Raw genomic sequence first — 144,179 nt, forward strand, 5'->3', positions numbered from 1 at the left:
TTAAGAAAAAACAAAAAAGTTAGAAATGTGATACCTGTCCACAAATGAATTACTAATTTAGTTACATTAAGATACACATATACCATGTAATATTCTTATTATACAGCCCTCAGATGGAATGGGATAGATCTATATTGGCTGATGTACAAGTATTCCTAAGAAATATTGAATAAAAGGCAAAGTACCAAAGACTGTGCACACTCTAATTCCATTTGTGTATATTTTTAAACTCTATACTTAATATGCACATATGCTCATAATATTCTCTGATTGGATACACAAGAAAGTGATTAATTTGGGGAGAAGGATTTGAGTGGGCTCAAAGAGCAAGGAAGTCTTTTTCCTTTTCATTTTATATCTCCTTTCTGCACTGTGAGTTTTTGTTTGTTTGTTTTGTTTCATCTGTTTGTTTTCAGTATGTCCATATGTTACTCTGGTTTAAAGAATAAAATAAACTTGCTTTCAGGAACAAATCTAATACAGATCATTTATACCATGGTTACTCAAAGTATTGGTCTGTGACAAGCTCAGGTGCTTTCACGAGAATGTGAATCAACACACTGCTTCTTTAGCAAAACAGTCTACCTAGAATAAAATAATGTCAGCTGAACTGAACAATGTGCTTAGTGATACAGTTGATTTACACTCTAAGGCAAACTTCTGATCCCTCAGTGGCTGGCAATAGTTCTTAAGTGGTTTTCAGACAACACATTGAGAAACAGTGATTTATATTCTAATACGACTTTAATTCTAATATATTCTAATATATTCTAATTCTAATATTCTAATATGACTAATTATATTCTAATACAATACAGGTGAGAAGACATTCTCAGCTGTTCCAAACATACTTATATGTCCCAACCATATGGTTAAGTTATTTTCTTGGGCAAAATTCCTCCCTTAATGCCCCTGGTCCACACAGGCACTCAGGGACCCAGGATGCCAGAGCCTCTGTCATCTTTCACATGTGGCTTTAATCATAGCACTGTTGACAACGTGGCAAGAACAAGGATACAGGAGGGCCTGGGTGGCTCAGTGGGTTAAGCCTCTGCCTTCAGCTCAGGCCATAATCTCAGGGTCCTAGGATGGAGACCCACATCAGGCTCTCTGCTCAGCAGGGAGCCTGCTTCCCTCTCTCTGCCTGCTGCTCTGCCTGCTTGCTATCTCTCTCTCTCTGTGTCAAATAAATAAATAAAATCTTAAAAAAAAAAAAAAAAAAAAGAATGAGGATACAGTTCCCCCTAGCTACAAAGATACCTAGGACATGCAGTCTCACAGTGGTCAGCTCTTTTCTAACAACAAAAGAGTGACTCTTTTTTCTACCTCTGTTACAGCAATCTATATGACCTTTTCAAGCACTGAAACACAAATCAAATAGAAATCAAATATGCTTTTTACCCAATATGCATTGATATAATGGGGGGGGCATAATTCTGACCATTAACTTTGAATATATCTTTTCATATATATTAATGAAATGCCTACCTTCACAAACTACGAATGGCAATCAATATTAAAACACTTTCAAAAGTATATTCAACTTGAGAAGAGAGGGTAACCTTTAACCGTCCCTCAGAACAATGTACTGACCAAACATGCTTAAACATGTACCAGCAACAGGCCTCTGGGAGAGAAGACGATACACATCCTTGAAGCCAAGCAGCTGGGAATGCCTGGCCACGCAGGGTGCAATGCCGCCTGCTTCTTTTTTCTGTTATCTCGCCTTCTCCAGAGATCACCTATAAATATGTTTACTCAACCACACATCCTATACTGCTTGATCAGACATATCTTACTTATCTATAATCTCCTTTGATTCCTTTGTTGATTGTTACCTCCTATCTAATAATACAGGATTGAGGGGGACTGAGGAGTTGTTTGGGATCACAGTTTTCTCAACTGCTGACCCCCACTCCTGTTCTATTGAAGCTGACTTGTTTGTGCCTCATTCTTCTCCCATGCGCCATTGGATAGCATCAAGTGGCCATTGGAAAGCGACAGTAACTGGTAACTAGATGGTGATTTAATATGATACAGTACTCTAACTTACTTGTGGTAGACATATTTTTTGGTTGCCTTTCCAGACTACTCTGCAAATCGCTTCCCTACCCAAGGGGATGAATCCTGGAAATGATGCAGAAATTCCATAATCCAAACTTTTGCCAATTACCTGGGGTGAACTTGAACAACCTGGGCCAATCCAGAATACAAAACTAGTTAGCGTCTGCCAGGCTCTTAACCAGGAAATGATGTAGGGTGGACTGGGGGAGCTATGCTGGGCCCAGAGAAGAAAGGTATCACAGAGAGAAGTGGAGACTAGAAACCGTGTGACCCCAGAGAGTGAGAGTCACTGAGAAAGTCAGTGAGAGGTTGCATTCTAATGGCTTCTCTCCTCTTGGTTTCAATCCCTCTGAGGTATCCTTGTACTCCATCTATCTTTATGATTAACTGTCCCTTTGTTTTTATTTCAAAGTTAACTTTGACTAGGCTTCTGTTATTTGAAAACAGCCTTAGGACAACTGTTTTATCAGTCATTCCTTCCAAATTCCTTGCCTCTATATATTAGGGTGTAAAGGGAAATCTTCCTTAGGCCACAGACCTCAGACATCTACAACTTTTTAAAGTAGATCTGACCTAGACCCATTGTTGTACATTGGCTTGATACAATTTCAAATCCACTTGTTTACAGTGAAAATTAAAATTCTTTTAAGAGTGAAGTTGTTTTGATATGAGTGAAGTAAGCTGTGACAGGATGTCATCATCTCATCTGTTGTCACTGCTAAGAACTCCGTAGTCGAGCTGCTAAGGGGCCCCACTGGGGCTTATCAATAAAAATGCATGAAGAAGCATCTACGGCAAGGGCACATTCAGACTATAAATACTGAGAGTTTGTGAGGACTGAGAGTATTCAGTCTAGGCAAGGAGGCTCTTTGGTGATCTAAATAGCTTTCTGAAGACCTTGGGGCAATTAGCTCTTGCCACAGTGAGACAGTGGTGAAAATCGGCAGTGGCCCCACAAAGGAAATCCTTATACTTGTCAACACCCACATCATTAATTCCTAGCATTGTGCACTAGCAACAGGATATTTTTACTTTTACACTGGCAGCTGGACATCAAATCTCAACTGACTAAGCCATCTTTCCCAAGCACCAATACCTATAAAGGTACACCTTGACTAAACTTGTACTTTAATCCTTTCATCTCCCTTTGCCTGGAACAAGAATGTGATTCATCTAGGACTAGTTAGAATATGTTATTTCTTCACAGGCATATTAAGAGACATCATCCTGGGGTGCCTGGATGGCTCAGTTGGTTAAGTGTCTGCCTTCAGCTCAGGTCATGATGCCAGGGTCTTGGGATGGAGGCTTGCATTGGGATGGAGGCGATAGCTGGGTTCCCTGCTCAGCAGGGAGCCCTCTCCCTCTGCCTGCTTCTTCCCTTGCTTGTGCTCTCTTTCCGTCAAATGAGTAAAATATTAAAAAATTTTTTAAAAAGAGACCATATCCTGTACAATAGTGGCTTGTGAAATTATTTCAATTCCCGAAGCAGTGAACCAGTATTAAATAAATTACTGGCAAGGATAAACTCAGTCTCAAACCCTCTTACACTGTTGGTAGGAATGCAGGGTGGTACAGCCATTCTGGAAAACAGTATGGAGGTTCCTCAAAAAGTTGAAAACAGATTTACCCTACGACCCAGCAATTGCACTACTGGATACTTCCTCCAAGATACAAAGGTAGTGATCCGAAGGGGCACCTTCACCCCAGTGTTTATGGCACCAATATCTGCAACAGCCAAACTATGGAAAGAGCCCAGATGTCCATAGACAGTTGAATGGATAAAGAAGATGTGGTATGTATATACAATATAGAATACTATTCAGCCATCAAAAAAAAAAAAAAAAAAAAAAGAAATCTTGCCATTTGCAATGCCGTGGATGGAATGAGAGGGTATTATGCTAAGTAAAATAAGTCAATCAGAAAAAGACAATTAACATATGATCTCACTCAGATCTGGCATTTAAGAAACAAAACAGAGGATTGTAGGGGAAGAGAGGAAAAGATAAAACGACAAAATCAGAGAGAGAGAGACAAACCATTAGAGAATCTTGACTCTGGGAAATAAACTGAGGATTGCTGGAGGGGTAGTGGGTGGTGGAAGGTTGGGGTAACTGGATGATTGGCATTAAGGAGGGAAAGTGATGTAATGAACAAAGGGTATCATGTTAGACTGATGAATCACTGACCCTCTACCAATAATACATTATATGTTTATTAATTTATTGTAAATTAAAAAAGAAAAAAAAGATGAACTCGGTCTCTGAGCATTAATTTGCCTCCCCAAACAAAACCACCACTAAGTCTATTTTTTGAGAAATAAATATAGATGGGTATCCTCTCATGTTTTGCTCACACAGACGCCCTTTGCAAGAATGGGTTTGGCACCCAAAACAACTGCTAATTTATTTTTAAGAATAATTTTTTTACTTTCTTATATTTTTATCTCATATAGCGCTGGTAGCCTCACCTTGTACTTTGCACTTGACTTTATGCAAGATATACAGGATTTTAAAATGCATGATCTTATCTAATGTGTGTTGGATTCATTTTATTTTATTTTTACCTTATGGCTCTTCATCAATTATGTATTCATCATAAAAAGTCCTCAAAGGGGCACCTGGGTGGCTCAAAGGGTTAAGCCTCTGCCTTCGGCTCAGGTCATGATCCCAGGGGCCTGGGATGGAGTCCCGCATCAGGCTCTCTGCTCAGCAGGGAGCCTGCTTCTCCTCATCTCTCTCTGTCTGTCTCTCTGCCTACTTGTGATCTCTATCTCTGTCAAATAAATAAATAAAATCTTAAAAAAAAAAAAAAAAAGAATAACATCTTCTCTAAAAAAAAAAAGTCCTCAAAGCTTTTGCTTGAATGATAGCCAAACCCAAACTGCTAACTTAAATCCTGAAACTATAACACCAGACATCTTTCCTTCTTGGGCCCACATTTATAAAAGAACATAATTGTGTGAACAGCAATAATTCAATTCAGTCATTGTCAAGGATCAATTCTTTTATACAATTTTTAAAGTACTGAGAACATTTTTCTTTACCTACTTGCCCATCGAGATAAGTACTGTCTAAATGGTTTCATAGGAAATACATTTATACTTATTCTTAAGATGTATCCAAGATCAAGAGCAACATCAGTCTCATGACTTTGTAGTTTGTCTATACTACAGTAAAAAAACATTCCTCCATACTTCACTCAGCTGAGCACCTTGTTCCTTTCCTACTCTGATGTCCAGCAGGCCTTCCTGTGGTCTGAGGGAACTTGGAAAGGAAGCTGTAAGCTGTGGGGACAGGCTGAAGTCAGATCCTCAGCTAAGTCTGAGGAAAGAACTGGTGAGAAGGTTTGGTTGGACTCTCCGCTGATTCCCAGCCTGGGATTAAGGTGTTAATGTGTGAATTTGGAAAAAAAAAGACTTATCAAAAAAAGGAGTTTTTAATCAGCATTATTTTAAAAATGTGCTCAGTTCATACTAATCCCTCCCAGACTTTCTCATTTATCTACCATTATGAAAACCATAGTGTTTAATGTCTCTTCCCAAGAGAATTTGAATTTTTGTTTAAAAATAGAGGAAATCTGGTAAGGCAAGACCCAGAAATATCACTTTACTTTAGCCACTAGCTCATTGATTTTCATGGTGTAACAAGATCATGGTATTTTCAGTGTTCTTTCCCTAGTGACCTCCCTTTTTCTTCAATAGCAGGAAATACTTATCAACCAGAGAGGAAGAGATTTCTTCTCTTTATATATGAATCCATAAAATCTAGCCTGTTTCTATGGTTCCCATCTCATTCCCATCTCTTGCTTGTTTCCCTCTCTCTGCCTGTTTCTTCTCTCTCTTTCCTTTACCTACACTTACTTAAACCAATTATTACGATTTTCTCTTCCTTTTCAGTGTTTTGTGATGGCCCCCTCTCTCTGTTATACCTGCAGACCCAGAGCGACATAGCGATAGTATGTTCAAACCAAATTTGTTTATTCTAACAAAAACATGAATTGGAGATTGTTGTTTGCTCTCAATCTCATCATAAGCAACACTGATTCTGGATTTCTAACTTTCTCATCCTACAAAAGGTGATCTTCCCAGATCTCTAGCCCTTTATATTTTATTGCTCTGTACAATGGCCTATTTTATTTAAACTTACAGTACATCTCTTAATGACCACTCAAAATGCAGTGGTTAGTTATATGCTTAATAATTGATTGTTTTCTTATATACATGGTTTAAAAAATCCTAACCTTTTTTTTTTTTTCTTTTTAATGTCTTTTCTTCCCTTGAGCCAAAGTCCTAAGAGGTCACCAGGGTTCCATCAGAAGCTGCAAAGATCCATACCTGCTCTGGGGTCCTCAGCTGTAGCGGGTCTGAGCCACGTGGTTGGAGCCCAGTGGAGCAGCTTCCGGTTGGTCCGCCCTTTATCGGCACCCGCCGGCAGCTTCCGGAATCTGCCTGACCTCTCTCAGGTGCTGTGCAAGAGACCAGTCTCAATCCCCCCTTTCCCTGTGTGTACAGGGGATACATGCCCTGGTGGTGACTCACTGGACTCCGTGGTGTGGTCCTTCCCTGGGCTGGACTCGCTGTTGCTTCCCACCCCCCGCAGCAGGGTGCTGGAGTACCAGATAAACTTTCCCTGGTGTGCCTCCGGCTGCCTTGTGCCATCGGCCTGGGGGGTTTCTGGGCGTCCAGCTGTGATAAGCACAGTCAAGCAAGCACACGGGGGCAGCAGCAATGTCGGCTGCTCCATCCATCGAGAAACACAGTCTAATGCGTGCCAGGGTCCGTGGCTCACGTGAAAGCTCCCCTGGACGCGCTGAAGATAAGCAGCTGCTGCTTCAAGAACCGCAAGTAAGTTTCTCCGTCCCCGAAGGACGGCCGTTTGTGTGAACCATTTTTGATTGTGAAGTCTTAGAGGATGTGGGGGCGCATATCAAGAGAGATGTGGCTTCGAAGTTCCCACATGGTGGATTCTCCCAGCATCGTGCCAAACAGGAAGTTCCTTTTCACAATCCTGTTAACTCTTCCTACCACTTCTAATAACGTGGGCTATTTTGTTTATTTTGTCTTGTTTTAATTTCTCTGAGTCTCAGTTTCTTCATCTGGGAAATCGAGGATATTTGACTTACGTAATTCATAGTGCTTCTTCTAACTCCAAAAATCTTGTCGCTTTGTTAATAAATCCGTGGTTTTCCCTCCTTACAAATATCTTTAGAATTGCCTCATGGAAAACTAATTAAAAATATATGCTAATATCGTGGTTATCAATTAATTTCTCTAAGCACCATTTTTACATAGATCATTTAGATGTTTTTTAGACCCCTTTAAAACTCATGATGTTATACATGTGATAGATTCTAGCAGACTTTTCTATCAGTTAGGACTTTTTTCCCCCCCCCACTTAGGACCTTTATTCACTACAGATAAATGTATGTGTTTTCTGTTGTCAGAAACCGAAAACTCCAGATCCTTAGTGCATTTCCTGGCTATAAGAAAACTTAGAGCCAAAAACATTGTCCAAATATTGTAATATGCCAAACACTGTGGCCGATGGAGGAAGGCATCTATTTCCTGTCAAATGGATTTTGTTCTCTATTATCCTCAAATGCCTTACTTAGAGAATTTCAATTTGTAGGTGTGGGCAGAATGTAAGACTTCAGTTCAATTCACAGTACAATCTCCAGTTTCATGCTAAAGCATTTTCAAGTTCTCGGTACAAATTCATCCACTTACCTCCCAATCATTTGGCATAGGTCATGAGTAAGAATCCATTCTTTTCTGTAGGCATCTCTGTCCAATGATTAAGGAACTGTTTCCAGGAATTGGAGTGGGAAAAGATGGTCCCATAGAGGCATCCATGGATGCCTAAGTGGACAAGCTGTCCAGAGACTATAGCAGTTTATGCAAGCAAGAATCACATGCTCACCTGTGCTGTAATGGACCTGCTTTGCATAGGTAGATTCTGTAGGTTCCCTAAGCCTACAGTATTTCTAGTCTTTTGTACCCAGTAGACATTGCCAATGCCATGTAAGTGCATCTGTTCTTATGCTAATAACTGAAGCCTCTTAGTTCCTTTCTGTGTCAGGGTCCAGGATTATGATATTTTCTTATCAAGTCAAAGCAGTCATGTACAAGATTAATGGTGTGCTAAAGATGTGCAGTACACAGCCTGTACAACAGTAAATAGCTGCCCTGTAGAATGTTTCTTACAATCTGGCTCAGGAAAACTGTTATTGGTATCACTTGTAGCTTTGATGAATCCAGCACTATCCAGACTCTAAAAAATGTTCAGAAATCTGTTTCATGTCTTTCAGAAATCACACAGTAGAGGCACCTGGTTGGCTCAGGTGGTAAAGTGTCCCACCCTTGGTTTCTGCGCAGGTCGTGATCTCAGGGTGGTGATATCAGGGTCATGAGATGGAGCCCCATGTCAGACTCCATGCTGATCATGGAGTCTTCTTAAGATTCTCTCTCCCTCTGTCCCTCCCTGCACCTCCCAACCTTGTGTGTGCGTGCTCTCTTGAAAGAAAGAAAGAAAGAAAGAAAGAAAGAAAGAAAGAAAGAAAGAAAGAAAGAAAGAAAGAAATGATAGAACCGATAATATTCACGGGAAATAGGTACCAGGTTTTTTTTCCACTATCACATTTTTGTATCCAGTATGAACGCAGCAGCTTAGGCAGACCTCCCCTCCCCCAAAGTTGTAGTGAATTCTGAGTCAACTGTTACGTGCATTACCTCCAAGTCCCACACCAAGGGCTAAATTTATAAATAATGTTTGTTCAATCATTGTTTTCTAAAGAAAGCGCTTTTGTTTATTTCTTTCTGTTTGCTGTGTTTCAGTTTTAGGAGAACGGACACATTATCAAATCATACTAACACTGCTCAGAGGAGGTTCTGGGACTGCTACACATTGAGTTTACTTCCCTTTCACATCAAAAGATAAAGATGATTGAATGCTGTTGAAAACAATGATGTTATAGTATATGAGGGTCTTGAACATCCACAAACCATTTAATTTGTCTCAATTTAACCATTCTTTTTCATTCAGAAATAAGAAAAATGCATGATTTAGAATCTCAGTAGTAAGAGGACAAAAACATTTTTAGCTGACTCCTGAACTACATATTACTTCCAAGCTACTTTTCCTAGGAAATAAAAATCTCATATTATGTGACTATAGAAATGAGACCCACAAACTCTGATTTGAAACTAGCTTATGAAAAGCCCAAATTTGAAAGACAGATGAACTACCAGGTTATTTTGAGGTTTGTTTAAGAATCTTCTAGAAGTTTTCCCCATATGCAGATTTGTAGCTTTCTCACATCTGAAGAATACCCAGTCATCTGTACTCCTGGAGATATTCCCATTGTTGGGAAATACATCTGCTTTCTGAGGAATTTTCCCTATCCACTTCACAAACCAGCAAACTCAGTATACAAAGACCAATATTCAGCATTCCATCTTACCTGAGTTTGTATCCTTATTCTCTGTCCTTTCATCCTGCTTTATTTGTCTTCAGAGCTCTTAACCACTGTCTGACATGACTTTAACTATTTGTTTATTACCTGTCTTCCAAATGAGAATGCATATTCTAGGAGAGCATGGATTTTTGTCTATATTGTCCTTTGTTATAACCCAAGCACTTAGTATAGTTCAGGGTACATAACAGTAACTCAGTAGACACTTTTTGAATAAATGAATAAATACATATTCCCAAATCCACTAGAGAATTGTTGCTTTCCACTTTATTATGGGTCTAGAATAGAATGGTAGTTTAAGTGATTTAGTTTTTATAGCACCCTGGGTTATTAAGTAAATTATAATAAACACTTAGAAGTTATTTTTATTATGTAAAATAGCTTCTTTTTTAAAATAGATTTTATTTATTTATTTGACAGACAGAGATCACATGCCGGCAGAGAGGGGGGCAGGAAGCAGGCTCCCTGCTGAGCAGTGAGCCTGATGCGGGGCTCTATCCCAGGACCCTGGGATCATGACCTGAACAGAAGGCAGAGGCTTTAACCCACTGAGCCACCCAGGCACTCCTATGTAAAATATCTTCTTAAACAAAAAAAAAATTTTTTTTTAGATTTTATTTATTTATTTTGACAGAGAGAGAAATCACAAGTAGATAGAGAAGCAGACAGAGGGTGGTTGGTGGAGGGGGATGCAGGCTCCTCGCTGAACAGAGAGCTGGATGGGGGCTCCATCCCAGGACCCTCAGATCATGACATGAGCCAAAGGCAGAGCTTAACCCACTGAGTCTCCCAGGTGCCCCAATCTTTTTTTTTTTTTTTTTTTTTTTTAAGATTTCATTTATTTATTTGAGAGAGAGAGCCTGAGAGGAGAGAGGATCAGAGGGAGAAGCAGACTCCCTGCTGAGCAGGGAGCCCAATGCGGACTGGATCCTGGGACTCCAAGATCATGACCTGAGCTGAAGGCGGTCGCCCAACCAACTAAGCCACCCAGGTGCTCTTCTTAAACAAAATCTCAACTGTTTCATAGTTCTTTGACTTTGGTTCCTTTTTTCCCAATTATTTCTCTGGACACTGATTAAGAGATGTAAATCCCTACCATCAAAATATAAGTTCATTTAAAGCAAATATTTTATTTCACTCAAATGTTTAGTAAGTATAGAGATAATCCATCACCAAAAAGAAGACATTCAGCTTCAGACATTCAGGCTATTAAGTGTTCAATGAATGTTTTTTCCATAGGACACTAAATAACATGCAAAGTTCTATTAAAAATTAGTAAGATAGTGATGTGGGAGGCAAAGGCAAAAGAAAAAATTAAATTTTCTTACTGCCTACAGCCCACTGACAAGCCCTTGAAACAAGTAGAGTGATTTTTCTATAGGAACTAAGCTGCCTCGATGTTGACACTTTGCTAAGAGCAAAAGGCAATCTTAGCTTAACATTATCCTGACCCCCTCCCCCAACCCAGTATCCTGTAAGTCCACTTTTTTTTTTTTTTAAGATTTTATTTATTTATCAGAGAGAGAGAGGGGGAGAGAGCAAGCACAGGCAGACAGAATGGCAGGCAGAGGCAGAGGGAGAAGCAGGCTCCCTGCCGAGCAAGGAGCCCGATGCGGGACTCGATCCCAGGACGCTGGGATCATGACCTGAGCCGAAGGCAGCTGCCCAACCAACTGAGCCACCCAGGCGTCCCACCTGTAAGTCCACTTTAACATATAAAAATTCCTTTGGAAATTTTCTTTATACCCCCCAGATATGTTAGCAATCATCCTCTAAACATGTGGCCCTTGATATACATCTCAAGGGTCTCATAACTGAAGTTTTACTAAATAGTAATAAATGACTTTTTCCTAACAATAGCTACCCCCATCAAGGTCCTAGAAAACTTGCTTCCAAAATTCCTTAGAGACTTACTCTATTCCTAACCCTCTCCCATTTTGCAAGTATGTAATCAACCAATCCTCATGACCCTAGTGCAACTCCTGCCCGCAGGTCCTGTTTCTGTGCTTTAAAAAAAAACAAAAAACCACCTTTTGCACCAAAGACATCTCAAGAATTCTTTCTTGGTCTTTAACTGTGAACCACAACATTTCCACATCTTTAGGACCTCTGATTCCCATTTTCTTAAACATAAAGAACATCTTTTCCTTTGTTAAAATGAAACAGGTCTAAAATTGTGTCACTTAGTATCTCCAAGACTTAGCGCCTAACCTAATTAAGGTTTCTGCTACCCTCTGGAGTGGAATTTTAAACAAATCAGTCTGGAATTTCTTCCTCACCATTAGTGAGATAATCTGCCAGATAAAACCTCCTGCCTTCCCCTGAGAGAAGGTAACACTTACTCAATATAATCTTATCTTTTGTTGCTAACCTCTTTGTTTGGCCCCATTTCTGCCTATAGGATCCTTTCATTTTGTATAGTTCTTGAACCTCCTTTTTACTTGCTAGATGGGATGCTGCCCAATTCATGAATTGCTTAAAAAGAACAATTAGATCTTCAAATTTACTCTGCTGAAATTTTTTAACACCTTAATTGATATTTATTTGGATTGAAGTTTAATTTTATAAAACTTTATTCACCATGCATTATATTTAAAAAATAATTTTATGGTGAAACAATAAACATACCTAAGAGTACATAAACATAAATTAGCAGCTTATTGAGAGATAAACAAAAATCTCAGAAAATTCCACTCCGGTAAAAAAATTATATATATATATATATATATAAATTATGTATATAATATAAATATATATTTTATATATATTTGAAATATTATTAATGTGGAGAACAAAGGCAAAAGGAAATGTACATAAAATTAAATTTCCTTATAATTTGTAGCCCCTTGACAAATACTTGAGGCAAGCAGAATATAACTTTCCTCCAGGAACTCCCAATTTAATGCCCTGCTAGAGGAAAAAACAACTTTAGCTTAACAATAGGCCTTCAGGATCCTGTAAATCTTCTTTCACATATGAAAATCCTTTTTGAAACTTCCTTTGTCTTTACCTCCCCCAACTCCAAAGATGAATGACTATTCCTCACAACTCCAGGGCAGCACTTTCTGCCCGAAGTCCTGTCCCTGTGCTTTAAGAAAAAAACACGTTTTTTTTGTAACGAAAGGTCTCAAGTTTTGCCTGGTTTTGAACTTTTTGTAAATGGAATTGATGTGGTTTGGAGTGTTGGGGTTCAGAGCCGACAGCCATGAAAGAATTCTTGAGATGTCTTTGGAAACTGGACCTGTGCGCAGAAAACTGCATTTTGCAGTTGTGAGGGGTGGTGATTACATACTTTCAAGTTGAGAGGAGGTCAGAGACATAACAAACCTCTAAGGTATTTTGGAAACAGTTTCTTAGACCTTGAGGGGACTAACTTATGAAGTTCTAGAATATACATGAGGTTCAGTAGGGTGAGGTCTGGAGCCGATGACCAAGAAAGAATTCTTGAGACGTCTTTGGTGCAAATGGTGGCAAATGGTGGTTTATTAAAGCATGAAGACAGAACCTGTGGGCAGAAAGCTGCTGCCCTGCGGTTGTGAGGTATGGCAGGTTACATACCATGGGGGTGGGGAAAGTAAGGAAAAGAGAGGTTCAGTAGAACTTTCATAAGCTAAAGAGGACCTACAAAATACCAGATACCAGAGGCCTTGCCACTGCCAAGGTCTTTCTGCCCTTTTTAGCAAGCTAAGATAGTTGGGAGTATAAAGCCCTATTTAGCCAGAGCAGCTCCATCCGGTTAAACAGTGATTTTGTTGTTTATGCAGTAATACTTAAACTGACCCTGCCCCCCACCAGGGGAACTTACTTAAAAGCAAGTCTGGGAAACCAGTAGAATATGGTTGACCAGTCCCTGAGAACAGAGTCCAAACACAAGGGTGGGTCAGGTCAGCAGAGCCTGAATGCGGGGATGAGTTGGGCCAGGTGGAGACATCCAATCAGTGGAGCATGCATACTGTCTCCCTAGCTACCAAGGAGTGTAATTGGGCGCCAATTCTGACCAAGGTGATAGGCTAGTTCAAATAGCTACTATGGGGTGAATTGTAATTCATTTGGCCACCTGAGTGTGACCTAGCATGACTGCAGCTTTCTCTGTGTGTTGCAAATCTCATTGGCCACCTGTGTGTGCCCAGGCTCAACCACATGGTCTTTGCTCTATGGAAGTTGGTCTGTGAGGCTGGGGGTGGTTGCCCTCTCTGTAAGAGGCGGCCCTGAACGGTCAGTTTGATTCTTCATGCTTGGTACGAAATAAAGCTTTGCTTGACCTTCGCTTTGTATCAGTCTCGCTCCTTTGATTACTGACCCATCAGGGAGATTCCTAAAGAATGTCACATATGTCCACCCAGGAGTGGGGGTGGGGGGGAGGTTGCAAGGTGTCAGCTTTTGCTTTGTCCTCAGCCAACCTTCTGTTCCTTCATCATAACTACTGTTGGGATCAGGTATTACCATCTAATAAAACCTTAGTCATGAGTCTGTTCTGCTGTTCTTCAGAATGTCTGTGTTACTCTTGGTCTCTCCCTTTCTATATAATTTAAATTCAGCTTGTCTTGTTCCACAGAGATCTGTGTGGGGACTTGGACAGAGATTGCACTGAATCTATAAAACAATGTCGGAAGAACTGATATCTTTACAATATTAAGTTCTCTGACTTATGTACAAAATATATCTCCATTTATTTTCATCATTTAAAATTTATCTTATTAAATGTGTATTAATTCCTACAAAGAAGTCTTATGTATCTCTTTTGAATTTTACTAATAGTCCTTAATATGTTTGATAGTATAAACTATGTATTTTATAAATTTAATTTTCTAATGTTTGTGGCTAGTATAGAGATACACCGTGATGTCTGAGTAATAACCTCTAAATTCTCTTAAAACTAAAATTTTATCTGTGGCCTCAATTAAATGTTTTCTTTCAAAATTTGTGAAACATGACATTTCCTTACCAATTTTTATGTTCCTTTTTCCTTGCTTTACTGCAGTTGCTAAAACCATCAATATACAGATGAATGGAAGCAGTAATAGTGGCATTCCTAGCTTCTATGTCAAAATATACCAGTAAGTACAATATTTCCTGTAGATTTGTTTGTAAACTACAGTTGACTCTTGAACAACATGGATTTGACCAGTCAGTCCACTACAGAAGGCTGGCTGAGGACAAAGCAAAAGCTGACACCCTCTAAACTTCCCCCACCCCCTGCTGGGTGGGACATAGGTAACATTCTTTAGGAATCTCCCACCTATCTTAATGTTAATACCTTGCTGGAGGTCAAAATGACCTTGACAATGGCAAGGCCTCCAGGCCTCTGGTAACTTGTAGGTCCAAAGTTCTATTAAAACCTCCCTTTTCCTTCCTCCACCCCCCTTAGTACATAAGCTGCCACCCCTCACAACCCTGGGGCAGCTGTTCTTCCTGCCCATGGGTCCTGTCCCCGTGCCTTAATCAACCACCATTTTGTACCAAAGATGTCTCAAGAATTCTTTCTTGGTCATTGGCTCCAGACCTCACCCCACTGAACCTCAGCTATATTCTAGAACTTCATCACTTACATGTGGATTTTTTTCAGTAAGTACAGTACAGTACTGTAAATGTATTTTCTCTTTCTCTCTTTCTCTCTCTCTCTTTTTTTAACGATTAATTTACTTACTTATTTGAGAGAACAGGAGCAGTGAGGAGGGGCAGAGGGAGAGGGAGATAAAGATAAAGACTCCCCACTGAGCAGAGAGCCCATTAGGAGTCTCCTGGGATCATGACCTGAGCAGAAGGCAGAGGCTTAACCCACTGAGCCACCCAGGCACCCCTCTACGATATTCTTAATAACATTTTCTTTTCTGTAGCTTTCTTAATTGTAAGAATATGGGATATGATACATAGAACATACAAAATATGTGTTAATGGACTGTTGATGTTATTATTAAGGCTTCTGTTCAGCAGTAGGCTATTAATAGCTAAGTTTTGAGGGACTTAAAAGTTATACACAGATTTTCTATTGCGCAGGGAGTCAGTGCCTCTAAACCCTGTATTATTCAAGGGTTAACTGTCCTTTTTTCAACTTGAGGAACTTTTCTTTTTCTTATTTTTTTTTAAAGTTTTTTTTTAAGTTTTTTAAAGTTTTTAATGAACAATGAATTTTGTCAAATGTGTGTAAAATGATACTATAATTTTCTTCCTCCAGTGGCTTAATAATGGAAAATCATGGTGATTGATTTTTGAATGTCAAACCAATCTTGAGTTTCTGGGATTAACTCAAATTTAGTCAAACATATTACTCCTTTATAAATTGATATATCTGTTTATTAGTTTTCAAGGAGTTTTTGCATGTATGTTCATTAGTGAGAATGGCTTATATAATTTTCTTCTCTAGTTTTGGTATTAATATTATATTTTCCCCATGAAACGACTTGGGGAGTGTGCCTTCTACTTCTACTTTAAAAAGTTTTTGTAGGGGCGCTTGGGTGGCTCAGTGGGTTAAAGCCTCTGCCTTTGGCTCGGGTCATGATCCCAGGGTTCTGGGATTGAGCTCCACATCGGGCTCTCTGCTCTGCGGGGAGCCTACTTCCTCCTCTCTCTCTCTCTCTCTCTCTCAGCCTGCCTGTCTGCCTACTTGTGATCTCTGTCTGTCAAATAAAAAAAATTTTTTTTGTAATATGAGAGCTGTTTGGGCTTGGAGTTTCTTTTTGGTAAGATTTTTTTATTACTGTTACTGTTTTTTTTTTTTTAAGGTTTTATTTATTCATTTGACAGACGAAGATCACAATCACAAGTAGGCAGAGAGGCAGGCAAAGAGAGAGGGGGAAGCAGGCTCTGTGCTGAGCAAGGAGCCTGATGTAGGGCTTGATCCAAGGACCCTGAGATCATGACCTAAGCCAAAGGCAGAGGCTCAATCCGCTGAGCCACCCAGGCACCCTCAAGAATTCATAATTTTAGATGAATTCTTGATGGCCTTTCTTTTTTTTCTTTTGGCTTCTTGTGTCAATTTTGGCAAGTCATGTCAATTTCATTTTCGTTTCATAGGATCAACTTCAGGCTCTTTTGGTTTTATTTCTGCTCATATCTTTACTGTTTCCTTCTTTTCACTTTCAGTTTTCTCTTCTTTCTCTAACTTCTTGACATGGTTGCTTACTTCATCTATTTTCAACATTTCTTTTCTTTTCTTTTTTTTCCTTAAGATTTTATTTATGGGGGAGAGGGGCAAAAGGAGAGGGAGAGAGAATCTTAAGTAGACTCCATGCTGAGCTCAGAGCCTGACATCGGGCCTAATATAAGGACCCTGAGATCATGGCCTGAACTGAAACAGAGTCAGTTGCTTAACTGACTGTGCCACCCAGGCACCTTAGCATTTCTTCTTTTCTAATAAATGTGTTTTATTTTTTATTTTTTTTTTTTAAAGATTTTATTTATGTATTTGACAGAGAGAAATCACAAGTAGATGGAGAGGCAGGCAGAGAGAGAGAGGGAAGCAGGCTCCCCGCTGAGCAGAGAGCCCGATGCGGGACTCAATCCCAGGACCCTGAGATCACGACCTGAGCCGAAGGCAGCGGCTTAACCCACTGAGCCACCCAGGCGCCCCTAATAAATGTGTTTTAAATAAAAATATCATCCAGGTAATGATTTAGCAGCAGTTATGATGTCTTATATTTTCATTATATTCAATTGGAAATACTAATTTGTTATGATTTTTTCTTTGAACTCATAAGCTATTTACATATTTTTTAAATTTCCAAATATTTGGATATTTCTTAGTTTTACAGTTTTTCATTTTTTTCAAGATTTTATTTATTTGATGGAGACACAATGAGAAAGGAAATACAAGCAGAGGGAGTGGGAGAGGGAGAAGCAGGCCCCCCACTGAGTGGGGAGCCCGATGAGGGCTCAATCCCAGGACCCTGGGATCATGACCCAAGCCTAAAGCAGATGCCCCTGTTTTTTGTTTTTTACCATAATTGTTTTATGATAAAAAGCATAGCCTATAATATTTAAATGTGTTGAGCCATGCTTTATGGCCAATATATGGTTAGTTTTTAAAAATACCAATTTGTGCTTAAAAAGGCTGTGAATTCTGCAGTTAGTTGTATGAATAAAAAAAAAAATGAAAGAATGAATATAACCTTGTGCTATGTAATACTATCAAAGCAAAAAAAAAAAACAAAAAAATGAGTTTTCCAAACAGGATTAGAAATCTCTCTTGCTCTTCCTATGCTGTGTGTATTCCTAGGATCTTTTAAAGTAGCTGTTGGTGAGATAGAAAAGGAAGGGCCAGTTGTATCTGCATATGGGTCTTTTAGTTTGGTTTATCTTAGGGATTCATAGCATAACATTGGTTATGTCCAATTTTTTTTTTTTCTCCTAAGTCAAGAGACAACATATTTTTAGAAAATGTCAGTAAATAATGCATCAGGGAAAGAAAAATATGCTGTAAGTAACACATACCCACTAATCTATAATGAATAAAATATAAATATTGAATATAAATTCAATTCTGTTCCTTAGAAGGAATCTCAAAGTAATATTTGAAATCATTTTTTTTAAAGATTTTATTTATTTATTTATTTGTTTGTTTGTTTATTTGACAGAGAGAGAGAGAGAGATCACAAGTAGGCAGAGAGGCCGAGGGTGTGGTGGGGGGGCAGGGAAGCAGGCTCCCCTCCAAGCAGAGAGGCTGATGTAGGGCTCCATGGGGCTCGATCTCACAAAACTGGGATCATGACCTGAGCCCAAGGCAGAGGCTTTAACCCACTGAGGCACCCAGGTGCCCCTATTATTTTTTAACCTGGGCATTCATTTTTAGCTTAACACTGTTGCTAATAGAATCAATTTTACTTTTCACCTGTCTAACCTGTCTAACATTCTAAAGAATCTTCTACAGGAAAAGTCATTTCATTTTGTATTAGTAGCACACCTAGAACAGTGTGATGTCAAAACGGGGGGGGTGGGGGGGTGGGCTGTATCAAAGCTAAGATAACAGGCTAAGATAACAGGCTACCAAATACTGAATTTCCTGTGAAATTATATAATTAGAAATGGAAATGACCAGTTTACGTGATAGTGATTGATGTCCAGGTACCACAAAATATAATGATAGAACATGTCTTCTTTTGAATCTTGTTTTAAGTTGTCCAAGTTCAGGTAGGAGTACCGGAAGACTATGGCTTCATTTTTTATTAAGTTTTCTATTACTTTGAATGAAAGGGCTTGAGCAGTATCTACTGAGGATGGTGGTAATAACAGGTGAAAACAAAGAAACTGAGTGGAGATGACTTCCTATCCCATCCGTTGGTGGCTGTGGGACCTTGAACAAGGGACTTAACCCTGGTAGCCTTGGTTTTCTCATCTGTGAAACTGAAGAATCGTGAACATTACAAGGTTGCTGTTTGGAATTATGTATGAGTAGTCCTATATGTGATTGTACAATATGCACACGTTGAGTATGTACAGTGCTTTAAAGAATTGATTATTTCCATGATTATTAAATTAGTATTAGCTTCTGGAAGAAGCAGAACCTGTAACACAAGAGAGAGAGTTACTGGTACTAGGAGGCAAATGGATTGAGTCTTTTAAACGCAGCCAAGTCATTCCTTATGGCTGTTTCCCAAAAGCAACAATTTCCATTTAAATCTTTGGAAATACAACAAGACGAAGTGCTTTTCAGATGACAAGGTCCACTTTGAGACACAAGTGGCTTTTACATAGAAAATAACTAGGTAATGAAAACAACATCCAAAGCCTCCTGTCAGACATCATCCTTTTCCACTATGATTTATTTTACTTCAGGTACAGCCATCTCAGTGTCGTTGTGTGGTCTGGTTCCTTTTAGATGTCCTTTCAGATAGAAAGGAAAATGATTTTTTGGGTTTTCTCAGACAGGAAAAACAAAATGCAGCTAATTTATTTATGATTCTGTTTTGTTCAACTCAGTAAGTGTATTTTTTTTTTTTTAGCTTTGTCCCAGAAAAATAAAAATATGGCTCTCTTTACCAGAAGGATTTTAGAAGGGGGTGCTTTCTGAATGCCATCAAATAATTCAGTATGTTACTCAGGGTAAGCCACCAAGTATCTCTCTGATATCCTACCATAGAAAAATGGGCAGTAGTAATTTGTTTCTTCTTTAGGCAAAAAGAGACAAAAGACAAAGTTATATAGTAATAATAGTAGCTGATATTTATTAATCACTACCTATAAGGCAAGTACTCATCCATATTTTAATCCTCATTATAACCTTATATAGCTTTTAGAATTATCCCTATTTTCAGATGCAGAAGTGGAGGCACATAGAGGTTATAAATAACTTGCCTAAAGTCATAGGACTAGTAAGTGTTAACATTCAAATCCAAGCAGCCTGTTTCTAGAGCCCATGAAAAGCCTTGCTGCTTTTCCAGTGAAGTAACAGATATAAGTTCTCATCCCCAATACCAAACATTTAGTGGATCAGCATGGTGTTAAAATTACTGTATTAAAGTTTGCTTGTATGTTTTAAATAAGGTATGTCCCTTAGGATGTAGCTAAAGCTATGTGTATGATTACTTTTTTCTTGTGACAAGAAAATCTGATTCTTTGCGAACATTATGACATACAGAGGGTATACTTAAAATCATTCTACGGGTGGACCTTTGAATTCTAAGGCTTTATTTTGCATACTTTCTTATAAGCTTTTTTTTTTTTTTTTCCTGGAAATCTTGGTTCAAACTGACTTGCCCACATCTCAGCATTCTGCATCCACACACTTAGAATCTCCACAAAGCTAGTTCCATCTGTGCTCCATAATATTCTTCCAGCAACCTTCCCTTGCCACAATACATGTATTTTGCTTGAGGTTGTTTGACTTCAGTCAAGCACAAAGTACAAAGAAGCCTGCCAAGTCAGGGTAGAATTGAAATTGATGCCACCTCACTTGAGTTTTTCTTTCTGTTCCATCTCACATTCTGCTGTCAGAGTAATCTCTCTTGAGTATCAGGCAGGCAGCTTTATTGATTTCCATTTTCCTACCACAGAAAATGAATGTAACCCCTCCTTTCCCAGGCCTTCTTGACTGAGTCATGCCCTGATATCCAACCTTGCCTTTGCATCTCTAGTTGAGCTGGAACACTGCTTAACAGAGTTTTAGGCCACTTTTTCAGATGTTTGCATTGCTTGTTCATTTTTTTCCATAAATAATTGCTTGAACACCTACTGTGTACCACATATAGAGCAAGGCACTTACCAAGGATGATTTCCTCAGATGATTTCTCACCTATATTTCAAACCCCACTTACTCCATTTTCTTATAAACACTGCTTGGGTGGGCCTGGATGGCTGAGTCAAGGTTAAGTTCCTGACTGTTGGTTTTGGCTCAGGTCACGATGTTGGGGTTCTGGAATTGAGCCCTCTGTTGGGCTCTGCACTCAGTGTGTAGTCTGCTTGGGATTCTCTCTCATCACTCTCTCTGCCCCTTCTCTCACACTCTCTCTATCCCTCACTAAAACAAATAAATCTTAAACAACAACATTGCTTAGATTTTTCCAGGACTCATTATTCTTTATTAATTTAATTCTGTCTCTTCAATTAAATAAGAACTAGTTTTTCATAGGCTTTAGACCTCTGCATCTTTCTGAAGTGCTTAGCATCATGCTGAGTAATGCTATAAATGAGCAAAACCTACTTGTTAATAGAGGAACTCCAATGAAATCCTTTGCCTTATTAAAACTTCAATCCAAAGAAGGTCTCCAACCTTTACTTAGAAAGTGATGATGAGTTGTTAGGAAACTAATGATTATTGTTGCCATCTGTGCAGATGTAAGTGAGGAACATGGAGTTACTTTTGCTCTTTAAAAAGTATGGTGTTGACATGTATCTGAGGACAGCGGGGGTGGGATGCAGAGGGAGGGAAGGAACTACTTTCATCTTATACAACCCTCTCCAAATCCCTTGGTTTTCTACCTTGTATCTTTTTTTTACCAGTACAAAACTTTTTTGACATATAATGGTTTTCATTTCTCTGCATTTTCTAAGATTTTGAACATTCTTTTTGTTAGAGCTAGAAATTACCCCAGTTTTCCTACCCCTACCTTATACTATAAGATCATACTTTCTGAAATTCTTATTTTATGCCATCTCAATTCTAGCACTGTACACATAATGTTTTCCTCATTTATTTTGTAACATCTCTAGCCATTTCCAACATATTATCATACTGTAAGTGATTTGGCTTGCTCATTTAATCAGAAGCCCACTTTGTTAATTTTACTTTGAATTCAGTTCTTAATTCATCTTTTGCAGCACAATTGTTACGAATTTTCGATTTATTTTTGTATCTAATTTTATAGCTGCCACTTCTACAATGTGGCAAGCCTTTTTTCTTAACTTTAAAAACATCATTTCCGAAAGAAAGCTGTTCTGAAATCTGGCTTTTTCAGCAAACTGAACACCCACACGATGAAAAGAGAATGACAGAAGTTAGAGGTGGAAAAGATGCATAAGGTCACCTTGCCTATTTTTTTTTTTTTAAGCAAATACGAAGATCTGTGCACAGTAATTTTGAATCTATATAACTTAGCATTTTGAGCTTAGAAAATATTGTTGACACTTCCACCCCCATTACATACTCTCTTATCTATGGATTTTGCTTAAAACTACATGAGCTTTGCTATTTACATTTTTCTTCAAAATCAGTTTGTATCTTTGTGGTAGAATGTGAGTCTGATTGATTCTAAATTTATTTCATCTTCTAAAGAACTTTTCTTGCCTTTTCCCTCCCAATTTAAGGAGTAGCATTTTCCTTATTATAACAGGTCATCTCAAAACCTTAGTAATTTAAAATAAAGCAGTCATTTGTTTTTATTTGTCATTGTTTGGCAGGGAAACTGGGTTTAGATGGGCAGTTTTCATCTGTGGTCCCTTATGCAGCTGCAATCAGATGGTGTTGGCTACCAGAATCATCTTGAAGGCTTTCTCACACATGTGACTGTTGGCTAGAACCTCAGCTGGAGCTTTTGGCCTGAACATGAATAAATGGCCTCTTTAGGTGGCTTGGGCTTCCTCACAGCATGGCTGCTTGATCCCGAGGCAAGTATTTCAATATAGATGTAGAAGCCATACTGCCCTATCTGGCCTAGCTTCTGAAGTTGTATAGCATCGTTTCACCAAACAGTCACAAAGGAACACCCAGGTGTAAGCAGAGTGGGGGGTGGGAGGGGTGAAGGGTGGGGGAAATGGCCTTGAGGGGTGGGCAGGAGAGTTGAGGTTGGGGAGTAGATCAGGTTGGGAAATCAGCCCCGTTCTGGATGAGGAGAGTAGCAAGAACAACTGGAATGAGATAGTGTTACTACCATCTTTGGAAATTACAATCTTCCATAAGTAGTTACATAATCAAATACAACTCTTTCCAAATAAATAGAGAATTAAAGATTTCAGTTTAGATACCAGCTTGAACCTTTTTACATGCCAAGTCATTCATAGGTACCACCAATAGATCTAGAAGCATACACAGCTCTTCACTTATTTTCTCAGTGTTGTCGTATCACTCCCATTAAGTGGGATGAGATCAGCAGAAAAGAAGAGAAAAAGGGCTTGGTAATTCATAATATGCACATCCTACTCCTGCACTATTGGCTCTAATCATATCTCAGTGAGTCCATGCATTTTTCTACTCAGTGCATGACCTTGAGTGCCAGTTGACTTCCCTGGGCTTCACTGTGGTTAAAATATCCTGAAGTTTTCTTTTAACTCTAATGTTCTGGAATTCTAACTCTTATATCTGCAGATCTGAAACTATTTTATTCTGCTAAATAAACATCATTAGCAGTATCCCCAGATAATTATCCTAATGAATGTGCATATGCTTATTTTTCTATTTTGAACCCCATGGAAAACCATGAAACCAACTTCTGTCACATGCTTCCTCTTCACAAATAAGATAAAAGGATTAGGTTTCTACTTGCAGTAGAGTTTATCTAAATTACACGTACTATTTTTCCTCTCTCTTTCATCCTAGAATAGTCCATCAAGCTTCAGAGGCTTTCCCATGAAAACAATAATACTCTCTCTTCAGGTAATGTGTCCTTGCTGGGCTTGTTGATAACATCTTTCTCTATCAAACATGAATCTGTGGTAACTTGATGAAATGAAAAAATCTAGATTCTGTCAGAACCATGAAACTCATTTGTGAAAGTAGATATTAGTGTGTGGGACTTTGACAACACAGCAATAAGCCTGTAGATTTACAAATAAACAGGAAACCTGAATCTCCAAAAAAGCCACCAAAATTGTCTAAAGCAATGTGCAGCAGAGGTGGCAAAGCAGTGGTTAACATTGGTCTCTAATGTCACTCATCAGCCATCTTTTAGTACTTAGTAGTGTCACTCTGGATAAAACATTTGGTGGGGTATAGAGAAGGTCTTCTCTGTGAATTACAACTTTCAGAGTTTAATTCACACTTTACTGCCCAAGAGTGTTTCTGTATCCTTCCAACGAAGTATTTACCCTATCTTGCTGTTAACAAGATAATTTTTCTCCCACAATTTTCTCTCCCATTTTGACCTTGAAACCAACATGTTCTTCTCCCATCTTTTATGCAAAAACTATCCCCTCTTACAAATTTTTTCTGTGTATTCTTCCGTCTAAAACCAAATTATAATCATAGATCAAATCCTCTGTGAATGTCTCTGCTTATATGCATGGCTTTACTTACAAGCACATGTACTAGTACATAACTAGACATTGGGGAAATCTTACTTATCTTGCCTATCTTTATTCATTGTATTTTATTAGTTCTAACATCAGTCTTGTTTGTGCCTTCAAATTGATTTGTGGGAGCCAAGCCAAGAATGGCAAAGAGCTCTTCAGCTCTGGATCTTTGGAAGCTGCTAGTCTAGACCAAGAGCACTGCAGGAGTGCACCAAGAAGGCAGTGAAGATACAGGCCGTGAAATCTCTCCTCCTTTGAACCACCATGACTCATGCTCCTTAGGGAGAAAGTTAAAGGATTTTCTGGCATTTCCCTCCATCCCTCATATGTCAGCACTCCATGTAAGCACAACATTTCTAAAGTCAGCTTGAGACTTAAGGGACAAAAGTGACCCACACTGAAAATGCCACTGTGCTCATCACAGCCTGTTATCCAAATTAGCATTTGGAAAGTAGTCAGACCCAGCACCCAGTCACTGAATCCTGTGAACTTGGATCTCATCCAGAAATACCTGGTGAAGGAAAGGAGAAGGAACATGGCCACTCTGATACTAGCAGTGTGTCCATGCTAGGTAAGGAGGCATTCCACCACTGCCAGAAAATGCTGCAAGGGCCTCTTATGGAAGGTAATTTAGGTACCTTGATCTACCACTATAATACTAAAGCTGCTTTGTCCTTTGCTAGAAATAAGTATTTATTAAGCATCCCATTAGGAAAAATACAGAGTTTCCTTTCTTCCTACTGACCCCCATAAAGCAAAAATGCTGTTTTTGGTAAATAGAAAAAAAAAAAAAAGATTGAAAATTCATAAAATCATCATTGTTCTTAAGCTTTTTTTTCTGCCTTCCCCAAAACTAGTCTTTTTTTTTTTTTTTTAATGGCCAGTGAGAATACATAAATGTAACTGGATTAAAAATTTGTTTTTCCAATCCAGGAACATGGAACATTTTTCCATTTCTTTGTGTCTTCCTCAATTTCTTTCATGAGTACTTTATAGTTTTCTGTGTAAACCTGGTGATTCACAGGCCTGTACCCCTGGGGATAAAAATATATGTTTATAAAAAATAAAAAATTAAAAAAATTTGTTTTTAATATGTGAAGAGAATAAATGTAGTATGAAAATATTCCTGAAAAAAGAAAAGAAATTTCCCCAAGAAGCATGATTAAAACAAAATCAAGGAGAGAAAATTAGAGGAAAGACATATAGGTAGCCTATACTGACTCTGATTAAAGTTCAAATCAAAATCATATCAGAATAGACTGATATGTCTGGCTGATAGATTTCTTTTTCTTATTATTAGATACATAGTAGCAGGAAGTGAAACATATTTGGGAGCTTTGGGAATTAGCTATATTTCTTAAATATCTCTGTTCATATAAAACACATGTATATATTACCATGTATTTGTCTTGGGGTGTGTGTGTATGTGTGTGTGTGTGTGTGTGTGTATATCCCTGTAAATATATATATAATTTGAAAATAATTGAAGTGGAATTGAAATTCTAATGTATTTAATGTGACCAAAATTAAAGAAAAAGTACGGTGTTGAAGGTGGGGAACTAGGCTATTGGCATCCTCTCATTAGCAACACTGGGTATTTTTGTGGTGGAGTTGGTAAACTGTCCTGCCACCCAGTGTAACTTACACTGTGAGCTACATGAATGCCTTGTTCCTCAGAACTATAGATCTGGACTTGAGGCAGCAGATGAGAGGTAGCTGTGGTCATTGTCAGGCATACTCACTCACAGACTTAAGTTTACACACAAACAAGTTGTGTTTGTGGGTAGTATGGGGGAAGAATATAAACTCAAATCCTAAGTGGTCATGATAGCACTTCTCCTCCTAGTACTAAGAATGCTTTGTGCAAACTTGAAGGTTAAGTAAATAGGAAGGTATAATGTTCATCCTTTTAAAATACCAGAATCACCAAAGTTTGCATCCTTTACTGGGCCTGCATATTTCTATTTGGCTTAAAAATAGTACACTGTGGATGTCACAATAGTCTGTGTTAGGATAATAGTTGAAGAGCTTCTTAATGAAGCAGTTACACCCAAATGACAATTCTGGTCACCTAGAGTTCAAATCAAAATTGACATAATTTTGTTAAATAAAACTTATTAAATAACTGTATATTCTGGTCTATGCCTACGAAATGATGTCACATCAGTTTTAAAGATCCAGACGTCCTCTCTCATGATGGCACAAAGTCATTCTCCTCACAGTGTTCAATGGCTAATTGTTAGAGTCTCCAAAAGGAGGCTGGGCATGAAACGACAATTAGTCTGTCAGCTGCAGCCTCTATGTTCAATGTTTTCCATCTTGTTCTTTAGCTCCAGCTTCCACTTGTCCATTATCACACTGGCTATGAATCTCCACAGACATTGTTGACCGTGCCCATTGTGAGAACACAAACATCAAAGTCACATCTCTCAAAGTTTCTAAAGCTGCCAATCCCTGGTTGTCAGAGTAATCCAGGTTCTGTGAAGAGAATGATGTACTCTTCCACTGTCTCTTTCCCATCAGCTCAGACTCAGCTTATATAGCTCAAAAACAGTTTCTCTCTGATGCCATTCTTTTCCCTCTAAAGAAAATGTTATTCTTCTCAGAGCCACAAAGTCACTTCAGTCTCCATGCTTAGCTATGGGCTTTCCCTTACTTATGCCCAAATAAAACAATGCAACCCCCTCCACACCAATTTTTTTTTTTTTAAATTACAGTCTTTTACTTAAAGCATTGGAAGCAAAAGAGATTTCCAGTCTCTAGTTCTTGTGCATAGAAAAAAAAACTAAAAGTTTTGAAATTATAATTTGTGGGTTTGTTTTTTGTTTTTGTTTTGTTTTTGTTTTTTGTTTTTTTTGTGTTTTTCATTTTCTAACCCCTCACGTCACACCCAGCAAGATTCTTGGTTTAATTAAAGCTACTTACAAGGCATTGTAAGTAGCTCACCTCAGCAGGCTCTGGTAAGAGATGGTCTTAAGTGAAGACCTAAATGTTGTAATGACAGTGGATTCTCGAATGATGCATCCTTGCAAAGTCCTGCTCTAGAAATCATGGCCCTTTGCTTTTATGTATGTGAAGCATCATACCAAATGCTTCAGAAAATGCAAAGATACTTGTCCTCCATAGCTTATAACCTGGAACAAAAGGAGTCAATCAATCTATCTATCTGTGTGTAAAATTTATTTCCAAGACAGTCTGTGAGTAGCCATGATTATCTAAATGAAGAAGAGCATATCTTTGGTTTAAGTGTTTACAAATTCTTAGAAAAGTCGAGCTTTGACTTAGGTGTTGAAAGAGGAATGGTACGTTGACAGGCAGCAGTGAAGGAGAAGGGCATTGCAGGCAGCTCTGAAGTAACCACCTGGACCCAGGCATGAAAGCAGTGAAGTGTGGAAGGATGCTGAGGGAAGAATATTGTGAAAATTGAAGGTGAGTAACTGAAATAATCTAATTATTGAGACACTTGGGCAGCTGGCTAAATGTTTGAACTTAATTCTCTTTTAAGTGAATGGATATTGAATCTTTAGAGCAGAGGAAAAGCATGATCAGATTTGGGTTTTAAAGTAAATATAAAACATGTCATCTTAAAAAGAAGAAATAATCTTAAAGTAGAGAAAATGGGAGAGGATAAATGTTTAGCAGTTTATTGCGATGTTAAAAGCAAGTGATATATGCCAAAGACACACAGCCTTTTAGGATTGCCAAAAGATACCCAGTAATAATAACACTGATAGGAAATGTGTACTTGTCCCTGCTTAGCTCAAGATCAAATGACACTTTTTAAATTTTTATTATTATTATTTTGCTTCTTGGGAAGAAGCAAGATGAATATTGTATAGAATTACCTAAGGTTAAATGAACCCATCCAGAAACAAACTGCCTTGCTTTAAGGATTCTGCCTTGCTTTAATCATTGTTTAAATAATAGTAACAATCATGAATTGTGCTTGTAGGATTCAGTATGGATTTGTCTTTACATACTATTCTATTAAACCATATTGTAGCAGTCTTGAAATATTTTCAAAATTGTTGCCTTTGTAATCTAGAAGTATGCCTGTTGGCCAGGAACTGTGAGACTAGCTGAAAAAATTGCAAATGAAATGCACAATATTGCTCATAGGAGCAGTTAGGCTAGTCATGCTATAATCAAGTCATCAATCTTGTATTGAGTTGCTTGCTATCCCTGATGGCTTCATTATACAGCTAAATCAGAAAGAGGATACTGCCAGTGAAATGAAGAATCCTTTCCACCAAAACCTAAAGCACTGGAAGTGGAGATGCAGGAAGGTAGAAGTAGCCGATTTATTCATAGAGAAAGTTTCACCTTCTTACTGAATTATCAGGGCTGTGCATAACTTTGGAAAGTTTAATTCCAAAATCTCTTCACTGCAATAGATCTCTTCTCTGGTTATAATCCATAACTGTTGCCTAATGATTTATTCAAGCAATGCACACTAGGCATTCATATAGCTCTGAGAGGCTGAAAGAATTAAATGTAATTTCTTGATATTTTGCTGTTAATCCACAGGGTTTTATTGCTATTCTTACAGCTTTTTCATAGGAAGTAAGTACTTTCTCCATACAGCTACAATGCTGTGTTGCTGTAGTACTGTGTGGAACACAGTCTTTCTCTAATTAAAAAATGAAAAAACAAAACAACAACAACAACAAAAAAACCCTCATTTATACCAGAGGTCAGCAAACTACAACCCATGGACCAAATTTGGCCTGCCTCCTGTTTAGGAAAGGCCTACAAGCTAAGAATGTTATTTACATTTTTTTAAATGGCTAAAAAAAAAATCAAAAGAAGAATAGTACTTCATGACTTGCAAAAATAATATGAAATTCAAATTTCAGTGTCCATAAAGTATTATTGGAACATAATCATTCCCATTTATTTGGCAGAGTCAAGTAGTTAGAACGGAGAGCCTCTGACCCACAAAGGCAAAAAAATATTTACTATCTGTCCTCTTAGAGAAAAAGTTAGCCAACTCTGGTTTATAGTATTCCTAGAACAAGAAATCTTGTAAGAAATAGTCACTTTGTTTTTGTTTTTGAAGTGAAGGAGATTTTTTTTTTAAATATATATATATATAGCTATCTAGTAAAAGAGCAAAAGTTTCCTTTACAAGGTTTCGGTTTGTGTAACTGTAATGCCAGAATTCTCACTCAGGTACCTAACTAACAGTTGGTGATTTTGAACCACGTGGGAAAATATGGGTGAGCCAGTAAAATAATACATGAAAGGACTTAGTGTAGGCCTGAACTCTGTGCAAGGTTTGAGAAAACATAGTGAGTTACAGAACATGTGCCTGTTTGCATTTCTTTCTGGCAGACATGTAAAACTGAACTATTTATAGTGAGTCGGGCAATGGCTAAATGGATTTTAACTAAAGAATTACCTTAGAAAATAACAGGAACAGGAACAGTTCTTTGAGTGAGGGGGGAGAAAAAAAGGCCACCTTAACAATAACAAGTCAAAGAGAAGAATGTGATACATACTTGAAAACATGAGAGGGCATGGCTAACACTCGGGTTTAACTGGTTTCACCAGCTCTGAGGACTTCACTGTCCTTCTCCAACGCAGTTGGCACAGCCATGGAATCTGTGTGGCGTCAGTCTGCTAACCCAGTAGCTTAAACCCATTCCAACACACACATAGCTCCTGGTGCCAGTGCCCCCCATGCAAAACAGAAGAGAAATAAACAATCTTTTGAGGTGTCTGTTTTTATTCTCAATTCCCTACAGATCAAGCAAACAGCACAGTCTAAATGGTTTCAGACTTCCGTGGCAGCCTGTGGTGTTTAGTGGCATTGCAGTATCAATCAAAACGAGCAGATCAAACTGTTGCTGCTGTGGAAAGAGACTCAGAGCTCAGAGGGAGCCTTCAATGAAGCAAGCCTTGCTTGGGCTGAGGATGTACTGATTTGAGCATGTTTGAATCTACATCACTACATTTCATCTGCTCCTTTTAAAGCAAAGGACCAGCTCTGTGCATCAGGACTCAAGCCCCCATATGTCTGAACAATGCCTTGGTGCAATGCAGCTGGCATTACTGAATCAGAACATGCCATTTTCAGGGACAACTGTTGCTTCGGGGCCAGCATGATATTGCTTTATTGGCATAGCTGTTGGCTGTTTCACTACCTTAGCTTTATGGCTTTATCTGGTTTTGATTTGATTGCCCTAATTTATTCCTCAGTTCATTGAATTTGAGCAGCTGCTCCAAGATTCACCCAACCTTTTCTTGCTATCATCCATCCTTGCATACAGCTTCTTATTTCTAAGTATTGAGAAAAGCAGAAGTATTTTCCTTTTGCTAAAACGAGTAAATTGTTCCTGACTAACTGGGTGGGTTTAATCTGATAGATTTGATTCTCACATCTGCACTTTCTCTGAGATGATTCCACAATTATTCTGAGGTCTTGGTGCAGTTTTGCTGCAGTTTCCAGTAATTGAACAACCAACATACTGTAATTTAGCAATTTGGCTTTAGCTGTTAGCTTTTCTTCAAACGTTATCCCTCAGAATCTTCATTTCTCACCCCTTTGTTTAATATGGACTTCACTTAAAGTCTGAATTTCATTGTGTGAACTAGGAATATTTTTAGCAATGTTAGAAAATTGACAACCATCCCCTAAACTATAGTGAAGATGAGAAAGAAAGCAATAATGAAATAGGAAATAAATGCTAGAGATTGGCAATCAATGAAAAGCAATGAGAACATCAGTATCTTAACTGTATCTAACAGTTTGTAACACTTGGCAAAAGCAAGTCAGAAGTCCAATGAATAGAAAGATTCTATTAGGAGCATTAAATGAAATGTAAAAATACAAAGTCTTAGAAGGTGTATCAATTTTATTTCAGAGACATTATCCATATAGAGTAGAGGTTTAAAAAAAAAAAAAAAACTCCCCCTCCTTCTGTGGCATTGTAAACTCTAAAATGACACTTAGGGGCGCTTGGATGGCTTAGTTGGTTAAGCGGCTGCGTTTGGCTCAGGTCATCATCCCAGGCTTCTGGGATCCAGCTCCCTGCTTAGAGAAGGGCCTGCGTCCTCTCCCTCTGCCTGCTGCTCTGCCTACTTGGGCTCTTTCTCTGTCAAATAAATAAAATCTTTAAAATAAATAATAACTAAAATCACACTTAATCTAGACTCCTCCATTTTAGCAAAATGTACAATACTGTGTTGATGGCTAAGACTTCAAATCACTTCTTTTTGGGAAGAGGAAATACAAGATAATTAAAATAGAGTCATTAAAAAATCACTTCAACCTATCATTTGAAAGTGTGAAAGGGAAGTGTGAATGTAAAAGCAATTATAATGCATGTTAAGCAGGTCTTTAACTTGTTAGAAGCAAGGACACACAGGATTTGGAATAAAAAGTACTTTTTGATTTAGGACAAGTCACTTAAATTTCCCAAATCTTAGTTTTCTTGCTTTTAAAAGGGGAGGTGGAAATACTGGCCTCCACAGAGCTTGAAGTAATGAGATAAATGTATTCAGGGTATTTAAAATCACTTTATAAATTGGGGAGCAGCTACATGAAAATGAGTTTAGTTCCATAGACTGTCTGATGCCAATACTAGTGATACTGATGATAATTGTTTCTGGAGCACCTGGTGTATGCTAGGTCCCCAGCAAAGGGCTTGTAGTGTCGCTTTTCTAACCTTCACGACAACCCTGAGAAGTTAGGCATTGTTATCACTACTCTGACTACAGGACCCACTTCCTGGGAACTGAGTTTCTGTTTGTTATATGTGCACAGCTTCTTTACCAGCTGTTTTGTAGATAAAGACCTAAATACTGGACTGTCTCTTACTTATTCTTTAAAAACTGGCTTCAGCTTCACCCATACCCCCCACACTGGGCAAGGACCCATCCTCTTGGCTTAAAGTCTTTCGAGGCAGTTTTTCTGTGAGAGTTTAGACAGTATCACAAATAAACGACATAAGATAAAGATACATAAGCACTTTGGGGGAGAAGGGAGAAAGAGAAATTCTTCTGATTTTACATAGATGATCAAAAAAGCAGTATTTTGGAAGAAAGATTGCAAAGATAAAATTAGAATTGTGGGTCATAGGCTGAAAGATGTTAAGGATGGTATTTGTTAAGGGGGAAAAAATTCCTTTAAAAATTTACTTCTTCTATTGCATATTCTATTTGTGTTAGAATTGTAAGAGCAAGTGTTTCCTTCAAAGTGTTTCCTTCAGTTCTGTAATGTTCTAGGTGAAAGAGACATCTTGATGAATGACAGTGAAGGGATTTAGTGGAAAGAACAGGAGGCAGTAAAACAAGGTGGAGTTGAGGACACAGCTGGCAGGCGATGTTTTGCTCAGGGCTCTGATTTGGTACTGGCTTGAGGGTGTGCCCACCTGAGGCCCCACCTCCTGCAGGTTTTGTTATGGAATGATGCCAAAGCATATTGTGCTTTAGCTTATAAAACCCCTGTGTTTTGGGGTATTTTTTACAAAGAATAACAAATTGTCAGTTCTCAAAAAGACACAGTGAGACGTGTGGGGAAAATAGTAAATTTGTGAATGAGAAAATGAATCCCAAACAGGTGCTCTTATTTCCACACTGATAAATTACAGAGAAATTTCTTTGGCACAGTTCTGCTAAGCCTAAATATTGCTCTGAACGGTTGTCAAGCCATCATTAAGCAAGCAGGGCTCATTATGACATTCATGGCTCTTAGCCACTTTTGGCTTTGTGGGCCCCTTCCTCAATTAAAAAAAAAATAATAGAAATTTTAAAAATATTTATGAAAAATTATATTTATAAGTGTTCATGTAAAGATGAATATATTTATATTATATATGAAAACATTTTATTTGACCAAAAAGTTCATTTTCCTTCTGATTTTAAAATAAATTAAGACTTTTAATGGGCACTTAAATGTATAGGTGGGCCCTGGACACTGTGCCTGCTACACATACCTAAGTAAGCCAGTCTCCGTATACTTTACTTTTTAAATGATGAGTTTCTATAACTATATTAATAAATGAGAGAGGTATTTCTCTGTATTTTTAAAATTAAGCCTTTATTGTATTTCGACATCAGCATTATGATACCTTGTTACAAAGAACAGGGAGTTTTCCATTTTATGTTTGGGAACTAATTAAATGTTGTGGAGTTGTCTTTTCTTCAAAATAAAAGCTATCGGGGTGTAGGAGCGCCTGCGTGGCTCAGTTGTTAAGCTTCTGCCTTCCGCTCAGGTCATGATCCCAGGGTCCTAGAATGGAGCTTCATGTTGGGCTCTCTGCTCAGCGGGAAGCCTGCTTCTCCCTCCCCTATACCCCCTGCTTGTGTTCCCTGTCTTGCTGTGTCTCTCTCTGTCAAATAAATAAAATCTTAAAAAAAAAGAAATAAAAAAACCTATCTGGGGTGCCTGGGTGGTGCAGTTGCTGTGTCTGACTCCTGGCTTTGGTTAAATTGTGATCTCAGTTGTGGGATCCAGCCCTGTGTAGGGCTCTGTGCTCAGCATGGAGTCTGCTTGAGACTCTCTCCCTATCTTCATCTGCCTCTTTCCCTTGCACATGCACATGCGTGCACGCGCGCACACACACACACACACACACACACACTCTTGCTTGCTCACTCTCTCTCTCAAATAATTAAAAAAAAACTTTGTCTATAAAATAATTTGAACCCAAATATTTGAGGAAAAGAGCATTCTTGATCAACTTTCTTTTTCTTATTTTTTTTTTAAGATTTTATTTATTTATTTGACAGAGAGAAATCACAAGTAGATGGAGAGGCAGGCAGAGAGAGACAGAGGGAAGCAGGCTCCCCGCTGAGCAGAGAGCCTGATGCGGGATCCCAGCACCCGGAGATCACGACCTGAGCCGAAGGCAGCGGCTCAACCCACTGAGCCACCCAGGCGCCCCTTGATCACCTTTTTTCACTTGTTTTTGGTTTACTAGTCTATTTCATGTTTCTTCTTCTGTATAAGCCAATTTTCTTTTTTTTTTTTTTAAGATTTTATTTATTTATTTGACAGAGAGAGATGACAAGCAGGCAGAGAGGCAGACAGAGAGAGAGGAGGAAGCAGGCTCCCTGCTGAGCAGAGAGCCTGATGCGGGACTCGATCCCAGGACCCTGAGATCATGACCTGAGCCGAAGGCAGCGGCTTAACCCACTGAGCCACCCAGGCGCCCTGTATAAGCCAATTTTCCTAGAAAAGTTATCCATTTTACCAATTTCTTTTCATTTATCAGTGAAGACTTACATATTACATGTTTCTAAAACTTTTATCTGCTCCCAATATGTAGTTGTTTAATCCTTTTTATTCATAATGTTCATGTGGTCTTCTTTCTCTTTTTTTGGATTTGCTATGCTAGAGAGCTGATTATTTTAATCATCCTTTCCAGTGAGATCGTTGAGGTTTATTGATCAAATCTACCATTAGGCTTTTATGTTTTATTTCTTTTTCCTTTATCACTTTCTCCCATTTTCGTTTGCTTTTTCAAAAAATAGTTTCTTGGATTGAATGCTTTGTTCATTTATTTTTATTCTTTATAACTTAATGAAAGAAATTAAATGATGTATTTTCTCCTGATTTTTTTTTTTGCTACATGCTGTACGTTTTTGTATATGGTATTTTCCTTGGTGATGTCTAAAAAGTCTTTGTCATTTTAATTTTTTCACAATTCTGTAATTTTTCAGAATTCTTAGCAAAAAATTCCAAGTGATTATTTTTACCATAGTTAAATCTTAAAAAAAAAAAGGCCATTTTCATTTCATCATGCTAAAAATTTATACTGTATATTTTCTGTTTTGAAACTTACTAAGATTTTTTCTAGACTAAGAATTTTTTTAAATTTTCAGAAGACATTGGAAAATAAAATGCATTCTCAATGGCAAAAGTTGAGTATAGGGCGCCTGGGTGGCTCAGTGGGTTAAGCCGCTGCCTTCGGCTCAGGTCATGATCTCAGGGTCCTGGGATCGAGGCCCGAATCGGGCTCTCTGCTCAGCAGGGAGCCTGCTTCCCTCTCTCCCTCTCTCTGCCTGCCTCTCCATCTACTTGTGATTTCTCTCTGTCAAATAAATAAATAAAATCTTTAAAAAAAAAAAAGTTGAGTATATATATTTTAAGTCTACTAATTATACTACTCAGATTATATATCTCTTTAATGTTTATTTTTTTACCATATTCATTAGTCAAAGATTAAGGGAAAAGTGTCTAAAATCTCTCCAGTTACAGATTTTTATAAATGTTTCCTTTTATTTTTTAGGGTTTTTTTTTCTTCTTTTATATATCTCAATAGGACTTATTCAGTTTATTAATGTTCATTAAAGTTACATCTACATAATGACTGTTCCTTAACCTTTCAAATTCCACTGAAGCTAAGCAGTTATCCTTTTTATAAATTTATTTTTACTAAGATATAATTAACATCATAAAACTTATTTTTAAAAGTATAAATCAGATTTTTAGGATGTTCACGGAGTTGTGTAACTATCAGCAACTATATAATTCCCAGAACATTTTCAGCACCCCAGAAAGAAACTGTGTGGCCATTAGCAGTCACTTTTCTTGGGAATCATTGATCTTTTTTCTGTCTCTGGATTTGCTTATTCAGCAGCTCATCATCGATAAGTTCATCATTACTTTTGTCTTCACCTGGAATATTCTCTTCCATCTTCTTTTTGGGACAAAAACATACTTATCTTTTAAGACCCAGATTAGATCTTAATAATATTTCCTCTATCCCTGGCAAAATTAGTGACTGTGTTTGTTCTTGCATGTGTGACACATTTTATGCGTAGCTACCATGACACCTCTAACATTGTATTGCCACTATCTATTTGTCCTTACTCAATCTTTGAATTCTTTGAATATTGACTCCAAATGTAGGGATAAGGACACCTGGGTGGCTTAGTCAGTTAAGCGTCTACCTTCAGCTTAGGTCATGATCCCAGGATCCTGGGATCAAGTCTCATATCAAGTTCCTTGCCTGCTTCTCCCTCTGTCTTCTGCTCCCCTTGCTTGTGCTCTCTTTCTCTCTCTCTCTCTGACAAATAAATAAATACAATCTTTAATAAGAGAAAAAGACTTTCTCCCTCTGCCCCTTTACTATGCTCTCTCTCTCTCTCAAATAAATAAATCTTTAAAAATTTAAAAAATATGTAGGGCTAATTTGTTCAACTTTGTGTTTTAACGTTCCCATTATCCACTCTTAGATTAAAATATATTCTCCTTTGACTCCACTGGAAAACTACTTCTTACACGCAAATTATTTGCTTTAACAGGTCTGGTCTTTTCTGTATTTTCTATGGACTCATGTTGGATATGCATAAGTCATAATATGCTGTTTTCTTAGGTTCTATTATTGGCTCAGGCTTTGGCTATATGATGAATCAAAGCCAATCAGAATACTTTGCTGGGACTTTTATATACGAATTCAGTGAGAAAGAAGTGCTTTCTTTCCTCAAGTCAGATAGTATAGGGATCTTAGATGGTCCCTGTGTATAGAAAAGCCTGAGATAATGAGGCAGACTTACCAAGGGAGGCTGGGATAAAAGAGGAAGGAAAAGGAGAATGTTCTGAAAGTATCACCTAAGTTCCTAAAGAAATAGATTAATGCCTAAAGCCAGCTCCTGGTCTTTCTGTACATCACATGAGCTGTTAAATTCCTTTCATTAAATACATTACACTAGTTAAGTACACTCTTTTCTTATTCATCTTTCTATTATAAATACTTGGTGTATTGCCTGGCTTGCACATAACAGATACTCAATAGGTGTTTGTTAAAGCAATATGTATCATTCATCTTACAGTTTCCTCATAGCTATATATGTCTTTCCTATCTCAAAACTTCAACACCCAACAGTAAATCCATTTTGTTCATTTTTCCCTATTTTCCCAAACCACAGATGCTTGGAATCTTCACTGGAAATGTGGTCCAAGATAGTAGTTCTCCCACCAAGGTCACCACAATACTGGGATTTACTGGGATCCAATTAGGTAGAAAAAATGTATCTAGGGCAGTTCAAGGTTTGCCGCTTATTTGATGTTTAATATCTATCATACTTTGTCATCCAATCCTTGCTCCACTCATACCTTAAAGAGATAAGTAATGTTCTGGTATTGGGAGCAACCTCTGGAAAGACTTTCCCTGGCATAACCCCTGAAAATGGGTGTCAGAGGCTGTTGGAAGCCACAGGAGCACAATGTCAGGTTCCAGATACAGTTTGGATTCTTTGGCCAAATTTTTGTGTGACTTATACAAGTAATTTTCCTTTTTGGGGTTTTCAGCTTCCTCTTGAAAAATCAGGATTTTAGTCAAATGTTTTCTAAGATTTCTTTTATCACTGTCATGCTATGATTTCATGTATCTTTGCAATCAAAGGTGTTTAATCAGTAATAGCACAATCTTTGTATTTGTAGATATGTCCTGATATTGATGTTTGCTCTTAAAACGTATAATATATAGTCTGTCATCATGTATTTCTGAAAGATTTTAATATATATATCTTAAATATTAGAAATAAAACAAATTTCCAGATATAAAGGTATATATCTATATGTAGGTCAAGCACTCTGTTGTGTGATCTTTCTTTTATTTTTTTGTGTGAAATTAAAAACACTGCTCGAATAGATAAGCATAGTTATTGTGTACATTGTACTAAAACAATATTGATTGGAAAAGAAATCTCCTTTTTCTATGGACCTCCCTTTTTATATAAAGAATTTGACCTAAAGAAAAACATCAGTCAAAAAATTGACAGGAATTCCTTTGGCAAATAAGAGGTTAGAATGGTGTGTCATACACACATCAGAAATCAAAATATTATCAGCATTTATATTTACTTTATACATTTCAAGTTCTTCTTTCTACTGCTAATATTACAATTGTGCCATGTCAGGAATCTCAGGAATCAAAACTTAATTTTTCTCCCTCCTTTTGATAATAATAGAAAAATAAAATATGAAGAAATATATAAAAAGAAGAAAATATTTGTGCATGTGTAATGCCCCCAGACATTCTCTTATCAATCACCTCATGTAATTTTCACACAATCTTTCTATACCTATTATTATGTAATGAAAGAAACAGAAACTCAGAAAAGGTTACAGGTCAATAAATGGGAGAGCAAGAACTGAACTAACTCCAGGTGTGTCTCACCTATTGTGTATAACGTATAATAAGATTCTAGAAGGAAATGTTAAACAGGCCTTTCCTGGTAATTGTGGAAATATGAAAAATTGTTATATGCTTTATAAAACATTTAAGAACTAATACCAGCTTCAAAATTGATCACAAATAAACTTTGTTTTATTCACAGTAATAAATAGCTGCCAAGCACTTACTGAGGGCCGGACATTATACAAAGTACTATATGTGTATGACCTTATTTAATCCTGATACAAACCCTATGCAATAAGAACTATAATTACAAGTAGTTCATAGGTTTACATGTTACAATTTTCTGAGAGTAAGTAAGTGGAAGAGGTGGAGTCTGAACCCCAGTCTCTCTGAGAGGTCCAGGCCTAATGACTCCCAGTACTATAACGCCAGGCACTAGATTAAAATAAAATGAGAGCTGGGTTCTGTGCTGGTCTTTTACTAGCTTTCTGAGTAACTTTGATAACTAATATAACCTCTTTTAAGGGTTTGGTTTTCTCTTTAAAATTAGGAGGTAGAATGAAAACATTGTAAGGATTTCTTCCTCTTTTCAGCATACTCTTTTAAGTTTCAGTAGCCTGAGGCAATTCTCAAATGTACACAGATCAAGCTCTCCAGACTTCTTCCACCTGACTTTATTCTTACCTTAAACAAAACAAAACAAAACAAAACAAAACAAAACAAAACAGAACAAAAACTACTTGTCCTGCAATCTCTGAAGTTCTGATTTGGGGAGTACCATGGTTTCACACTGCCTATGAAATACATGCTGGTAGAATTCCAGCTGGTAGAATAGTTTGTAGAAGTTGTCCTCCTTGCTGGGCTCATTTAAGAATCAAACCCATGTTAAAAAAAAAAAAAAATTAAACCCATGGAATTTTTTCCCCACATACAGTTTGGATAGGAAGGAAAAGTCTGTACCTATTTTAATCATCAATCTTGTTGGTTAGTAGCAAAAATTACAAACTGTACTTTTGCATGTTTCCTCTTACACATCTTTTTTTTTAAAATATGAAATACATACACAGGAATATTGTCCTTAATATGCAATGTGTACATATCAGCCATCTTAGGAAATAAACTAGCACCTTAGAATTCCCCCTGGGCCTCTCTCAGATCTCATCCTCCAACCAGAGTTAATTTGTACCTGAGTTTGTGTTAATCATTCCCTTGCTTTTCTTTATGATTTTATCATTTGTGTACATACCAACAATGCTATGTTTAGTTTTACCTGGTTTTGAACTTTATATAAATGAAATGATCAAACTAAGTGCATTCTTCTATGATTTGCTGTTTTCATTTCTCTATTTTTCCTTTAAGATCATCTATGTCATGTGGAGCTGCTGGTTTTCTTTGTTAGTGATTGATTGTGTTCTGCGGCATTAAATATAACACAGCTTATCCATTCTATTGTTAATGGACCTGTAGGTTATTTCAGGTTTTGGGGTGGTTTTTGTTTGTTTTATTTTTGCTGTTACGAACTGTGAGCATCCATTTATCTCTTTCCTGGTATGTATATGGAAATTCCTCTAGCATTTATACACGAGAGAGAGAGATTGTTGGATCTTAGGGTATGCATTTCTTAGCTCTACTAAGCCAGTTTGGTTTAATTGATAGCTTTAAAAAGTTAATCAATCTATTATAAACATTTAATATTCTGGAGCATGAATGAAGTCATCATCCTGTTGAGTTCTATAATCTGGCTAACCAAGATGTTAGAAAGGCTTACTAGACCATCAGAGCATTACCCCAAGTTGGGCTGCTGAAATAAGGAGATATTGTCAGTTCATAGGAAGCACAAGAAAACAACCTAAGTATGTGCAATGATGTCAATGGAGCTAGAGGGTATAATGCTAAGCAAAATAAGTCAGTCAGAGAAAGACAGAGACCATATGATTTCACGCCGATGTAGAATTTAAGAAACGAAACAGATGAACATAGGGAGAAAAAGAGAGGGGAGCAAACCATAAAACAGGTTCTTTAACTATAGAGAACAAACTGAGGGTTGATGGAGGGGAGATTGGTGAGGGGATGGGTGAAACAGGTGTTAAGGATTAAGGAGGGCACTTGTTAGGAGCACCCAGTGTTCTATGTGAGTAATGAATCACCAAATTCTACAGCTGAAACTAATACTATACTATATGTTAACTAACTGGAATTTAAATAAGAACATTAATAAACAAACTAAAACAAAAAAATTTAATTTAAAAATTAAAGAAAAATTAAAATAAAATGAAAATTTAGACAATTATAATTTCTGATCTCAAATTTTGATGTAAATAACCAACTGATTTCTCTTTTTATAAAATAAACACTATAATTATAAATTTTTAAAAACAACATAGAACAGATAAATGAAGAATACAGGAGACCATTTGGTTTCTAGAAAAATAATTTAGAAAGATGGACAAGTCTTGTTTCTTTTCTATTAATAATTAGATACTTGGGTTACTTCAGCCCCCTGACCAGCTTCTTGTGAATTCTAGATCAACGAATGTAAGCTTACAAACTAGGAGCCCCAAATAATCTATATTGAATTTGCCTCTCCTCTCGTTCTCACCCACTCCTCAACATCCCTCCTCTCCACTCTACCCCACTACTTTCATCTCTTCCAGTTTAGTGCTTTTCAGTTCCAGGAATAACCCTTTGTTCAAGCTCTTGATGAAACTCCAGGGGAGTCACAGTGCAGAAGGAAAAGCAGCCTGGAATTTTCTAGGTAAGATTTCTTAGAAATATATATTTTAAGGAATATATTCTTAGAAATATAAAAGACAACACAGAATTCATATTTGTTTTATGAGTCTGTACTTTTTTTTTTTTTTTTAATCATGGAATCACTTGGAAGTCATTCCATATGGTCCTCAAAAAGAATTGCTTGAATGTCCCTCTTCAGTAGTTGCTCCTAGCCTGTATTCCATGGACTTCAGTGGGTACAAAGAGCTATTACAAGTGGACAGTAACTTCATGTGTACAAAGAGCATTGTCAGTCCGCTTAATAAAGGGTGCATTCCATTTTGTGCACCTGTGGAGAGTGACTGTTGAAATATATGTACGTTATGTTGTGATGAGTAATGAAGAAATATATTTAACACCTTAGATTAATCCTATGTAGTTTTTAAATTTTATTAATATATTGACTTCAGCTCTTATCATGCAGATGAGAAGAAATTTTTGGTAGTAAAAGTGTTTTTGAGATCTAAAAGTTTGGGAACAGCTGTGTGTAATATACATCAATACCTCTAATATTGTGTGTTTGTGTGGATACGTGCAAACATGCACATACATTATCTCTAGATACATTTTATGAAAATCTATACCACCAGAGAGATAGTAGGATATTAAGAAAAAATTTTCTGTAGAGATGTATGTACCTTCTAGCTCTCTGAGACAGCATTTTAAATTATTAAAGAGTACTTTAACATTTGTACTTGAACATCTTATTTGTAAACAGATAAATTAGAGAACACCATTATTCAACAAGATTTCTCACATTGCAGGAGGAACATAGGGTCCCTTTTAGTTCCATCTTTGTAAACATTATTTATAAGTTACCAAATACTTAATAGAGAGAGGACCAAGAAGCTGAGTTGATTAAATATAAGTCACAAAATAAGATGAAGCAAAAATTGAATGGTAGTGTCTTTTCTTGTTTATTATCCAGGTTTTGAAAAATTCAGGTTTTTTTTTTTTTTTTGGCCAGTTCAGTTTTGTTACTCAAAACACACAATTTCTTCTAGTAATTTTTAGTAGTCCTGAGTATACCTATGGGTGCATTTATTTTCTCTTTATTTGAGCAAAATATCCTTGAGTGGAAAAGACTGATCTTTTAAAAATAGTATAAAAATAACACCTCTTTCTTACAGGTCAATTTATAATTGAACTCTTCAAAGAAAATGAAAATAACAAGAATGGTTCCTCACATAGCTAAGACTCAGATGAAGATTTTTCTTGCTAATGTCCCTCAGAGAACTGTTACGGAAAATCACTAAACTGGCTTCTGACCATGTTTTCTGATATAGAACAAAATATAATTGACAGTATTTTCATTACTGCTGATGGTGAAAATATTGATGTCTAAATGTTTATACTTAGGAAAAATACGAGATGAGAGCTGAACAGAATAAAACATGTGTTGATCACTGAAATAGATTTTTTTTAATTTATAAAACAGTCGGCATCTTATTTCCCATATGGGGTTATATCTTCTCCCTTAGTGATGCTTAGGAAAGTTAAAGTGAAAAAGTGAAACAAACATACCAAGGATATATTAAACTTAAGAAAAATTCTTAATTAGATGACCCATGAAGTCCCTACCATTATGTATGTGTCCCGTCCCACCCCCACCCCGCCCAGCCCCAAGGGTTATTCAATAGGGAACATGCTTGAGGGAGTTTGTGCAAACGGTGTCTTGGCACTGGGAAAGGTAAGATTAGAACTAACTCCTGGAATTGGTCCTGGTAGCCTGGCTGAACTCTTCTGTGGTGTGAGTTGATGCACAGAAATTATGTGCAGGATAGTTTGTCCTTTGTATCTTCGATGTTTACAGATATGAAAATATCGATACTATAGCTAGCATTCATACAGATGAACAGCCATTTGAGAACATTAAAATCTGTAACTCTTTTAACACAATTATTCCTTGCTTTTGCTCTCCAGTAGAAACTTTTCTCTTGGGAAACAAAATGTCCTGTGCACACACCTAACAAATGAGTCTTAGTGTTTGCTGCTCCATTTGGAGAATGAGGGTGGCCTTTGTGGAAGTGTTTGGAGTCCTTGGCAAACCCTATCTACTAATAAGCAGGGGACATTTACAAAGTCAAACTCCTTGGAAAAGGCTGGACCTGCATCTTAGAGGTAACCATTGCAGAGTTCATTTATTCAGAAAGACGGTTTCCTTTAAAGCAGGCAGTTCCAAAACAATAATTATTTCTCATTTTAAGAGGACAGTGGAAGCTCATCTTGCCCTCCCAACACTTCTACATTGATTCCACACTGCAACAAACTCTTGAAAGCACCGGTATTACCATTCTGAGTTACACATGACAAAAAAAAAAAAAAAAAAAAAAAAATCAATTCAGAAAAGATAAAAAAGATGTAAAGGAATTAAATGGTTTGCATAACTGAAAAGTTCAGGACAACAAGGATGGTTTCAGGTGTGTCTTGATGCAGAGCCTGGTAGTCACTAAGACTTCTCTGGATCTGGGCCTCACATACGTTCTTTCATGAAAGCAAGATGCCTCCAGCATCTTCACCCTCACATCTTCCAACCTCAAGTCTAAAGGACAGGGGACCTGCCTCTGTCTTAATACTCCCAATTGAAAATTTTATTCTTTGGCTTTGATTGCATTACCTGCCCATCCCTCAATCAATTACTGCGATCAGGAGAATGCAAGGATACAATGTGCTATTAGACTTGGACCTTAGCCACATGTTCTACTCCTGGAGTTGAGGAGGGAGGCCAGTATGGAAAGGAAAATAATGGGGAAGAATGAACCTTAAACTAAAACTGGATCCTTTGCCAAAAGGAGGATGGCTGTTGGGGACACAAATGATGAAATTTGCTATTCCATCCTCCTGGAACCCTTTGCTGTCAGCTCATCAGACACAGCTGTTCTAGTATTGTTCCTTATGTGTCAGGAATATTTAAAAATTAATAAACAGAGGTATAATTTTATAGACTTAATAACTAATATAATATTTGAATTTTTACTGAATTATTAATTATATTCAACTCAGTACTAGTCATTCCTTAAGTGGGTTCTTTATATTAATATCCACAATTACTTGGCATTTTAATTCAGGATGTGCAATTCGAATTCAGTTTTAGTTTGAGGCAAAGGTTAACATCAGGATAATTTACAGTTGTGCAGAGATAAACAGAGTCATTAAACTCTTTCCCTGCCAGGAAGGCATTATATGATACTACATCTAATTTATGTTATTAAAGACCCTCAAAAACAGGAAGAGCAAAGATTTATTAAAAGTAATATGACCCACAAATAGGAAAGAATAAAGAAAAAAAGCATATTACTAGATGCAGACCTCCAAGTAAAGTATAAAAAGAACTGTCATATTTAGCATTTTAAGTACTAATTTTACTAATTTTTCAGGCTTGAAAGGACTGTAGAGATAATTCAATCCTAAAACTTCATAATAAAGAAATATTCTTGGTAATCTATTTGTCATTATTTTCTCCATAAGACGGGATGGCCAGGAAAACACATTTACATTAATACATCACGTGAAATTGATTAATTTGGGCTGATTCTATAAAATAAACTTTCTACTCATCCAAGAGGACACAACTGCATCGTAACTCAGCTGATTGCTTCCCAGGGCTTTATTCATTCAAGGCGTCATTGAGCCTCTCCACTCCATGTTCCTAGCACCATGCTGATACAATGATGTGTAAGATAAATGTGACCCCTTATCACTTGATGCTTCCAGTTCAGTGAAGGTGACAGATATTAATCATGTTATGGTTGACCCTTGAACAATGCAGGGGTTGAGGGTACCAAACTCCCAGCACAAAAATTTGTGTATAACTTATGACTCACCAAAACTTAACGAGTAATGGCCTACTGTTGACCAAAGCCTTACCAGTAACATAAACAGTCTATAAACATACATTTTGTATGTTATATGTACTAGACTAAAGAAAATGTTTAGAAATCATAAGGAGAAAGGTGCCTGGGTGACTCAGTTGGTTAAGCAGCTGCTTTTGGCTCAGGTCATGATCATGGGGTCCTGGGGTCAAGCCCTGCATCAGACTCCCTGTTCAGTAGGCAGCCTGCTTCTCCCTCTCCACTGCTTGTGCTCTCTTATACGCCTCTCTCTCTCTCTCAAATAAATAAAATCTTTTAAAAAATCACAAGGAGAGAAAATATATTTGCAGTGTCATACTGTAAGAAATCCGCATATAAGAGGACCTGCACAGTTCAAACCCATGTTGTTCAAAGGTTGGGTGTATTTACCAAATACATTCTTCAGTACAAGGCATGATTTATTTTTTAAAGAAAAATTTCAGTTTCCTCTTATATGGTGTCCAGGCCTATCTGGACCAGTCTAGAGGCTTAGGGAAGTTGCCTTTGAGTGGAGAATAAGAAAAGGATGAATATCTCAGCTGCATCACACACTCAAGGCTCTGACAGCCACCTGCTTGACTGGAACATAGAAAACAAAGTGAGGGAGTTTCTTTGGGGCCAGATCATACAGGAACTTGTAGACTGTAAGAATTTTAGTTTTTAAGTTTTAAGCAAAGGGTGACATAATGAGATTTGCACTTGAAAAATCACTCTGGCTAAGGTGTAGAGAATAAATGCAGAAGTTGGTATAAAAATATTAGTAAACTAGCAGAGTAGTCCGGATGAGAGAAAATGTTTTGGTGTTATATTCTAGAGTGGATCTGTTGGAAAGATTTGACAGACTTGAGAGAGATATTAAATATAAAAGACACATTGCCTCTCAAAGTTTTAAGAGTCATTGAATGCCAGCAAGTTTTTCTTTTTTTTCATTGTGCTTTCTGAGGGTTCTGATAACCAGTATCACTTTTCCTAATAAGACTCAATAAAGAGTATCATCCTATGGTAGTCATATTTCTTTAGTTTATCATGATATTGCTGTAAGAATAATGATGCCCATGTCTTATAGCTTTCTTGTTAATATAAATGCCTTCACTCACCATAGCCTGCATTTCTCACCTCATTAATTCAAGTCTTTTGCTCCTGACCGAACTAACTCATGGACACCCTCACAAAATGTAAAAGCATACAACAATCTAAGGCACCCATATGTCTGAAAATATTCTGAGTCATATCATAGTTTATAGATATCCATTCCTTAAATACTTACACTAACATGATCTGAAGAACTGTACAAGTCAGTAAAGATAGCAGACCTGATATAACACACTGTATGGATATTTTTCTTCAGACAAATGCTGTATCTTGAGATTAAAAATTCACATTTAGACCAGAATGATGTTGGTATTATAGGCTTTGCAAACTTCCATTCTGCCTCTACTTTCCATTTTCCCTCCCTGCGTCCTATAATATTAGTGATCCCCAGAATCTCCTTGTATGCCACTGGCTTTTATTCCAAACTAGAGATAACCAGGTGGTACTCCTGAGTCATCCACCTTCATGTCCAACTACGTATATATTCATTCAGTTAACATATTTTTGAGAGCCTGTTCCATCCCAGCTGCTATTAACTGCCTCCATGAGATAGTCCTCAAAAACTCTAATGACATATCTGAAATTAATAATCTTCAGACTCCCCAAATCTACCCGTTACTCTCAAGTTCATCATTTCCGTCAATGTCAACATAACACACTTGCTCTTTTCACTCAATGACTGCCCCTATTGTCCAGTCACAGGTCCTTTGTCTCTTCCTTTTAGACCTCGTTCAGATTCTCACACTGTTTCCCTTCTTCCAGTTGGGGTTCCCTTACCAATGATCCTTTCCAATCCAAGCCATTTATTATGATGACTGATCTAATTATGTCACTTTTTTTTTTTTAAGATTTTATTTATTTATTTGACAGAGATCACAAGGAGGCAGAGAGGCAGGCAGAGAGAGAGGAGGAAGCAGCCTCCCACCGAGCAGAGAGCCTGATGCAGGGCCCAATCCCAGGACCCTGAGATCATGACCTGAGCCAAAGGCAGAGGCTTAACCCACTGAGCCACCCAGGCACCCCTAATCATGTCACTTCTGTGCATGGAAATCTCAATGGTGATGTTTCCTCATTGCCTTTAGGAGGAAAATACTAGCTTCTCAGTATAGCAAGAGCCCTTAGGAATGTGCTCTTTAACCTTTAACTACATTCTAACACCGTCACCCCACTACCTTGGGACTCTAGTTACAGATGATTTCTTGTTCTGCAGATTTATAACATGCTCATGACCATGCATTTGCTCTTCTTTCTGTCTCCCTCTACTGTTACTCTTTAGCATCAAGATTCATTTCCAATATTACTTCTCTGCACAGGATTGTCAGCGTCAGTCCTATCTGTGCTCCTGCCATTCTACTCTGTCCACCTGTTGATTGAGACACTCAGACCACACAGCCTGCTCTAATCTTCTGTTCACTTCTCACTCAAACCAACTTTCTGGAGGACAGACTTTTTATTCCCTAGGATCTACCCATAGTACATGAAATGTAATTAAGTGACCAACAAATGTTTGCTGAACTAGTACTAATAATATAATATTTAAAAATTGCTAAGTGCTTTGTATATACATAGTGTTTTAGCAAGTCTAGGAGAAATGCACATGCACCCATTATGGAAACTGGGTTAAAGTTTGAGGGAGAGAATGAATAAGTAAATGTAAACAGTCATTCTGAGATTCCTGGAACAAGATGACTTTCAAGTAATTTTTTTTTCTTTACAACCAACACTAAAAATACATCTTATGTCACAAATCCTCCATTATCCTAACATCTATAATAAAGGAAATGAAAATTTTACAAGTATAAGGCCCTTACTATATTATGATGCTTTTTGATATTTTTTCTGTAACTTCTTTTTTTTAATTGTTGGCTAAAAACTACCAAATTTATTTTTATTTATTTTATGACTTGTTTGAGAAAATACTGCTTTAGTATTTTTACTATATTTGAATTATAAAGGTTTTCATTCATAAACTTCTGGAGATAATTAAGACTAGAGATAAAAATTAAATAAACAATATCTCTAACTGTAGCTCTAATTGTTAGAGTACTTAAAGTTCATTTTTTAAAATTAAATATGGGATCCTTACTTTTCATGCCACCACTACTATTTAATGACAACAAATAGCTTGTCATGAGAAGTTTTTGGACATATTTCATACATTGCAATCATTGGAATCAAGCAGAGTTATTTTGGAGGGGAGGGGATGGGGGATTAGGTGAACCTGGTGGTGGGTATTAAGGAAGGCACATATTGCTTGGGGCACTGGGTGTAGTGCATAAACAATGAATCTTGGAACACTGAAAAAATAAAAAACAAAAAGCTGAGTTATCCGAAGCAGGACTTGGAATCAGTGGATTGGACGGTTCCCATTTTCAGTCTTCTCTGTTGAGTCTAAACATTGAATCCATTTTTCGTATTGTGAAAGAGTGAAAGCTCTTCAATGGTGCTTCATTCCTATTAAGTGTGCTTTTATTATTTGCTTCTCTAATAAAATGCCTTAGTATAAAATACAATTATGGAGTAGTTTTCTTGAAATTAAGCTAGCCATGAGGAATCAATTCAACATGTATATGAAGAATCATTCAGAATATTCTATTTTTCTGATTTCTAGAAAACTCTACTACTGTGTATAGATCACATATAGTTGTCCTATCACCACCATATTTGGCAAGGAAACTTGCAGTGTTTCTTCTTTAATCTTAAGAAACACATATCTGCCAACTTTTATGTTGCTCATGAAAAGTAATAAATATTACACTTCATATGTCAGCATTTCAGTGCCTGGTAAAGGAAAAGGTGTTTATTGTTTTTCTAAATGAAGGAGTAAAAAAATTGAGAAAGATAAAGAGATTATGCCAGTGTTTTGCTATAGAAACATTTTTCTCTTTTAAAAAAGAATCTGCTGTAAAAAGTATACCAGAAATGGGGATATTTATCATGATATATATGCTTTCATGAGTAGAGTGGTAAATATTTTAAGTTAAGACTTTGAAAAGCACACTTACGTAAATAAGCTTTTTGTTTTTAAATAATCCATATTTCAAGACAAGATTTAAGATGTTGATAAATTTGTCAAAATTGCATTTCTATATCCATACTCCTGCTAAGTATAGTAGCATAGCTGCCATGAATCCTAAATTTGAATACACAGCTTTTATACATGGGATAAAATGCTATTTTTCAAATATAACATGGAGTCCTCTTGATATGTCTCAAGGTCATGAGTTTCCTTACTACATTTGGTTGTGATACTAACACAGAAGGCTGGAAGGTGACATTATAGAGGAGGGATTCTGTGTGATATCCATATTCATTTAGGTATTTTTCTGAATGTATTTTATGAATTGGAGAATTGTTTACACCAGAAAGTGTCAAAATTTTACTGAAAATATTCCATGTTTTTTGGTGGACTAACATAAAACAAAATAAGAAAACAAGTGAGGATTTTATTTTATTTTATTTTATTTTATTTTTCATAGAAGGACAGTACTACACAAGCTGTGGGAGAACCAGCAGGGTGAGCAGGGCCTCCACGCGGGGAGGGGTCGGGGGAGGGGGGTGTGTAGAAGCCGCTGTCCAACAGAGGTGTCAGTCCCTGAGCAGGGTGTGGAGTGTATCTGAAGTGAGGGTGACATAAAGTATTGCAGCTACAGTGGTATATGTAAGGGAGTGCTCAGGGGATAGTTTTGACAGTAGGCTGGCAAAAAATGTCAGAGCCTGGGCAGGTAGGAGGGTGTCAGTGAAGTGAGACAAGGATTGGCTATAGGGGCTGATGATTGGCTGAGATAGGGGATCTGATTGGATTCAGAAATGTATTAAGGATGATGAGAGTCAGGTTTCTCCCTGTGGAGAAGGGAGGTACAAGTATGGAAAGGTAGAAAACTGGGATAAATCCTGCACTATTATATCAAATTGGAGATACTGGTCTGAACTCATGTTTTACCACTTATTTAGATGACAGAGAAATAAATACAGAGATAAATAAGTTTGAATTAGGATTCTCCACAGAAATAGAACCAGTAATATGCCTCTCTGTGTGTATGTATATGATTTATTATAAGGACTTGGATTACCTGATTATGAAAGCTAAAAGTCTCAACATCTTAGCAAGCTAGAGATCAAGAAAAAAAATTGATGTCCCAGTTCAAAGGCAAGCAGATCGAGTTTTCCCTTACTTGTGGGAATTCAGTCTTGTTCTATTCGGGCCTTTAGTGGATTGGGTGAGGCAGGCCACACTGAGGAGGGCAAACTGCTTTACTAAATTTTACTGTTTCAAATGTTAATATCATCCAGAAACACCCAACACCCTCACAGACACACCCAGAATAATATTTGACCAAATGTCTAAGTACCCCGTGACCCTGTCAAATTGACACATAAAATTAACCATCACAGTGTATGTGTTTGTGCATCTATGTTTAAAATAGCTAGCTTCCAGATCTTAGTTACCAAATACTATGCTCCCTCAGAGAAATGGCTGAATCCAAGGCTGGGCAGGAAAGTGTTAGCCTAGAACATCTTATTGTACCATAAAAGAGTACTCAAAGAATGGTGAGGACATGTCAAAGGACATAGGAACCAGCTTAAAAAGGCTCCTGCTGGGGCACCTGGGTGGCTCAGGGGGTTAAAGCCTCTGCCTTCAGCTCAGGTCATGATCTCAGGGTCCTAGGATTGAGCCCCACATCGCACTCTCTGCTCAGCAGGGAGCCTGCTCCCTTCTCTCTCTCTGCCTGCCTCTCTTGTGATCTCTCTGTCAAATAAATAACTAAAATCTTAAAAAAAAAAAAAAAAAGGCTCCTGCTGGCCAAAATCAGGACAATTGAAGCATCAAAATAATAATAGCAACAGATTGTAACAAGTAAAATAAGAATCCATGAGCCCATAATGTTTGAGGAAACCATCTCTCATATTTACATAATCTCAAAGTACAAACACATTAAACATGTATTACAAAGGAAAAAACAATAATTTTCAGTGGAGAACCCTGGCAGACGCTAATTTAAACAAATGGTTAAAGTTAACCTTAATAGTACATCTGGGTGTCTTTTTTGTAAAAATGTCTATTCGCATCTTCTGTCCATTTCTTAACTGGATTATTTGGTTTGGGGATGTTAAGTTTTATAAGTTCTTTACATGTTTTGGATACTAACCCTTTATCAGATACATCATTTGCAAATATCTTCTGCCTTTTAGTTGTGTTGATTGTTTCCTTCACTGTGCAGAAGCTTTTTATTTTGATGAAGTAAGTCCCAGTGGTTTATTTTGCTTTTGCTTCTCTTTCCCAAGAGATAAATATAAGAAGTGAGAAATATGTTCTTACGGCTTATGTCGAAGAGTTTAGTGCCTGTGTTCTCCTCTAGGATTTTAATGGTTTCCGTCTTATATTTAGGTCTTTAATACATTTTGAATTTCTTTTTTATGTATGGTACATGAAAGTGGGCCACTTTCATTCTTTTGCATGTTGCTGTCCGGTTTTCCCAACACCATACAAATGGCGAAATGTTGAAGACACTGTCTTTTTCCCATTGCATATTCTTGCCTCTTTTGTTAAAGATTAATTGACCATATGATTGTGGGTTTGTTTCTGGGCATTTTATTCTGTTTGATTTTATTTTTGTGCCAGTACCATAATATTTTGATTACCAAAGCTTTGTAGTATAACGTGAAGTCCAAAATTGTAATGCCTCTAGCTTTGCCTTTTTTTGTTTGTTTCTTTTTGTTTGTTTGTTTGTTTGTTTCTGATGTTGCTTTGGCTACTTGGGGTCTTTTGTGGTTCCATACAAATTTTAGAATTTCCTTCTTGCTCTGTGAAAAATGCTGCTGGTATTTTGATAGGGAATGAATTAAATGTGTAGATTGCTTTGGGTAATACAGATATTTAACCACATTTGTTCTTCTAATCCATGAGCATGAAATGTTTTTTCATTTCTTTGTGTCATCTTCGATTTCTTTTATCAGTGTTTTAGAGTACAGATTTTTTACCTCTTTGGTTAGGTTTATTCTTAGATAGTTTAATTCCTTCATTTCTCTTTCTGAGGCTTCATTGTTGGTGTGTAGGAATGCAACAGATTTCTATATGTTGATTTTGTATCCTGCAACTTTATTGAATTCATATATCAGTTCTAGCAATTTTTTGGTGGAGTGTTTGGGTTTTCTTTTTCTTTTTAAGATTTTATTTATTTGAGACAGACGGGGGGGGGGGGAGAGCACAGTTGGGGGTGGGAGGCAGAAGAAGAGGGAGAAACAGACTCCTGGCCAAGCAGGGAGACTGATGTGAGACTCTATGCCAGGACCTTCAGATTATGACCTGAGCCGAAGGCAAACACTTAACTGACTACGACACCCAGGCACCCCAAGAGTGATATATTTATATTAATTTCCTGATGTTGATCGTTTGTAGTGATGTAAGATAATGTCTTCATTTATAAGAACTAGTCATTGAAGTGTTTGGGGTAAAGAGCATCATATCACTAACTTACTCTCAAATTCAAGGGGAGAAAAGTTCTTGGTTCTTGCAACTTTTCTCCATTTTTGAAATTGTTTCAAAATAAAAAATAAATAAAAAACATATTATGGAGCATGTTATTTCATTAGCAGTCTGAGATATCACTTGTTTCCATAAGAATGTAATTGTTCTGCTATATTCCCTTAACTACTATATCTCTTTACTTTGGTGTGCAAAGGCAGTAATTACTACACCCCTCATTTTATAAATTACTAATTATGACTTTTTACATCTTAAACAGTTACTCAGGTTTGGATTTTCATTATGCAAAAACCATGTCGAGTAGTGGTACATCTGGTCACAGGGAGTACATTCTCACATTTCCTCCTTGGATACACCTCTCTCTCCCGTGTGCACTCGCTCTCTCATTTAGGAACTTTCCTAATATGGTAAGGCTCCCTGCCATTTCAATGAAACTGCTGTAACAATTGTTATCTTCTGTCTCTTCATTTTTAAACCCTGAGGACAGTTATCAGTCATTTCCTGATGTCTCTAAAACGCTTTATATTCTTGGCCTCTGTCACTTTGGAACTTTGTGGCTTTCTTATACTTCTTGCTCTCCAGGAATCCCTTAGTGACATTCATAGATTTATTTCCCTCTCATAGTCCTTAAGATATTGACGCTTCTCCAAGTTCTGTTCTGTCTCCTCTTATCCCTAAGTGCACACTCTGAGTCATCTCTTCAAAGTCTTAATGGCCGTCTATTGGCTAATGGCCTCAAAGTTCTCTTATAGCCAGACATCACTCCAGAGCATGAACCTGAATACCCCCCTGCCTACAAACACATCCTCCTTTCCACTTGAGTATCTCAAAGTCAGGAAGTACAAAACTGAATTCATCACTATCTCCTATTCTCCTGCTTTCCCTTCAGTCTCTTCCAGTAGGCTTGGTACTTCTACCAAGTACCCTTCTAGGGAAACATTGCCCTCTACCCAATGCCCAATAAGATATTTATGAATTTACTTTTTATTTATCAAATCAATGCATTGCTTTTTTCCCTTCCACTGTCTGAATTCAAATCACCATTATCTCTTCTCTGGATTATAGCCTCATAGTAGCCTCCTCCCAGACAGAGACTTTGCCCATTTCCAATTTGTCTTCCTGGTAATACCAGGGCATACATGCTGAAACACAAATCTGGCTATGAGTATCCTCTGATCAAAATTTTATACTGTTCTCTCATTGCCTTTGGGCACAAAGCAAACTCATTAGCAAGATGTGAATTATCTTTCCCAATTTGGTCACTACTCGTCTCTCCAGCTTCATATTTTCTCAGTCTTATCAATACTGTGCTCCTTTCATTTTTATGACAAAGTCATGCTTTATCCAGCTTTCAGACTAGTACACTTTATGCCTCATTTCCTTTCTCTTTCACCTTGTTAACTGCTGGTCATAAATAAGAGATACCTTGTCTTCCGGGGAGTCTTCCTTGGTAGCCCCTCAGCCCCTGGTTGTTCCTTCAGAATCCTGTGATTGTCTTTTATTTGTATCAGAGCACTATTCATACTGTATTATTTTTTTCTGTCTCCATCGTCATAAACATAGTCAAAACCCTTGAAAAGCTTTCAATAAGTCTCAGAATAAGATCTAATTCTTTAGTCTGGTTCACATTACTTTATGTTATCTGACTTTTTTCTAAGTCTCCCACCTCATCTAGAACCATTTTTTATCTTCCCCCTGTGTTCTCAGGTGTTGCTGCCCTTCTCTTTGGTCCTTAGACTTGCCCTGCTCATTTGGAGGCTTGTCTGCAGCTTCTGGTCTTTTTATAGCTGGCTGCTTCCTGTCATTCATACTTACCTTAAATATCACCTCAGCAGAAAGGCTTTCCTGACCACCCAGTCTACTGCAGCCTCTCTGTCGGTCTCTGTCACTACGCCATTTCAGTTATCTGCATAGTGCATATCCTGACTGTTTCTCTTAATTATTAATTTGTTTATTTCTTATCTGTGTGTCACCAGCCAGAAGGTAAAACTCCTTGAGAGTACAGATCTTGTCTACTTTTTTCTTTACGTACCCCAAATGCCAATAGAAATGCTTCAGTAAGTAATTAGTTGGATGAATGACTCCCTTATAAGACTACAGGCTTCTTGGGGTACCAGGTGGCTCAGTTGGCTAAGCATCTGCCTTTATCAAGTTGTGGTCCCAGAGTCCTGGGATCAAGCCCTGCGTTGGACTCTCTGCTTGGTGGGAGCCTGCTTCTCCCTCTCCCTTCTGCTCCTCCTGCTTGTACTCCGTTTGTGTCAAATAAATAAATAAAATCTTTAAAAAACATGAAAACAAAAATTACAGGCTTCTTGAGGACAGACTCTATTTTAATAATCTCTATTTATATGGCATCATTCTTGATGCATCAAAGATAGTAATCTCATTCATTCACTCAATCGTATATAAGTTATTTTTATATCCTAGGCACTGTGTGGTAGATGCCAGTGAGAAAAACAGTCTAGTGACAAAAACGCATAGTCCACCTCTTATGCAAATGCAGTTCGATTTTCCCAAGGCTGGAAGCTTGGAAGTTGTCCAGCTTTCTAGAATCAGGCTTTACTTTGAAAAATTCAAAAACCTGTACCAAGTGAAATCTAGTACCCTTACTGGTATTACTAAGAATTCATCAGGGCCATGGGAGTGGTTAGTTTCAGAAGCTATTTGTCACCTCTTGCTCCACATCCCTGCTCTAAGCTTCATTCTTGATGTCTTAATCTTATCTTCTTCAGCTATGATCCACTACCCACCCCCCCTCCCCTCTGACCGCCACATCCCGGGCAAAGAATTTCCTTCCTCTATTCCACCAAACACAAACTTACTGTATGTAACTGACATGTAATGAAGGCTTGGGGACTTAGGGGTAAATTATAAATCAGAACAGAAAACAATCTACTATTATCAGTTCCATAGGCTCTTTTGCCCAACAAGAGAGTTCTCACTAACAATTTTTTCCTTAGTCCTCAGCCTGCCACTGTATTTGCTAGATGCTACCTCCAGCTACAAAGATCTTTCTTTCAGAAAATTCCCATTACTCTAATATCTAGAAAATTGAGCTTCCCTTGTACCACTCTTTCTCTCTCAAATAAGTCCACATATCTCATCACAAGGCGGTCACTAAGAGGTTTTCCTAAGCAAAAGAGCTATCCACTCCACTTGATGGGGGAGTGATTCTATTTGAACAGAGCAGAATTACCATCTCCCTCACTTTAGATAGCTATCTAAACTTCTGTCAGTAATGCCTAAAATTACATTTAGCTTTAGATTAAACATATTGCATAACTGACTCATTGAAACTGTTTAGACTGAAATCTTTAAGTCTTTCAGAAGAGTTGCCTTTCAACTGCATCTCTGTCATTTTGCCCTTGTTTATTTGGAATTTTAACCCAAGTACAGACGTTCATCCCTGATAAGTTTCATCTTTTATATTTAGCCCATCATTTCAGCACATCAAGATCTTTTAGAATTTTGGTTCTGGCGTACAATATATACACTGTTCCTGCCAACTTCATGTCAAATGCAGTTGCTTATGTATGTTTTTAATTCTCTTGTCAGCCACCAAAAATGGCTAATAGGCATGTGCTATTTTGTGACAGGATTCTAATAGCCAAAAGCATATAACCAAAGGAGACAGATAAAAACGGATTGCATGGAGCACTGGGTGTGGTGAAAAAATAATGATACTGTTATGCTGAAAATAAATAAATGAAAAAAATTCCAGATATGAAAAACGATAAAAATCAAATGAAAAGATTAAAATTTGCCAAATGAGACATCCAAGAACAAATATTTTTAGATTGGGAGTAGAGGTCTCGCGTTCAGTCATGTATCTCCCATTTCTCTTGATAAACCCTTCACTGCTTATTTTGAGGTAGAGTGTTCTCTGGAGAGTGAATGAGGTGTGGAATATGCCATAAATCATATTTTCGAGTGGCAGGGCCAGAACTAGCCTAAGGCAAATCAGAGGCCAAAGACAGAAAATTTAAGGAGGCGCTCAGTCTCAGGATCTTGGAAGAGCAGGGCAGCCTTGCACAGCTTTGGGAGGCAGTGAGGCCTCCCTTAAATTTTGCATGTTAGGCTTCCACTTGTCATCCTATTCAAAGTCTCATAATGAGGAGGGACATTTAACTTAGAGAAGGTGTCCTTGCCAAAGTTTATTCCTTCAGTGTAACCTGGAGCTGTCATATTTCTACCTTCCTCATTGCTAGCTGAAACACCACAATTAATCCTAGCAATCTTCAAGCCATCTTGAATTTGTCCTCTGCTCATTTCTCTAGTGATCTAAGACCACAGTTACTAAGAGGGAGCTCTAGGCTTCACAAATAATAAGAGATAGGCTTAACCTACCTTTTAAATTAATAATGTAGACCAAAAAGGCCAGGTTTTTTTCCTTATTCAATGCATTATACAACCTTCTATGTCAGCCACCGAATTATTTTCTTTGTTATGCGTTCCCCATTTCGTTGCAGTTTGGTTCACCAGTACCATCACTTCCAGGAAAGGCAGGATCACAACCAATTCTGGCTTAGTTGAGTATATTGGGATCCTCTTGGCAACCGCGCACTGGTATATACAATTAACTTGCTCTCTCCAGACCTGCTTGGTCATGTTTTCTTGGGGTCTGAAGCTACCTTTTGTCCAGATCTCTCTTCCCCAGGACTGATGCCTATGTAATCATGTAGCTGCAAGCCACGGCATTTCTACCTTCTTCTTTCCTGATGCCCATCATTATTATACCATAGCTGTCGGGTACTTGTAGAGGTTGTATTCTCTGTTAAAAAATTATGTGTCCTTCACCAGTGTTGTTTTTATATAGGTGTTTACCTGGTTGAATACACATAAATCCTAACTCTTTTGCTTTTTAAAAAGTAGTTATTTCATGAATTGATGAGTGGACTAATGAGAATGAGCAATGAGTACTAGGCATTTTAACACTCAGAAAGCCATGATTAAATTAACTCAGTGGCTAGTGTACCTTACAGTATATAAATACTTGGAAGCCAGGCAGATTGATGCTATGATATCTTTTTTCCCCAACGGTTGCTATCTATCTATCTATCTATCTATCTATCTATCTATTTCTTTTTATTAGGTTCAATTAGCCAACATATAGTACCTCATTAGTTTTTGATGTAGTGTTCAACCATTCATTAGTTGCTAGGATATCTTTTTTTTTTTTTTTTAAGATTTTATTTACTTGACAGACAGAGATCACAGGTAGGCAGAGAGGCAGGCAGAGAGGAAGGGAAGCAGGCTCCCCGCTGAGCAGAGAGCCCGATGCGGGACTCGATCCCAGGACCCTGGGACCATGACCTGAGCCGAAGGCAGAAGCTTTAACCCACTGAGCCACCCAGGTGCCCCAGTTGCTAGGATATCTTAATGTCTTTGGTATAGTTATTCCTTATGAATGATAAGCATTGCTTTATTTAAGCACTTCAGTTGGAAAAACTATAATAGATAAATTTAATGCCTTGTGACTAAAGGAGATTCAGAGAAAAATATTAAAAATATATCGTGTGTGCATGTGTGATACATGTGTGTGTGCATGTGCATACACACATGTTCACACACATACATCTATGAGTAGATGTAAATTATAAAGGGCAGCCAGTGCCAGAAAAAGCCAGATTCTTTGCCACTCTTGTTTGCTTCAGTATTACCCTTTCATTATTCAAAAACAAGTAGCTAGGGTAGATTCTCAATGAATCTATGATAAATTATTATGTTAACTTTACATAAGGTAGGTTGTAGCCCCCTTAATGTTTTAAAATTTGATCCAACTAGATTAAAATATAATGGCTTTATTTTTTATTTACATATTCCCTTATATTTTCACAAGTCCTATTTGCTCTTTCAGCAAGAAAATCTTTCTTAAAAAATTTAAAATATGTTAGGCATTATAATAGGCACTAGGAATACAGCAGTGAAAACATTCATAATTCCTACCTTCATAGAGTTTACAAACTAGAGGGACAGACAGAAGTAAGGCTGTACTTAAGGAAACATTTGGTTAAAGATGCCTTATATCTCATCTGCAACCAAGCACCCTCATTAAGATTTATGAAGCCACTATTTAGAAAAAGAGGAGTTGGGTCAGACAGGTGACAGTTTTTAGTAAATTTATGGAATACATAAAAGTGGTAGAGACATGGTAACTGGCAAAATAGATCAGGGGAAATCTCCAGCCTAGACTACACAGAGGGGTTTGTAGTCTAAACTCATCTGTAATGAAGACTCTAGGCGATGCTGGAACTGAAAAATTCTACACTCAGTTGAAGTTGGATATGAGGCTAAAAATGGGAGAGAAAATAGAATATCTGTTTGTGGAGTGGTTAACTGTCCCAAACATATACATCTTTTCATCCTCCAAGTGAAGCTTGTTTGAAAACAAGCTTCTATCCAACCAGGCAGGAGGCTATTTCTCTTAAGTTGAGTAGTCCTAAAGAAAACGACTTAATTAAAGTTCCCCTAGCATAAGAAACTTAAATGTAGGCTTCCTGGGCCCCTGCCCCAGACCTGCCATTTCTCTAAAAAAGTACTTGCCTATGAATTAGCAATAGAGGTACCAATATATATAGAGAGAAGTACCAATCAACATTTTTGCCCTCATATTTGTAAAAAATAAAAAACTAAGATGCACCAGAAGTCTGAAGAAAGCCTTCAATATGAAAGAATGGCCAAAATAAACCAACATAAAAACAACTTTGGAAAAGAAGAAAGTAAATAACAAAATACTTCTAATCATCTTCCTTAGAGTCTCATGGGGAACTTGTATCCATAAAACAAGAATAGGAAGCTACAAAAATAACAACCAGAGAATTAAAATGAGCTCTTGCCTATCAAATATATTATGGTCAAAAATGTTATGGGTGAATTGAAAAACGAATTTAAGGAATTTTTTCAGAATATACAGGAAAACAACAACAACAAACAACACCCCTGTTTCCAGAAAACCAAAACAACAAAAACAACAACAAAAAACTGAAGATGTGAGAAGTATGGAGGAACAATAAACAACACTCCAGCTAGAGTGATCTTTCTAAAATGCAAACCATTTGGAGTGCCTGGATGGCCCAGTCCGTTCGTTAAGTGTCTGCCTTCCATTTGGGTCATGATCCCAAATCAGACTCCCTGCTCAGCAGGAAGTCTGCTTCTCCCTCTGCCTGCTGTCCCCCCTGCTTGTGTTCTCTTTCTCTAAAATAAATTAAAAAATTAAAAAAAAAATGCAAACCATCTCTTCTGTTGTTCTGTTCATAGTCACTTGAGTCTTATCAATTGCCCTAAGTAAAAATCTTTTCACATAAGAGGCTTGTTGCTTTGCTCCTTTCTCTCTAGTCTTGACTCAGAGTCTTAACTCATAATTTTTCCAATTGCCTCCTAGACTCTGGACTCTGTGAATACTTCTCTTCCAGGAAAGACCTTCTTTCCCATGTACCTTCTTCACCTGGCTTCTCTTTCTCCTTCTAGAATTAGGTTGAGCCCTTCCTCAAGAAGTTTTCCAGAATTCTCCCAACATGTAATTTTGTTTACTCATAAGTTTCTTGTATTAAATTGTGAAGTCTTAATGTAGGAACTGCATTTTTCATTTCTATTAGACTAAACAGTATGAAATTGTTAATTTTAGGTCTTGTATTCCCTAGGTCATATATAAATAGATTCATGTAATTAAACTTGATACATCCCAGCCCTTAATGTAATACCTGAAGCTTAATGAATGTTAGATGATATTTTGTTGAAAGAGAGAATAAATTATTACCAATATTGGTAAGGAAGAATTATTCTTGTAATCTGGGTCTTTACAGTTTTTAGATAAAAAATAAAGGCTTCATTATTGTAGTATAAGATCAAATATTTAATATTTTAAGATCAGAAACTAAACTGTCATTATTTAAATCAGCAACTTATGTTAAGTTAATGTTTTTAGCTATGCTACTGTTTCTGAAACTGAATCACAAAATCTTTCTAACCCAAGAAAGAAATCACTAATTGGAGTATAGGACACACTAAAAATCAAACAAAAATACATTTAAGCATTCTCTCTCTCTCTCTATATATATATATGTATTACAGAGCTGTTTCTTTTTATAAATTATCTACACAAAGATACTTTTTTATATGGAAGAGAGAAGTAGATTTGCTGTTGAATATTCTGTCTTCTCTCTCCCTGTGGTTAATTTTCAGTTAGCATTATGTGGTAAAATCAAATACTTTTTCAGGCTTTCTTGGTTTACATGGCTATTTAATAGAAGGCTACCCGCTGAATTGGAAATGAGAAAAATATTGATTGAACATAGTGAAATCAGTTGGACCTTTTAGTGTTTTACATCTGTTTGTTTCCTACTAACTTTCAAATTGGTTGACTGATTTTGAATCAGATTTGCTGCTCTTTAGTTTTAAGTGTCAAGATCAAGGCCACTCTTCGAAGGAATCTTCCAGTATGCAAAGTTTGTCTTTAGGAAATTCCCAACCGCAGGGAACTAGAACATTTTTTGAGCAGAATCAAAAGTGGATTGAGTATGTCTCAAATACTTTATATCTGTGTCTTCTTGATTTCATATGGTGTCTCTTTCCTTATATTATGAGTCAGACACATTTTTTTAGGATTTTATTTTTATTTATTTATTTGACAGAGAGAAAGACAATGAGGGAACACAAGCAGAGGGAGTGGGAGAGGAAGAATCAGGCCTCCTGCTGAGCAGGGAGCCTGGTGTGGGGCTCAATCCCAGGATCCTGGGATCATGCCCTGAACCAAAGACAGACACTTAATGACTTAGCCACCCAGGCTGCCCTGAATCAGACACGTTTCTAATCAGAAATTGAAAGGTTTTATGCTTGACATAGGAAGTATAGGTTACAATGACAAGAGCAAGAGATATTAACACAGACAGGTTTTCCCACTACCCTAAAAGCGTTTCAGTTTCTACCTTGCTCTGTACAAGATGGTTCTGTATTAATAGTGAAAACATGAGAAACTGTGCTCTCTGAGCTTCTATTTTGTCATCTCAAAAATGGAGTAAAATACTACCTGGTTCATAAATTTGAGTATTATGTAAGAAGCTGTATGTATAGCTCATAACTGAGTGCCTGACATATAGTGTGTGCTTGATAATTATTAGCTATTGTTATTATCTATTCCCCCAAACAAATGATGGCTAGATTCTCATTTTAAAATCAGAACTTGGGCATTCCTGTTTACACTTCATCTAGATTTCCCCAGTGGTGAAATCTTGTATAGCTATAATACAATATACAATCCAGAATATTTATATTGGAATAATCCACAGTTTATTCAGTTTTCACCAGGTCTGTGTGCATGTATTTGTGTGTTTGTGTGTATGTATGTATAGTTCTATAGAATTTTATCATATGTATAGAGTTTTATATATGTATATCCATATCATATGTATAAAGTTGAAAAATCATAGCAATCAAGATATAGACTGATTCACCACCAGACTCCCTTGTGCTATCCCATTTCTAACCTCATCCACTTGTCTCACTTCTGTGCTGAACCAGCAAGCAATAATCTTCACCCCATTTCTATCTTTTTATTATTTCAACAGTGTCATATACATGGAATCACATAGTATATGACTTTTTAAGATTGGCTTTTTATACTTGGCATAATTCCTTTGAGATACATTCAAGTTGTTATGCATACCAATAATTTGTTCCTTTTTAGTTATTTTATTTAGCTATTTTAGCTATTTCTAAAGACATTTGAATTATTTCAAGTTTTTGGCAATTATAAGTAAAGGTGCTATGAACATTCATTTACAAGTTTTTTTGTGAACATAAGTTTTCATTTCTCTAGGGTAAATGCTTGAGACTATTTGGTTTCACATATTTTGCAGTTATATTGCATGCTTGATACACATTCAAGATTGCTGTCTTTTTGGTGGATTGGCTCCTTTATCATTATGTAATGATGTCTCTGTCTCTGGTAATTTTCTTTGCTCTGAAGTATATCTGATATTAATATAGCCATTTATACTGTTTTCTGATTAATGTCTACTTGGTATATCTTCTACTGTTCCTTTATTTTCAAATAAACTTACACTGTTTTGCTTGAAATTTCTTATAGACAACGTTTAGTTGAGTCATATATTTTTAATCTACGCCCCAATCTCTGTCTTTTTTTTTTTTTTTTTTTTTTTTATACACATATATTTTTATCCCCAGGGGTACAGGTCTGTGAATCACCAGGTTTACATACTTCACAGCACTCACCAAAGCACATACCATCCCCAATGTCCATAATCCCACCCCCTTCTCCCAAACCCCCTCCCCCCAGCAACCCTCAGTTTGTTTTGTGAGATTAAGAGTCACTTATGGTTTATCTCCCTCCCAATCCCATCTTGTTTCATTTATTCTTCTCGTACCCACTTAAGCCCCCATGTTGCATCGCCACTTCCTCATATCAGGGAGATCATATGATAGTTGTCTTTCTCTGCTTGACTTATTTCGCTAAGCATGATACGCTCTAGTTCCATCCATGTTGTCGCAAATGGCAAGATTTCATTTCTTTTGATGGCTGCATAGTATTCCATTGTGTATATATACCACATCTTCTTGATCCATTCATCTGTTGATGGACATTTAGGTTCTTTCCATAGTTTGGCTATTGTGGACATTGCTGCTATAAACATTCGGGTGCACGTGCCCCTTTGGATCACTACGTTTGTATCTTTAGGGTAAATACCCAATAGTGCAATTGCTGGGTCATAGGGCAGTTCTATTTTCAACATTTTGAGGAACCTCCATGCTGTTTTCCAGAGTGGCTGCACCAGCTTGCATTCCCACCAACAGTGTAGGAGGGTTCCCCTTTCTCCACATCCTCGCCAGCATCTGTCATTTCCTGACTTGTTGATTTTAGCCATTCTGACTGGTGTGAGGTGATATCTCATTGTGGTTTTGATTTGTATTTCCCTGATGCTGAGTGATATGGAGCACTTTTTCATGTGTCTGTTGGCCATCTGGATGTCTTCTTTGCAGAAATGTCTGTTCATGTCCTCTGCCCATTTCTTGATTGGATTATTTGTTCTTTGGGTGTTGAGTTTGCTAAGTTCTTTATAGATTCTGGACACTAGTCCTTTATCTGATATGTCGTTTGCAAATATCTTCTCCCATTCTGTCAGTTGTCTTTTGATTTTGTTAACTGTTTCCTTTGCTGTGCAAAAGCTTTTGATCTTGATGAAATCCCAATAGTTCATTTTTGCCCTTGCTTCCCTTGCCTTTGGCGTTGTTCCTAGGAAGATGTTGCTGCGGCTGAGGTCGAAGAGGTTGCTGCCTGTGGTCTCCTCAAGGATTTTGATGGATTCCTTTCTCAGATTGAGGTCCTTCATCCATTTTGAGTCTATTTTTGTGTGTGGTGTAAGGAAATGGTCCAATTTCATTTTTCTGCATGTGGCTGTCCAATTTTCCCAGCACCATTTATTGAAGAGGCTGTCTTTTTTCCATTGGACATTCTTTCCTGCTTTGTCAAAGATTAGTTGACCATAGAGTTGAGGGTCTATTTCTGGACTCTCTATTCCATTCCATTGATCTATGGGTCTGTTTTTGTGCCAGTACCATGCTGTCTTGATGATGACAGCTTTGTAATAGAGCTTGAAGTCCGGAATTGTGATGCCACCAACGTTGGCTTTCTTTTTCAATATCCCTTTGGCTATTCGAGGTCTTTTCTGGTTCCATATAAATCTTAGAATTATTTGTTCCATTTCTTTGAAAAAGATGGATGGTACTTTGATAGGAATTGCATTAAATGTGTAGATTGCTTTAGGTAGCATAGACATTTTCACAATATTTATTCTTCCAATCCAGGAGCATGGAACATTTTTTCATTTCTTTGTGTCTTCCTCAATTTCTTTCATGAGTACTTTATAGTTTTCTGAGTATAGATTCTGTGTCTCTTTGGTTAGGTTTATTCCTAGGTATCTTATGGTTTTGGGTGCAATTGCAAATGGGATTGACTCCTTAATTTCCATTTCTTCTGTTTTGCTGTTGGTGTAGAGAAATGCAACTGATTTCTGTGCATTGATTTTATATCCTGACACTTTACTGAATTCCTGTACAAGTTCTAGCAATTTTGGAGTGGAATCTTTTGGGTTTTCCACATATAGTATCATATCATCTGCGAAGAGTGATAATTTGACTTCTTCTTTGCCAATTTGGATGCCTTTAATTTCCTTTTGTTGTCTGATTGCTGAGGCTAGGACCTCTAGTACTATGTTGAATAGCAGTGGTGATAATGGACATCCCTGTCGTGTTCCTGACCTTAGCGGAAAAGCTTTCAGTTTTTCTCCATTGAGAATGATATTTGCGGTGGGTTTTTCATAGATGGCTTTGATGATATTGAGGTATGTGCCCTCTATCCCTACACTTTGAAGAGTTTTGATCAGGAAGGGATGCTGTACTTTGTCAAATGCTTTTTCAGCATCTATTGAGAGTATCATATGGTTCTTGTTTTTTCTTTTATTGATGTATTGTATCACATTGACTGATTTGCAGATGTTGAACCAACCTTGCAGCCCTGGAATAAATCCCACTTGGTCGTGGTGAATAATCTTTTTAATGTACTGTTGAATCCTATTGGCTAGTATTTTGTTGAGTATTTTCGCATCTGTGTTCATCAAGGATATTGGTCTATAGCTCTCTTTTTTGGTGGGAACCTTCCTGGTTTTGGGATCAAGGTGATGCTGGCCTCATAAAATGAGTTTGGAAGTTTTTCTTCCATTTCTACTTTTTGGAACAGTTTCAGGAGAATAGGAATTAGTTCTTCTTTAAATGTTTGGTAGAATTCCCCCGGGAAGCCGTCTGGCCCTGGGCTTTTGTTTGTTTGGAGATTTTTAATGACTGTTTCAATCTCCTTACTGGTTATGGGTCTGTTCAGGCTTTCTATTTCTTCCTGGTTCAGTTGTGGTAGTTTATATGTTTCTAGGAATGCATCCATTTCTTCCAGATTGTCAAATTTATTGCCGTAGAGTTGCTCATAGTATGTTCTTATAATAGTTTGTATTTCTCTGGTGTTAGTTGTGATCTCTCCTCTTTCATTCAAGATTTTATTTATTTGGGTCCTTTCTCTTTTCTTTTTGATAAGTCGGGCCAGGGGTTTATCAATTTTATTAATTCTTTCAAAGAACCAGCTCCTACTTCTGTTGATTTGCTCTATTGTTTTTTTGGTTTCTATTTCATTGATTTCTGCTCTGATCTTTATGATTTCTCTTCTCCTGCTGGGCTTAGGGTTTCTTTCTTGTTCTTTCTCCAGCTCCTTTAGGTGTAGGGTTAGGTTGTGTACCTGAGACCTTTCTTATTTCTTGAGAAAGGCTTGTACCGCTATATATTTTCCTCTCAGGACTGCCTTTGTTGTGTCCCACAGATTTTGAACCTGCTGTTTAGTCTCCATGTATTTTGGTTCTTTTCAAACTTCCTTTTGTGTTTGAGTTCTAGCTTTAGAGCATTGTGGTCTGAAAATATGCAGGGAATGATCCCAATCTTTTGATACCGATTGAGTCCTGATTTAGGACCGAGGATATGATCTATTCTGGAGAATGTTCCATGTGCACTAGAGAAGAATGTGTATTCTGTTGCTTTGGGATGAAATGTTCTGAATATATCTGTGATGTCCATCTGGTCCAGTGTGTCGTTTAAGGCCTTTATTTCCTTGCTGATCTTTTGCTTGGATGACCTGTCCATTTCAGTGAGGGGAGTGTTAAAGTCCCCTACTATTATTGTATTGTTGTTGATGTGTTTCTTTGATTTTGTTATTAATTGGTTTATATAGTTGGCTGCTCCCACGTTGGGGGCATAGATATTTAAAATTGTTAAATCTTCTTGTTGGACAGACCCTTTGAGTATGATATAGTGTCCTTCCTCATCTCTTATTATAGTCTTTGGCTTAAAATCTCATTGATCTGATATAAGAATTGCCACTCCTGCTTTCTTCTGATGTCCATTAGCATGGTAAATTCTTTTCCACCCCCTCACTTTAAATCTGGAGGTGTCTTCGGGCTTAAAATGAGTTTCTTGGAGGCAACATATAGATGGGTTTTGTTTTTTTATCCATTCTGATACCCTGTGTCTTTTGACAGGGGCATTAAGCCCATTAACATTCAGGGTAACTATTGAGAGATATGAATTTAGTGCCATTGTATTGCCTGTAAGGTGACTGTTACTGTATATGGTCTCTGTTCCTTTCTGATCTACCACTTGTAGGCTCTCTCTTTGCTTAGAGGACCCCTTTCAATATTTCCTGTAGACCTGCTTTGGTATTTGCAAATTCTTTCAGTTTTTGTTTGTCCTGGAAGCTTTTAACCTCTCCTTCTATTTTCAATGATAGCCTAGCTGGATATAGTATTCTGGGCTGCATGTTTTTCTCGTTTAGTGCTCTAAAAATATCATGCCAGCTCTTTCTGGCCTGCCAGGTCTCTGTGGATAAGTCAGCTGCCAATCTAATATTTTTACCATTGTATGTTATAGACTTCTTTTCCCGGGCTGCTTTCAGGATTTTCTCTTTGTCACTGAGACTTGTAAATTTTACTATTAGGTGACGGGGTGTGGGCCTATTCTTATTGATTTTGAGGGGCGTACTCTGAACCTCCTGAATTTTGATGCTCGTTCCCTTTGCCATATTGGGGAAATTCTCCCCAATAATTCTCTCTAGTATACCTTCTGCTCCTCTGTCTCTTTCTTCTTCTTCTGGAATCCCAATTATTCTAATGTTGTTTCATCTTATGGTGTCACTTATCTCTCGAATTCTCCCTTCGTGGTCCAGTAGCTGTTTGTCCCTCTTTTGCTCAGCTTCTTTATTCTCTGTCATTTGGTCTTCTATATCACTAATTCTTTCTTCTGCCTCATTTATCCTAGCAGTGAGAGCCTCCATTTTTGATTGCACCTCATTAATAGCTTTTTTGATTTCAACTTGGTTAGATTTTAGTTCTTTTATTTCTCCAGAAAGGGCTTTTATATCTCTCGAGAGGGTTTCTCTAATATCTTCCATGCCTTTTTCGAGCCCGGCTAGAACCTTGAGAATTGTCATTCTGAACTCTAGATCTGACATATTACCAATGTCTGTATTGATTAGGTCCCTAGCCTTCGGTACTGCCTCTTGTTCTTTTTTTTGTGTTGAATTTTTCCGTCTTGTCATTTTGTCCAGATAAGAGTATATGAAGGGGCAAGTAAAATACTAAAAGGGTGGCAACAACACCAGGAAAATATGCTTTAACCAAATTAGAAGAGATCCAAAATCGTAAGGGGGAGAAAGGGGATAAAAAGAGGTTTAAAAAGGAAGAAAGAAAAAAAAAAGAAAAAAAGAAAAGAAAAGAATTTATAAAAAGAAAACAAATAGGAAAAATATAAAAAAGAAAAAAAATATATATTAGATAAACTAGTAAAAAATCGTTTAAAAAGAAAAAGGTAACAGTTAAAAAAAAAAAAAATTTACCCGAAGGCGAAAAAAAAAAAAATGAAAAAGAAAAAAATTAAATTAACTGCAAGACTAAAAAAAAAAAAAAAAAAAAAAAAATCACAGGGAAAAAGCCATGAGTTCCGTGCTTGGCTTTCTCCTCCTCCGGAATTCTGCTGCTCTCCTTGTTATTGAAACCGCACTCCTTGGTAGGTGAACTTGGTCTAGGCTGGATTTCTTGTTGATCTTCTGGGGGAGGGGACTGTTGTAATGATTCTCAAGTGTCTTTGCCCCAGGCGGAATTGCACCGCCCTTATCAGGGGCGGGGGTGAGTAATCCGCTCGGGTTTGCTTTCAGGAGCTTTTGTTCCCTGAGCGCTTTCCGTAGAGTTCCGGAGGACGGGGAATACAAATGGCGGCCTCCTGGTCTCCGGCCCGGAGGAGCCGAGAGCCCAGGGCCCCACTCCTCAGTGCGCCCTCAGAGAACAGCGCCAGTTACTCCCGTCTGCCTGACCTCCGGCCCCGCTCCGAGCTCACCGAGCCTGCGACCGGTTCAAGGTCACCCCGAGCTGCGAGCTTACTGTCGGCTCTGTCTCTGTAGCCGGCTTTCCCATTCCAATACCCGCAAGCTCTGCGACACTCAGACACCCCCGATCCTTCTGTGACCCTGCGGGACCTGAGGCCACGCTGACCCCGCGTGGGCTTCGCCCCGGTTTATCCTCTGGAGCGATGTCCCTCAGCGGAACAGACTTTTAAAAGTCCTGATTTTGTGCGCGGTTGCTCCGCCTCTTGCCGGGAGCCGGCCCCTCCCCCCGGGGTCTATCTTCCCGTCGCTTTGGATTCACTTCTCCGCCGGTCCTACCTTTCAGAAAGTGGTTGTTTTTCTGTTTCCAGAATTGCTGTTCTTCTTCTCTTCGATCTGCCGATGGATTTTCAGGTGTTTGCAATCTTTAGATAAGGTATCTAGCTGATCTCTGGCTAGCTGAAGTAGTCTCAGCCTGCTACTTCTCCGCCATCTTGACTCCTCCCTCCCAATCTCTGTCTTTTAATTGGTGCACAAATGTCATCTACATTTAATGTAATTATTGCTATTTTAGCACTTAATTCTGGCTTTTTTCTTTTTTTGTAGTTTTTATCTCTGATTTTAAGTTCTCTGTTTTATTTTTGCTGCCTTCCTCAGGGTTGTTTTGAATATTCTTTAGAATTTCATTTTGATTTATCTATACTATATTTCTGTATTTATTTGTGTAGTATTTTTAGTGATTTCTATAGGTATTATATTATACATAGATGACCTGCCAGTCTATTAGTGTGATCATTCTACTAGTTCTAATAAAGTATAGAAAACTTACCTTCTTTTATGTCTCTTTAACTTCCCTCATTTATATTTGTCTTAAATATATTCCCTCCATACATTATGTATGTACAATATTAAAATTTTTGCTTCAACAATAAAATATAATTTAGGAAACTCAGGGAAGCAAAGGAAGTCTACTCATTCTGGATTCATACTCCTTCTGTTTTTCTTTTTCCCCTTATTCCAAGATTCCTTCTTTTATCATTTACTTTCTGTTTAGAAAAATACCAATTGGGCATTCTTTTAGGTTATGTCTGCTGGCAACAAATTCTCTTAGATTTTATTCATCTGAGAATGTGTTTATTCACCTTCATTCATGAAGTTTATTTTCACTGGATACAAAATTCTCTGTTGACAGTTCTTTCTTTCAGTAGTTGAAAAATATTATCTCGCTTGCTTCAGGCCTCATGATTTCTGATGAGAAATTCACTGCCATTTGAATTGTCTTTTGTCTATCTGGAGGATAATTTTTTCTCTCTTGATGTTTTCCAGAGTTTTAAAAATAATTCTTAGGAGCATTTTTATGCTTATGAATTTATGTAGTATTTTCCAGAACCATATTGTGGTTAATAAATTTTTTCAATGAAATAATACTACACATTTTCAAAATATGACTAGCAAGCTCAGAAACATCTTTTATACATGTACCTTTACTTGAGTGTTTTTAATACAGCACAGTGCAGTGAACACATGATTCACTAAAATACACTGTATCTATTTACATCTACAAGACAGTTCTTAAATTTTTTTTTTATTGAAGTATGGTTGACACACAGTGTTATATTCATTTCAGGTCTAAAATATGAATTTGACAACTTTGTACACTGTTACGGTCACTATAAGTGCAGCTACTATCTGTTACCTTACAGCAGTATTAAAATCCACTGACTGTATTCCCTGTACTGTAGCTTTCATCCCTGTGGCTTATTCATTCCATGACTAGAAGCCTGTACTTCCCACATCCCTTCACTAATTTTGCCCCTCCACCCACCCAGTACCCTCTGGCAACCACCCTTTTATTCTCTGTATTTATAGGTCTATTTATGTTTTTTGGTATGTTGATTGGTTGTTTTGTTTTGTTTTGTTTTTATAGACTCCACAAGTAAGTGAAACCATATGGTATTTGTCTTTCTCTGACTTATTTCACTTAGCATAATGCCCTCTAGCTCCATCCATGTTTTTGCAAATGGCAAGATCTCATTCTATTTTATGGCTGAGTAATATTCTATGGTGTATATATACTACATCTTATTTATCCATTCATCTGTTGATGGACACTTAGGTTACTTCCATATCTTGGCTGTTCTACAGAATGCTGCAATAAAGAGAGAGGTGCATATATCTTTTTGAATTAATGTTCTTGTTTTCTTTGAGTAAATACCCAGTAGTGGCATTACTAAATTGTATGCTATTTCTATTCATGCTGGGCTTTTTCATCCACAGGTTTATAAAATAGGGATTTCAGGTATGTATTTGTCAGTCTTAAATATGTCATTAAGAATGATAATGAGGGGCACGTGGGTGGCTCAGTAGGTTAAGCCGCCGCCTTCGGCTGGGGTCATGATCTCAGGGTCCTGGGATGGAGCCCCGCATCGGGCTCTCCGCTCAGCGGGGAGCCTGCTTCCTCCTCTCTCTCTGCCTGCCTCTCTGCCTGCTTGTCATCTCTCTCTGTCAAATAAATAAATAAAATCTTTAAAAAAAAAAAAAGAATGATAATGAGATTAAGATGATTATAAAGAGTTAAATCTGCTGAAATAATATGCATTTTAAATCTTTAGAAATATCTTGCTATTTAAAAATTAATCAGCTTATTTAAAAATAAGTTCCTGTTTTAGAGAACATTATAATCCATTGGCAGGAAAAACATATCAGCAAATTTTGCTTATAAAGGCCTAACTAACATAAGTGTACACCCATTGGATAGAAAGTCTCAAAAAAAAGTGAAAACTAAAATTTAGTGAGGTGATAAAAAAGAATTCATAAGAGGGGATATCAAAAAGTACAGGCAGTGCTCTTCTTATTTCTAAAATAGTTAGAAATAAACCAAAATTAGAAATAATTAAGAATTAAACCATACCAGAAATGCCATCCATTTTTAAATGAAATTATCATCATGCTAGAGACAAAGGAAAACTTTTACACTGTACTGAAAAAAGAGATTCTTCTTAAGATGCTGATGATTAGTATAATGTAGAATTTTCTGAAAAATACTACATTACATTTTTTAAAAACTAAAGTAATAAAACTTTCCTTCTAGTGGTGCCTGGGTGGCTCAGTCATTGAGTGCCTGCCTTCAGCTCAGGTCATGATCCTGGGGTCCTGGGATGAAGCCCGCATCAGGCTCTCTGCTGGGAGGGAAGCCTGCTTCTCCCATTCCCACTCCCTCTGCTTGTGTACCCTCTCTCGCTTTCTCTCTCTCTGTCCAGTAAGTAAACAAAATCTTTTTAAAAATGCTTCTAAAAATAAAATACACAGTTAACTTCTAATTTAAGACATGGCTGGCTTTGGAGCCCAGGAGTGTGTGTGTATGTGTGTGTGTGTTTGTTTGTTTATAAATTGCTTCTTTCCCAATGTCTTATAAAAGTACTAAGGCCAAGACTTGAACACTTTTTTTAAAAACATGTTAGTGTATTATTAATTTCAGAGTAGAATTTAGTGATTCATTAGTGGCATGTAACACCTACTGTTCGTACATCAAGTGCCCTTCTTAATGCCCATCACCCTATTACCCCATTCCCCCTGCCCACCTCTCCTCCAGCAACCCTCAATTTGTTCTATGTAGTTAAGAGTCTCTTATGGTTTGTGTCCCTCTCTGTTTTTATCCAATTTTATTTTTCCTTCCCTTCCCATATGTTCAGTTTTGTTTGTTAAATTCTGCATATGAGTGAAATCATATGGTATTTGTCTTTCTCTGACTGACTTATTTTGCCTAGCATAACACCTCTATATCCATCCATGTCGTTGCACTGGCAAGAGTTCATTCTTTTTGATGCTGAATAATATCCCATTGTAATAACCACTTCTTCTTTATCCATTCATCCATTGATGGACTTCTAGTTGGAGCCAAGGAGTTATCACCATTGTTGTCTTTCTTCTTTGAGCCATTGCCTCTGTGCCAGAACCAATTCATAAAGGAAAAATTTTTGAAGACATAAAAGATTGTAAAAGTATGATGGCTAATTTTGTGTGTCACCTTGAGTTGGCCACAGGATACCCAGATATCTAGTTTGTTACTATTTCCGTCTGTGTTTATAAGTTTCCAGATAAGATTAGCATTCAAATTGATGGATTGAATAATGCACATTGCCCTCTGCAGTGAAGGTGGGCATCATCTTCTTTGCTAAGGATCTGAATAGAACAAAAAGGAAAAAAGAAAAGAGAATTACCTCTCTGCCTGACTGTTAGAGCCAAGGCATCACTCTTCTAACCTTGAACTGGAATTTATACCTTTGGATCTCGTAGTAATCAGACATTCAGACTTGGACTAGAGCTTATGCCTTTAGTTCTCCTGGTCCTCTTAGGCCTTCTGATTCAGAACAGAATGAAGAACCAGCTTTCCTGGGTCTCTAGATTGCAGACAGTAGTTGTGGGACTTCTCAGCCTCCATAATGGTATAAGCCAATTTGTTATAATGAACCAACAAATCTCTTTCTTCCTCAGTATAGATCTAGATATAGATTTCTATATCCTCTTGATTCTCTAGAGAACACTGAATAATATTAAAAAATATAGTTTATAATGAATAATGATTATTAATGATACTATTAATAGGGACTTTTATTTTTAAAGTTAGTTCACAAAATCATTATATCTAAAGGATAATTTGATTCATAAAACAAAATTCCTTTCTGTCTTTTTTTCTTTATTTTTTTATTTTTTATAAACATGTAATATTTTTTTGTCCCCAGGGGTACAGGTCTGTAAATCACCAGGTTTACACACTTCACAGCACTCACCAAAGCACATACCCTCCCCAATGTCCATAACCCCACCCCCCTTCTCCCAACCCCCCTCCCCCCAGCAACCTTCAGTTTGTTTTGTGAGATTAAGAGTCACTTATGGTTTGTCTCCCTCCCAATCCCATCTTGTTTCATTTATTCTCCTACCCCCTTAAGCCCCCATGTTGCATCACCACTTCCTCATATCAGGGAGATCATATGATAGTTGTCTTTCTCCACTTGACTTATTTTGCTAAGCATGATACGCTCTAGTTCCATCCACGTTGTCGCAAATGGCAGGATTTCATTTCTTTTGATGGCTGCATAGTATTCCATTGTGTATATATACCACATCTTCTTTATCCATTCATCTGTTGATGGACATCTAGGTTCTTTCCATAATTTGGCTATTGTGGACATTGCTGCTATAAACACCTTTCTGTCTTTTTTGAACCTGGGACAGTCAGGATAAACCAGAATATGGCTGCTTACCCTAAAAGAACAAGAAAAACCCAATCTTCAAGGAAAGTAAGAAACAACTCTAGCCCCTAATCCCATTGTTTGACAGGAGAAAGGGAGGGAAAAACAAGAATGGCTTATGAAGGGTGCCTGGGTGGGTGCTTGGTGGCTCAGTAGGTTAAGTGTCTACCTTCAGCTCAGGTCATGATCTCAATGTCCTAGGATTGAGCCTGCATCAGGCTCCCTGGAGCCTGCTTCTCCCTTTCCCACTCCCTCTGCTGTGTTTCCTTTCTCGTTGTGTGTCTCTCTCTCTGTGTCAAATAAATACCTAAAATCTTTAAAAAATAAAAAAAAGAAGAAGAAGAGTGCCTGGGTGGTTCAGTTGGTTGTTGATTTCAGCTTGGATCATGATCTTGGGGTCACGCTGGGCTCTGCACTCACCCCAGAGTCTGCTTGTTTCTCTCCCTCTACTCTTCCGCCCACCCCCAGGTTGCATGCATGCACACATGCTCTCAAATAAATAAATAAATAAAATCTTTTTAAAAAGAGAAAAAAGAATGTTTTAAAAATGAGGAGTCTGGTCAAACCCAGATTGCTGTGGCAGCCATCTGAGAAGCAGGCCAAGTTTCCTAGCAGAATTCCATAAAGTATCAGAAATCAGGAACATCTGTGTCCTCACAAAGCAGGTGTGGGAAGATTGTTGAAAGGGAGAAAGTGCTTGGGTGCCTGGGTGGCTCAGTGGGTTAAAGCCTTTGCCTTCAGCTCAGGTCATGATCCCAGGGTCCTGGGATCGAGTCCCACATCAGGCTCTCTGCTCAGCGGGGAGCCTGCTTCCCCCTCTCTCTCTACCTGCCTCTCTGCCTAGTTGTGATCTCTGTCTGTCAAATGAACAAATAAAATCTTAAAAAAAAAAAAAAAAAGGAGAAAGTGCTAAATAGCAGCAGTGTGGTGCCTGTTCTTCTCCACCATTATCAGACACCCCTTGCTACACTGCAGTTTCTCTGAGCCTCATCTGTCTTCTTGTTGCAGCCACTGGTAATAACCAACTCTTCGTGAGCTCTGACCAAATTCAGGTGAGTGCAGCCTAACATCACTTCACCTTATGCCAAAGCACATTTCTCAGCTACTGCTCTAGGGCTTCTCTGTTGACACAGTGGTGTATGATGCTATGAGACTTTGCTGATTGCCCACATATACACAACCTAATAGCAGGAAGGCTAGGTCAGAGGAGCAATTCTTTAATTAATAGGAGACAAGAAAAAAGGGGATAAACTCTTCTGCCTCTCTCTACCCAGATGGATGGCCCTGAATCATAGTTTATACATACCCTGAATCAGAGGATGGTCCCAAAAGATTGAGCAATCAATCACATGTCCCTGTCATTGGATCAGCAGTGTGTTTTCACATTGGCCCTCTCTCTCAGCTTTGCTCCTCTTGTCCCTCCCTCCAGTTCTTTAAAATTACACTCTCTAGTAGAGTAGTAACCCTTGGCTGTTGCCTATAGGCTCTGCTTTCTGGGCAAACCAAGGTTGTATCCACCCCTCCCCCCCAGGAGGAAAGAATTCTGAAAAAGGTGAGTTGAGGGGATTCTGGAACCTAGAGCCTTGAAGAGCTGGGACAGAACCCTCTCTCCAAGTCACTAAATTGAATATAGATCACAAAGAATATGGAACTGGGTCTTTTTTTTTTTCTCAAATGGAAACACCTTTAATCTAAATATGTGAGTGTTTTTAGATAGCTGATGGAGTTGCAAGCGACAACTATCCTGCTGCTGTGGACCTCTCCCCATAGAAGATGGGGCCTATTGGGGGCTGTAGCTTTTTCTTACCCAAACATCAAGGTCATTTACTTCACTGTAATTTCTAGGAAGAGTTCTCTCAAATTTCCCTGAGTTTAAATTATCTCTGTAGAAATTTGAAAAGAAATTTGACAAAACCTTCATTTGAGGGAAATGGTTAAATTTTGTCCATCTCACTGATGGTCAGAGAAATTTGACCTCTTTTCTTGCATTGAGGGAACGTTATGTATTTCTAATAAGGTGACTTTCCAGAAAGTGAAATTCCTTACATCTGGCTTTTAAAAGATGAAATATAAATAAATTGCATAATATATTCAAAATATATACTATATGTATATATATATACATATGTGCATAAGATATATATTATCATATATATATGTATATATTCATAGTGGCTCAGTGGGTTAAAGCCTCTGCCTTCAGCTCAGGTCATGATCTGAGGGTCCTCGGATTGAGCCCCGCATCGGGCTCTCTGTTCAGCGGGGAGCCTGCTTCCTCCTCTCTCTCTGCCTGCCTCTCCACCTACTTGTGATCTCTGTCAAATAAATAAATAAAATCTTTAACACAAAACAAAACAAATAAACAGCAGCAGCAAGAAAATTGACTGCAAGGAGCCCCGCCAACAACAAGTAGAGAGAAAATAGGACCCTAAGGAGGGGAGAAGAGATGTCCCTAGCCTGGGCCGCCATGTTCCCTATAGGATTAGCTGTCCCACCAAGGGCCTGACCTATACCACATGAAGAACAGGACAGGGATCTATTCTGGGAGGAGACAGCCTGCCATCTGTACACAGTGCTAGTTGGTGTAGCATCTAGCCACATCATACCTACATGTCTTGGAGCCCATCCTTTGGGTGAGGGCCATGAGGGAGGGGAGAATCTCAAAATGGTACTCACAGGTGTGTGGGCAGCCTTCTGCTTGCCCAAATGTTGCAACTCTTGCCAGGACCACCTGGCTGCTTCCCTAGTGCCCAGCCACTAGGGAGTCATGAGCAAATTCAGGGAGCCTAGAAATAAGGGGTCAGATCTGTATAAAGAAGAGGTGTCCCACCTGAACACCCTCAGGGCGCATTTCTATAACCTTTGGATTCAGTGCCCAGTGCTGCCAGAGTAGCAGGTTATGATCTACACTAGCCAGGACTACCTATCTTTCTCACACACGCAGGAAGGTGTGGAAGGACGTGGAGGACCAGGAGAAGCTTCTGAGATGCTTCAACACCTAGTGAACTCAGTGGTTATCCCACAAGGGTATGGAGGGGGCGGAGGTGTAGAATTAGTGAAAATTAATAAACAAAATTAAGCCCTTTTGAAAAAAAAAATAACAATAACCCTTTCCCTCCACATCCCATCTGGTGGAAATTAGTAAAGCCATCTGTTATCATCAGTTAATATTTTTTCTTCAACTCCCCTTCATCCAGCAGAAAAAATACATTCAGGATTAAGAAGCTACAGAGCGTTTGGGGAGCCAGTATCATCACACCTTTTTGATACTCCCAGGTAGATGTACAGCTGCTCAATTGCCCCCTTCCTAAATCTGGCTGAAAGCCCTGTATCTCTCTAGTCTGAGCCAATGGCCTCTACCCCCTGAACTGTTCCCGAATCTAGGGGCTTGTGCAGACACAGATGTCTGTCCAATATCCTTTTCTAACTCTTACTCAAGAGGATAAAAGCGCTTCAGGCTTCCAGTTGGCTGCTGCCTAACTGCTTCTGCTGCCACACAAGGCATCAACCTCCTAAAACCCCAAAGATGCATTTCTTTCTCTTTTTCTCCTTCTCCCTCTGCCCCCTCCCCCGATTTTTCTCACCACTGAGCTTGACTGTCTGTGGGAAGACAATTCTAAAGGATTCACTAGTCCCAAGGAACTTCCTCATTCAAGGAAGAGCAGAGCAACTCACTCAACACAGTACTTCTACCGTTGGTCAGACTGCCTGCCATATACACTTTTCCCACTGAGTTTAATCAAAGACTTTATTTTGAAGCAATACTCTGCATGGGAACCATTTGTCCTGGCAATAAGCTTTTATCTTCCTAGGAATTGGTCAACAAACGCAGTGCATGAGTGTTCATGTATGCTGAGAACTGAAGGAGGTGCTAGGTGAGTAGAAGGATGTGACTGTGATTAATAGCAGTTAGAAAATATATATGAAGTAAGATCTAGAGATCCCACGCACTTTTCCTTGCACTTTCCTTAGCCTCTTGAAAAAGTTATAAAGGCAGTTATGAAGAGGAAACTATTAGTAACCAGGATATTTGAGAGAAGAACATTCTGAAATACCACTTCTCAGAGGAATTGGTTATTAGCCTTTATGTCCAATACATTTCAGAGAAGACTCCTAAAACCAAAGCTTCTGTTCCACTTTACATATAAGAGATCTTATGGTCACTTTGCTCACCTAAGCAGTCATACTTCACACGAACCAGATAAGATTTGGACTCAAAATATAGCCCTCTGTTGGAAGGGAGCCTTGAAAGGCTATGCCGATAAAGCTCTGTCTCTGGGCTTAAGTGCTTTCCAGCTCCTGGAATGATTTCCTATTATTTCACTTTGCACCACTGAGTATTTCTCACCTATTCAGCTTTCTTAATTCCCACAAAGCACTTTATTTTTTCTTCCTCCTTTGGTTTTTCTTCCCTTGTCAGAAAGAAATGTCACTCCCACAGTTGTTTTCTTCTTTTCTGTGAGAGTAGATTGTTCTAAAATTATTTCATTGTGCCAGGTGGTGCGGTCTTTTCAACCTCTAATGAAATACTCTCCACTGAACTTAAGCCATTTTCACAAAAGGTAGAGTTTACAGACTCTTTCCTCATTTGTAAAATTAACTTTATTCTTATGATATACTTTTTAAGACTATGTTCCAAGCTAAGCCTAGCTAGCAAGAGTCAAATGTTTGGGTAGTGGGGGAGGTCTCAGCACTCTGCAGGAGTTCTTCAAATGCTAACATATCTATATGTATTTAGAGAAATATAATTGTGCATTGCAAATGTCAAAGGCAGTTTATTTACACAGAAGAATTATAAGTAAATCAAAATTAGGAGAAGAACAATCATGAAAAAAATTACACGAAAAGGATATTTCTCTAAACAGAGTTTAACGATTACCTTTTTTCAGATTCTTGCCCTAAAATACCTCACAGAAACTCAGGATGGGAGAGTATAAATGGCCCCCAGGTATAACCACATTCCTGCAAAATGATCCTTCAGTCTATTCCTAATCACCTCTAGTAATGGAAAATACTATTTCCAAAGATTGTCTTTTTTCATGGATTTCTGGCTTTCCTGGAATAACTTAGTCCCTTTAGGTATAAACACTTCAAATAACCACTGCCCTCACCCAGGAAGCTGCCTCCTTGTCATTTATAATCATTCCTCATGAGCCAATATTTTTATTTCTTAAGACTTAGACCTGTTGGTTCTAGCTTTGCCCTCTTACACCACACAGAAGAAATCTAATCCATCTTATGTATAAAAACACTTACTCAAAGACCACCCATCATGTGCCCTCCCTCAAGTCTTCATTCCTATAAATTAAACACCCCATTCTCCTCCAACCATGTGATACGGTTTCTAGACCACTAGCTATTCCAAACACCTCCCTCTGGATACCCTTCAGGAACCTCTTTAACTATCCTTGAATAGATGATTCCTGGTGAGGTCTAATCAACACAAAACCCAGTAAGACCACTTAGACACTTTCTGTAAACCTAGCCTAAACCTCAGGAACTTTCTGAGCCAACACATCTGCTCTTTATTCATTGAACTCACAGTTGGCTAAACCAAATAATCCTCTGTCCTAGAATTTTACAATTTGATTTCTGAACTCAATCATATAACTTTGCTTTTAGACATCTTACATTTCTTTATGTTATATATACTCTAATATTCTAGCCTTCTAAAGTTATTTTTGATTCCTGTTTCTTTACCCAACATATTAATTATTCTTTCTAAATTCTTAATCTCTGAATTTGAGTAATATGCATCAGTACATTTTTCTAAGTCCATTTGTTTACACTGTTGAATAGAACAGGATGAAATAGAGTCTTCTGTCATGTTCCTGCAGAAATACACCCAGACTGACATCAATCCAATAACCCTTCCCATTGTCCTTTTGGCACAGTTACTGTGGCCCAGCCCTCCAGTCTGACCTTCAGAAGTAGCCACCCCTTTCTGCTGTTTCTTTTACACATGGGAAGAAATAGCAAAGTCTGTCAACACTACCAAGTTTTTATAGATACTTCATCACTTTTTCCAGGTACTCAAAGCTATCCTGACCTATACAGTAGTGAATAAGTCAAGATTATAATTAATCATGAGTAGCAGGATGAATGCATATGGGGTTTCTTTTTTATTACAGGGTTCTTTGCATAGCAGATCCTGTACATGTATCATCCTGGCTGCCCTATACTCTGTACAAGAACACAAATGCTCCACATACTTGACCCAGAACCAAATTCTGTGTGTTCACCAAATTTTGTATGATCTAAGAGATCAAAGTTAGAATCAATGAATCCAAGTTTTAGGAAGAAAACTATTCGGTCCCTATGTGGAATGACTGTGGATAATATGGAAGCACATATGCATAATATGGTAGATGACATGGATGAAGTGATTATTTGATGTATTCATATATAAAGGCACTGAATTAGTCCAGGAAAAGGAGACAAGGTTTAGTTTCACTGCATTTCCTGTCTGAATTGTATCACTCCCAACATCTGTCCCATGTCTCAGAAAATGAGCAGGTGTCTTCATCCCTCTGCCATGGTGTCCAACCTGAATTCTTCAACACTGGAAACTTCCTCATACTCCAGATTTTTCTCTATCTTATATGCATCCAAACTGAGAGCATACAGCCCATGTTGGACGTTTTCTTAAAAGATGTGTATATTCCTAAATTAGCCTTTTTATGCATTTGAGTTAAGGTGTTAATACTGACAGTAATTAAATGTTGTTACTAATATTTGCATTTAACAAAAGCTGTCAATGTTGTGAACCAAAGTATATATCGCATATACTGTGGATTCTTTTCTGCTTTCAGAAAAGCAGCTGTATTCCTCCACTGACATAACAAGCCTTAAGCCATTACTATCCCTGTAGGACTGGAAAAAGCTGACCAGTGTGTAGATACTTCTCTGAATTAGAATTGATTACGGTCTTTCTTTTTATTTAATGTATTAATGACCAATCCTATCAACCTTCCCTAGTTAGAATTTAAGTAGATGATTTTATTTTAAAACATGCCTTATTAATAAGGAGATTTTTCTCCAAAGTTTAGTTGTTTTATATATTTTAAACATCCTAATTAAGAAAAAAAGAGTCAGATTTCAACAGCAATACCTAAAAAGCAATTACCCACAAAACAATTATAATAATATATAATATATATTTATATAATATATAATATATATTTATATAATATGTATAATAATTATGTATAATAATAATAATAACACCAATATCACTAAAGCATTGTTGCAACCAGACCAGTATGTCAGCTTTCATTATAAAAGATCTTAAACACCACCAATAAAGCTTTATCCCTTTTCACTTTAAAATGTAACCAAGTTTTTAGAACTGTCATAACAACATCTGTTCCCAAAAAAACAATTTATCAGAGCTCGAGTGTTTTATGATAAATTTTACACAATATAGTTGGAATTAAACTACTTCATGTGCATGTAAACACGAATGTATACTTTCTGAATGCTTACAGAAATTTTAATCAAAACTTTATTAGTCTCTAAAAACTTTATGGCAGTCCCAGCAAGCTTAACAATAAAAAAGTCTTGTTTTCAAAGGTTTGCCTTAGTGTTTTGTTAAAGAAAAATGATCATTAAAATGTATAGCATCACAGTTTAGGATTTAGAAGGGATTTTGAAAAGTCATCTTAAATTTCTAATTCTATAGGTTTAAGCCAAAGCTAAAATCAGAGAGATGAGTAGCAATTCTTTTTTATGGACACTTACAAAAAAGATTTCATAACCAAGAGCTTCCACAGTATCCATTAAAAAAAATCCTAGTTACTGACCGAGATCATAACAACCCTTACTTTCTGAAACTCTACTTCGTGGTTGTCCTAGTGTTGGTGGAGTAGGAAACAACAGCCCCCTCCCTCCTAAATGCATAATGCACTTGAAATCCCTTCTCAGGTTATCATGAACTGGCTCTTTCTCAAGCTCAAAATCAGTGGGGATACCAGAGAAAGATAGAGAAGAAATTTTCACTTTAATCTCCCCAAAATTTTGTTTGCAGAGGCTCAGTGAGTCTCAGATTAAGCATTGCCTGTTCTTTACAGTAATATGGCCAGTTTTCACTTTCCACAGCCAGTCCAAGTAGGTTACTATCTGCATTGGATGGGAGAGCAGCAGAAAATAGCAAGGATTATAGAATCAGATTTTTTTAAAAAAGATTTTATTTGTTTATTTGAAAGAGAGAGAGAGAGAACATGAATGGGGTGGCAGAGGGAGAAGCAGACTCCCTCCTGACCAGAGAGCCCAACTGGTGGCTCAGTCCAGACCCTGAGATCATGACCTGAGCCCAAGGCATGCCCTTAACTGACTAGTTTAAGGCAAACCTAGAATCAGATTTTGTGGGTTTAAAGTACTAGCTGTTTCCAATACTGGTTAATTTGGTAAGTCATATAAACTTTTTAAGTTTTGGTTTCCTCATTCATAAAATGAGGGTGATAGGTGAGGAATTAATAATAAGATGTTGTATGAGACTTAGTCCTGAGGACATGTGAGCTCTTCTCTCCATCATCACCGTCATCGTCGTCGTCATCATCATCATCTTTAGAGTTTAATTACATAGCTTACACTAGGTTAACTAGGCTACAGAGTAAGGATTTAAACCAGACCCTCTGCCTTTAATCCCCAGACTTTTCTCTATATTATGTTGTCTCCATTATATATAACCTTGAACTACATCAGGAAAAGACAGAAGATAAAATAAATCAGGTCTCACTGAAGAACCTCTAAACTAGTAATGGGGAGAACCAGTTGTCAAAAACTAACGTGGTTTAGTTAAGTCTTTCTAGTATAAAATAAACAAGTTATCATTTCATCAGCCACAGAGGAGGAGAACCTAAAATCTCCAATAATGTGACTTCTAATCTGACCTTCACAATAAGTTACTCATAAGACAGGGCTGATAACACCATCTCTGAACACAGATTCAGAGAAGATAATATCAGTCTAGACCACTGAGCTGCTAAATATACTCAGTAAAATGGGTTCATTATGTTTTTCAGAGGAAGCCAGCATACATGTAGAATATTACTGGTTGAAAATCACTTCCCCATTCCAAATTAATGAAAGAGTTTTTTAATTTTTTTTAGGATTTTACTTATTTATTTATTTGACAGACAGAATCACAGTTAGGCAGAGAGGCAGGCAGAGAGAGAAGGGGAAGTGGGCTCCCTCCTGAGCAGAGAGCCCAATGCAGGGCTCAATCCCAGGACCCAGGGATCATGACCTGAGCTGAAGGCAGAGGCTTAACCCACTGAGCCACCCAGGCACACCTGAAAGGCTTTTGATTATTACGTTACTCATGAATTTTTAACAGGTCCTAAATTAACTCTTTCAGCATTGGCCTGTATTGATCACAGTGGATTTTTTTCGCAGATATGCAGCCTCAGTGTCATTTCATCAGCACCCCTATACTGCTGCAGTCTTGGCCCTGATTATAAATTTTCTAAGTTGTAACTATTTGGCTATCTGCCTTTCATTATGGTTTGTTGAGTCTAAAGCATGTTAATCAATCTTACTGCTTCTCTGCCTTTAGCAGTCTGTGTTTACAGTACTACGCCACCCTCGGAATTTTTTTTATTACAAAAGATTTGCCTATATAAAGATTTTATAAACCTAGTAAAGATGGATTTTTATACAAAATAAGATTATAATAGAGACATATGTAAGAACATTCACAAGTGCATTTATTAATATTTGATGCACTTAAAAAAACAGAGTGAGGGGGGGAAGCATCTGTGGTGAGATGAACATATGTAGCAAGTTTGTTCATTGCTTGTTTGAGACTGTTGATCTGTCAATATATATACTGGCTAATTACTCAACTTGTAAGTGTTAAATCTGAGGGATCTGCTAAGAGAAGTACAGTAAAACTGAATACGTTAGTTAGTATCCAATAATAGAAACTATTAAAATGTATAGAGAAAAATGTTCCTAACTCAGTGTTTAGTTTTCCTTGTTCAGTCATGGAAAAAGCCACAGATATAAATCGTTTTAGTCAACAGTTAAGAATTTGCAAGAAGGGCATAAGGGAGAGGTGATGTTCTTATTTCTTTTGAGAAACACTTCCTGATGAATTTTGATGCTAATCTCCAAATATTCTGTGCCCTGTGAACAGTATTACAAAGAAATGGAAAAAGCAGGGTGCCTGGGTGGCTCAGTGGGTTAGGCCTCTGCCTTCAGCTCAAGTCGTGATCCCAGGGTCCTGGGATCGAGCCCCGCATTGGGCTCTCTGCTCAGCGGGGAGCCTGCTTTCCCCTCTTTCTCTCTCTCTGCCTCCCTCTCTGCCTACTTGTCATCTCAGTCAAATAAATAAAATCTTAAAAAAAAAAAAAAAGAAGTGGAGAAAGCAAAGTGCATTAGAAGCAGAATGAATAAGATATAGAAAGAAATGTTAAGAGCCATTTGGGACTTTTGGAGGAAAGGAAAAGTTGACATATGTTTACTTAGTATCACCTTTATTTAACAGAGAGATGGTATTATAACTGACATAAGGAATGTGCTTCCTTTGAAAGTCTGCATTTGGACTGCAAGCTACCCAAGAGTTTGGTTTTCAGATGCAAACATAAGCATACACCAGCAAAAACCCCTTTTCCTCAAAGCATTATTCTATATAAAGTTTCATTATATGTCTACTTTTAGAAAAAAGAAGTCCCTTGCCAACACTGTATGGAATGATTATTTAGTTGCTTTTAAGCTTTATATATTCACCCAAAATGTTGCTCTTGTGAAATTGTATTATAATTATTCTAATTGAATGTGTGGCCATTTTTCAAGATGCTCTATTAAACTAGTTACTCATTAAAGCCTTTATTGGCTCTTTGCTCTTTACAAGTGGGTGGCAGTTGGAAGTGTATCACTACCAGATGGAGTGGGAAATATATGCCCAGCCTGGGTAATGCTACTCTGACATCAAGGGATAGAAAAGTTTCCAGAAGACTCTCTGAAAGTAGAGAAAAGTGTTCACTCTGCTTGTTTTGTCTTTTTGGTATTAGTCTTACAGAGGACCATACCAAAATATGTAAGCAATATTTTCCAGATTACTGTCCCTAAGCAAGCCACACCAAGAGCACACATTAGTGTCAAGCCATCCCTTCCTCACTTACAGAGTCCTACAGTGGCTCACAAGGGGTGACACCCTACCTTATGGATCCTGCTAATCTCCCTTGCTACAGTCAAAATCTAGGATTTTGCTCTATGCTCTGTTCTCTGCCTTGGGTCTTCTTTCAGCTCTGACAATACTGTTTCTGACTCATAGTGGCCAAGATGAATGGCATAGTGGAGCCATCTTGGGCCCCTAGAGCCACTCCCCTGTGGCTCCTTCTGTCCATATCACACTGCTGATCTCTGTTTGCATTGGATGCCCAGCTTTTGCAAGTACATGTCAGCTTGTCTTTGGCCCACTTTGTGAACCACTGCTTTGGGATAGAGAGTGGGCTTTGCCTTGCGGCTGCCTCACTGAAAGGCTGCTTGTCTTGATACTGGTCTAAAATGAATTTGCACCCTTCAGAGATTCATGTACCGTTCCTCCCCTCACATTTTAGGAGGTATCTCTCCTCTCTGTTCACAGGAGCTAGACAGAGCCTTCCTTCACCATCTCCCTCAAAATATGAATGGCTGGTTCTCAAGCTTCTGCCTGGAAATTATTTTTCATTACTCTATGATTTCTTCCTGTAGCTTATCAGTATCATAATCTCAAAAGGTCTTTATGTTTTTATCATAGATTTCTTTTTTTCCTTGGAAACTTAAGTTAAAGACAAAAGTGAAGTTGATTCAGCTCTCCAGGAATATAATATTTGCAAATAAGTGGAAAGGCATGAGAAATAGGAAAGAGGTAGTACAGTGATACTTTCTTGACAACTAAGACTCATAGCCAGGCATAGAAATGCTGGCTCATATCTGTTTGGGCCCCAAAACCCATGTGTCTTCCCTCTACCCCAGTGTTGTACTGTATGATTCAGATGTCCTCCAGAAGTTATATTACAGATCATCCCCCTTTGTATTTTAAGTGTGAAGCAACTACTTTTCTGGATCTTGCAAAAGTCTCTAATTGGCATCCTGTGAGTGACTCACCATTGCTTTATAATCTGAATTTTAATGCCAATAGACAGAGAGGGTTCTGTCAGATTTAATAAGTCTTTGCCATTCCCTATTATAGTATACTTTCCTGGCTTCACTTATTTTCATAATCTGAGTTTTGAGCCCCTGTAGGCTATGTCCCATGAAAATCTCAATTGCCTTTTTCAATACAGAATCACTAGTGTGTTTGTGTTAGCATACTGCCCAGAAGTATTTTCAATAAGAGGTACTCAGTAAGTAAGGAATGATAAATGAATGAGTGAAATTTTTATTTGAAAAATATGGGTCTTCAGGTAAAGGAAGAGATGTAAAAATAAAATATAATAAACACAAAATAAATATAATAAAATATACTGCAATACTAAACTATGCTAAGACCTGACTGTGCAATAGTATACACATCAGATATCATGCTTCCCTAACACTGATACATTCCTGAGTCACACTTTATTCCCGAAATTTAGTCCATCCCTGAACATCATCATGTTTCCCTTTCCTGACTCAGTTAGGTACCTCTTATGCTGCCTCAGTACCCTGTTCTTTTTCTTCTTCTTCTTCTTCTTCTTCTTCTTCTTCTTCTTTTTTTTTTTTTTGAATATTTTATTCATTTGTGAGATAGAGAGACACACATAGAAAGCACAAGCAAGGGGAGATGCAGAGGGAGAGGGAGAAGTAGACTCCCTGCTGAGCTGGGAGCCCGACATGGGGCTCGATCCCAGGACTCTGAGATCATGACCTGAGCTGAAGGCAGACACTTATCCATCTGAGCCACCTGGGCCCCCCTCAATACCCTATTCCTAAGGCTTTTGTCACATGGTACATAACTATACTCACCTATTTATTTACCTCAAATCCTTCCTGGTCTGTATCCTACTTGAGTGTAGGGTGTCCTACTTGTGTAGCCTTATCCGTAGCACCCAACAAATGCCTAAAGGCCTAACATCTGATAGGTTCTCGATTAAGATTTGTTGAATGACCAAATGAATACTTGATTGGCTGATAATCTTTCAGGGTTTTAGCTTCCGTTTTGTTTTCTTGACCTTTATACTTTAAATTAAGAGAGATCAGCCAAAATCACATTCAGACAAAAATATTCTGGGAAGATATCTGCTTTCTGGTAGTTTTAAATTATTTATATTGCCTCAAAAACATTGAGAGATGAAGTTGAACATGTCTGTTTTTAAGTGGCAAGAGGAGAGGGATCAGGAGAGAGAACTACCTTGAGCAGAGAAATTCAATTTGTACTTCCCAGATTATTGGTTGTATCTCAGCGGTAACTTCTCAGCTTCAGATCTGTGAGATGTAGGGGTCTGTCAAGAGAAATATAGAACAAAGAAACCTCTTCTTCAGTGACAGCCTGCACCATCCCTCATAAAGGTGTTCTCCAGGACAAGACCTGAATAGGATGGCTCCCTTACTCTCAGTAGTCCTTAGCTATATATGTCCTCGTAGAAGCAACTTTGTACTCTGTGGTGAAGTTATCAAAGCAAAACTTCAGTAGGAATAGGTTTGTTTTGGTTGGTTGGTTTTTGTTAACTCTAACAGATTTTCTTTCTAATACATTATCAACTTTTTATTTTGCCTATTTGGTTGGAATTCTGGATATCCCTTTGAGTTTAAAGGGCATCCTTGGGAAAAGACTAATATTCCCATGCCTGATTTCCTACAAACGCTGCTGCTTGGAACTCAGTGCCAAATTATAATCTGCAGTTTCTCCCAATAGACATACTAGGAAAGACACAGAGATGGCTCAGGAGACTTGCTGAAATAGTGCTGTCAACTTATCTTTAAGTCTGTTGAGGTGCTAAGTAAAAAAGCTGGACATTTCCTTGCAGACTCTAGTAAGATTATGTTATGAAACAAGAAACAGGATGGATTGATGAGAAGATAAAAGAAAGGAGGATTTTGCAATATTTGAAATGAAACAAGATGTAAATGTAGACTGAGACTATGGAAATGAAGAGACATTGAAAAGACATCTGGGTGTGGGGCTAAATTGCTTTCACTAACCACTAATCAAATTCAGGTCTTTGTTACCTGTCTTCAGAACCAGTTTAAGAATCTGAAGATCCACATGGTTCGATCTCAGCAATGTCTAGATCAAAGAAAGATCAAAACAGCTAGCAAAAATTTCTTTGCTATTTGCTCACCTTTTTCTAAAACATGAAGAATATAAAGGTAAAGTAGCATTTTTTTGAAATCCCACATGCCTCTTGCTCTCTTCCCTCACCCCTTCTTGCACTGCTCTAGTATCTTTCTCCCAAATCCCCCAAATCCCTTTCCTGCACCTCTCTTTTCCCAGTCCTGGTCTACTCCTTGATCTTTGTAACTCTTGGTTTCAAGTCGGTGGCTCTGTCTTCTTTTCCTTGTTACCTTTGCTTTTTATCACATGGTTCCAAAATGCTAGTTGGGCATCTTTAAATCATTTCTCAGAGATTGGAGGAAGTAGAATCACTGATAGGCAAAGCCAGAACTTCCTTTTGAAGGTAGATTAAAAAAGCAAGACTGGTTTCAGAACTTTTCTCCTAATAAGACAACTAGTCTTACTGCCTTTCAATTTCTTTAAGGGCAGGTAGTGCATAATGGGAAAAGGTGGTGAGAGAGAGGCACAAACAAAATTATTCAGATGGCTATTGTAACCAAGTGGATTATGTTAGTAAATGAACTAAGTACGGTTCATTGTTCTCTACCTTACACTGGGATTGTAAACAAAGAAGATCCTGAATTTTTTGGCTCTAAGTCCTTGAACTAAGAACTACTGGAACCCATCACAGTCCCTTTGTCTTTGCAAGTATGAGTTTGCATACTTTCTTTAGTAACCATTACATTTCTCTCACTGTGGCTAGATGGATAAACTTTCTTGGCATGGTTTTCAACACCACTATTTAAGCTATTTGTGGATACTCTAAATCCAGCGCTGGATTTTCACTGCCTGGATTGTTGGTAAGAGTGTAGACTAGTGCACAATCTTGATATCTTTCTCCCTATTTTTACCTTAACTTGAATCTGAAAGTGGTACAGTTATCTATACCTCTGGTTGTATGCTGTGTACGTGCCTATGTGTATGTGTTTCAAGACCTTAATCAGTGTAAAAGACTTGTAAATGTTTGCTTCAAGAGCTTTGGATGATCACAAAACACTTTTGAATTGAACATCTCTCCTTCAAGACCAGCACATTTAAACTTCAGTAACTGTGACTAGGCTTGCATTGATTGCTCTTCAGTATGGCAGATACCAAAAGCCTTTGGTATCTCTTTATAATTTCTAATGTCAAACAAAAGTCTTTGAAAATACCTAGAAATCACATTCCCTTTACTCCTGAAAATTTTCTTAGGTGTTCCCAAGGTTATGGGAAGTTTCTTCATGACCACCATGCTTTACCAGATTAGCCCTGACATGTTTGTTAACAGGACACCAATTGCTTTGTTGATTTTCATATTTTCAAAACTACCTTCTCTCATGATGAAAACATCTTTACTCTGTGATTGATTGTGTCTGAGATTTATGCTGTCCCCAACTTGCCAATTTCAAGCCTACTTGTAAGAGATGGGTTTAGGATAATGATCACTTCACACTTTGCATCCTACCATGTTCATACAGGTCTCTTATTAATTAATCTCAAATCTCAATCCTAGCTTATGTGTGGCTTATTTGTGATTAAACTAAACTTAAATCAAATTTTGAGCACTCATTGATTTCATGAAGGCAATCACTATGAAAATGGCATGTTTTTATAATTTTGGGCTTACACATACTCAATTGTGGAAAATAGGCAAAGATCACATTAGAAAAAAAATCATCACATTAACTGTAGTACTAAAATAAAGTTTATTATGTACCAGGGATATTTTAGGCACCATACCTTTATTAACTTACTTAATTCTTTTTTAAAAACTTTTTATTTCTTTCCAGCGTAACAGTATTCATTGTTTTTGCACCACACCCAGTGCTCCATGCAATCTGTGCCCTCTCTAATACTCACCACCTGGTTCCCCCAACCTCCCACCCGCCCCCCGCCACTTCAAACCCCTCAGATTGTTTTTTAGAGTCCATAGTCTCTCATGGTTCACCTCCCCTTCCAATTTCCCCCAACTCCCTTCTCCTCTCTAACTCCCCATGTCCTCCATGCTATTCGTTATGCTCCACAAATAAATGAAACCATATAATAATTGACTCTCTCTGCTTGACTTATTTCACTCAGCATAATCTCTTCCAGTCCCGTCCATGTTGCTACGAAAGTTGGGTATTGATCCTTTCTGACAGAGGCATAATACTCCATAGTGTATATGGACCTCATCTTCCTTATCCATTCGTCCGTTAAAGGGCATCTTGGTTCTTTCCACAGTTAGGCGACCGTGGCCATTGCTGCTATAAACATTGGGGTACAAGTGGCCCTTCTTTTCACTACATCTGTATCTTTGGGGTAAATACCCAATAGTGCAATTGCAGGGTCATAGGGAAGCTCTATTTTTAATTTCTTGAGGAATCTCCACACTGTTCTCCAAAGTGGCGGCACCAACTTGCATTCCCACCAACAGTGTAAGAGGGTTCCCCTTTCTCCACATCCTCTCCAACACATGTTGTTTCCTGTCTTGCTAATTTTGGCTATTCTAACTGATGTAAGGTGGTATCTCAATGTGGTTTTAATTTGAATCTCCCTAATGGCTAGTGATGATGAAAATTTTTTCATGTGTCTCTTAGCTATTTGTATGTCTTCTTCAGAGAAGTGTCTGTTCATATCTTCTGCCCATTTTTTTATGATTGTCTGGTTTGTGTGCGTTGAGTTTGAGGAGTTCTTTATAGATCCTGGATATCAACCTTTTGTCTGTACTGTCATTTGCAAATATCTTCTCCCATTCTGTGGGTTGCCTCTTTGTTTTGTTGACTGTTTCCTTTGCTATGCAGAAGCTTTTGATCTTGATGAAGTCCCAAAAGTTCATTTTTGCTTTTGTTTCCTTTGCCTTTGGAGGCATATATTGAAAGAGTTTGCTGTGGCCGATGTCGAAGAGGTTACTGCCTATGTTCTCCTCTAGGATTTTGATTGATTCCTGCCTCATGTTGAGGTCTTTTATCCATTTTGAGTTTATCTTTGTGTATGATGTAAGAGAATGGTCGAGTTTCATTCTTCTTCATATAGCTGTCCATTTTTCCTAGCACCATTTATTGAAGAGATTGTCTTTTTTCCACTGTATATTTTTTCCTGTTTTGTTGAAGATTATTTGACCATAGAGTTGAGGTTCCATATCTGGGCTCTCTACTCTGTTCCACTGGTCCATGTGTCTGTTTTTATGCCAGTACCATGCTGTCTTGGTGATCACTGCTTTGTAGTAAAGCTTGAAATCAGGTGACGTGATGCGCCCAGTTTTAGTTTTGTTTTTCAACATTTCCTTAGTGATTCGGGGTCTCTTCTGATACCATACAAATTTTAGGATTATTTGCTCCAGCTCTTTGAAAAATATCGGTGGAGTTTTGATCGGAATGGCATTAAAAGTATAGATTCCTCTAGGCAGTATAGACAGTTTAACAATGTTTATTCTTCCGATCCAAGAGTATGGAATGGTCTTCCATCTTTTTGTGTCTTCTTCGATTTCTTTCATGAGTGTTCTGTAGTTCCTCGAATACAGTTCCTTTACCTCTTTGGTTAGGTTTATTCCCAGGTATCTTATGGTTCTTGGTGCTATAGTATATGGAATCTATTTTCTAATTTCCCTTTCTGTATTTTCATTGTTAGTGTGTAGGAAGATATTTTAGGCACCATACATTTATTAACTTACTTAATTCTTAAAAAAAAAAAAATCGTAGGAAATAAACATAGGCATTCATGTGGTCCTAGAGAAACAAAACAAAACTCATACTTTTTCCAAATTTACATACTAAAAATTATAGCATTTATTGGAAAAACAGTTAGGAACGTTAAAACTTAGGTATCCTCGCAGTATATACCATAACACTGAGGAAACATTAGTTGGTACTTCCAGAGACAACTTGAACAGCCTGAAAGGTGGTTTTAGAAATGCAGGAGGCTCTCTCTGGGGTGGGGAATGCTGGATTTCCAGCATTGGCAATGCAGATGAGCATGAAGATCTGAGAGAGTGTGGTGGCATAAGAGGAAGTGTAATCTAACAGGAGCCAAAAACCATGCAAGACTGGAGGTCTACTAATGAAATCAGCTGGGCTTGGAGTTTCCTTTGTGGGAAGTTTTTTTTGATAATTAATTCAGTCTCTTTATTTTTTATAGATTTAATTCGGTTTTTCTGTTTGTTTTGTTGGTTTTTTGTTTTTGTTTTTGTTTTGTTTTGTGGTTTTTTTTTTTTTTTTTTTTTTTTTTTTTAGTCAGTGATAGTTTATGTCTTTCTAGGGAGTCGTCCATTTCATCTAGAATATCTAATTTTCTGCCATATAATTTTTCATAATATTCCCATATCATACTTTTTATTTTGAGAAGATTAATAGTAAAGTCACCTATTTTTTTTCCAATTTTAGTAATTTAATCTCTATTTTTTTCTTTGTTATCCTAACTAAAGGTGAGGTTTTTTTTCCCTATCTCTTTAAGTACCAAGTTGCATGGGTTTTATCTATTTTTCTTCTATTCTCTATCTTATTTATATCTACTCTAATCTTTATTACTTCCTTCTTTCAATTTGCTTGGGTTTAATTTGCTCTTCTTTTCCTAGTTTCTTTGGGAGAAAGTTCTATTGATTTGACTTTTATCATCCTTTTAATATGAGAATTTATAGCTATAAATTACCTCTGCATACTGTTTTTTTCTGCATTTTAAGTTTAGATATGTTGTGGTTTCATTTTCAGTCATCTCAAACTAGTTTAAAACTTCGGTCCACACCAAAACCTGGGTGCAGATACCTATAACAGCTTTATTCATAATTGCCAAAAACCTGGAAGCAACCAAGATGTCCTTCAGTAGGTGAATGGATAAACAAACTGATATATCCATACAATGGAATACTATTAAGGGATTTTTTTAAATGACTAAAAAGTCAAGTCACCAAAAAAGACATGTATGATTCTAACTATATAATATTCTGAAAAAGGCAAAATTATGAGGATAAGAGATGAGTGGTTGCCAGGAGTTCAGAGGAAGGCAAGAGGGTTAAAAAGACAAAGCACAGGAAATTATTTTAAGGCAGCGAAACTGTTCTGTAGGAAATCTATTAGTGGATACATGACACTATGCATTTGTCAAAACACAAAGAATGAATCTGAATATATGCAAATTTAAAACGACTTTGGAGTTTGGAGAACCTAAAATGGAATTCAAAAGTGACAAAACAATCTCATTGTATTACAAATATATGAAAGAGCTTCACAGAAAGAGAAGGCAGGAAGGGGAAAGGTGTTTTACTTGTGTTGCCAAAATAGTTTTCCATGAGGGTATGTGTTAACAATTTTGATACTCTATAGATGTACCCTGGAATTGAACAATTAAGTAAATGGATGGTGGGATGCTGGAACTAGGTTTCTCACAGTTAGAATGGGATGTGACATATAAACAGAAGAAGGCTAGAATGATCCATTTGGTAATGAATCAGAGTTAGAAACATTAGTATGAATTTATTTTTAGTTTAATATACTTCTAAATTATTACATATGGAAATATTTATAGGTGTATACACACTGGTTAATATACACACATATTTCCTTGTGCTGCCAGCTGAGAAGGCCTAGAAATAACACCACCCCAGTAACAACAATCACACCTAGCACCCATATTTTGATTTCTAGTATATTGTCCAATAAAAGGATAGAGCACTCCATGAGGAAATAACTGATTCTTGGACTGGGATACGGAATATACAACATGATCTTGTAATATCAGAATGTTAGGAAACTTAAAAAAAAAAAAGCTCACAATGATGATGGGTTAGTGAGTGTCCTTCCAAAATTCATATTCATACAGAACTTAAGAATGTGACCTTATTTGGAAATAGTGTTTGCTGTTCTGAAAATACTTAAGATGAGGTCATTCTATAATAGGTTGGGCTCTAAGTCCAATGACTGGTGTCCTTATAAGAAAAAGACAAGGCATCCAGAGACACAGAGAGGAAAATGCTATTGAAAACAGAGACAAAAATGGTAGTGATGTGTCTATAAGCTAAGGAATGCCAAGGATTGTCAGCAAGCACCAGAAGCTGGAAAACACAGGAGGATTCTTCCCTTCAGTATTCAAAGGGATCATGGCCATGCTAATACCTAAATTTCAGACCTTTGGCTTCCACACTGTGGGAGAATACAATTCTGTTATTTTAAACTACCAACTTTTTGGTACTTTGTTATAACAGCTCTAGAAAACTAACACAGGAAGTATGTGAAATAGGTACAGACAACTGAAAGAGGTCAAATGCAGGAAAATGGCCAAAGCAGGAAAAAAATTAAACAACAAAACAAAATAGTATTGGATTTTAACCCAAAATATAAAATACATACCCATAAGTTCATTCTGATATAAATTACTAACTGAATAAGTAAATATATGGAGAAAAGAGGTAAATCTTCCACGAAGAATTCCAAATAATTTACTTTACTTTTAAGGGCCTGGGCCAGAATTCACAATCCTTAAATGTGGGTTATGCATAGTGATTTATTTTGAAGAAGAGGGGGATTATAACTTTATAATGGGAAAAACAGATAAGCATTAATCTCAGCCAAGCAATTAAGTACAGTATCAACAATAATAATAAGTCATGTAGGTGGTATGTGCCTTTGGTATGATGTGGTGAAAATGGTATTTTCCCTCTGTAATCTTCCTCCTCAGAACACATAAATTTGGCCTAATCATGACAAAACATGAGACAAATCCAACTGTGGGACATTCTACAAAATACCTGATCAATACTCTTCAAATCTTTTAAGGTTATTAAAAACAAGAGAATTCTGAGAAATAGTCACAATCAAGAGGAGCTTATGAAACCATAATGACTAAATGTAATGTGTTATCAAAACTTATTAATAAAAGCTCTTTTATCTGGAAAATGTATTTATTTTTACTTTATTTTAAAAAGATATTTCTGCTGGATATAGAAATATATGTTGACCAGTTTTTCTTACAGACATTAACAAAGTCTCATTTTCTTCCAGATTGTATTATTTTTGAGAGGTCTGTTGTTATTTGAACCTCTCACTGTGTTATTAATTCTGGATGCTTTTTAAAAAAATACTTATAATTCTTTTGGTTTTTTTAAAATTGAGATATAATTAATACCACATTATATTAGTCTCTAGTATACAACATGATTTGATATTTGTATATTTTGCAAAATGATTACCATAATAAGTCTAGGTAACATACACTACCATACATAGTTAATAATTTTTTTTGGTGATGAGAACTATTAAGGTCTGGGATACCTGGTGGCTTGGTAGGTTAAGTGTCTGCCTTCAGCTCAGGTCATGATCTCAGGGTCCTCGGATCAAGTCCGGCATTGGGTTCCTTGCTCAGTGGGTAGCCTGCTTCTCTTTCTGCCTGCTGCTTCCTCCTGCAGAGTGTGCTCTCACACTCTGTCTTTCTGGAAATAAATAAATAAAATCTTAAAAAAAGAGAGCTATTGAGATTTATCCTCTTAGCAACTTGCAGGTATGCAATGCAGTAATAGTTAACTATAGTCAACCTGTGGAACATTGCATCCTCATGACATTTGTTTTATACCAGAAGTTTGTAACTTTTTATCTCCTCCACACATTTCATCCCCTAACCCCACCTAGCAATCACCAATCTGTTAAGTCTGTTCTCTGTATCTATAAGCTCATTTTTGTTCATTTTTAAACTCTACATATAAGTAAGTTCATACAATATTTGGGTTTTTTTGTTTTCATCTGACTTGTTTCACTTAGTATAATACCTTCAAGCTTATCATGTTTTTGCATATAGCAAAAATGCTTTTTTATGGCTAAATAATATTCCATTGTATATACATACCACAACTTCTTTATCCACTTACCCTTCAGTGGACTTCTAAGTTACTTCCATGTCTTGATTATTAAAATAATTCTACAGTGAATGTAAAAGTGCATACATCTTTTTGAGTCCATGTTTTTGGTTTTTTTTTTCTTTTTTGTTAAGTTTTTATTTTAATTCCAGTACAGTTAACATACAGTCTTATTTTAACCAACTGAGCCACCCAGGTGCCCCCGTACAGTCTTATTTTAGTTTTAGGTATATGATATAGTGATTCAGCAGTTCCATACATCACCCAGTGCTCATCACAAGTATACTCCTTAATACCCATCGCCTATTTCAGCCATCCCCCCACCCACCTCCTCTCTGGTAACCATCAGTTTGTTCTCTGTAGTTAAGAGTCTATTCCTTGGTTTGTCTCTCTTTATATTTGTTTGGTTTCTTATATTCCACATATGAGTTAAATCATATGATATTTATCTTTTGGACTGACTTACTTCACTTAGCATTATATTCTCTAATCATGGCATTGCAAGTGGCAAGATTTCATTCTTTTTCATGGCTGAATAATATTCCATTTTGTGTATATATACCACATCTTCTTTATCCATTCATCTAAACATGAACACTTGGGCTGCTTCCGTAATTTGGCTATTGTAAATAATGCTATAAATATATGGGTGCATGTATCCTTTCAAATTCATGTTTTGTATTTTGGGGGCAAATACCCAATAATATGATTCCTGGATAATTGGATAGTCCTATTTTTAACTTTTTGAGGAGCCTCCATCTTGTTTTCCAGAGTAGCTGTACCATTTTGTATTCTCACCAACAGTCCAAGAGGGTTCCTTTTCCTTCACATCCTTGCCAATACTCATTGTTTCTTGTGTTTTTGATTTTAGCCCTTCTGACTGGTGTGAGGAAATACCTCATTGTACTTTTGACTTGCATTTCCCTGATCATTAGTGATGTTGAGCATCTCTTCATGTGTCAGTTGGCCATCTGTATGTCTTCTTTGGAGAAATGCCTGTTCATGTCTTCCGCACTATTTTAATTGGATTATTGGTTTTAGGGTGTTTAATTGTATAAGCTGCTCATATATTTTGGATACTAACTCTTATGATCTTTTAATAGCAATAGCATTTGACAGTGTGCAACATCCATTCAAGATAAAAACTCTCAACAAAGTAGATTTAGAGAGAACATACCTCAACATAATAAAGGCCATGTATGAAAACCCACAGCAAATAAGACAAGGATGTCCACTTACACCACTTTTATTCAGCTTGGTACTGGAAGTCCTAGCCACAGCAATCAGATAACAAAAAGAAATAAAGGGCATCCAAATAGCAAGGAAGAATTAAGACTTTCACTATTTGCAGATGACTTCATATAATACTATATATACAGAAACCCTAAAGACTCCACCAAAAAACTGCTAGAACTGATAAGTGAATTCACTTGTCTCAGAATACAAAATCAACATACAGAAATTTGTTGCATTTCTGTATACTAAAAATGAAGCAGCATAAAGAGAAACTAAGAAAACACTCCCATTTACAACTGCACTGAAAATAATAAGACACCTAGGAATAAACTTAACCAAAGAGGTAAAAGATCTATACTCTGGAAACTATAAGATATTGATGAAAGAAAATGAGGAAGACACAAAGAAATGGAAAGACGTTCCTTGCTCATGGATTGAAAGAACACATATTGTTAAAATGTCAATACTACCCAAAGCAATCTACAGATTTAATGCAATACCTATCAAAACACCAAGAGCGTTTTTCACAGAACCAGAACAAACAATCCTAAAATTTTTTATGGAACCGCAAAAGACCCAAAATAGCCAAAGGAATCTTGAAAAAGAAAAACATAACTGAGGTATCAGAATTTCAGGCTTCAAGGTACACTACAAAGTTGTAGTAATTGAAACAGTATGTTACTGGCACCAAAACAGACACATAGATCAATAGAGCAGAATAGAAAACCCAGAAGTAAACCCACTTAATATTTGACAAAGAAGGCAAAAATATGCAATGGGAAAAAGACAGTCAACAAATGGTGCTGGGGAAAGTGGACAAAGGTACATGCAGAACGAAATTGGACTACTTTAATACACCATACACAAAAATAAATTCAAACTGTATTAAAGACCTAAATATGAGACCTCTTGAAACCGTAAAATCCTGGAAAAGAGCACAGGCAGTCATTTCTCTGACATCGGCCATAGCAACATTTTTCTAGATATGTCTCCTAAAGCAAGGGAAATAAAAGCAAAAACAAACTATCGAGACTACATCAAAATTAAAAGCTTTAGGGCACTTGGGTGGCTCAGTCAGCTAAGCAACTGCTTTCCACTTAGGTCATGGTCTCAGGGTCCTGGGATCAAGCCCCACAGGGAGCCCCATGTCAGGCTCCCTGCTCAGCAGGGAGTCTGCTTCTTTCTCTCCATCTGCCCCCTCCCTGCTTGTGCTCTCTCTCTCTCTCATAAAAACTTAAAAAAAAAAAAAAGAATAAATAAAAGCTTCTGCACAGTGAAGTGTAGTTAACAAAACCTAAAGGCAACCTACTGATTGGGAGAAGATATTTGCAAATGACATATTTGATAAAGGGTTAATATCTGGTTGCTTTTAAGATTTTCTTTTTAACCTTTGATTTTTAGTAATGTTGCAATGATATGTTTAGGTATCATTTTCTTTGCTTAGGAGTCACTGGGCTTTTAGATCTGAAACTTTGTATTTTCCAGCAAATACCGGACATTTTTAGTCATTTTTTTCAAATAATTTTTTTTGCTTTTTTATCTCCCTGTTTTTGGGGACTCTAACTGTACCTACATTAACACTACATGACATTGTTCTATAGATCATTTTCCCCTGTAATTTTATCTGTTTTTATGATTATCACTTATATTGCTCTAACTTCAAGTTTACTAACCCTCACTTCTGCCATCTCCAATTTTTTGTTAAGCTTGTCAGTGAAAATTTTTTTTTCTTCAGATACTGAATTTTTCAGTTAATGAATTTCCATTTGGTTATTTTTCCTTTATTTGTTAGTTTGCACATCTCTGGAGTTTCTCTGTTCATTCATTATGACTATTTTTCTTTCAGCTCTTGAATGTGTTTATTATAACTTTTTAAAAATCCACATCTACTTATTCAAACATCTGCATCATATTGGAGTCTGTTTATTTTTTTTAAGATTTTATTTATTTATTTGACAGAGAGAGATCACAAGTAGGCAGAGAGGCAGGCAGAGAGAGAGAGGGGAAAGCAGGCTCCCTGCTAAGCAGAGAGCCCAATATGGGACTCGATACCAGGACCCTGAGATCATGATCTGAGTCAAAGGCAGAGGCTTAACCCACTGAGCCACCCAGGCGCCCAGAGTCTGTTTCTATTGACCACTCTCTCCCTTAATTATGAGCACACTTCTCTGTATCTCTACAGACCTAGTAGTTTTTAAATTTTATACTTTGTGGATAATCCATTATAGAGATTGAATCTAATATTGGCTTCTGGCTAGTGTTCATTTTTGTTTTAGGAGGGAGTTCATTTGTCTAGACATAAACCATAACCTCTGTTTTCCTTGCAGTCAGCAGCACTTGAGTTTGCAGGTCATTTCTCTCAGCCTTTTGGCTCGTACAGTCTCTCTCATGCTTGCATAATTCAGGGTTCAACAAAAGATTTGGATATAGCTTTTTTTTAGATTATTATTAGATATTATTATTATCCACTCTGTAGATCCTCTTTTTCGGCATCCACCTAACGTTTCAGTCATTGTGTCAGTACTTAACTTTATTCATTGACTCATCTAGCCAGAAAAAAGAAGTGGTTTTCTGCTTCAGTTATAATTTCCTATCACTGTAGACTGGAAAAAACCATAAAAATGGGATTGTCTTCAGTTCTCTTTTTTCAAAGATGATTCCCCTTAAGTTTCTGTCTGCTTTTATCCTATTCCCGTGCCTTCGAACAATTACCTTTTTAAGTAGTATTTTGTACAGGGCTTATAATTGTGATCTGTAGTAAGGTTGGCCCAAATCAAAATAATCCACTGTTACCAAAAGTAGTACCTCTTCCCATTCATTTTTGATGCTCTCTTTTCTCTTTCATTTCTTTAAATGCATTAAACTCATATTTTGCTTTTGATCATTCTGATTATTGAATATCATATAGGTTTATTATTTATTGCATGTTGGCTTTTTTTTTTCTTTATCTGTTTGTAAATTTTTTTGTTATCATGGGTTCATATTTGTGGATACTTTTTTTTTCTTGGAGGTCTGCATTTAATATTCTTTCCTGGAAAATTACAGTTTACTTTTGTTTTGCTTTTAGTTTTTGGTCTGTTTTGTTTTTGTTAGACATGGAAAAGGATCCTCCAATTCAGGATCACTTTGAACCTAATTCTTATTTTTTTTGAAGAACAATATAGTGAGAATCCTGGCTTCAAACCCACATGAGGAATTTTCCCCCCCTCTCTATCTAGAGCCAAATCTGTGGGAGGCAAGTTTCTTTCTTTATGTAGTTCACCCTGTAAACATGGGTATTACCCTTCAAGGGTCTGGCTTTGTAATAGGATGTCTAATCCAATTTTTTTTTATTATTATGTGGGAACTGAGCCTTGTCTCCTGAATTCAACCCCCTTCTACCACCAGCACCATATCTGGGATTCATTTCTAGGTCATTGAAGATTAAAAGATGCTCAGAGCAGCCATGACTTCAGTGATTGTATATTTCACTAGACTTCTGCTTTACCATAGTTTATGACTTTTGACTTTCCCCTTACTTTTTCAGTAGCTCAGTTGGGCATTTAGGAAAACTTATTTTTTTTAAATCCATCATTTTAAGTGTTTATAGTTGAAGGGTTTTTCAGAATATCTAATATATGATATTGTCAAAAAGAGAAAGTTTTTATTTTCATTTTAACTAAATGTTACTTTTGAGTTTTTAACTTACATTTAATTTATTTAGTTTTATATTTAATCTGAGTGTTGACAGTGCTGTGGGTAAACAATTTATTATGCTCAGCAGGAGGGTCCTTTGGGGACTTTCTTGTACACTGCATATAGCAGAAATTTGCACTATTGGTGATAATATTTCTGTAGTTTCTCAGGCTGATGCTGGATTTTATGTTCCTGTCTGCAGTGATAAAATGTGTTTGTCATCTATAATCATGCTACTGACATTCTTGGGAACTATGTTAGTGATACTACTTGTCTACAAAAATGGATAAAATTAAGTAAGACTGTTAAATAATTAAATTGTGTCTCAAGTGCAATTGTTTTTGAGAAGTTATGAATTTATAGAGAATTAGGATCAGAAAAATATGATTCTTCCACTTCACTTAAATGTAATTTGAGTGGTCATCTAATCATTTCATTCTTTTCAAGCAAAATAGTAGTGAAATAGCTTTTTGCAGATTAGAATGTAGTCTATTTAAAAGTTTCCACATTTTTTAAAATGTGGTTTTAGTATTTATTATCTGACTGTAAAGAAACTTCTTTTTTTCTGCAAACATGGCCTCAATCCCATCTGTCTATTGCCTCTCAGGTACGAAAGACTTGACCTATTTGAAGAGAAATGCCCAAGGTATTTGTAAATATTTAGGAAAAAGAGAGACTAATTCCCTTTTCTTTCTTTGCTCATTAAACCATCGAAGTCACTGTAGCTACAATGTAAAGATGGCACAGATCTTTTGGTATCTCTCAGTCTCAAGCTTACTATGCCAAAACCACCACACCTACCCAAACTGGCCTTCCAGATTTTTGAAATAGCTAATTAAAATGTGTTTAAGAAAGAAAACAAGATAATCATATAAACCCATAATTTTTTTTCTAGCCTTTAAATAATACAGCATTATTTCATTCCCCCACTTAGTTATATTTGATACAGGACTTGGATCTAGCTATTAAACCAATCTTTAGTTTATTCTCCACCAGTCAAGTTGATCACTAATTCTTTTCATCTCTCCTCTACAGTTCAGTTTTCTTGTCTTTTAATAATGTCAATGCCTTTCCTCTGAAATCTCTCAAGATCAGTCATCATCATTGTCCCTTTCCATCTCAAGAGATTATACACACACACACACACACACACACACACACAGACCTGCATGGAAACAATTCAGATCATATAGATTGGTATTGCCAGACCTTTTGTTCTAGGCTCATTGTACATTTATAAAAGTTCATTAGTATTAAGCGATTAACCAAGGCTTTATGACACTCAAAAACCTTGATGCTTAATACTAAAGTGTCTTTTTTTTTTAAACTCCTGTCATATACTTTTGATGATTAATGCACACAGCATAAAATTTATCAGTTTAACCATTTTAAGTAAGAGTACAATTTAATGGCATTTAGTACAGTCAGAATGTTTTGTGACCATTTCCACTATATTGTTCCAGACATTTTTATGACCCCAAAAGGAAATCTGTTACACATTTATTAGTCATTCACCGTGCTCCCTTCTCTCAGCCCCTGGCTACCATTAATTTGCTTTCTGTCTCTATGAATTTGCCCTTTCTGGATATCTTATCTAAGTAAAATCACTGAATACAATATGTAGTCTTCTGTATCTGATTTCTTTCACTCAGCATGTTTTCAAGCTTCGTCTATGTTGTGGAACGTCTCAGTATTTCATTTTTCTTATGACTGAATAATATTCCACTCTATGGATATAACATATTTTTCGTCATTCCATTAGTTGCTGGAGATTTGTGTTTTTTCCATTTTTTTGGTTATTGTGAATAGTGTTACTATGAACACCATTATACAAGTGCTAGTTTGACCACAGGTTCACATATTGTAATTCTTTTGGGAATCACCAGATTATATGATAATTCTGTGTTTAACTTATTTTTTTTTTAAGATTTTATTTATTTATTTGACAGAGAGAGAGATCACAAATAGGCAGAGAGACAGACAGAGAGAGAGATGAGGAGAAGCAGGCTCCCTGCCGAGCAGAGAGCCCAATGCGGGACTCTGGGATCATGACCTTAGCGGAAGGCAGAGGCCCAACCCACTGAGCCACCCAGGCGCCCCTGTGTTTAACTTATTGAGGAACGGCCAAACTGGTTTCCACAGCAGCTGTACCACTTTACATTCCTACAAGCAATGCGTAAGGGTTTTGTTCACATTTGCATTACTGCTTCCTAGTTTCCATTTTGAAATTATAGCCATATTAGTAGATATAAAGTGTTTTCCCATTATGGTTTGGATTTGCATTTTCCTAATGACAAATGATGTGGTGCATGTTTTCTGTACTAGTTGGCCATTTGCATATTCCTGTTTGGAAGAATGTCTGTTGAAGTCCTTGGTCCATTTTTTACCTTTTTAAAAAAATTGTATTTAAATTCAATTAATTAACATATAGCATATAATTAGATTCAGAAGTTGAGTTCAGTGATTCCTCAGTTGCATATAAATTACATCATGTGCCCTCCTTAAGACCCGTCACCCAGTTTACCCCATCCCCTCACCTCCTTCCCTCCAGCAACCCTCTCTGATTTCATCTTGTTTTATTTTTCCCTCCTTCCCTTATGATCTTTTGTTTTGTTTCTTAAGTTGCACATATGAGTGAAATCATGCTAATTATCTTTCTCTGATTGACTTATTTCAGTTAGCATAATACCCTCTGGTTCCATCCACATTGTTGCAAATGTCAAAAATTTTTTCTTTTTTTTAAAGATTTTATTTATTTATTTGACAGAGATCACAAGTAGGCAGAGAGGCAGGCAGAGGAAGAGAGCGAAGCAGGCTCCCTAATGAGCAGAGAATGTGATATGGGGCTCAATCCCAGGACCCCGAGACCATTACCTGAGCCAAAGTAAGAGGCTTAACCTACTGAGCCACCCAGGTGCCCAAATTTCATTTTTTTGATGGTTCAGTAAATTCCATCATGTATACGTGGAATGTTAAATATATGTGTGTGTATACATATATATATATACACATATGTATATGTACACACACATATGTATATGTATACACACGTGTGTATATACACACACACACATACATACATACATACCACATCTTCTTTATCCATTCATTTGTCAATGGACATCTGGTCTCTTTCCATAGTTTGGCTATTTTGGTCATTGCTGCTATGAACATTAGGCTGTAGGTGCTCCTTCAGATCACTACATTTGTATATTTAGGCAAATACTCAATAGTGCAATTGCTGGGTCATAGGGTAGCTCTATTTTTTAACTTTTTGAGGATCCTCCATACTGTATTCCAGAGTGGCTATACGAGCTCACATTCCCACCAAGAGAGTAAGAGGGTTGCCCTTTCTCCACATCCTTGGCAACTTTGTTGTCTCCTGTTAATTTTAACCATTCTGACCGGTGGAGGTGGTATATCATTGTGGTTTTGATTTGTATTTCCCTGATGCCTTGGCCCATTTTTAAATTGTGTTGTTTTTCCTTTTGTTGTTGAGTTGTAAGAGTTCTTTACATGTGCCAGACACTAGACCTTTATTAGATGTATCCCTTACAAATATTTTCTCCTATACTGTGAGTTGTGTTTTCATTCTCTTGATAGTGTCCTTTGATGCACAAAAAGTTTTAATTTTGATGAAGTCCAGATTATCCAGTTTGTTGTTGTTATTGCTCATGCTTTTTGTGTCATATTTCAGCATCCATTGCCAAATCTATCATCGTTATTTACTCCTATTTTTTTACTCTATGAATGTTATAGTTTTGGATGTTGTATTTTTGATCCATTTTGAGTTAATATTTTATATTATGTGAAGTAGTCACTTTTTTTTTTAATTTTTAGAGAGGGAGTGGAGGAGGGAAAGAGGGAGAGAAATAGAGTCTTCTACATTAATTTTTCTATTTCGAGATGACTACTTGGGGTAATTTGCAATTTCATATGAATTTTAGTATTTTTTTCCATTTGTGCAAAAAAGACCATTGAGATTTTGATAGGGGTTGCCTTAAATTTGTAGATCACCTTGTAGAGTTTTGCCATCTTAACAACATTACATTTTCCAATCTATGAACAAAGACTATCTTTCCTTTTGTGTGTTTCTTCAGTTTTTTTAGTATTGTTTTTAATGTATAAACTTTGTACCTCTTTGGCTAAATTTATTTACAAATATTTTATTTTATTTTATTTGTTTTTTTTTAATATTTTATTTATTTGACAGACAGAGATCACAAGTAGGCAGAGAGGCAGGCAGAGAGAGGAGGAAGCAGGCTCCCCGCCGAGCAGAGAGCCCAATGGCGGGGCTCGATCCCAGGACCCTGGGACCATGACCTGAGCCGAAGGCAGAGGCTTCAACCCACTGAGCCACCCAGGCACCCCAAATATTTTATTTTTTTGATGCTTTTGTAAAAAGTATTTTTTCTTAATTTCCTTTTTGATTATTCATTATTAGTGTGTTAAAATGTAACTAATTTTTGTGTGTTGATGTTATATCCTGCAACGCTGGACAATTTGTTTATTAGCCCTAATAGTTTTGTTATTAATTCTTTAGGATTCCCTCTGTGTAAGACCATGTCACCTGTGAAAAGAGTTTTACTACTTCTTTTCCAATCTATATGAATTTTATGTCTTTATTGCCTAACTGTTTTGGCTAAAACTTCCAGTAAAATGTTGACCAGAAGTTGTGAAAGCAATCAGTCTTGTCTTGTTCCTGATCTTATGGAAAATTTCTTTAATCTTTCATCATTATGATATTAGCTGGGTTTTTTGGTTGTTGTTTTTGTTGTTTTTTAATGCACTTTATCATTCTGTGTAAATTTCTTTCTATTCTTAGTTTGTGGAGTGTTTTATGCATGGAAGATTATTGGATTTTGTCAAATGCTTTTCTGTAACAATTGACATGATCGTGTGAGGGTTTTTTTCCTTCATTCTATTCATGTGGTGTGTCATATTGATTGGTTTCCATATGTTGCCTTCCAGGGATAAATCTCACATGCCCATGATGTATCATCTTCTCAGTAGGCTACTGAACTTGGGTTTCTAGAATTCAGTTGAGGATTTTTCCGTCTATATTCATTAGAGATATTGGTGTATAGTTTTATTTTCTTGTAATGTCTTTGTCCAGCTTTTGTTTCAAAGTAATGTTGGCTTCACAGAGCGAGTTAGGAAGTTTGTCCCTCCTGTTCTTTTTTTTTTTTTTTTTTAATTCTTTTTTTCTTTCTGCTCCTCAGACTGGGTAATTTCCAGTGTCTTATCTTCAGGTTTCCTGATTCTTTCTTCTTCCTGCTCAAATCTGGTGTTGATATCTTCCAGTGAATTTTTCATTTTAAGTGTTAGATTTTCCAGTGCCTAAATTTATACTTGGTTTCTTTTTATAATATCTCAGTTGACATTCTCTGTTCGATAATACATTCTTCTCCTGCTTTCCTTTAATTTTTTTGGCTCATTGTTACATATAGCCCTTTGAGCACATTTAAGAAAGGTGATTTAAAATCTCTACTCATAAGTCCAAAGGGCTTCTTCTTCACTTCTCTGCGTGTGTGTGTGTATGTGTGTGTATAAATATACCCTACTTTCTTCATATGCTTCATAACTTTTGTTGACAAGTTGACATGTTAAATACCATAAAATGCTAACTCTAGAATTCAGATTCTCCCTTTTCCCCAAAGGTTTTTTTGTTGCTGCTTGTTGTGGGTTTTAGTCATTTGTTTCATGACTTTTATCAACTATTTTTGGGGAAACTAAAGACTTTGTTATATGTGGCCACTGAAGTCTCTAAATGCCTGGAGCCAAGAAAAAAAAAAAAAATCCCCCCTCCCCTAGTCTTTGTAGCAGGGCTCTTGTTTGGGCATGTCTTCAGTGTTCAGGTTCTTTGCAGTTCTGGCTTGGCCTTGTTTTTCTGTTTGCATGGGCTTGGCTAGAATGCCTGTGACAAGTAAGAGCTTAGAATCTTCAGTTTTTTCTGAGCATGCTTCTAACTCTGGTCATGAGCATGGCCTTGTAGATTCCTTAGTATCATGAGAAATTTTCAAAGCCCTTATTCCTCAAAAGCATATCCTTTCCAACCTTTCCTCCCATCTTTTTAATGGGTTTGTTATTTGCCACTACTGATATCATTTGCCGTATGTGGCAGCAAGTAGTTAATTTGCCTTTGAATATTTTCAGCCACTGCCTTCTGCAGCCATGTTACTGTTTCTCTTTTCTGAAAGAGTTCTGAGTTAGAGAAATAAAAGCAAGTTCTTTGCATTAGGCTTTAGGGAGCTCCAAGAGAGGTCAAAACAGATAGCCATAATTTTTGAAAAATAAAGTTTGCTCTGTTCCCTCCAGTCCTACGTTTCCACCCTGGGGATGTGGACTGTTGTCTTCTAGACTGTCACTGAGCTGGGAGAAGTAAAGTCATGGGAATTTAAATTGTTACAAAGTGCTCCTGCCACTATTCAGTTGCCTTTCTATTGATAAAATGTTCAGTTGATTGCTGTAAACCTTTGACTATTTTCCAGAGTTCTGACAAAGTTGTTTCTGACAGTTTTTGCCAGGTTTTCTAGTGTTTCTTTAGTGAGACATGCTCTTGAGTCCTTGCTCCACCAATTTTGCTGATGTCACTCCTGCCATATACTTTTATCTATGATTTTTTTAAAAAGATTTTATTTATTTATTTGACAGACAGAGATCACAAGTAGGCAAAGAGGCAGGCAGAGGGAGAAGAAGGGAGGAAGGCTCCCTGCTGAGCAGAGAGCCTGATGTGGGGCTGGATCCCAGGACCCTAGGATCACAACCTGAGCTGAAGGCAGAGGTTTTAACCCACTGAACCACCCAAGCGTCCCTATTATTCTTATACATATAAAATATATTTGATTGAATATAGAACAGATTTTTTTTTTATTTAATAGACTTCTATTGGGTATGTACTACATGCTCAGACCAATCCTAAAAAGCAGATATAACAATGGAATACTATGCAGCCATCAAAAGAAATGAAATTTCTTTTGCAATGACATTTGCAATGACATGGATGGAACTAGAGGGTATCATGCTTAGTGAAATAAGTCTATCGGAGAAAGACAACTGTCATATGATCTCCCTGGTATGAGGAAGTGGAGATGCAACATGGGGGGTTTGGAGGGTAGGAAAAGAGTAAATGAAACAAGATGGGATCGGGAGGGAAACAAACCATAAGAGACTCTTAATGTCACAAAACAAACTGAGGGTGGCTGGAGGGAGGGGGGTATGGAGAGGGTAGTTGGGTTATGGACATCGGGGAGGGTATGTGCTATGGTGAGTGCTGTGAAGTGTGTAAGCCTGATGATTCACAGACCTGTACCCCTGGGGCTAATAATACATTATATGTTTATAAAAAAATCAAAAAAATATTTTAAAAAGCAGATATAACCATGAACAAGACAGCCTAAACTCTTATCTCAGAGGTTTATATGCATCTGAGAACATATAAGATACCAACTACTAGGACCCATGGGCTAGCAACTGCTTTTGTAAATATTTATTGGAATTTAGCTGCACCCATTCCTTTTTTTTTTAACATTTTTTCCTTTTTTTAAAAAAAGAGTAGTTGACCATTTTTTTAAAAAAAATATTTTATCTATTTATTTGAGAGAGAGGAGGATGAGGGAGAAGCAGACTCCCTGCGGAGCAGAGAGCGCAATGCAGGACTGGATCCCAGAACAGTGAGATCATGACCTGAGCTGAAGGCAGATGCTTAACCAACTAGGCCACCCAGGTGCCCCCACCTATTCCTTTGTATATTGACTGTGACTGTTTTTGTGGTATAACAGCAGACTTGAATTGTTCCAAAAAAGCTGAAAATATTTACTATTTGGCCTTTTACAGAAAACATCTGCAGACTCCTGAACTAAGGCACTGATACTGAATACTGAGTTTCAAGAAGGAAAAAAAAGGACAGAGCCCTTATGTCATGCAAGGATGTGTACGTGTTATGATTACATTATATTTCAGATATATGAGGAAGATACAGTTAACAATTAAAAGATACTTACTTGATCTCAGTGTGGCAAGGAAATTTCTTTTTATAAAAGATTTATTTATTTGAGAGAGAGAGAGAAAGCAAGAGAGAGAGAGAGAGAGCACATTGGGCAGGGTCCTGGGCAGAGGGAGAGGGAGATAAGCAGACACCCTGCTGAGCAGGGAGCCCATGACTTGAGCTGAAATCTAGAGTCGGACGCTTAACTGATTGAGCCACCAAGATGCCCCAGAAATTTCTCATTTGAAAGAAAAATGACACAAAGAAAAAAAATTTTTTTTAAAGATTTTATTTATTTATTTGACAGAGAAAGATCATAGGTAGGCAGAGAGGCAGGCAGAGAGAGAAGCAGGCTCCCTGCTGAGCAAAGAGCCCGATGTGGGGTTTGATCCCAGGACCCCGAGATCATGACCTGAGCCGAAGGCAGCGGCTTAACCCACTGAGCCACCCAGGCGCCCCAAGAAAATATTGATAAATCTACTTTCCAATTAACTAATTCCAATTAACCAATAAACTGTGACAGTTAAGCTTTTGTTTGTGAGTGTGAGGTGGGTTTTTGTTTTTGTTTTTGTTTTTGTTTTGTTTTTTTTTAGATTTTGTTTATTTATAGAAAGAAAGAGAGCATGTGCAAGTGTGGAGAGGAGCAGAAGGAATGGGAGGGAGCGAATGTCGGGCAGACTCTATACTGAGTATGGTGCTCCTACACTGGGGCATGACCTCATGCCACTGAGATCATGACCTGAACTGTAATCAAGAGTTGGTCGCTCAGCTGACTGAGCCACCCATGCACCCCAACTCTAAGGTTTTTAATATAATATTCACATTGCTCTATTATTAAACTTTCTATACAAATGAAAAATTATAGTTTTATTTTAGGCAATAACATGACTGAAATTATGCAGCATCAGAGAAGATGTATTCCAAATTTATGGGATAGGCTTAGCCTAAAATGAAGAGGATGTATATGTATTAAGCCAAAAAAATATATTATGCATTTTAGTGACATTTATTTTAGAAGCATAGCCACATAGCACCAGACTGGACATTGACTGATATGCTAAATCTTAAAAGCAAGTAAGTTCACCCAGAGACATGAGGAAACTGATGAGAATTATCTTGCTGACCTCAAGAAAGAAAAGAACTTCAGACTTATTTGTCACAAACACAGTAGACTGGAGGGAGGACACAGTGTGTGTATCAGAAAGAAGGTAACAGTATTATAACAGAAGGACCTAAGAACCTGAGAAAATGAGTGCCATAAAAATGTTCGAACTGCACCTCTCTTTAGTACACCCCTAAAAAGGGTTTTTCATTTGTTTTTTGTCTTTGGTGCAAAGATGAGAGATAAACATCATTTCTTTGCACCCTTGAGAACTAAGACTAGCACTGAACAGTTCTCTAGAAAATGTTTGAACTTGCTTCTTTAAAATCTGAAAGCAATTACCATAAAAATATCAGAACTATATATTACCACCAACTTCTAGAAGCATTGCTGGCTCATAAAAAGGCATCAACTCCTATGCTTTTTATTGTCTTTCTTAATCTTAATCTTTCTTAATCTTGAAGGAATTGTTGATTTAATTAAAACAAACTGTTTTTTAGTGTAAGACTCAAATCATCTATAAAAACCAGTGTATTCCATTACCCCTGAAAATACCACATTAACTTTGTCTTTTAACACAGCATAAGAATGTCCATTAATGTCAAATTAAATCTGAGATGGACACATTGAATTCCCACTGGCTTGAAATATTTTATTGGATGTTTGTGAATGTGTTCCCTCTGAAGATTTTTCTAGTAATTACTAAAGAATACCTCCACCTCAGAAGTTGACTCTCTTCCTCACATGTCTGTACTGTTTTCTAGTCATCTAAGTGTGATAAAATTTTAACTGGAAATCACAGGTGATGAGATTGGCAAAGAAGCTGACTGAAGCAGGCCAGATCTGATACCTGTAAAATTAGAAACAAGATACCTTAACCAGGTGGCAGTTGTCAGTGGTTAGATTGGAATGCTATTTTTATGGTGGAATATTATTCAGCCCTGTTTTGAAAACCTCATACTAACTAGCAATTCAACTGCTCAGGGTTGTTAGTAATGAAGACACAACTATAAAGAGTTTACACATCTGCAAAAAATAATTTCCACTGGGTTCTGAAATTATAAATGTATATGTTTTCATGAAGTTTATTATTCTACATTTTTCTCGCAATAAAGAACCTTAACACATTTTTCCCTGTTTTCAGCTTTCTGCAGCAATCCCTTGCTTCATTTGATGTGAAGTGTTACAGCAAACCTGGCTGAAGAAGGAGATCTAAAGTATGTTAGAAAAACAACAAATCATAATGCATAGATGCTGGGCCAGAATGCAGAGCTTATAAATGAATACCAGTGAGTAGATAATATGACCATCTATTTAATAGAGTATAAAAATTAACTGATTAAAATTTACTTTCATATAAGTGTAGAAATAACAAACTTAAAAGATATATCTTTTAAAAGCACCTACTTTTTTGATGCTTTAGTATAGGTAGCAGTGATTTGGAGAAAGAAAACATGAAACATCAGAGAATCAGAGAAAAGGGTATAGAACCTAAGTTTAATATATAGATCTGAAGTGAGAGATTTTACAGAATATCATATATGAGGTATATCAGCATTACTCACCAAGTTTGGTGTGACTGAGTATATTCTGATGGTACCCAGAACAATTATGAGAGGGTAAATTTAATGGGATTAACTCCAAGGGAGTTGGACAAACTTGATATGGAATAACCATGAAATGGTATGAAAGGATAACTAATATTACTGGATCTTCTTTCCTGGGAACCAGGTTTGACTTGAATCTGTTTTGAACAAAGGAATATGCATCCAGCTTTTGCAAACAAAATTAGGTTACATAAACAGAAATTAAAACTAAATACCATGGGGGAAAGCAGAAGTCTTGTCACATAGTCATTTTTTCAGCTATATTAGCACTAGAAATAATAGACCAATAGAAAGTGAGAGTTGAACAAAACCTCAGTGATGCTTCAGAGCCTCTCCTTCTGGGTTGCAGCTATGGAAACTGAGATAGAGTATCTTATGAATCAAATTCATGTGTGTGTATTCACAAATTTGTGTTATGTGTATATGCACATGTACACACTGCCCCCGATATGACTTACTCTCTACCAGTGTAATTTTCTGCACTTTGATAATCAAGCCCAGTCCTAAAGATCTTTCATAAATAGCACTATTTTCCCATTCAACATTAACAAACAAAGGTTTCTAGGCTTGCTAGCACAACTGTAATACAGCAAAGAATCAAATATCTGTGAGAAAATACTTTGAAAATTATCTGAAAGGGTATACACAAAACCAACAATAATACTTACCTCCAAAAAGAGAGTGCATGGAGAAAAATTAGGGTGGTGATCAAAGGCAATTTTAGCCTCATCTATAATGTTCTAATTTTGGACAAAGAGAATGGCTTTGCTTATCATTTGTATAAATAAAAATCAATTTAAAAAATAGCGTGTTAGTAGATATACAAGTTAATCTTAGCATTTTCATACATATTTACATATTTGCTTTCTCAGATTTATATTTTTAGATTGCTTAAGACAGAAAACATGCACTATCATCTTCTCAGTTCTAGTTGTATTATCTCAAATAACCATTTCTGAATAAGCATATCAAGGGCCAATTCTTTGCTTTGCAGTTTTTACCATAGCCTCATGTGCATTTGTTCTAACTGATAGGTTACTCTATCACAAAGCCCACAACGAAAGATTTTCTTCCTGGGGCATCTACTACCAAACCTGGTATCATATGATAGAACTTACTGTCAATTAAAATTTTCTCTTAAAATTTTACAAACTGCTAGGAAACCAAAATATTTATAAAGAAAGAGAGGAATAGAATTTCAGATATTCAGATATTTCATGAAAATATGCTAGAAATACACAAACCTAAGAGTAATCCAGAGCTTCATCTACTGTTAACAGGCTTGTTGTACTTTGATGAGAATCAGTCTCATTTATAGAACCTAGTTTGTGATGCTGTCATGTTTACCAAACTCAGGGTCAGTATTCACATATATATTTTGATGATTTTGATATTCTGGGCATAGTATGGACATCACATTCTAATATAATGTGCATAAGTATGAATAGAAGTAGAATTTTTGATCTGCTAAGAACCTTCAGAATCTTCTCATTCAGTTTCTTCAAATGAGAAATAGAGAACCAAAATGTGAAGTTATTGACTTAAAATCATTCAGCAAGTTAGTAACGACTTAAGTTGAGACACAGGTGCTGATTAACATTATAAGTGTGTTTTCTTATATGCAACCAAGTTAGAAAAGTAAAATAGGCATGAGAAAGAAAGTCACAGTAGCTCATTAAGTACTCTAAGGTATGCCTAAGTGAAAGCTTGCCTCTAATATAGAATTTTTTTTAATATATCATTCTTCTGTTTAACAAACTTTGCATTCTCTGAGTTAATATCTTGCATTGTCCAGTGCTTCCTAATTGCAATTAAATTCCTAACACTGTTCCTTTCAGATAGAGCACTATGAGAACAAATGGACTCTTGCCAATTCCCCAGTCACTCATTTTGTAAACTTTCTATTTTTTGCTCTCCTCCTGGAACTAAATCAAACCTATGAAGTGCTACTGCGTAATTCCCCTTCATCTTGTACTGAAAAGTGCTCTTCCGCCTGCAATCTGATGTACAATCGAAAATTTCAAGCTGTTAATAAACAGCATGGATTCCTGGGTCAGAAAGCTGACCATCTGTGTGCCAAACACCTGGGTGTAAAGAATGAAGCTGCTCATTATTGATTCAGAACATGAATATAAATTGGATTACTCTGGAATGTTAACAGACAACACATCAGAAGGTGCTAATAAATCCACAACTTCACACAGTGCCCTGAGATGTTGCTTCAAGTTCTCTTCAGTTTTTCTTCTTTTCATGTCTTTATATAGAGGCCTGCCAGATTTAGCAAATGAAAGCACAAGATGCCGGCTAAATTTTGATTTCAGAAAAACAACAAATAAATTTTTTAGTATAAGTATGTCCCATGCAATATTCGAAACATACACCAAAAAAACTCTTTGTAGTTCATCTGAAATTATAATTTAACTGTGTGTCCTGTATATTTTATCAGACAACCCTATTTTTGGGCAAATACCTTTGAGCTACCTCTGAAGATAATCTGGCTTTTCCTCTGAGTTAATATGTGATTTTCAAAAATTTACGAGAAAGGGATTTCTTTTTTCTTTTTTGAGAGAAAGGGATTTCAACAAGCAAATATCTTATGAACTTTGCCTCAAGACTTACCTAGAGAAATTTGGCAGGCTTGTTTTTTTTTTGGGTAGCCCATGAGTAGGCAAACATTTTCTTAAAGGCTCAGATAGCAAATATTTTAGGCTTTGCAGGTCACACAGTCTCTGTCACAACTCTTCATTCATAGTGTGAAAACAGTTATAGACAATACATAAAAAATGATTGCAGCTGTGTTCTTATTTATTTAAGAAAACAGTTGTCTGGCAAGATTTGGTCTGCAGGCTGTAGTTCTCGAATTCATACCATGTTGCCAATATTCCAGTGACACTGAATTTTTTTAAAAGGTTTTATTTTTTTTAATATTTTAATTACTTATTCAACGGAGATCATAAGTAGGCAGAGAAGCAGGCAGAGAGAGAAGGGGAAGCTGAGCAGAGAGCCCGATGTGGGGAGGGATCCCAGGACACTGAGATCATGACCTGAGCTGAAGACAGAGGCTTAACCCACTGAGCCACCCAGGCGCCCCATCCAGTGACATTAAACTTAACTTATGGGAAAATAAGTCCAGTCAGTTGGTTAAAGCTGGATTTCCAAAAATCATAAAAAATAGCATGATTGTTCTGGGAGATGGAAATCAAAACTTTTACACATAAAATCTGAAACTGTACCATATCCCTCTGCTATTGAAGGGAGAAGATAATGATCATACAATGAATTAGGTTTGCAACACTAACCAGAATTAATTAAATGTAGCACATTATACTGTTACCTAGTTCATAATTCAAAGAAACACTGTCATTTAGCCAAATTACTACTTTTTTAAAAAGAAATTAATGGATATATTTAAAATTAAAAATGAAGGTCGGGACTAGCATCTCTAAGACAGAAAATTTAAACGAGAAGTAACACTGCACAAAGCAAATGAAAAGGGATCTTTATACACAAGGGCAGCTGAAAGGCAGAAAAATAACAGGATATGGCTGGTAGGATAAATTGAGAGAGACAAGTCTTGAGCAGTTTCCATGACTCATTGCTGAGCCACAGTAACCAGAGCGGTGAAGACTGATTCAAAATGGATACAAACAAAGTGAATATGGCATGCAAGAAGAGGGATGAAAAGAGTCAAAAACCAAGAGAGGATGAAATGGAGTGATGTCTTAGATACCTTTTCTGGCGAGACATGTGGAAAATAGAGATGGAGAGATTGGTTTTGTTTATAATCTCTTCTTGCCAGCAGTTACTTGTTTACAATACGAGGGTTAGGTCAAAGATGACGGGTGTACCTGATGATGACAGGAGGGCCTTTTTTTACAGTGTGTTTTTCTGTCCTACGAGTTTAGTCTGGTAGAAAGGATTCAGGCATACGTTTAAAATCAATCATGCATGTGACAGCCAACAATGTATTTCAGATAATCCAATGGAACAAGTGTTGCACTTGCTAAATTTGAGGCACAGAGAAAGAGAAGCAAAAGCAAATTGAGTGGAAAAAAATCACTTTATTAAATGTTTCTTTTTCCCTTTTCATAAGTGTCAAAGCCAGAATCAACCTGACACAACAGTAATTGTATAAATGACTGAAATGAAGTGAAGAGGTTATTGTCATTGAATAGCTATCTCCATGGCAATAGGAATAGATTGTGTACAATACCGAGTGAAAAGAAGTAAATGAATAAATACAATGCACATTCTTAGAGAACTCAGAATCAAGCTGATGGTTGAGAGGGTGCCAGAAAAGTTATCCAGGAGTCATGGTACCAGAAATGACCAACATTCTAACTTTGTTAATTTGTGAGGTAAAATGGTTCCCAAGTTAGAATGCACATTTATAGGAAATAGCCCAGGATAGCTTTAGCCAGGCATAGTTATTATCACAAAAACAGTAACAATTAATTTTAACAGGCTATTTTATATACTCTGATCAAATTAACTTCAAAAAACAATTTCCAACACCTGTGTAAATAATTTGCATTAGGTGTCACCAAAGGTAAAATTTATCTTGCTGGAAGCATAGTAACTAATCTTTCTGAGTGCTTTTTAAAGTGAGACATGATGGTAAGTGCTTCTATATGTCTTACAACAACCCTGGGAATGTGGTATTCTTAATATCTCTATTTACATATGAAAAAACGAGGCCCAGAAAGGTTAAGTAACTGTCTAAGGGACACACCTGAGAAGTGACAGTGCAGATCTTCTATTATAGGCTATCCCCCTTGAGAGCCTGGGTCTTGATTACTACTCTATATTTAAGGGTTTTATATATGTGCCCAGACAGATGGTCACTCACCATTTCAGGCAAGAGCTAATGTAGCCTTCATTAATAGATGTTGGTTGCGCTTGGCTTCTGTAGACAAGCTCTCCTGTCCTGTGTAACAGCCATGACTCATCTCATTACTCATCACTGGTTCCTGGCTGGGAAGGTGAACTGGTGGTGTCCTCTACTACCACACTGACTTCCAGAGTTGATTCTGTGATCTTACTGGCTGGAAAGGTGTGCCCTTCCTCTCCCTTCAGTTTGTGGACAGCCCTCCAGAGTCCCATTCTTGGGTTGGGGATATTTAGAGAAGCCATTCTCTTTCCTAATGGAATTAGTGAAGGGAATGCTGAGGGCAGGTCACTTCAAAGTATGGTCCTCAGAATAGCAGAGCAGCACACCTGGGAGCTTGCTTGAAAGGCAACTTCTTGGGTTCTACCACCCAGATTTACTGGATTTGTATTTTGCACATTAGAGTTGGAGAAATATCAGTTTAGGGCACATACTATTGCCATCATTTTTCCTCAAGTTTAGGAGGTCCATTACTGTATATGAGGGGAGACTTCTAGGACCCTAGGACCTAGAGCAGCCATTCTCATTCTCAGCTGACCAGAGATTTCCTTAACTGGAGATAATAGGTGACAGTTGTAGCCACACTTGAAAATGGCTCTTCTTCATAGAATTATAAATTGTAAAATGTTTTTCCTGGAGACTTTGTTCTTCTCAGATTCCCAACAAAACCAGTGACACAAAAGCTTCACCTTGGGATCAGACCTGTCACAGCTCTCAGTTACTCTTTGGCTTTGGTGTGCTTCACTGCATAAGAGAAATCAAAACTAAAACTGGAAGACTACATAGAATTCAGATCAATATAAGATGGTGGGAATCATGGCAGCTGATAGTGAAAGCTTAGTGACAGATTTGTGATACAGAAACACTACTACTGCCTCCCATTCCTTCCCTTCATTCCTGGCTGCCTCAGCAGTCACCTTTTCCTAAATGTTAATTTAATATTCAAGAGATTAATTTTGACTAAGTGCCTAGTGCCAGAGTCTTATCCTGCCAAACAAGGGTATATAGTCTACTTGAAGGGATGCCATGAGTGCATAAATTATAGAAGGATAATATAGACAAAAACAGGAAGTTGCTAACAAAATCACCAATTACTTATATTACAAGCTGGGTAGAAGCTCTGTTGAAACAGAATCTGGTCTCCCTATTTATGATCAAGCCCCAGCAAACAATCCATGGTAAAAATAAGAAAACTTAACTTGAGTTTCAATTACCTTGTTGAACCAAAGGTCTTCAATACAGATTACAAACAAATCAAGCAGTTAAACATCCTGGTTTTTCACAAGTGTTTAGTATCGATTTCCTTTAACTTTAGAATTAATTTCCTTCCTATTTTTCATCTTGTACTAAAAATTTACCCCCACCTGTCTCCACATCTCACTTCCCCCTTGTCTGTCTCTGTATCTGCCACCCTATCTTTGAAGTTTTTGCATCCCTTTCCTTGTGATCACACAACTTATTTTAGAACTGGCCAGGGTTTCTTTAGATGGTTTCAATCTGGACTCCTAACACCCAGAATTTAAATTCATCTGCATCCCGGACAAAGCAGGAATAAGAGACTTGTAGAGACAGACATGACATAAAGACAGATGCCAAACACAACAGAGGATTAAGGAAAGACAGATGTCAAGGAGGGCACAATTTGAATAGGAGAGAAATAAATCAGTAAATACATAGGCAGCTAGATAGCCCATAAAGGAGAATAAAGATCCTTTAAAAAGGACCACAGAATTTTACAAGATCCAGACAAAAGACTCTCAACTAATCATGGTCAAGTTATGTGAAATTTAGCACTTATAGCCAACTTAACTACTTTATACATTAAACAGCATAATTATTCTTTAGTTGTGAATGTACTTGACTGTACCTGTAGATAGAATGGCCAAAATCATTGTTATATCAAAATTTTAGTTAAATATGTGTTCATTTTCTAATGTTCTATTAACATCAGCAAAATTATTCTTAAATGGGGAAACAAATGTTCATTTTATTACTAACATCATACCTTATATGTTACATATAAAATATGTATTTAAATGCATAAAATATTATATAGTAATCATTTAAGTAAATCATCCAAACATTTTCTTATTCTCCCAATCCATAGATGCTAATTCAGAAACAAAACTGGAGTTACGAAAATTCACAAGTTTGAACACTAAGTATGTGGGGAATTAAGGGAGGCTTATGCCTTGAAATATTTTTCTAATTGAGTTGAGAACAGAGAACACATCACTCTGCCAGACAAGTCAAAGGAAGGACACCTGGTCCTTCTGTTTCTTGGTTGTTCTTGAATGTAAGAATGACAATTTTGCTTTTTTTCAAGAATAACTCCAACCAGTTTTTCTCAGATCAACTAACTACAGGTTTTGCAGATAGACTATGATGAGTTTTAACATGGAATGTTTCCCTTAAATACTAGAGTGGTATGTATTTTAGTTTGGATAAATGTCTATAAATGCCACAAGAGTGTTGAAGGATCTACTATAATTTTTTTTAAATCTTTCAATTTTTAAAAGCTAGGTGCATGAGAACAAGCAGAAAATAATAAAGACTTGTTGAAGATATATGGTTTACCAACAAATCTAAGTATGTAGGATATGGATACAACCAAGACAGGTAAATGGAGACTGGGCAACAATGAGGTAAATTTAGAGCTTGTTAAATGACCATGCCCTAAGAGTACTGACTCAGTAACTGATGGACAACTGGGCTCTTAACCTCAGTAATGAAGTAGAAGTAAATAATCTTTGTCAGGTGTAGCAGATTGCTCAAAAGTGGGAAAAGTAGCTAATAAAATGTGGGCTATAAGCAATAGCCCAGTGTTTTTCACAAGCTACAGTTTTGAACTGAATCCAACAAAATACATTTAATTTGAGTATATTTAAATTCCAATACTTAGTTTTAAAAATATATAGTAAGATAATTTTTGTGAAAATAAAAGTTACCAAAGTGAATTTGACTTCTGTCTACATGAAAACGGGTAGAGTGTCCAGAAAACTGAAACAATCATTCTCTACTCCAAAGTGTTTGATCTCTACTCAGGAAACTTTGCCATTCATTTTTTTTTTCCCCATTCATTTTTAAGTGCCACGTCTTACAGGAGATGTTGAAGAAAACAACCAAGATAATGAGGTGCCTTGAATCAACATCACATATGGAATAGCGGACATCTAAATTAAAGAAGAGAAGACATGCCAAAGAAAGGAAGATCAGAGTTCAACTGTGTATACAGTTACATCAGGTACTCCCATGTGAGTAATTGATTTGAGGGTTTCTGTCTTTGAGGGAAGAACATAGCCAAGGAAAGGAAAATTATCTAACACTTACTATTCCTGGAGATAATTTTAATTTTGAGAATATTTAAAAAGGAGACTGAAATATTTGACTCAGGATTATATTAAATTAATTTTAAGATTAATCTAATTTTAGATTAATTTTAAGATTACTTCCAAATCTAGAGTCCGTGTGTGTGAAGTTTCAATTTTATGTACTTTTCCTAATTACTATGATTTTTTATGATTTTAAAAAATATTAGCTCAATATAATTTTGACTTCAACCATAATATAAAGGCAGAGCAAAAGCCAGAATCAGTAGAATCTAAAAAAGCTGATATTAAGAAGAGATTAAAACAAAGATTCAAATATGGTGACCAAGACAGCTTTAACTTCCCCTTCAGCTTGACTAAATTTTAGACAGTTTTCTTTATTCCTGAATTCCCTCTTCTTAGAGCATTTACTTTAGGAAACATAACTGTTCCCTAAAATGATTTCTTTGCCCCTTTGAGATGTAGATCTTCTCCTCCCCTCTTGCCTGACTTATCTTTCTCAAGGACCTGGAAACCACTCCTTTAAAATGAAATCATTGAGGAAGATAGCACCCCCTCTTTCCCAGTCTCTGTTGGAAAGGTTGGAGCTCACCTTGATGGGCACCTGTTAGCAAACACAGGTAGCCTAATAACAGATGAAAACATTTGCAAACTCAGGAGTAACTGGATGTTACCTCACCTCACGGTTCAGCCTCTCCCCTCAAGAGTTTCAGTAATTGCCGCTAGCTGACCCCAGCACTTATAAAAGTCCTCCCTCTTTCTGTTTCAAGAGAATTTAGTTCAGACTAAGGTCTCTCTGCCATATTTCAATAGCCTTGAATAAAATTACCCTTAGTTGTTTAACTTTCTCCAGTGCAGTTTAGTATTGACAATGGCAGCCATGATTAAGACCCAAGGGTAGAAAGCCAGACAAGTAATCTGAGGCAATGTAGGTACCACCATGAAACAAACATTTTCAAATGCCTATCAGCCATCTGTAACAGCATGAAATACAGTATTTGTAGACTCCTGGCATAATAAGTCAATGGCCACAAATGATGAGCCAAGTGGCTTGAGAGATCCTATAAAGTTCATTGAGAGAACCCATAAAATTTCTGTGGTTGATGTTAGTTATGAAAGGCACAAGATTCATGTGTAAAACTCCAGAAACAACAAAAATAAAGCAAGAAAATTTTGACAAAGCTAGTACTAGGTCAGGAGTCAGTTACCAGGCAGAAGTACGAGCTGAGTTGTTGAGTAGGTGATATGAGGTTTAAAGTGATGGAAGGAGTGCCAGAGTCTTCCTCCTCTCATGTCTTGAATAGTGTGTGGTCACCAAGTGGGGACTTGTGTTCTCTCTCTCTCCCTTCTTCCCTCCCTCCCTCCCTCACTACTCTCCCCCTATCTGTCTCTCTCTCTGTATACACACACACACACACACACACACACACACACACACACATAACATAAGGTATGTAAAACATTTGATGTGGCACTATCTATTATTGGTTGTTTTTGTTACTGTTTGTATCATTAAATCTATATCATATGTTTTAATGACAGAAACAGGAACAACAGCCAGAAATATGTAGGGCCATGCCAAGTGTTTTACATACCTTATGTCATTTAATCCTTCTCCAATCCAGTAAGGAAGACACTATTATTATTCCCACATCTTTGATAAGGAAACTGAGAGAGAAGTCATGCAGCCAGCAAATAATAAGGTTGACACTTAAACTAAAGCTGAGTCTAGAACCCATATTCTTAGCCCATTAATCCATTGCTCTTCAATTCCAGCCAAACATTAGAATCACCTAGAGTGCTATTTAAAAATATCAGTATCTGGACCCCATCATCAGAAATTCAGGTTTAACTGGTTTGGGGTGAGGTCCTGACATTAATATCTTAAAAAACTAAAATAAAGTAAACCCTTCTCACTGTGACCATAATGTGGTCAACTATAGCACTAAGCTATTCTGTTTCTCCTACTACCACTTCTGTGGTAGAAATAATAACATAAATCAATACCAGCAGAGACAAAACTGGGTTTTTGTCATGTCCTCACTTCTAATTCACCTAAGAATGTAGCATCCTGGTTTCCACCTTCACCATACTCTCAGACTAAGTCTACCAGCTAACTTCGGACAAATCCACAGTCCTGTTCATACTCAGTCTTCCTGCATCATCAGATGAGGAGTAAAGTGTTATTCTTTTTTTTTTAATTTAACATATAATATATTATTTGCTTCACAGTACAGGTCTGTGAATCATCAGTCTTGCACATTTCACAGCACTTACCATAGCACATACCCTCCCCGATGTCCATAACCCAGCCACCCCATCCCTCCTTCCCAACCCTTGGCAACCCTCATTTTGTTTCCTGAGATTAAGAGTCTCTTATGGTTTGTCTCCCATCCCGGTCCCATTTGGTTTCATTTTTCCCCTCCCTACCCCCAACAACACCACTGCCCTGCCTCTCGAATTCCTCATATCAAAGAGATCATATGCTAGTTGTCTTTCTCTGATTGACTTATTTTGCTCAGCATAATACCCTCTAGTTCCAGCCATGTCATTGCAAATGGCAAGGTTTCATTTCTTTTGATGGCTGCATAGTATTCCGGGGTGTGTGTGTGTGTGTGTGTGTGTGTGTGTGTGTGTGTGTTATCACCTCTTCTTTATCCATTCGTCTGTTGATGGACATCTAGGTTTTTCCCGTAGTTTGGCTATTGTGGACATTGCTGCTATAAACATTTGGGTGCATGTGCCCCTTCAGATCAGTACATTTGTATCTTTAGGGCAAATACCCAGTAGTGCGATTGCTGGATTTTCAACTTTTTGAGGAACCTCAATACTGTTTTCCAGAATGGCTACACCAATAAAACTTTATTCTTAAAACTATACTTCTCCCCATTTTGTAAAACGTGCTAACTATCCTGCTATTCCCAGTGGATTTTCTTCCATGTCTTGTCTTTATAATTTTCCAGGCTTCCATCTTCACTCTCTACCTTTCTTGTTCAGCACATTTGCATTCCTGAAAGGTATCTCCCTGACTCCCACATTATCAAATACCCCCCCTAAGAAAAACAAACCATCCATTACCATCTCCAACCTGGTCTCATTGAGCTGCATATTCTGAATGTCTCCACCTGCTTCATTGCACACAAGGGGTGCTGGACCTTGGGGGAGTTACAGCCAGAGGCTGGGGTCTCCCATTTTATGAAGTATCTGTTGTTCTGCACATTGTGTAGTGGCAAGGTGGTCTCTTACTCCTCTGCTCCTAAGGGAAAAGTGAGCCCATCATGCCTTCCACACCCACCTCTTTAGCTTTAAAGAGCTTTTGTACTACCGATGGCAATGAGGAGCTTACCAAGAATATTGTTTTAATGGAATTTTAATGAAACAAAAATCAGGAGAAATATATTCTCTTAGGTCCTTTGCCTATTTCCAGGTTCTCCTATCCACAGTTTTTCTATTAGGACATGAGCCAAAGGAGAAATTAATTGCATATAGTCATGGGTGATTTGCTATTTCTCAAATTTCTTTATTCTGACTCTTTGTGCTGTTAACTAGAACTAGTTTATTTGGGTTTTTATCTTTTTTTTTTTTCACTTCAAATATTTAAGTAAAGAAACATTTATTTCCAAGTTACTCTATATACAGTTGATGTGTTTTTCTTCTTTTTTCTCATTTCTAAATTACATTTGTTAAAACATGCTGCCTTTTAAAAAAACAAACTTGTTGGGGCACCTGGGTGGCTCAGTGGGTTAAGCCTCAGCCTTCAGCTCAGGTTATGATCTCAGGGTCCTGGGATCGAGCCCCGCGTGGGGCTCTCTGCTCAGCGGGGAGCCTGCATCCCTCCCTCTCTCTGCCTGCCTCTCTGCCTACTTGTGATCTCTGTCTGTGTGTCAAATAAATAAATAAAATCTTTAAAAAAAAACCCTGTTAATTATGTGTCTGCTTTTGATAAATTAATGCTCATTAATTTTGCTCTGTAAGGTGATGAAAGAAATAACTCATTGCTACTTTAAAACTGTGTAGTATTATTCTTAACATTCTGGTATTGGTGATGATAGTGATAATAACAAGTATGCTCTTTTATTTGGCGAAACTTGTTCATAGTTTATGAATGCCTATTACCAGAGTATTCTTCTTAAATTTTTATCTCTAATACATCAGAACAGAAGAATATTCTTTATTTTACTAAAGTTAAATAGTAAAGAGTAAAATATTCTTTATTTTACTAGAGTTATGAATGAGTAATAACTTAAAGGTATATAAATTAAGCACCTGGCTCAGTAATTCAAGTTCAAATTTATATGAGTTACAAGCCCAGAGGTGCTTGCTCATTATTAAGTGATAATTATCTGGGTGAATGCGCCATTTCATTTATCAAAAGTGCATGTGCTTTGCAATTTATATAAAGACAAAAATCCAATTAGAAGGTTTGCAAATGTAATCATTCTATTACTGAATATATTAACTTTGTCATATTAAAATAATCTCCCCAGTCTTAAATCTTTAAAGTATCTGTCATAATTTCCTTTTGCTTACAAGTTAATATATATGCAATGCATACTGGTTACAAAAGCATTCAATGGATTCTCCTTTTAGCCTCATGAGTTTTAAATTAAAAAAAAAAAAAATCATTTTCACTGTGCTCCAAGACTCGCTGAAACTTGCCTCTGAACAGAGATTCTCCAAGATATTTTAATTTTTTATTTCCTACTTCCAGCATATTTCTAAACTGAAGGATTGAGATAAGATGGTTTATAGTCTAATTTGTGATAGAAAATTTTTAATTGAGTTGGAATCTATTGTGTTTTGCAGTACAAATCCCTTTATGGATAATTAATAGAGAGAAAAACTCAAGCAGTTTTCATGGATAATTCATCATTAGGAATGTTCTTTATGATATCCAGTTAAGTGTGAAAAGGTGAATTAATGATGAATTTTCCTTGTCCTCCCAACATGAAAGCACTCTCTACTCTGTAAAACAATAGCTTCATGAGAACCATGACTGACACGTATTTCTGAGTAATAGTTTTAGAAAGGAACAAAAATTGCCTGTTATAGACTAATTTTGGTCAATACCAAAAAGTCAGGCATTTGCCCACTGCCCACTTGGCCTCGTATGACCCACAGACATTTGCATTGACTACCAAGGAATCTGCCAGACACTTTCTTCCTGCAGCCTGTGGGCCACAGAAATGCCCTTGGCTGCCAACACAGCTTCTCTCTTTGGTTATCTGGCAGGAATACTCAGCCAAAATTAACAATCTCCCATCTTCAATTTCCTTCTCACATTCCCCCCAGCAGTGCAATCCACAGTTAGTAACAGTAGAGAATTCCTAATTTGGGATCTTAAAAGTAGAGACCAGGAATACGGGTTTTCATGCATATAGGATAGGATTTTGTAGTCATGTGCCAAGGAACTGAAATGTCCAGAAGACTATCCTATAGCTCTGACAAAAGATGTGAGGAGTAATATGCTCCTGGATTATGAAACTGAACACTGCAATTATAGAAGCTGTAGTTTTCTTTGACAGAGAAGAGGTATTTGGTGGTCTCTGTCAATTTTAAAATACTGATGAGATGACCAGTCTGAACCCAGTCTCTGCAGACTCTGTCCAGGGGAGGCCCCCATCCTGAGTGCATCCTTTGGAAGTTAGGGATCAAGTACATTAGGTTTCTTGATGTTCTTTTTAGCACATTTATTGTACAATGGAGATAGTGTGATGTAGTGGTTAACAGCATTAATGAACTTTGGAATCAGAAAACATGGATTTGAATCCATCTTATACTGCCTACTAGCCAAGTGACCTTAGGAAGTTTATTTAACCTTTCCTAATCTTGGGGGGGGGTTGACCTTGAAGATGGATATAATAACAACTAACTCTAGGAATTTTTGACAGAATCAACTGAGATACCATGTACAAAGACATTAGCACTATGCCTTCCGTGTAATAAATACATAAGTAATACCTAGAGTCTAAGCATTTTTATATTATTTCATGGTTTTCATACACATTAGAAAGCTGTAGAGTTGGGAGAGAAGAAATGAGTGTTTCTATCTTAATGTCCTAGGGAGGCTTCCTTTCTTCCAGGGGTAAATATCTTTCTTCATTTTCATATAAGCAATTATATGATCTTGTAAATTCAAAGATTTGTGTGAGTTTGTTTCTTTAACTTCTCTCCATTTCCCTCTGACATATTTTCTGTGGAATAAATTCAGTAGTCAAAGAAAAACTAATCTCACCTCATCTATAAGTTTTTTTCATCTTTCAGAATTGCTAGCTTCCTCCTGTGTTCCCACAAAGAGCATAATATTTACTCGACTATCTTTGGTTAGTTGTCTGTTTATCTCTATCCCTTGACAACATGTAAGCTCCTTGAGGGCAGAGATCATGGCTTACTTGTCCTTAGTGGATTTAATAGTGTGAAAAACAGCTTCAGACTACATGCTTTGGGAAAACAAATACTGAGAATCGTTCTGGCCAGCAATGTCATTTGGCATTTGGAAAGCCACCAGGGATGGGAAAGTACAATCAGACATTTTGTTTGATTTTCTGTAGTAAATGCCATAGTGAAAAGTGACTGAGCATTTGAGAAGCCCCCTGGAGTATCAAAAGTTGAAACAGCAACTTTTGAATGCTGTTTTAGGACCCATATCTGCTCTTGATATTTTGTTGTTCAAAGACTGTGCTCAGCAGAATATAAAATATCAGTAAATGGTCTTTTAGTCTTTATACTCTCTCTTTTTTTCTCCCAAAAAATAAGAAAAAGATTGTCTTTAGTCCTTAAAGATCATTAAGTGTTCAAGACTTAAACAATAATGATAATGTGGTTTTCTTACATGTTTTAAATTCTCAAGATTCAAGTTAAATCGAAATTCAGCTTATAGTTCTAATATGTAAGAAGGATGAAAACTGAATTATTCATAATAATTACAGTCATGTAAGGTCAATACCATTAGTGATAGCAATTTGAGTATTCACAGTTGCTGGGGATAAAAAATATAACAAAACTTTAATTACCATTTCTTGTTTTTGTTTTGTTTTGTTTTGTTTTGTTTTAAGATTTTATTTATTTGCCAGAGAGAGAAAGAGAGAAAGCGCAAGTGCACAAGCAGGCAGAGTGGCAGGCAAAGATTGAGAGAGAAGCAGGCTCCCTTCCGAGCAAGGAGCCCGATGTGGGACTCAATCCCGGGACCCCAGGATCATGACCTGAGCCAAAGGCAGCAGCTTAACCAAATGAGCCACCCAGGCCTTCCTCCTTTTTTTTTTTTTTTTTTTTTTTTAAATAAACTATTGGTGATCTTGCCACTTGATCTAATAAATACTTTCCTTACATAAATAAGATTTTTTAGAGAAATGTTGAGAAAATAAGGACCAGTAATGCAAATCAAATATCTAAGTAAGGCATATCTCATCTGTTCAGATTTAGAACAAAAAGTTAACTCTACTATTAAATACAGCTGTTTACCAATACAAAACAATATAAACAGACTAATAAAACAAGTAAATGGTTGAAAAAAATAGAAAACTTGAAGAGAGCCACTAATTTCTCCATCTTCTCCAATTACAACTTTTATACTAAAATTTAAATGGACCTACAAAGCACATTCCAAATTAAAATAAAAGCTAGTTTTGAATTTAAACCACTATATACTCTAAATAGTATTTCATAATAGAGGTGGAGCAAAATGTATTATCCATTATCTTGAAGACTAATGACCTTGAAGAAGATGATTTTTGATTAATTTTAATGGAAATAAAAGTTCTGAGAGTTTAATTATCAAACATTTTACTGTATTTAAAAATATCTAACCAAGCCCCATGTTAAGAACAGACAAAAAAAGGCGCCTAGGTAGCTCAGTCAGTTGGGAATCTGCCTTCAGCTCAGGTTGTAATCCCAGGGTCCTGGGATTGAGTTCTGCATCAGGCTTCCTGCTCAGTGGGGAGTCTCTTTCTTCCTCTACTCTTCCCCATGCTCCTGTGTGTGCTCTTTCTCTCTCAAATAAATAAATAAAATCTTAAAAAAAATTAAAATTTCCTTTTTAACTTTGTTTCTTAAACGGACTGCTAAAAGATGGAGCTTAAAGGATAACCTCATTTTGTTTTAAAAATATTCTATCCGTTGAGGGGGGAGGAGTCAAGATGGCGGAGAGGTAGCAAGCTGAGACTGCTTCAGCTAGCCGGAGATCAGCTAGATAGCTTATCAAAAGATTGCAAACACCTGAAAATCCATCGGCAGATCGAAGAGAAGAAGAACAGCAATTCTGGAAACAGAAAAACAACCGCTTTCTGAAAGGTAGGACCGGAGGAGAAGTGAATCCAAAGCGACGGGAAGATAGACCCCGGGGGGAGGGGCCGGCTCCCGGCAAGCAGCGAAGCAACCGCGCACAAAATCAGGACTTTTAAAAGTCTGTTCCGCTGAGGGACATCGCTCCAGAGGCTAAACCGGGGCGAAGCCCACGCGGGGTCAGCGTGGCCTCGGGTCCCGCAGGGTCACAGAAGGATCGGGGGTGTCTGAGTGTCGCAGAGCTTGCGGGTATTGGAACGGGAAAGCCAGCTACAGAGACAGAGTCGACAGTAAGCTCACAGCTCGGTGTTACCTTGAACCGGTCACAGGCTCGGTGAGCTCAGAGCGCGGCCGGAGGTCAGGCAGACAGGAGTAACTGGGCGATGTTCTCTGAAGGCGCACTCAGGAGTGGGGCCCTGGGCTCTCGGCTCCTCCGGGCTGGAGACCAGGAGGCCGCCATTTGTATTCCTGTCCTCCAGAACTCTACGGAAAGCGCTCAGGGAACAAAAGCTCCTGAAAGCAAACCCGAGCGGATTACTCACCCCGGCCCCGGGTAAGGGCGGTGTAATTCCGCCTGGGGCAAAGACACTTGAGAATCACTACAACAGGCCCCTCCCCCAGAAGATCAACAAGAAATCCAGCCGAGACCAAGTTCACCTACCAAGGAGTGCGGTTTCAATACCAAGGAGAGCAGCAGAATTCCAGAGGAGGAGAAAGCCAAGCACGGAACTCATGGCTTTTTTCCTGTGATTTTTTTTTAGTCTTGCAGTTAATTTAATTTTTTCTTTTTCATTTTTTGTGGTTTTTTTTTTTTTTCCTCGCCTTCGGGTAAATTTTTTTTTTTAACTGTTACCTTTTTCTTTTTTAACGATTTTTTACTAGTTTATCTAATATATATATTTTTTCTTTTTTACATTTTTCTTAGGTGTTTTCTTTTTTAAAAAATTCTTTTCTTTTCTTTTCTTTTCTTTTTTTTTTTTCTTTTCTTTTTGCTTTTTTTTTTCTTTCTTCCTTTTTGAACCTCTTTTTATCCCCTTTCTCCCCACTCACGATTTTGGATCTCTTCTAATTTGGTTAAAGCATATTTTCCTGGGGTTGTTGCCACCCTTTTAGTATTTTACTTGCCCCTTCATTTACTCTTATCTAGACAAAATGACAAGACGTAAAAATTCAACACAAAAAAAAGAACAAGAGGCAGTACCGAAGGCTAGGGACCTAATCAATACAGACATCAGTAATATGTCAGATCTAGAGTTCAGAATGACAATTCTCAAGGTTCTAGCCGGGCTCGAAAAAGGCATGGAAGATATTAGAGAAACCCTCTCGAGAGATATAAAAGCCCTTTCTGGAGAAATAAAAGAACTAAAATCTAACCAAGTTGAAATCAAAAAAGCTATTAATGAGGTGCAATCAAAAATGGAGGCTCTCACTGCTAGGATAAATGAGGCAGAAGAAAGAATTAGTGATATAGAAGACCAAATGACAGAGAATAAAGAAGCTGAGCAAAAGAGGGAAAAACAGCTACTGGACCACGAGGGGAGAATTCGAGAGATAAGTGACACCATAAGACGAAACAACATTAGAATAATTGGGATTCCAGAAGAAGAAGAAAGAGAGAGGGGAGCAGAAGGTATACTGGAGAGAATTATTGGGGAGAATTTCCCCAATATGGCAAAGGGAACGAGCATCAAAATTCAGGAGGTTCAGAGAACGCCCCTCAAAATCAATAAGAATAGGCCCACACCCCGTCACCTAATAGTAAAATTTACAAGTCTCAGTGACAAAGAGAAAATCCTGAAAGCAGCCCAGGAAAAGAAGTCTGTAACATACAATGGTAAAAATATTAGATTGGCAGCTGACTTATCCTCAGAGACCTGGCAGGCCAGAAAGAGCTGGCATGATATTTTCAGAGCACTAAACTAGAAAAACATGCAGCCCAGAATACTATATCCAGCTAGGCTATCATTGAAAATAGAAGGAGAGGTTAAAAGCTTCCAGGACAAACAAAAACTGAAAGAATTTGCAAATACCAAACCAGGTCTACAGGAAATCTTGAAAGGGGTCCTCTAAGCAAAGAGAGAGCCTACAAGTGGTAGATCAGAAAGGAACAGAGACCATATACAGTAACAGTCACCTTACAGGCAATACAATGGCACTAAATTCATATCTCTCAATAGTTACCCTGAATGTGAATGGGCTAAATGCCCCTGTCAAAAGACACAGGGTATCAGAATGGATAAAAAAACAAAACCCATCTATATGTTGCCTCCAAGAAACTCATTTTAAGCCCGAAGACACCTCCAGATTTAAAGTGAAGGGGTGGAAAAGAATTTACCATGCTAATGGACATCAGAAGAAAGCAGGAGTGGCAATCCTTATATCAGATCAATTAGATTTTAAGCCAAAGACTATAATAAGAGATGAGGAAGGACACTATATCATACTCAAAGGGTCTGTCCAACAAGAAGATTTAACAATTTTAAATATCTATGCCCCCAATGTGGGAGCAGCCAACTATATAAACCAATTAATAACAAAATCAAAGAAACACATCAACAATAATACAATAATAGTAGGGGACTTTAACACTCCCCTCACTGAAATGGACAGGTCATCCAAGCAAAAGATCAGCAAGGAAATAAAGGCCTTAAACGACACACTGGACCAGATGGACATCACAGATATATTGAGAATATTTCATCCCAAAGCAACAGAATACACATTCTTCTCTAGTGCATATGGAACATTCTCCAGAATAGATCACATCCTCGGTCCTAAATCAGGACTCAACCGGTATCAAAAGATTGGGATCATTCCCTGCATATTTTCAGACCACAATGCTCTAAAGCTAGAACTCAACCACAAAAGGAAGTTTGGAAAGAACCCAAATACATTGAGACTAAACAGTATCCTTCTAAAGAATGAATGGGTCAACCGGGAAATTAAAGAAGAATTGAAAAAAATCATGGAAACAAATGATAATGAAAATACAATGGTTCAAAATCTGTGGGACACAACAAAGGCAGTCCTGAGAGGAAAATATATAGCGGTACAAGCCTTTCTCAAGAAACAAGAAAGGTCTCAGGTACACAACCTAACCCTACACCTAAAGGAGCTGGAGAAAGAACAAGAAAGAAACCCTAAGCCCAGCAGGAGAAGAGAAATCATAAAGATCAGAGCAGAAATCAATGAAATAGAAACCAAAAAAACAATAGAGCAAATCAACAGAAGTAGGAGCTGGTTCTTTGAAAGAATTAATAAAATTGATAAACCCCTGGCCCGACTTATCAAAAAGAAAAGAGAAAGGACCCAAATAAATAAAATCTTGAATGAAAGAGGAGAGATCACAACTAACACCAGAGAAATACAAACTATTATAAGAACATACTATGAGCAACTCTACGGCAATAAATTTGACAATCTGGAAGAAATGGATGCATTCCTAGAAACATATAAACTACCACAACTGAACCAGGAAGAAATAGAAAGCCTGAACAGACCCATAACCAGTAAGGAGATTGAAACAGTCATTAAAAATCTCCAAACAAACAAAAGCCCAGGGCCAGACGGCTTCCCGGGGGAATTCTACCAAACATTTAAAGAAGAACTAATTCCTATTCTCCTGAAACTGTTCCAAAAAATAGAAATGGAAGGAAAACTTCCAAACTCATTTTATGAGGCCAGCATCACCTTGATCCCAAAACCAGACAAGGATCCCACCAAAAAAGAGAGCTATAGACCGATATCCTTGATGAACACAGATGCGAAAGTACTCAACAAAATACTAGCCAATAGGATTCAACAGTACATTAAAAAGATTATTCACCACGACCAAGTGGGATTTATTCCAGGGCTGCAAGGTTGGTTCAACATCCGCAAATCAGTCAATGTGATACAATACATCAATAAAAGAAAGAACAAGAACCATATGATACTCTCAATAGATGCTGAAAAAGCATTTGACAAAGTACAGCATCCCTTCCTGATCAAAACTCTTCAAAGTGTAGGGATAGAGGGCACATACCTCAATATCATCAAAGCCATCTATGAAAAACCCACCGCAAATATCATTCTCAATGGAGAAAAACTGAAAGCTTTTCCGCTAAGGTCAGGAACACGGCAGGGATGTCCATTATCACCACTGCTATTCAACATAGTACTAGAGGTCCTAGCCTCAGCAATCAGACAACAAAAGGAAATTAAAGGCATCCAAATCGGCAAAGAAGAAGTCAAATTATCACTCTTCGCAGATGATATGATACCATATGTGGAAAACCCAAAAGACTCCACTCCAAAACTGCTAGAACTTATACAGGAATTCAGTAAAGTGTCAGGATATAAAATCAATGCACAGAAATCAGTTGCATTTCTCTACACCAACAGCAAGACAGAAGAAAGAGATATTCAGGAGTCAATCCCATTTACAATTGCATCCAAAACCATAAGATACCTAGGAATAAACCTAACCAAAGAGACACAGAATCTATACTCAGAAAACTATAAAGTACTCATGAAAGAAATTGAGGAAGACACAAAGAAATGGAAAAATGTTCCATGATTGGAAGAATAAATATTGTGAAAATGTCTATGCTACCTAAAGCAATCTACACATTTAGTGCAATTCCTATCAGAGTACCATCCATCTTTTTCAAAGAAATGGAACAAATAATGCTAAAATTTATATGGAACCAGAAAAGACCTCGAATAGCCAAAGGGATATTGAAAAAGAAAGCCAACGTTGGTGGCATCACAATTCCGGACTTCAAGCTCTATTACAAAGCTGTCATCATCAAGACAGCATGGTACTGGCACAAAAACAGACACATAGATCAATGGAACGGAATAGAGAGCCCAGAAATAGACCCTCAACTCTACGGTCAACTAATCTTCGAAAAAGCAGGAAAGAATGTCCAATGGAAAAAAGACAGCCTCTTCAATAAATGGTGCTGGGAAAATTGGACAGCCACATGCAGAAAAATGAAATTGGACCATTTCCTTACACCACACACACAAAATAGACTCAAAATGGATGAAGGACCTCAATGTACGAAAGGAATCCATCAAAATCCTTGAGGAGAACACGGGCAGCAACCTCTTCGACCTCAGCCGCAGCAACATCTTCCTAGGAACAACGCAAAAGGCAAGGAAGCAAGGGAAAAAATGAACTATTGGGATTTCATCAAGATCAAAAGCTTTTGCACAGCAAAGGAAACAGTTAACAAAATCAAAAGACAACTGACAGAATGGGAGAAGATATTTGCAAACGACATATCAGATAAAGGACTAGTGTCCAGAATCTATAAAGAACTTAGCAAACTCAACACCCAAAGAACAAATAATCCAATCAAGAAATGGGCAGAGGACATGAACAGACATTTCTGCAAAGAAGACATGCAGATGGCCAACAGACACATGAAAAAGTGCTCCATATCACTCGGCATCAGGGAAATACAAATCAAAAACACAATGCGATATAACCTCACACCAGTCAGAATGGCTAAAATCAACAAGTCAGGAAATGACAGATGCTGGCGAGGATGCGGAGAAAGGGGAACCCTCCTACACTGTTGGTGGGAATGCAAGCTGGTGCAGCCACTCTGGAAAACAACATGGAGGTTCCTCAAAATGTTGAAAATAGAACTGCCCTATGACCCAGCAATTGCACTATTGGGTATTTACCCTAAAGATACAAATGTAGTGATCCAAAGGGGCACATGCACCCGAATGTTTATAGCAGCAATTTCCACAATAGCCAAACTATGGAAAGAACCTAGATGTCCATCAATAGATGAATGGATCAAGAAGATGTGGTATATATACACAATGGAATACTATGCAGCCATCAAAAGAAATGAAATCTTGCCATTTGCAACAACATGGATGGAGCTAGAGCGTATCATGCTTAGCGAAATAAGTCAAGCAGAGAAAGACAACTATCATATGATCTCCCTGATATGAGGAAGTGGTGATGCAACATGGAGGCTTAAGTGGGTATAAGAAGAATAAATGAAACAAGATGGGATTGGGAGGGAGACAAACCATAAGTGACTCTTAATCTCACAAAACAAACTGAGGGTTGCTGGGGGGAGGGAGTTTGGGAGAAGTGGGTGGGATTATGGACATTGGGGAGGGTATGTGATTTGGTGAGTGCTGTGAAGTGTGTAAACCTGGTGATTCACAGACCTGTACCCCTGGGGATAAAAATATATGTTTATAAAAAATAAAAAATTAAAAAAAAAAAAAGAAAAAGAAAAAATATTCTATCCGTTGAAATATCTAGAAAGGAAATTAATACCCATTTCAGAGAAAGTGTTCTTACCTGCAATTACTGGACCTGAGATACTTTTCAAATTTATTATGGGAAATTACATATTTATCAGTCTGATTTTTCTTCTTGACTTTGGAAAAATTAAATAGCACAATTAAGTATCTCCATGGCATTAAAAACTTAACCATGAAGAAATACTCAAGTTTAGTGATCTAAATATTCTGAATTCAGTGATCTAAATATACCAATTAAAAGGCAGAGATTGTTAGAATGAATTAAAAAAAAAATAAGACCCAGCTAGGGGTGTCTAGGTGGCTCAGTCAGTTGAGCATCCAGCTTTTGGTTTCAGCTCAGGTCATGATCTCAGCTTTGTGGGATTAGACCCCACGTAGGACTCTTTGCTTAGAGTAGAGTCTGCTTGTCCCTCTCCCTCTTCTATCCTCACTTGCTCTGTCTCCTTCTCAAAGTAAATATATTTTAAAAAATAATAATAATAAGACCCAACTATCTATGTCTACAAGAAATCCACTTTAAGTAAAATGATACATGTAAGAGTAAAAGGAAAGAGATGGAGAAAGATATATCATGCTCATACTAATCAAAAGAAAGCAAAAATAAGCTGTATTTTCAAACACAGCTGACTTCAGAGCAAGGAATGCTATTAGGGAAAAAAAAAAGGGTGTTACATAATGGTAAGGGTCAGTGGTTAAAGAAAACATAGCATCAAAATACCAAAGGTAAAAACTGATAAGACTGTAAGGAGAAATAGATGAATCCACTATTATAGTTGGATAATTTTACACCCCTCTCTTAGAAAGCAAGAGATTGACCATGAAGAAAATCAGTAGCAATATAGGTGAATTCAATAGCACTGTCAAAAAACTGGTTATTATTTTTTTAATTTATTTTTTATTTTCAGTATAACAGTATTCATTATTTTTGCACCACACCCAGTGCTCCATGCAATCTGTGCCCTCTATAATACCTACCACCTGGTACCCCGACCTCCCACCCCCCGCCCCTTCAAAACCCTCAGATTGTTTTTCAGAGTCCATAGTCTCTCATGGTTCACCTCCCCTTCCAATTTCCCCCAACTTCCTTCTCTTCTCTATCTCCCCATGTCCTCAAAACTGGTTATTATTAACATCTATAGACTACTTCATCCAAAAATAAGTCTCTCTCTCTTTTTTTTAAGATTTTATTTATTTATTTGACAGGACAGGCAGAAATCATAGGTAGACAGAGAGAGAGAGGAAAGGAAGCAAGCTCCCTGCTGAGCAGAGAGCCCAATGTGGGGCTCAATCCCAGGACCCTGGGATCATGACCCAAGCCCAAGGCAGAGGCCTTAACCCACTGATTCACCCAGGTGCCCCCCAAAATAACAGTCTTCTCAAGCTCATGTGGAACATCCATTAAGATAGACTACATTCTGGGACATAAAACATACCTTAACAAATTTAAAATTCTATGAATGTCTACTCCCAGACCACAATAGAATTAAACTAGAAATCAATAAAATCAAGATAGCTAGAAAACCTCAAAACACTTGGGGATTAAACAACACACTTCTAAATAACACTTGGTTCCTAGAAGAAATATCAAGAGAAATTTTACAATATTTTGGACAAAATGATAACTTATTAAAATTTGTAAAATGCAGAGGAAGCAGTGCATAGTGCAAACTTTATAAGCTTGAATGCATGTATTAGAAAAGAAGAAAGACCTAAAATCCATAATCTAAGCTTCTACCTTAGAGAACTGGTAAAAGAACAAATTAAATTCAAAGTAGAGGAGAGAGAGGAATATGATGGTGGACTAGAAGGATGCTAGGCCCATCTCCTCTCACAATCATGACTAGATAACTGTCAAATCATCCTAAACATCCCAGAAATCTACCCAAAGATTGAGAGAACAAACTCCACAAGTAAGGGGAGAGAGGAGTCCACATAGAAGAAGGTAGAAAGTGTGAAGATATGGTTTCGGGGAGAAAAGGATCATGGGTGCTGTAGAGGGGAGGGAGCCATGGTTGAGGAGAAGGGCAAGAGGGAGAGGAGCACATAAGGGAATGCACAAGATGAATGTTTTCCCAAAACCATTGGCTGGAAAATGAGAGGGACTGAATGCGATGAGTTCTTGCAACCATCCAGGCTTAAAACCTGGACTTCTAAAGGTCAGCAGGCTTGATTCGGATAGAGACCAGAAGACACGGCTCTGCTTCTGGAGAGAAGATAGGCAAACAACCTGAGGGGCAGACAGTGTGGAAATACAGATCTGAAGAATGCGTAGAGCACATATTGAGGAGATTATTTGCTCTTATTAGAGGCACATCCCATAGAAGCAGCATTCACAAGATGCCTTTCCAGGAACAAAGGAGCTTCCTGGCTCCATTTCCCTCCCCTGCTTCTCAGCATAAATGTAGAACCACCTGTGGGAAGCAGAACAGCACTGACACTGGTTGCCTAACTTGCTTACACCAAACCCCACCCCTGGGAATTTGGGGGAACTGCCCTTCTCAGTCAATCTTGCCTCTGTCCCAGGGCAATAGGCCCCTTCCTGAGAAGAGCAGCACAAACCCCTGCCCATAATACAAATCCAGAGAATGCTTCAGATCCTTGGTTCTGGTGGAAGCTCTGTCAGATCTGTTTTCACAAGCTGACACCCAGGTAAAACTCACCACATTCAGGCCAGGGATCAAACACAGTCCATCGCTGGCAAAGAGAGCCTCTGCAGATGACTGGCCTGAAGGATAGAGCAGCCAAAACACAACAGTAAAGTGCACGGAGCAAATATTGGAGACACTCCCTGAAGCAACAGGCCCTGGGCACTACATGAGCTCTTCTTCATAAGGCCATCACTTTCAGGAGCAGGAGACCTAATTGGTTTTTCTAATGCACACAAAAAAGCTGACTTAGACAAAATGCCAAAACAGAGGAATTTATTCCAAGTCAAAGAACAAGTTAAGGCCTTGGCCAGAGGTCTAACTGAAACAGATATCATAACATGTGTGATGGAGAATTTAAAGAAACAATCATGAGGATACTCACTGGGCTTGAGAAAAGAAGACATCAGTAAGACCCTTACCACAGAAATAAAAGAGTTAAAAAGGAATCACAAATGAGAAATACAATAAACAGGACTGGAAACAGGTTTGATGCAATGAACAGCAAACTGCAAGAAACAGAGGAATGAATTAGTGACTTAGAAGACAAAATTACAGAAAATAATGAAGCTGAACAAAAAGACAGAGTTTTGCATCACAAGAATAGACTTAGGGAATTTGATGACTCCGTCAAATGTAATAATACTTGTACTTATTATAGGAGTCCAAGAAGAATAAGAGAGAAAAAGGGGCAGAAAATTTATTTGAAAAAATAGTGACTGACTATGTCCCAAATCTGGGGAAGGAAACAGACATCCAGATCCAGGAGGCCCAGAGAACTCCCATCAAAATCAACAAAAATAGGCCAACGTCAAGACATAATTAAAATTAAGTTTTCAAAATACAGTGATAAAGAAAAAAATCTTAAAAACAACAAGACAAAGAGGTCTTTAACTTACAGGGGAAGACCCATAAGGCTGGCTGGAGATTTTGCAACAGAAACTTAACAAGCCAGAAGGGAATGGCATGATATATTCAAAATGCTGAATGGGAAAAATCTGCAGCAAGGAATATTTCATCCAGCAAGGATATCCTTCAGAAAAGAAACAGAGATAAAGACTTTCCCTGATAAAATAAACACTAAAGGGACTCTTGAGTGCAAAAGAGAGATCAAAAGTGACAAAGACGAGAGAGGAACACAGAAAATCTCCAGCAACAATGAGAAAACAACTAATAAAATGGCACTAAATACATGTCTATCAATAGTTACTTTGAATGTAAATGGACTAAATGCTCCAATCAAAAGACACAGGGTACTGGTACACTGAAAAGGGAAAAAAAAAAAAAAAAGACACAGGGTGTCAGAATAGATTAAGAAAAAAAATGACCCATCTATATGCCACCTACAACAGACTCATTTTAGATCTAAAGACACCTGCAGACTGAAAGTGAGGGGAAAGTCAGAGAAGCAATACTTATATCAGGCAATGGACTTTAAAACAAAGACCATAACAAGAGACAAAGAAGTGCACTATATCATAATAAAGTGGCAATCTAACAAGAAGATATAACAATTGTAATATGCCCCAATGTATAAGACAATAATAAACATAAAGGAACTAATTGATAATAATAATAATAGGAGACTTTTTTTGTTTAAGATTTTATTATTTTGTCAGAGAGATAGTGAGCACAAGCAAGGGGAGTGGCAGGCAGAGCAAAGGGAGAAGGCAGCTCCCCGCTGAGCAAGCAGTCCATTGTGGGACTCGATCCCAGGACTCTGGGATCATGACCTGAGCCGAAGGTAGATACTTAACCAACTGAGCCACCCAGGTGTCCAAGTAGGAGTCTTAACACCCCACTTATATCAATGGAGAAATCATCTAAACAGAAAATAAACAAGGAAACAATGACTTTGAATTACACACTGAGCCAGATGGACTTAACAGATATATTCAGAACATTCCAGAATTCTAAAACAGCAGAATACACATTCTTTTTAAGTGCGCAGGGGACATTCTCTAGAACGGATCACATATTAGGTCACAAATCAGGTCTCAACAAACACAAAAAGACTGAAATAATACCATGCACCTTTTCTTACCACAACACTATGAAACTGGAAGTCAACCACAAGAAAAAATTTGGAAAGACCACAAATACATGGAGGTTAAACAACATGCTACTGAATAATCAATGGGTAAACCAAGAAATCAAAGAAGAAATTTTAAAAAATACATGGAAACAAATGAAAATGAAAACACAATGGTCTAAAATCTTTGGGATGCAGCAAAAATGGTCCTAAGAAAGAAGTATGTAGCAATATAGGCCCACCTTTAGAAACAAGAAAAGTCTCAAATAAACGACCTGATGTTATACCTAATGGAGCTACAAAAAGAACAAATGAAGCCTAGAATCAGCAGAAGGAAGGAAATAAAGATTAGAGCAGAAATAAATGATATAGAAATTAAATAATACAACAGATCAATGAAAACAAGAAGCTGGTTCTTTGAAAAAATTAATAAAACTGATAAACTCCTAGCCAGACTTATAAAAAAGAATAGAAAAAGTACCCAAATAAATAAAATAAAAAGACAGGAGAAATAACCAACACTACAGAAATACAAATAATTAGAATATTATGAAAAGCTGTATGCCAACAGATTGGACAATGTGGAAAAAATGGATAAATTCCTAGAAACATAAAACTACCAAAATTGAAATAGAAAGAAACAGAAAACTTGAACAGACCAATAACCAGCAAAGAAATTGAATCAGTATTAAAAAATTTCCCAACAAACAAAAGTCCAGGGCCAGAAGGCTTCACAGGTGAATTCTACCAAACATTTAAAGAAGAGTTCATACTTATTCTTCTAAAACTATTCCTAAAAACAGAAAAGGAAGGAAAACTTCCAAATTCATTCTGTGAGGCCACCCTGATACAAAACCAGATAAAGACTTCACTAAACAAGAGAATTACGGCCAATATCCTTGCTGAACATGGATACAAAAACTCAATAAAAAATTAGCAAACCAAACCCTACAACACATTAGAAAAATTCACCATGATCACGTGGGATTTATTCCTGGTTTGCAAGGGTGGCTCAATATTTGCAAATCAATCACCATGATATACCACGTTAATAAAGGATAAGAACCGTATGACCATTTCAATAGATGCAGAAGAAGCACTTGACAAAGTGTAATATCCATTACTGATAAAAACCCTCAACAAAGTAGGGTTAGAGGAAGCATACCTCTAACACACATACCTAAACACAATAAAGGCCATCAATAACAAACCCACATCCTCAATGGGGAAAAAACAGAGCTTTTCATCTACAGTAGGAATAAGCTTCTCTCACCACTTATTTAATACTGGAAGTCCTAGCCACAACAATCAGACAACAAAAAGAAATAAAAGGCATCTAAATAAGCAAGGAAGAAGTAAAACTTTTACTCTTTGCAGACAACACAATATTTCATATAGGAAACCCTAGAGATCCCACCAAAAATTGCTAGAACTGATAAACAAATTCAGTGAAGTTGCAGGATACAAAATCAATGTACAGAAATCTGTTGCATTTCTATACACCAATAATGAAGCAGCAGGCAGAGAAATTGAGGAATTAATCCCATTGTAATTATACCAAAACCAATAAGGTACCTAGGAATAAACTTAGCCAAAGAGGTGAAAGACCTATACCCTGAAAAACAGTGATGAAAGAAATTAAAGATAACACAAAGAAATGGAAAGATCTTCCATGCTCACAGGATGGAAGAAATTGTTAAAATGTCTATACTACCAAAATAATCTACACATTAAATGCGATCGCTATCAAAATACCAACAGCATTTTTCAAAGAACCAGAACAGACAATCCTAAAATTTGTATGGAACCACAAAAGACCACAGAAGCCAAACTAACTTTGCAAAAGAAAAAGTTGGAGGCATCACAATTCTGGACTTCAAGTTGTATTACAAAGCTGTAGTGATCAAAACAGTATGATAATGACACAAAAATAGACAAATAGATCAATGAAACAGAATAGCAAATCCAGAAATAAACCCACAACTATATGGTCAGTTAATCTTCAACAAAGCAGGAAAGAACATCCAATTGGAAAAAGACTGTCTCTTCAACAAATGATGCTGGGAACACTGGACCACTTTCTTGTCCCATACACAAAAGTATATTCAAAATGAATTAAAGACATAAATGTGAAATCTGAAACCATTAGTATCCTAGAGGAGAACAGGCAACAAACTCTTGACTTCAGCCATAGCTATTTCTTTCTAGATATGTCTCTGAGGCAAGGGAAACAAAAGCAAAAATGAAGTTTTGGGACTTGATCAAAACAAAGACCAAGGAAATAATCAACAGATTAAAAGGCAACTTAGTGAATGGGAGAAGATATTTGCAAATGACATACCTGATAGAGGGTTAGTATCCAAAATCTATAAAGGATTCATAAAACTGGGGCACCTGTGTGGTATTTGGCCATATACAGACACATGAAAAGATGTTCAACATCGCTGATCATCAGGGAAATGCAAATCAAAACTATAATGACATACTATCTCATACCAGTCAGAATGGCTAAAATCAAAAACAAAAGTACTGAGTAGGATGTAGAACAAAACCCTCTTGCACTGTTGGTGGGAATGCAAACTGGTGCAGTCACTTTGGAAAATAGTATAGAAGTTCCTCAAGAATTTATTTATTGAACTACCTAATAACCATTAATCACACTATTGGGTATTTACCCCCAAATAAAAATCTGACACTAATTCAAATAGATAAATGCTCCTGTATTTTATAACAGCATTATTTACAATAACTAAATTATGGAAACAGCCCAAATGTCCATGGATAGATGAATGGATAAAGAAGATGTGGTATATATACACAATAGAGTATTATTTAATCATAAAAAATAGTTGAAATCTTGTGATTTGTAATGACATGGATAGAGCTAGAGAGCATAATGCTAAGCAAAATAAATCAGTCAGAGAAAGCCAGATACCATGATTTCACTTGTATGTGGAACTTAGGAATCAAAATAAATGAGCGGAAGAAAAAAAAAATAAAAAGACAAACCAAGATACAGATTCTTAACTACAGAGAACAAACTGATGGCTACCTGAGCATGGGAGGAATGGGTAAAATAGGTGATGGAGATTAAGGAAAGCACTTGGAATGAGCACTGGGTGTTCTGTGGAATTACTGAATCACTATATTATACATCTGAAACTAATTTTACACTTTATGTTAACTAACTGGAATTTAAATAAAAAGCCAGGGGCGCCTGGGTGGCTCAGTGGGTTAAGCCGCTGCCTTTGGCTCAGGTCATGATCTCAGAGTCCTGCGATCGAGTCCCACATGGGGCTCTCTGCTCAGCGGAGAGCCTGCTTCCCTCTCTCTCTCTGCCTGCCTCTCCATCTACTTGTGATTTCTCTCTGTCAAATAAATAAATAAAATCTTTAAAAATAAATAAATAAATAAATAAAAAGCCAAAAAAATTAAATTGAAAATAAACAGAAGAAATTAAATAATAAAAATTAGAGCAAAAATCAATAAAATTGCAAGTAAGAAATAAGTACCAAAAATCACCAAAACAAAAGCTAGTTCTTTGGAGAGATGAATAAAATTGATATGCTGTAACCACACTATCTAAGAAATAAAGAAAACATAAATTGCTGAAATCGCAAGTGAAAGGGGACATCAGTACAGATCTCATGAACTTTAAAAGCTAATAAAGGAACATAATGAACAGCTCTATGTTCACAAATTGGATAACCTAGATGAAATGAGTCAGTTCCTTAAAGGACACAAAACACACAAGAAAATTGGAAAATCTGACTGTGCCTATACCTATTAAAGAACTAGAATTAATAATTAATGCTCTTTCAGAACAGAAAGCACCAGTCCCAAATGGGTTCACTGGTGAATTCTACCAAATGTTTCAGGAAAAATTGTACCAGTTTTCTACAGCCTCTTCTAGAAGATGGAAACGGATTACTTCCTAATTCAATGCATTAGGCCTGCATTACCCTAATACCGAAACCAGACAAACACATTATACGAAAAGAAAACTATAGATGAATCTCTCTCATTAACATATATGTAAAAACCTTCAACAAAATAATAGAAAATCAAACTTAACAATATTTATAAAGGATTATGCACCATAATCAAGTGGGATTTATCTCAGGCATGCAAGATTGATTCAATCAAAAACAAACTGACTGAGGGTTGCTGGGGGGAGGGGGTTTGGGAGAAGGGGGTGGGATTATGGACATTGGGGAGGGTATGTGCTTTGATGAGTGCTGTGAAGTATGTAAACCTGGTGATTCACACACCTGTACCCCTGGGGATAAAAATATATGTTTATAAAAAATAAAAAATTAATTCAAAAAAAACAAACAAACAAACTGAGGGTTGCTGGGGGGAGAGGGGGGCGGGAGAAGGGGGTGGAGTTGTGGACATTGGGGAGGGTATGTGCTATGGTGAGTGCTGTGAAGTGTGTAAACCTGGTGATTCACAGACCTGCACCCCTAGGGATAAAAACACATTATATGTTTATAAAAAATAATAAAAAAAATTTTTAAAAGCACAAATACTAGATAGATAGATAATAGTTTATACAATATATATACACAGATAATAGTATATATAATAGTATTGATTATATATGTAACAGTACTGATTATATATATAATAGTATTGATTAATGTTGAAGTAAAAATATTTTGGATATATAGGGTTAAATAAAATATATCACGAAAATTTAAAAAAATCAATGTGATTCATTACATGAACAGGCTAAATAAGGAAAATTACATGATAATATTAATGGATGCAGAAAAACATCTGACAAAATTCAGCATCCACTCCTGAGAAAAACTTTCAGTAAATTGGGAATAGAGAAGAACTTCTACAACTTGATAAAGTATACCTCCAAAAACCCCACAGCTAACATTGTACTTTAACAGTGAGAAGCTCAAAGCTTTCCCACTAAGATCAGGAATAAGGCAAGGATGTTTTCTCTCACCACTGCTTTTCAACATTGTACTGGAAATATTAATTAATTTAGGCATACAAGAAAATGAAATAAAAGCTATATAGATTGGGAAGGAAGAAATAAAACTATTCTCAGATGACAGGGTCATCTATGTAGAGAATCTGAAAGAATCAACAAGAAAAAAATCCTGTAACTAATGTAATTATAGCAAGGTTGTAAGATATAAAGTTAATATGTAATAATCACTTTCCTATATACCACCAATGAACAAGAAGAATTTGAAGTTAAAAAGGCATTACCATTTATATTGGCATTCAAGGAAAAAAATAAAAACAACTAATTATATTTCTAAGAAAATATGTACAAAATCTACATGAGGAAAATTGCAAAGCTCGTATGAAAAGATATCAAGGAAGAAGTAAATAAATGGATAGTCATGTTCATGCAGAGAAAGAGTAAATATTTTCAAGATGTCAGTTATT

The 144,179-nt window shown here is 37.2% G+C and overlaps 1 long non-coding RNA gene across 2 annotated transcripts; it reads left to right on the forward strand.

The window, feature by feature from the left end:
• The first annotated feature begins 6,486 nt into the window (after positions 1 to 6,486).
• On the forward strand, positions 6,487 to 113,514 carry LOC309864362. Of its 2 annotated transcripts, XR_014311474.1 has the most exons (5): positions 6,822 to 6,907; positions 14,516 to 14,591; positions 108,449 to 108,545; positions 110,846 to 110,990; positions 113,147 to 113,514. It is a non-coding gene; the product is annotated as an uncharacterized lncRNA (long non-coding RNA). The 2 variants fall into 2 exon arrangements; XR_014311473.1 differs by lacking the exon at positions 108,449 to 108,545 and having other exon boundaries at positions 6,487 to 6,907.
• The last annotated feature ends 30,665 nt before the right edge of the window (positions 113,515 to 144,179 follow it).

Source organism: Mustela nivalis, assembly GCF_964662115.1.
Source record: "Mustela nivalis genome assembly, chromosome: 5".
NCBI classification, from domain to species: Eukaryota; Metazoa; Chordata; class Mammalia; order Carnivora; family Mustelidae; genus Mustela; species Mustela nivalis.